Below are 144,179 nucleotides of genomic sequence, written 5' to 3' on the forward strand. Positions count from 1 at the left end.
AACTGAAACATTTTAAAACCATTTGAAAACGTGGTACAACAGAGGACTGATTAAGACTATTCTTATCAAATAGGGACATTGGAGGATACTAACTGTTTATGGCTTTTGACAGAATGCTATAGAGTTCATATTTCTTGACATTTAATGAATATATTTTAAAATTATTTTTACTTCTATTGATAGTTCAGTTACATTTTAATATTTTGTATATTTTTAATGTTACAAGCTTTTCTTCCTGATATCTGATTTAGTCTTTGTGTGTTGCCTTGATGCCTCAGAGGTAATGGAAAAGTAGGATCTGAATAAATGAGGAGAAGGAGAGGAAGGAGAGGAAGAAGCTGGGTCTGTCGAGCCCTCAGGCTCCATTCCTTAATGCCCAATATGAGAGGATTTGAAGAGATTACAAGAGATGCAACAATGAACCAATACATCCATTAGGGAAATGAGAAGGAGAAATGCAGAGGTGTTTCACTGCCCACCGGAAAGAATTACAAAATGCATCACACTTTCATATACGTCTTAGCCCAGGAGAGGTATGGCTGTGGGCTACAGAATAAGCAGCATCAGGAACACAAGGGGAGATTGCTTTTGTTTTGCGTTTGAAGCTTCAGGCTAGAAATCAGGATAGGATTATTATTCTTTTGCTAAGCTTTTTTTTAAAAAGCATAACACCAGTACCTAACAGAGACCAACTGTTGAACAGATAAACCAAGACAGCAAAAGTGGAGCTACATGATCAAAGTAACATTTTGATGTGCTAACACAAAGGATGGGACATCAGCAGGAGTGCTCAAACAAAGCCTGATCCCCCAATAGCCACCTTCTCTGTTGGCCATCTTCTCAGTGACAGTGAGTCCTCACAATGGGGACCCTCCATGTCCACCAAGTTCTGCATGGAGACCACCTCTACCTGAGTGAGAAACCATGTTGGCATGGGATACCACTGTCACCTGGAAGCCAATATGTTTCATACATTTGTCATACCCTGCTTCCAGAACATGGGCATGGTCTCAGGAGACTGAAGCAGTGGACATCCTAGTACCTGCTGCTGAACCAGAGCAGGAGGAGATTCCAGAGCCATACATCTCAGAGACAGACCAACTCTGCCAGAGAGTTCTGCCCATTCAGATATAGAAGACCACTTATCCTTTCCTACCTTTGCCAAGTGGAGACAACAAAGTGAGGGCTTGAGGAGGTCTCAGAGGATTTATAGGAAGCAGCAATTAATTAAGCAGCTGCTATATGGAGATGCTGATCTATAAATTTACAGCCCTTCCCTCCAGGAGTTGTCAGAGATTATCTGAGCTACCTGACTCCTCGTCAAGTTCTTGACCTCTGTTTGTTGACTCTAGGTGCCATTTACCTGACTTGGACATTGCTGAACTATTTTGGGGACCTTAGGCTTGTATTTGTAAAGTGAGGACTGAACTGAGACTTAGCTTGCATATTAACTGCTGGCTATCAGCTGTGTAATGGTCAGCCTTTGGCTGTTTGCCCAGACTGTGTTTGTGACACATTTGTAGATACAATGGATCACTTCTTATACTCACCGAACACACTACCAACAGGGGCTTGCTTTGGTCACCTCATTCCCAATGTGTGAGTGGTGTTTGAAAAAGCTTGGTGTATTGGGGACATGTGTTCATATGTGTGTAAGGAGTCAACCTCAGGCCAGTAGTATGAATTACAAAAACAAGAACTCCTGATGAAAGAAGACTAGAGCAATTCTATAAGAGTGCCATGAATGGCCGCATATGGTGATACCATATATACCGAATATAAACAGTAATGGACCAAGGTAATGGAAGCTATGCATATAATATGCTTTATTTATAGACCGCTATTCCGCGATGATCATAGCGGTGTACAGTAAAATCGTAAAACAATGCAAAATACAGTTAAAGGAGGGAGTAGTCTCATCCTTCAGGCAGTCCAAGATGTTGCTGGTCTGCCTGATGTCTCCCTCTGAGGCCGAGATGACAGTTGAGGAGGGAGGGGCCTCTTCCTTCAGGCAGTCCCTGATGTTGCTGGGTCTGCCTGATGGCTCCCTCTGAGGCCGAGATGACAGTTGAGGAGGGAGGGGCCTCTTCCTTCAGGCAGTCCCTGATGTTGCTGGGTCTGCCTGATGGCTCCCTCTGAGGCCGAGATGACAGTTGAGGAGGGAGGGGCCTCTTCCTTCAGGCAGTCCAAGATGTTGCTGGTCTGCCTGATGGCTCCCTCTGAGGCCGAGATGACAGTTGAGGAGGGAGGGGCCTCTTCCTTCAGGCAGTCCAAGATGTTGCTGGTCTGCCTGATGGCTCCCTCTGAGGCCGAGATGACAGTTGAGGAGGGAGGGGCCTCTTCCTTCAGGCAGTCCCTGATGTTGCTGGGTCTGCCTGATGTCTCCCTCTGAGGCCGAGATGACAGTTGAGGAGGGAGGGGCCTCTTCCTTCAGGCAGTCCAAGATGTTGCTGGTCTGCCTGATGGCTCCCTCTGAGGCCGAGATGACAGTTGAGGAGGGAGGGGCCTCTTCCTTCAGGCAGTCCAAGATGTTGCTGGGTCTGCCTGATGGCTCCCTCTGAGGCCGAGATGACAGTTGAGGAGGGAGGGGCCTCTTCCTTCAGGCAGTCCAAGATGTTGCTGGGTCTGCCTGATGGCTCCCTCTGAGGCCGAGATGACAGTTGAGGAGGGAGGGGCCTCTTCCTTCAGGCAGTCCAAGATGTTGCTGGGTCTGCCTGATGTCTCCCTCTGAGGCCAAGATGACAGTTGAGGAGGGAGGGGCCTCTTCCTTCAGGCAGTCCAAGATGTTGCTGGTCTGCCTGATGGCTCCCTCTCAGGCCGAGATGACAGTTGAGGAGGGAGGGGCCTCTTCCTTCAGGCAGTCCAAGATGTTAATTTACCATTTACCTGACTTGTATTGTATTGTATTGTATTGTATTGTATTGTATTTACCTGACTTGTATTGACTGACTTACACACATATGAACACATGTCCCCAATACACCAAGCTTTTTCAAACACCACTCACACATTGGGAATGAGGTGACCAAAGCAAGCCCCTGTTGGTAGTGTGTTCGGTGAGTATAAGAAGTGATCCATTGTATCTACAAATGTGTCACAGACACAGTCTGGGCAAACAGCCAAAGGCTGACCATTACACAGCTGATAGCCAGCAGTTAATATGCAAGCTAAGTCTCAGTTCAGTCCTCACTTTACAAATACAAGCCTAAGGTCCCCAAAATAGTTCAGCAATGTCCAAGTCAGGTAAATGGTAATAGTTTTGTGTAACGGCAGAAAATGATTCAGTTACTCCTGAGCTGAGTTACAAGCCAATTCTTCAGGCTGCTAGTGATATTATAGACAGTGCAACAGGGTTTGAATCCATCCTTTGCAAACTCTCCTCAATGGCAATATCTCTTTATCTGGCTACTGCATTTACAATTTGCTCCCTCCTGCCTTCCATGGTTCAGGTGGAGGGAAGAAATGAAGGACAGAAGGACTGCCTGCTTCTGTCACAGTCATCGCTGCAGCCGGGAAAGAAGAGGAGGAAAGGGAGGGTCAGTGACTCAGTAGAGATGAGAGATGTATAAGGTGGAAGAAATTATGAGTTCTTCTCCAGCACAGATTTAAAACCACAGAAGAATTATGGGACTGTAACCTTCATCTTGAATTAGAAGTGAGCATCATGAGTTGCCAAGATTCATATTCTAATGGGAGGAATTCTAATTCACAGCACCGTCACTTGAAGCACAGTGGCTTGCTTTGGGAAAATCTCTGGCTGTACAGAAACATTTCTGCCAAGTCTCAAGCTTATCTCCCCACCACCACCACCCTGCACCCCCACTCCTTTTATACAAATGCATTTTCCAAGTCTCCTCTCATTTCTCATTTTTGTTTCCAGGTGGGTATTTCTGCATAAGGCTTTAAAACCACGATTCACTGAAAAAGAAGCAGCTTTGGCAATAGTTTTTTCATGACGACTCCTCTGACCCATAGCTACCCTGTCCCCAATGCTGTTCATTCACGAGAGGTGGGATTAATGGAGAGGGAGGGAGACAGCATGATAGGGACAGCAAATGAGCCAGTCATGCAACTGAGAATAGGTGTGATGCTAGTTGCTGTACAAGCTGTATGTTACTATTTTGTTATCAATTGCATGAGTGCTGCAAGAACAGGGCTTGTGCAGAAGAGTGTCAAGTCTCCTCTCATTTTTAGTTCCAGGTAAACCACACTTTCTATAAACCATGGCTTGTCCAGTTTAAATAGAGCAGCCAACTATGATTTGTGTGAACTGGGAAGAGAAGAAAAAGTGAAGGGCAGAAAGGGACATGGGAGAAGGAGATAACTGTGGGTGTACTTCTGGTTCATGTGCTTTTATCACCGTTGTCAAACCACTGCATTTGCTCTTAATCCTAGCTAGCTCACATGAGCATCGAGGCTAAAATTGGGCCAGTGTCACAATTTCCAGTTTGAGCATTCTCAGTGAAGAATGGAACAAAAATGGTGACCAGAATCCTATTGGGGAGTCAGGAATGCATAAACACTATAGCTACAGTGCTACACAGCGATTCCTGTCGTGATCCCTCCAATCCCTGCTTATTGGGAAGCAGACACTGTGATCGATGGGGCCTGTTCCCATCAACTGGGAAAAGCTGACTGACCTTTCCACCCCTTCCTGTGAGTGATTTCCATTGTAACAGGCAGAAGCTGGGTCTCTATTGCAATTCCCTCTTGCATCAGAGATTGCTTGCACAAGGGGTGGGTGGGACTATCAATCAGCTGCTTCCCAATCAATAGGGGAACAGGTCCACATTGATCACAGCTGCTAATGCTGCTGGTAAATAAAGATTGGGGGAGTTTCACAATCTCTATTTAATCCCAAAACAATGGACTACATAGGGATTGTAAATATTCATAACTGCCTAACAGGATTCCAGACACTAGGCTAAAATATACAGCAGTTGGAAATGCTATCTGAAATGTGTTCCTATTCTTGTGGACCATTGCAACCCACCCTAGACTGTGCAGGCCGATTCAGCAGGCCAGAACATAGCCGAAGACTCTGTTTTTGGATTCAATGGCCTTTTGATCTCTTCTATCTAAAAGAAACTTTGCACAACATCAGCATCCAATGCCCTGACAAATGCAGCAGTCAACAATAGATGAGCTAACATGAAAAGCAGGGCCATAAATTAAAAATCATTCAATGTTTTTCCTCTGAAGAAAATACATATTAAATCAGAAGATCCTCCTCAGCTAGAGGCAGCCAAGAATTTAATTACATATAACAATAGAATGAGTCTAATCAAGCTTTATATCTAGCCCAAGATGCAGAGTTATTAAAACCTGGAGAGAAATTATTTGGAAGCTTCTTTATTTGAAGCAGACAATCTCTCGCACGGAAATTGTACAGAATCTACTTTAGAAGAAAAGGAAGAACAGCAATTTTCAAAGGACAAGCTAGAAGTTAATTCAAGGTAATCAAAAGAGCGGAGGAGTGACTTCCTGGAACAAGAATCTCTTGTTTATTGAGATTTTAGCCTACTTGTATTCTACAGACACAAACTGGATATGTGCATAAATTTCATTGGGTTTTCTTAGGCAAGGACTACTCAAAAGGACCTTGCTTAACTTCCAAGATCAGAGAGGATCGAGTGACCTTGGGGTATTTAGGCCATCTTAACAAACACATCCAGATACAACATTCCACACACAGATACAGACACACAAACACAAAGAACCACCCGAAAGAAAGGTGGGTAGTGTATTGGAATTAATAGCAGAGCAATAGCTGAGACATATTTCACTCTACAGAAGTGTTATTGCAAACACAAATAGACTCTTTCATCACCAATGTATTCCAAATAATACCAGGAAAGAGCAATAAAACCACACTTGAAAACTGTACATAGATGTCTCCATTCATACATGTTCCTAAGTCATTATGGATAATATCTGCAAACAGATGTGAGAGGTAAAAAGGATTAACAGACTTGTGGTAGATTTTTGCAGCATATGCAGAGTCTCCTTTACCTGAATGCTTAGTATCAGAAGTGTTTTGAATTTTGGAGTTTTTCAGATTTTGGAATATTTGCATATACATAATGAGATAACATAATGAGATAACATGGAACTCATGTATGGTTCATATACGCCATATAGATATAGATATAGATATATATAGCCTGAAGGTAATTTTATACACAATATTTTTAATAATGTTTTAAAAATAATTTGTGAATGAAGCAAAGTTTGTGTACACTGAAGCATCAGAAATCAAAGGTGGCACTATCTCAGCCACCCATATGGACAGTTATGAATTTTGGAATATTTTGGATTCCAGAATTCTGGATAAGGGAGACTCAACTTATACATTTATTATTCAAATGTGGAATTGCTGGTTCCATCTTAGGGAGAAAAGGTCTCACACACTTGCTCTTCAAAATGTTCAAATATACAGGTCTCATTATTGCAAATGATGGCACTGACAATCACTCATACACATACACTGAACTTAGGACTGGAGCAATCTTTTTCCTTCAGAGACACAAATCTGCATTCAGTGGCTTGTGTTCAGGGGCATTAAACTTCCTTGTGTGAGAAAAGCAAATGTTCCTTGAATTGTCAACCTTGAACTTTGATGGGGAAAATGTGTAGTATGCTCAAGTACTAAATATTCTCTGTGATGTGACAGAAATTGGACACCAAATTTCCATTACCATTAATGGAAGTTATGAGAGTTCTTTGAATGCCCCAGCAGAGAGCTGGATAACTGCAATTTGCTAATGTATTTATAATTGAGTAACATTGACTCAATGGAAAGCATAAATCTTTGAGAATTCCTTTTTCTCAGCATTGATATAATCTGTAATCCAATGTGATAGATTGGTTAGAGGATTGCTATAGGGTGATAATTGATGCTAAATTCAAAGATATGAGTGACAATTTGAATGAAAGTCCATGCACAACATATACTTGCAGGAAAAGGGATATCAGAAACAAGGATATCATCTCTTCAATGCTGTATGTCTCTAAAATGTCCAAGACGGAGCTTCTTGTCTTTCCTCCTAAGCCCGTCCTTCAACACTCCTTTTCTGTCTCTGTGGACAACATTTCTATTCAACCAGTCCAGCAAGCCCGCAGTCTTGGTTTTATCTTTGACTCTTCTCTCTCGTGTATCCCTCAGATCCAGACCACAGCCAAGGCTTGTAGATTCTTTTTATACAATATTGCCAAAATCCGACCATATCTCTCCGCCTCTACTGCCAAGATCCTGGTCCATGCCCTAGTGGTCTCATGACTTGATTACTGTAATGTCCTCCTGGCTGGGCTTCCTCTTTCTCACCTCCGTCCTTTAATCTCTGTTCAGCATTCAGCTGCACGCATTATCACTTCCACCCACCGCTCTGACCACATCTCTCCTGTGTTGGCATCCCTTCACTGTCTCCCCCTCCCTTTCCGCATTCAGTATAAGCTCCTGCTGTCCACGTTTAAAGCCCTCCACGGACTGGCCCCTCCCTACTTATCAGACCTTCTTTCTCCTCACCTTCCCACTCGGACCCTCCGTTCTAGTAGTCAAGGTCTGCTGTCTCAGCCCAGGATTTCCTCTGCCCCTTCCCGGATTCGCCCCTTTTCACTTGCTGCCCCTCACTCCTGGAACCTTCTTCCCCCACAAGCAAGAGCCATCACTTCTTTAACCAGCTTCAAAACGGAGTTGAAAACCATCCTGTTCAGAGAAGCGTTCCCAGGCATTGCATAACTGTCGCTCACTATTTGATGTTCTTGTGGTGCCTGTTTATTAAACCCTTTCCTGTATTGCTATGTACTGTATATGTATTATCCTACTTGTGAGTATGTATTTTCCCTGGAAAATGATTAACCATCCATTATGAAGCCTCCCCCTCCCTCCAGTCCATCTGCCTTGGTCCAGGCCTTGGAGGTAGAGAGGAACTGCTGGACCTCTTACCCTTTCCCTCCACCACTCCCTCCTCCTTCTGTATCATGTCTTTTTAGATTGTAAGCCCGAGGGCAGGGAATCGTCTAACTAAAAGATTGTATGTACAGCGCTGTGTAAATTTACAGCGCTTCATAAATAAAGGTTAATAATAATAATAATAATAAAATCCACAATACCTATACATAATATTACCAACAATCCTTGCATCACTTACTAGTCCCGCTCTGCACAGCCATTTTCTTCATGCATACTTGCATGGGTTTGTCAGACTGATTGTGATGATCCCTGGTGACTGGAGGACCAGTCATTACACTGATAGACCAAAGGAATCAACTGGAGACAGTACAAACATTAGGAAGTATCATCATCACTCATGAATGTAACATTTGGAGTTCATTAATTAAATTGTTAAATTATTAATTCATTTACTTTTCTAGCTATTTCACCTAATTTTTTGATTCCCCAATTAATGTTGAAGTTTACTGAATTCCATTGGGGCCTCTCCCTATCTCACATTCAGGAAAATAAGGAGGGTTGCTGGCTAAAGAAGAGAAATATTAGAATTTAAAGGAATGCACTGTATGGCTCTCCTATTAGATATGTTAATCTGTGTTATTTCTTTGGGATGACAACAAGGTAGAGAAAGAACATTGTGAATCCCAAGTCCGAGGAGAACGGTTGGATTTGTGGAGCAGAAGAACAACAAAGTTTGGGGAAGGAAAAAAAAAGAATGGAATAAAAGGGGAAAAAGTGAATCTTGTAATGAAATTAGTTGGGGGAAGCAGCCAGGACCCTTAGGGCTGAAAGGATGTTTCCTGCAATATGGGACTCAATAGAAGGAAGGAGTTGGAGACTTTCAGGACAGGGGTGTGCACTGTGACTCTCTTTAGTAATTTCTCATTCTGTAATAATTATATTCTGGATGTGTTTCTATTAAATATTATGTTATATTATACAATTATTGTTTCTGTGTGCCTTCAAGTTGTTTCCAACTTAAGGCAACACTAAGGTGAACCTTTCATGAGGTTTTCTGGGTCTGAGAGTGTGTGATTCACCCCAGGTCACCCAATGAGTTTCCATGGCCAAGCTATGTTTACAATCTCCTTAACTCAGTTTGTTTCTTATTCTCATTTCTCTTTCCTTTCAAGAGCCAACAACATCCACCTCTACTAACTCCTCAAAATCCTTATTTTTTTAAAAAAAGTTTTTAAAAGGTTAATAAGGAGTGGTCTGTTTCAGTTAAAGGGCATTGATCCAATGTTAAGTACATCAATAAACTGAAAACTACAGTGATCAGTTATTGAATCAAGAATGGAAAGTTCTTAAGGTTGATCACCAACAAATGCTAAGTTTATTACTAATAAAATGAGATGCCATTCTAAAGTTCCAAAGTTAGCTTTCAGAGTTAATGTTTCATTGGGCTACACACATTAAAGCCACCAGATCCCACTTGATCTTGGAAACTAAGTAGGGTCAGTCCTGGTTAGTACTTGGCTGGGAGACTGCCAATGAATAATGCATGGTGTGCATGCTATATTTTAGAAAAAGGAACTGACTACTTCTTAGTATTCCTTGCCTATGAAAACCCTAAGAAATTCATGGGGTCACTATAAGTCAACAGGTAACTAGAAGACATATATACACACATATATACAATGTTTCAAGCTCCAGTTAAGACACAACACCAGAAATAACTTCTGCTTAATTTCTTTGGTTGGGTTTATTTTGCATTGCTTCATTCTGACCCTGAGAGACTCTGAGTGGAACTGAAAATGGATAGAGAAAAGGAAGCCTGGGATAAAGACATTTGAAGCCAAGAAAGAAAGTAGTAAAAGGAAGTAGGGCAGCAAAGGGAGGGAGGACTGTTGCGCTTTTAAAGCAAGTTTTTACTTTCTCCAGAGCTGAATCCAATAAGTCAAGAGAAAAGATAGGAGTTTTGTTCCAGTCACTGAAATCTTGTACAAACTTCTATTATTATAGTGGGATTCATAGAACTGTTGTTTTTTTTCTTTAAGATATATCTTATTGGTCAAAGAAATGGCCTCTTGTCTGCTGAAGATAAAGGAAGGGAGCTGGCAAAGTGACTTAGGGGAGGGTCTGATTGATTAAAGTTTGTGAAACTTTTAAGACAGTAGTCTACTGAGCTGTTGCATTGCGTCCTCTCTCTGCCCACCTGAAAATTTGACTGTCAAATGTGGCAGCCAGTATCTGATGGTTTCATTTAAAATTCATTTTGTATTATGTTTCTTAATTGACCAGGACACAGAAGAATACTGGATTGAAACCAGGGACATTGTCAGGAAGTAATGCAAAAAGACACTGTCCGCAGCTATAAAGTAAGAGAAGTCACAGTGGATGACAGAGGAAACTCTTCAACCAGTTAAAGAGAGGCAAGAAGCAAAAGTAAAAGGTGGCAGAAATACAGTTAAAACCTTGAATGCAACTGTTCAGAAAGTTGTGCGCAAAGACAAGGCTAACTATTATAATAACCAATACAGAGAAACAAAGTGACAACAAGTAAAGAACAAGAGACTTCCACAATATCTGAGGAATCAAAGGAAAATTTAAACCAAGAATGGGCATACTCTCAACCAGAAGGAGAACACATTACATGACCAAGCAGCAATAAAAAAAAACAATCAAAATGATACAATGAACAACTAGATAAAAGAGATGAAAGGATGGTGGATTTATTAACCATTTAAAGATGAATCTCCAGTTTTAGAAAGTGAAGTGGAAGCTGAACTCAGAAGACTTTGGAGAAATAAACCACCAGGTATAAATGACATACCAATGAACTGCCTCAAGCTGCACAGACATAAGCTACTCTAGTTCCAATTAACACCAAACTGGGCCAACTAGATCCTGCTGTGTGCCTGACTTTGGATCTATTGAACTGGTTTCCAGTAACATTTTCTTCTCAATTGAAAGTGCAGCCATTCACTCAAAACCACAAGGTTGCGAGTTCAAGACCAGCAAAAGGGCCCAAGCTCGACTCAGGCTTGCATCCTTCCGAGGTCGCTAAAATGAGTACCCAGACTGTTGGGGGCAAATTAGCTTACTTGCTAATTAGCTTACTTGCTGTTCACCGCTATGATCTTTGGAATAGCGGTATATAAATAAAACAAATTATTAATTATTATTATTTACAAACTTTATATCTCCATGGCTCGGGAGTACTGCAGAGACCACATTTTATCCATATAATCCAGCCCAAGCACAAAAATCTATTACAGGGATGCTTTTTGAGTCCCCACCATTAATACCTGTTAGCTTGCATCATCTTAGTGGTGGCACACCAGCACTATTAAACTCCTTGTGGATGTCCATTGAGCCACTTCACACCATCCAACATTTCACAGGTGAAATCCAGGACTTATTAATGAGAAAAATCATACCAACTATGGGGAGCTGCAGCCGTTTGCCTTTGCCTGAGCCTACAGGGCAGGGCAAAGGGCCTACATACTGTAAAGACAACAGATCCTCTCTGATCGTGGGAGCTAAGCAGGGCCAGGCATGGTTAGTATTTTGATGTGGCAGTGCCCAGGATTATCAGGTGCTGTAGGCTATATTTCAGGAGAATACAATGACAAACCATGGCTTAGTACCCCTTGCCTCAGAAAACCATATAAAATTTACAGCACAAGTTCAACGTTGACTTGCACATATGCACACACACATTGGAAAGAGAAAGACTCCATCCCCTGCTCACCCCTCCTTTCCCCCAGCTGAATAAATTGAATGCAAAGTACAGTATTCTTTGAACTTTGATCTCAGTTTGGAGCAACTGAAGTAATCTGAAGACAAAGAGGGAAATGGGAGGAGAAGAGAGAAACTGGGACATTTTAAAAGCATCTGAAAAGTGGGATTATAGAGGATTAATCAGGACTGAGCCCGCCAAACTGGGACAATTGAAGGGTACGTCACTTCTGTTCAGACATTTTGGGAAGGAGTAAAGGCTTTTCTTTTAAAGCTTCCTTTAATTGAATTAACTTCACTGTGATCATACCAGTTTGGCAAAATACTGTTAATGATTGCAACAGTGGCTTTTATACCTTGTATGTGACTGTGCTTTGTATGCTCCGTAATGAAGACATAGCCTTGAAAACTAACTCAAATATACCATAAGAAAACTGGAAAAATATATCAATAAGTGAGTTTAAAGTAGGCACCACTCGAAACATGCTGAAGGCATTTATCAATAAATAGCAGAGAACTGATCCAGGCTTCCGGTAAGGTTAAAAGTCTTTTGGAAATGTTTCAGTGTAGACCTAGTTGCTTCTAGAGGTGCTCATCTTCACTGTGATACTGTGTGCATTGGTAAGAACTGTTGGTGTTTTATGCCAATAAAAAACCTCCTGGATATGTTATCTAAATTCCTAGCATCTGTCAGGCTAGGCATCACAATTCAGTTAGTATTCAGTCAATATAAGGATCCCCTGTATTCCAATAAGTGATGTTGAAAGCAAAGAACAAAGCCTGAAAAATTGAAATACCACCAATTAAATGTTCACTCTTCTTATCTTATGTATATTTGAGCTTCACACAGAAATGTCACATGAAGTATCTTCTGTATTTCATATCTTGTTGGTCCCACTGTTTACTTCCCTTCCATTCTGATGTCTGTGTGTAATATCTTCCTTCTGAGGGTAATACATCATGGGCATCATCTGATGGTGTCTGCTCTGACCCACAAAAAGCATACAACACAAGAAATCATTCTTTTGCTACCGCATTTGCTGATATTTTTGTTGCAACAAATTAACAGAGATAATCCTCTAGAAATGGTCTCCTTCTATATCCCTGATGTGTGCTACTTGGTCACAAAATATTACCCTCATTGGCATACACATAACCTGCATTGTGGTACTGCTTTGTTGCAGTCAGCCAATTAACTAGCTAAAAACAAGACACAATCAAAGTTTTATTTGGCTGACATCTTATAATGAGTAAATACTAGCCCAAGAAACACTGGTATTGTTCTTTGCTGTCTTCTGAACTAAAACTTGTTTAACAAGAACCACTAATTTATTTAAAGAGTTTCCAATGATAGATTCCCTAATGCAAAGTAGCTTATTATGCCAACAGTAAAATCTATAGTTTGGCTACTTCCCTTTACATCTCTCTTCCTCTTTCTCTCTTTCTCACACACACAGAGCATCAAAAATTCTGAGACAACCAAATACCATTAAAATGTATCAGCAATCTGCATCTGATTTAAGTACAAAACTAGCCCATTTAAGAAGAATATTTGGCACAATTAATTATTTTTAAGGCCATTTGAATCTGAAATGAAAGGCAGTGTCATACTAGGAACAACAATGAATTCAGAAGCTGTGGGCCTAGAAGCTTCCTTTTAGCCAAGTCGTTCAAAGGTTGCTGGATTTGCAATCTGCAAATGCATATTCTATTTTGAACATAACAAAAATGTAATTTGAACCTATTCTAACACAGTTCCATTTACACATGTTATAAACCACCACTTTAGATATAAGTGTGGTCTATGAACACAAATGAACAATCACTGACCATGAGAATAAAACAAAATGAAGCAACTCACACAATCGGGGAAACATTCCTCCCTTTTTTGTTTCATTATAATAGATTTGTTATTGTGGGTGCTGAAAACTGAGTTTGCATTACTGAAAGTAGTTGATTTCTAATTGCCACTTCCTGATGACAAGTAATGGGAAATGCCCATACCCTATTACTGAGGGTCCCAGAAGCCTTTTGATTTGGCCAACGCTGAAGACAAAGAATTTTGATATGAATCACCAAGCAAATGTTTATGGTTTTAGGTTCTGCCTCCATCCATTTTGTCAAGATTGTTGATGATCTCACACTGCAGACAAAGCCAAGCCTGCATAAATTCTGCTCCTAGTACTTCTCATCACTCAGGGAACTGGGGAAAACAGAATAGTATATTATTGTGTGTTTCCCACTTCTCTGAGTGCAGAGAAGTTCCAGAGGCAGACCACACAACCCAGTTGGTTTGGTTTTCCACAAACATACTGGAGACCTACGCCATTTTTGTACTATTCCCTTCATTTTCAAAGATACAAGCAAAAGACAGCAATTATTCTTAGTACACAACAACCTGTTAGATCACAATTTCTACAGAATGTGAACATGCACCCTCAAGGTGTTTTCATACTTCAGCTAACTTTCAGCTGCTTTCTCTCTCTTATAAGTAAAAAAACCCTCCCTTTTTCTCTTTCTGCTTCATACAGGCACACACACATTCTTTCCACTCTGCATTAGCTCAAGGATGGAAATCATGTTCTTTTCCATATGTTGTTAAACTGCAAGTCCCAGCATTCTTCATCATTGGCTTTGTTGGCTAGGACATGTAAGACTTTCCGTTTAAAAACATTTAGAGGACTGCATGACTCCTGCTTCACTTTTGCCAGTGGTTTACTTACTATACTTTCCAAACCGCTATGGCCCTTTCTTGTTCAAATACAAAATCAGATTGCTGACTGTACGCCAACCAGTAGTTCCCAGAAAGGAAATATCAACAGATTATTAACAATTAGCCATCAACCTCTCCAACAACAACAACAAAAATGATCACACAGTTGTTGCAAACATTCAGTGAGGATGCTCTGATCTGTGATGTAGCTCTCTTTCACACACACATACAAGTCACATCACCTTTGGCTTGTTGTTTGGTACAACTCTGCAATGTTTATGACTTTTTGACTTAAGATGTTCAACAAAATCTCAGATCCATGAACTCCAATTTTTGAATTCCACACTGTATCCTTTAGACCTTGGGTATAAGGAAAATAATGAGGTGGTGAAAGCTAAAACGGACAAGGGCGGGGGGAGACTCTGACGACTGAGCAGCATAGGAGATTAGCAGACCGTCTTTTATTCCCATGCTAGGCATGGGATATAAACACACAGATGGATTCTATCACACAGCACCATTCCTAGGCAGTACTCATCTTGTACCTGATCCAGGCTTCTCTCGGAACATTTAAAGAACGGGAAAATCTGGGAGAAGCCCAGGTTGGGTACGGGATGAGTATGGCCTGGGGAAAAAAAGCTGTATGATAGAACTCGTCCCTGTAAGTTTACATCCCATGCCTAATGCGGGAATAAAAGTCAATGCGCTAGTTGTAAGGGGGTATTCATTCATTCATTCATTCATTCATTCATTTTTTTTCCATTTTTATGCTGCCTTTCTTCCAGAATGGGACCGAAGACAGCTTACAAGACAAAAACATTTTTAAAACACTACAATAAAATAAAAAAACAATTAAAAACATCTAGTTAAAACAGTATAAAATTAACAGAAAAACATACAAAATTAAAAAAAAATAAAGCACACATATTATATAAAAGTCACCCTGTCATGTTTATATATTAAAAAGCCTGCCTGAATAAAAACAGTTTTGCTTTTGGCAGAAGCAAGCATCAGTGTGGTTAATGAGCATTATTCCAAAAACTGTGTGCATTTCTACATATCTAAGATACAAGACAGTATTTCACTGTCTCTTGGGCATACAAGAAATTATACCAACCTGAATTATACCCAGACGCACCAGTGGTCCATCTAGTTTAGAATGGCTTACACTAAATTGGGATTGGCTCTCCTTTTATTCAGACAGAAGTGTTTCTCTGATCCACCTGAAGATGCCAAGGATTGTAAATGAGACCTTTTTTTTATACAAAGCATGTTCTTCACCACTGAGCTATGCATCTTCCCAGTTTTTCAGTAGAAGCCTGAAAAACAGAATCTGGTTACACCCTTTACTTTCTTTAAGACTGATATCCAGTGTTTACTGATAAGAGAACACCCCAGAAAAGCCAACCAATATTCATCCATCTGGTGAAGATGGATCTGTTGGCTGAAAGACTATTATACTGTGATGAGTTGGCTGGATGGGTGATGACACCTTCATGAAAGATTTTAGGATTTACAAATCCTATAAGCTCAGGAGACATTTATAAAAGATTTTAAAGAGGTATTTGTGATCAGACTATGTATTAACAAAATTCTCTAAGACTTTTCCTTGTACTTGTTTGTTAAAAAAGCAAAACAAAAACCCTGTGAAGCAATAAAAATAGCACCTATAGGAACACGTAGAACATCAATTGAAAATGAACATTAAAACTTGTTTTCCATTTATGCTAATGTAGCATGGCTTTTTCTAGAGTCACTAGAAACACCAAAGTCAATTTATGTTGTATCATGCTCTAAAATTTTATGTAGGTCTTGTAATGTAATTAAGCAATTACCTTTAACATTTTAAAAGGATGAGCATGTTTAGTTCTTGCATACAGATTGAAAAACTTTCGCCTTCCATTAGTAATTTTACTCTATATGGTTCTTTCTTCTTACAGTTCAGGGCAGCAATAAGTTCATATTAGCTCAAGGTTCAAATTCTTGGCCTAATTAGAAACCTTCACATCTCTGTTGTCATTCTTTTTAAATGAGTCAGATCTGTAGAAACGTATTCATAGAAGTTAGCAAAGGAAAACTACAATTACCTCTCATGTAATTATTAAATAAAACTTTAATATTTGTGTTACAGATCTTTCCTTAAACAATATCATTGAGATCAATGAACAGTGTTAAACTATATCATTCAAATCAGGCAGACATACTTAGGGCCAAATTCCATGTAATGCTGAACACATACCTTGCTGCTGTGTATCCCTTGTTGTTTATTCAAGGGTAAGTATGTGCAACCACAATCTGTATTGACAATACATGGACAGATGGGTGGTTAACCTTCCTGACTAGATTTATATATAAAATTGTTCCCATCTGAGTTTCAAAGAGAGAAGTGAAATTAATCTGACACTGATATAGGTTTCCCCTCCTTTAACCACTGTTATTGTGAGTCTTCAAGTCAATTCCAATGTATAGTGGCCCTAAGGCTTTTCTTGGGTTTTCTTGGCAAATTTTGTTCAAGGGATGTCTGTGTTGCTTTTACCTTCACCTGTGGCTGAGAAAGTGTGATTTTCCCAACGTCACCCACTCAATTTCCATGGCTGAACAGGGATTTGAACCTTGATCTCCCAGCATTCTAGTGCAGTCCTCAAACCACTACACTATGCTTGTTGTCCTTAACCACGGAATAGGAGCAATTGTAAAATAAGAAAGAGTGTTCAAACTGCTGTAATTTGCAGAGGTCCTAATCTGGATCAGGGCCATACACATTTACTTTAGAAAAGGAAAAAAGATTGCACATCTTGAACAGCATGTATCTAACATATCATATTGCTTAACATTTTGAGCCAGAGAGAACCTAGAAGCAGATCAGAGAATGAGCCTTAATAGTCAGGAGATGTTGTCAATTTATTTGAAGTTTTCTGGCATTTCCCACATTACATTCTGAGTCTGTTATGTATTTGTCTTATTGATGGTCAGCACATGGTGATAGAGTCTCCTTCCTTGGAGGTCTTTAAACAGAGGCTGGATGGCCATCTGTCAGGGATGCTTTGATTTGGATTTCCTGCATGGCAGGGGGTTGGACTGGATGGCCCTAGTGGTCTCTTCCAACTCTACGATTCTATGATTCTATGATTCTATGATTCTATACCCAGTTCTCTTAAAGTGGCTTGGAATAAGTCAAACTATTCCTCATCTCTTAAAAATAATAAATAACCTGGCTCATTCCAACCCAGTTTAAATTCAATCTGGGTCACAACTTGGGTAAGCATGTGCAACCTCCTATGAGCTTTTATCCACTGCCTCTCCTATATAAGGTTATGTAAGAAGGTGAACGGAACCAGAAGTTGTAGAATTGATTGTACATTGCTTAACTGGTGCATGAATGTGCGTTTCTAATAACTGATGGAATTGATATGCTGGATATGGGGTGTTGCATATATGGTATAGTCAAATGTTTTGAGTCCAGGAGACATTATCAGTACACTGATGACACCCAAATTTACTTCTCTATGTCTCCGACTGCTGCAGTGACCAAGGCTGGCATCTCTCCCCTAAATGCCTGCCTTGAGTCACTAATGGACTGGATGAGGGAAAACAAACTCAAGTTGAATCTAGAGAAAACGTAGGTGCTTGCGATAGGTACCCCTGGTGCAGGGATGGAGAATTGTCAACCAGTCCTGGATGGGGTCACACTTCCCCTAAAGGACAAAGTTCGCAGTTTGGGAGTGCTCCTGGACTTGTCTCTACAGTTGTCATCTCATGTGGAGGTGGTGGCCATGAGTGCTTGGTACCAACTTCAGTTGATACGCCAACTGCGCCCCTACCTGGCCCAGAGGGACCTTGAAGCAGTGGTACATGCGCTGATAACCTCTCGCTTAGACTTCTATAATGCACTCTCTATGGGGCTACCTTTGTACCAAGTTCGGAAGCTTCAATTGATCCAAAATACTGCAGCCAGATTAGTCACGGGAACATCTAGATCAGACCATATCACTCCAATATTAAAATCTTTACATTGGCTTTGTATTTGTAGTTTGTTGTGGCACCAGAGCTCTCTGACAGAGAAGGCTAAATATCTCACAAAACTACAAATCCCAGAATTGTATAGCATTGATCCAATTAAAGTGATGTCAAACTGCATTATTTCTGTAGTGCCGATGCTTCCTTGGTCCATGTTTGACTTATCCAGCACCACACCACAGATCTACAAGTTTCCAGTGAAAGTATATGAGTATAAAGACAGCCCATTACACAACAAGAACCACCACAGTGAAATAACCTATAAGGACAAAATGCAGAAATTGCCATTGTTTATTGCCTAGAACCTCCTTGTTTCTTTCAGTGGTGGTCAAATTATTTAACATAGGGTTGCAAACGGTGCCTAAAATGAAGTAGCTTTATATTCCTGCTTCAGCACAGGACCTTTCTACCCAGAAGGATGCATTTCTATATCTACAGCTATTAAGAGCAATGTTAACAGTTATCATTGCCCAACTTTAAAGTAACTTCTGTTTGGTGCTTGCCTCTTGATGATATATAAAAAAAGGAAAGCTAAAAGGTAACATATTAAAACATCAAAGAGCTCTTATCGCTGCCCTACCTGAGAATAGGAAGCTGAAAAGCAATACAGTTATCTTACCAGGATTTTAATGAGACAGCCTTCTTCAGGGTAACAAGGAATGCTGTTTTATTTTTTATGTGAACTGTAAGGAATGAATTTTTACAACTGCAATTCTGCCATATAGTTGTAGCGAACTACAAAGTTATATGCATGTTATGTGTACATTATCAAGCACCCAGACCTTGAAAACTCCTCTTTGGGGAAAGTAATTAGTTACAGTTATTTCCAGTCCCCCGCCAAAAGAGTGTCATTATTTACCATCATAGCTACTGTTCTTTAAAAGTAATTGTTTACTCACTAGATTTGTTAATTTTTGTTGATTTTAAAAATGCTTTTGAATGTAATATTTAATTTCATTTATTCATTTAAGCCATTTTAACACCTCTCAGCTCATCAGATTCCCTATTACTTTACAGTGAGTAAAACTGAGTAGAAATTACATTGGTTTACAATGAGTAAAAATTAAAATTGAATATATAACTAAAAGTAATTGAAAGCAAATTAAAACTCCTATTTAAAATAGTTCTAAAGTCAAAACAATAAAAATTAAAAACTACTAAAACCAGCAGGAACAGCCATAGCAATACCTGCAAGAGAGTATGAGGAAGCAGTGCAAGCCAGCACTTGAACCATGTGATATTCCTCCTCCACCACTTAGTGAAGCCTCACCTTTAAAACTATAAAAGTAACTAAAAAGTTACAATTTCACTACAAAAAAAAGAAGAATTTATCTAGCATTAAGTTACAATTAGTGGGATGCAGTTCTGATGATTGGAAGATCAGAAGGTTGGCAGTCCATCTTCAGAGACACCAGCCACAGATGCAGGCAAAACATCAGGAATAAACTCTTCTAGAACATGGCCAAATAGCCCAAAATAACTAATTTCTTGTTATTAGCTGCATTCAAGTTCTAACATCCTCTCTTAAACTTCTCCCTCCCATAAAATCTGTGAGTGGAGAATGAACCACATATAAACAGTTTAAAGCTAGAATTATAACTATTACCACATATAGAATTAACACCATCCCATCCTGCAAAAATAACAAACTACACATAGAAGGTGGTTTAGGACAGGCTACAATAGACCCCCCCCCCCCAATAACATCTTGAGTACTAACCTGTTGAAGGACTATGGGAGATGGAGTCCAAAAATAGCTGGAGGGCAAGTTACCATTGGTTTGGGATCCTGGCTTGTTTCACAGTTCACAACAATATGTCCCCAGTTCAGATGAAGCAAACTCAAACGGCAATAACAGCTGGTTAATAGCATCTTTTGCTGGGATTTATCACACGATGTCACCTCCTTTCTGTTGTCATGACTAGAGATCATTTGGCAGCCACCCCCATTAATGCAAAACTTTTGTGAATTACCTCCTTTCCTGCTTCTATGGTGCTAGCATTTGCAGTGCAATGAATCAGTTCTGCTTTAATCCCAATTTTGGGTGGTCTTTGGAAAGGCTTTAGGTTTTGCTTGCCGTTTGCCTTCCAATGATCTGGGGCAAACATGACTTGAGCACATGAAATTAATTGCTGATAGATTAATCACTTTCATCTGCCATCAGTCGGTTTCTCCTGAATCAGGATGTCTCCCCACCTTCACCAGAACAAAGACCTTTTTACAGGTAAGAGTCATTTTAATTTATATTTCTTTGGGGGTATCAATGTGTGTGTATTGAAATAGGCACAAACTGGGCAATACTGGGTGAGCAGTGCCAAATGCTGTGGGTGATAAGGTATTTGTGCAGCTGAAGGTTGTATGTCCAAATCGAAGGTGTGATAAAGAAGAGAGTAGCCCTGACTGAATAGCACTTTTGAAAAAAACACAATTTTAGCAGGTGAACAGCTTGATGTGACAAAGTCTATTGGCTAAGTAGAGGTGCATGCATTACCTCGAAGGTGAATGGGCTGCGTACACAAGCAGAAGTCTCATTGGTGTCTTGGCTTATTATCTTACTTTTAACTTTTCTAAATGTTAACTTTTTCATTAAACTTTCAGGATTTTAGTGAAATTTTAAATTTCAGAAAGGTGAAATTTCAAATAGGTTGGGTTATAAAACCCTGACTCTGTTGTTGTTGTGCTTCTGACTTATGGGGGCCCTAAGGCAAACCTATAATGGGGTTTTCTTTGCAACATTTGTTCAGAGAAGGTTTTCCATTGCCTTCCCCTGAGGCTGAGAGCATGCGACTTGCCCAAGGTCACCCAATGGGTTTCATGGCTGAGCTGGGAATCGAATCCTGGCCTCCAGAGTTGTAGTCCAATACTCAAACCACTAGACCACACTGTCTCTCCACATAAAACCCTGACACTTGGAGTGTAAACACTTGCAGTGTTAAAAAAAACAAACACCAACATTTAAAAAGAAGAGTATAAAAAACCCAAAGCTTCTTCCTAATTTTGGTGTGAAGCTAAAACATGAATTCTTCTGAAAGCCTTTTTTCCCCTAAACTGTATAGATTTAAGTGTTTTAAGGGGGTTCAAATTTTACATGGTTTAATATTTTAGACTGTAGATGATCATTTATGGTTGTATTATTTAAAACGTTTGAACTGATTTTATTGTACGCCACATTGTGATAACGGTAAGACAGAATTTTTTTAAAAAAATAAAATAAAGCTGTTTTGTACACAGAGTGCTCAAGTTGTTATGGCAACTGCATTGTACGATTTGTTTGTCATGGCCTGCCTGTTGTGGTGATCTAAAAGATACTTACCATTGACATCAGCGGTACTTAGGGCTGTATCTCATACAGCTCCAGTCTGTAGCCTGTACAAGTGGCAGGATGAAGAGCAAGCCATCAGTTTTCAAGTACTCCTCTGTCATACACCCAACCATGTATGTGAACTTAGACCTGTAAAGTAAGTCTCGCTCACACAATAGGGTTTTTTTGCAAATTAAAGTGTATATGTGTATTAATTTTATGCATAGGTCACGATCCCCATTCATGATTCTCCGCCCTCATACTATTGCATGTACAAGCTGAACTTGGAATAACAAGTTGAAAGCAGCTTGTTGAACACTGCTATTTTCTGTGTAAAGGAGAGGATAATGACTTTAATAGTACTGTGCCATAACAATAACATGCAGCTATTAAACCTTCATAATGACCCAAATGCTCACTAGCAAAAAAGTTACTAGGAAATGCATATTGGACAATTTTTGTCAATGCTTTCTTCTTTTTTTTTCAAAAATAGCATGCAGTCCCTCAAAAATCCCTTCTACAGCTGCAACAGAATGCATTGCCAAATATTATTTGCCATCTTGTAGAGCATTTACTTTTCCTCTTTTCTTTACAAATATTTTTTCCTTTTCTGTTGTTGTTGGTAGCTGCCCATGAGTTGATTCCGACTGATGGTGACCCTGTGGATGAGACATCTCCAAGTATCCCTATCTTCCACTGCTCTGCTCAGGTACTGCAAGCCAATGCCTGTTACCCCTCTGATTGAGTCCATCTATCTGGTCCTAGGTTTTTCCCTCCTTCTTCTGCACTCTACCTTTCCTAGCATTATTTTTTTTAGTGATCCATGCTTTCTCATTTTGTGGCCAAAGTATGATAGCTTCAACTTGATCATCTTGGCTCCCAAGGAGAGATTTGTTCTGTTCTGTTCTGTTCAAGGATCCATTTGTTTGTCTTCTTGCCTGTTCACGGTATCCAAAATACTCTTCTCCAGCACCACTTCTCGAATGAGTTGGTTTTCTGTCTGTCTGCTTCCTTCACTGTCCAGCTCTCACATTTGTATGTGGTGATGGGGAATACAATGACCTGAATGATTCTCACTTTAGTGTTTAGTTGTATGTCTTTAATCTTCAAGATCGTCTCTAGTTCTTTCATAGCTGCCCTTACCATTCCTAGTCTTCTTATTTCTTGACTGCAGTCACAATGTTTGATCCTAGGTACAGGAATTCTTGAACTATTTCCTTTCCTTAAGGCTGGTCAGTCAATCACCAGCTAGTCCCTATTAGTGCTCTGAGAAGCCTCCAGGAACTACTGTATATACTCATATACATATCTAGAAATTTTAGGCAGAAAAATTAACCCAAATAACGCGAGTTGACTTATCTATGGGCCAATTAATTACTGTACTTTAATTCTTATATTAAAAAAGAAAAGAAAAAAGGAACCATCCCCTGGTGAAAGGCAAGAGTGTAATCTGTCCTGGAAACATTGACCCCATCCCCTCTTACTCTCTTATCCATCCAGGCTTTAGTGTGAGGCTTTGTTTTCTCTTTGCTTCATTCTTTAGATCCTTTGTTACATGCCCCTAAGTTTTACCTTCTATTTTTCTACAAGTCATATAAAAAACCATAATATGGACTCAAAACCTGACCTCAGCTTATAAATGAGGTTGCCCTATAGTCAAATGTATATGATAGAAGTACCAATTCAAGTGTGTAAACAAACCTGATGGATGCCTTGAAATTGCTTCCTTCCACCTGGGAGACTGTATAGTAAGGGTGATGTGACTCCACTTACTCCCTACATGAGGAGCAGTAGAATATAGGCCTCATGGAAGTGTCAAGCCAAAAGATCAAATAAATCAGTTTTGTTGCTTCAGTGCTTAATAATGAACACAAACTCTTCCAGTACTCAGATAGCCCAACAAGCTTTAGGTTGCATGGGGACCCATTGGTGGCTACAGGGCAAGCTGGTTAAGCATCTCTCTTGGGTCTTTTCTACTTCTGCCAGGGCAAGACCTTACCTCCCAGGGGACGGTGGGTTGTTCCTTCTATCTCTGCCTGGGTCTTCTTCCAGGATTGTTATCTTCCCCAAAGATAAGTCCAGCATGCTTTCCATGGGCTAGTAGCCTCTACTTTCTACCATCTCCCTGCCCATGGCATCAGTGCTGCTTTTTATAGCTGGGTTGCCCCACCTTCTTGCTTGTTGGACTTCTTCTGTCTCCCTGCTGCTTGTTATTTGTTCTTCAGAGCAGCCTTCTGCCTTCCCTTCATTAGTTGAGAGTTTCCTCACTTTGGGAAAAAACAGCAAGGGAGGAGTTAGGTAGCATGACTAGCTCCAATACCATGGGCAAAGTGTGGTGGCCACCAAAGCTATTTTGCTAGCCCCCAATCCTTCCAACACACTCTTTTTCTATTGCTGCCAAAAAGTGAATGCAACAGTAACCCACTACTTAAATAGGTTGCAGGATCCTTCAGCTCTGCTGAACATGTTTTTAAAACCAAAAGAAGACTTCTGGCCAATCTCAGAGGACGGTGGATTATCCTTCTCTGCGGATTTTTAATCAGAGGTAAGTGCTTTATTTGTGAATCCCTGCATGGCAGGGGGTTTCACTAGATGACCCTTATGGTCCTTTCCAGGTCTGAGATTCTATGATTCCAAAACCGACCCCAGACCCACTGCATTGACCCATCTCTGCTACAGCTATACCAATGATGATGATGATGATGATGAAGATGAAGATGAAGATGAAGATGAAGATGAAGATGATGAAGATGAAGAAGAAGAAGAACAGCAACATCCTATTATTGGTTGGTTGTATTAGTATGATGATTGTGTTGTCTTATTATCCTGGCTCATGGCAGCTAGCATCAGTTTAAACACAGAAATTTACAGTATACAAAAGTTAAAAAGCAATTGAACTATTCAAAAATTAAAGTGAGTTAAAAATGTAAATAATTTCAAAAACAAAGTACAAAAAAGTACGAAAGTACAAAAAATTAAGTACAAAAGTACAAAAATTCAACGCCTACTAGAATGAAAAGAACTTACCCTGTCTGCAGAAATTCTGTGTGAAAAGGACATTGAGATCATTGCTGATTATAAGTTGAATAGGACACAGCAGTGTGACACTGCAGCAAAGAAGGTAAATACTATTTTAGCCTACATTAGTAGAACCATAGTTTTCAGTTCAAGGAAAATAATAGCCTTGCTACATTCTGCATTAATCAGGCTTCAGTAGGAGTATTGTGTTCTGACTTATTTTAAGACTACTGACAAGTTGGAGAGGGTTCAGGGAATGATTACAACAATCATTCAAAGAATAGAGAACAAAAGATGTGAGGAAAGGTTGAAGGAGCTGGGCATGTTCAGATTGGTGAAAAGAAAACAACAGGATGACAAGACTGAGCTCTTTCAATACCACAAGGCTGTCATAGAAAAAAGCTGGCAGGTCTGTTTTCTGCTGTCCAAGAGGGTCTAGGTCCAGTAGCATCACTGGGGGATGCAGGGTACCCACCACACTGGGTGACACCCAGAAGGGAGTGACACCTGGTCAGCTCCCCCCACACCATCCCCCATGCTCTGTCTGCAGCATGTGCTGCCCCATCCCCTGGGCATGCTTGCCTCGCCCCGCATACAAGTGCATCTCTCTGTACACACGACCACCTTTTTGTCCATGCATGCAAGCACATGCCACTCCATTCCCCCATGCGCTCTGTCTTCCAGAAGTGGCTTGAGGAGAGGGATTACGCACTGTCTCCGGAAGCCATGCCCCCAAAACCCAACTGGAAGTTCTGCCCTGGAAGACCTCCCCCAGTCCCACCCACCCCCAGAAGTCCTGCACCCTGCACTGGATGACACCCTCTGCAGAAACGCCACTATCTAGGTCTAATGGTTTTAAGTTATAGGAGGGAGGGATTTCTGGAAGGTGAGAGTGGTTCAGCAATGAAATCAATTGCCCAAAAAGGTGGTGGGGTCTCTTTCTCTGGACAGATTCAATAAAGGGGCTGAACAGATACCTGCTGGAGTAGTTCAAGCAGGAAATCCTACAGTGAGCAGGACATTGGACTCAATAGCCCATGGGGCACCTTTCAACTTTATGATTCTATAAAAGACATAAGGAAGAGTGCCAGTCTAACCTTTCTAGAAAGAAGTTTCAGTATTTGGAAGCAACCATTGAGAAACCCTCCTGTGTTCCCACCAGATTTTCCTGTGAGGATGATGTGTTAGAGAGAAGGGCCTCCACAGAAGATGTCAAAACATTGGCAGGTTCATATGGGAGAATAGGGTCCTTCCAATACCCTGGGCCTCAGTCATATAGGACTCTATAGGTACTTTGACATGTGTCTAGAAATGTACTGACACTGCTGGAGCTGTTGCAACAATGGAGCCGTTTGCTCCCTGTAGCCAGCCCCAGTTAACAATCTGGCTGCAGCTCTTTGAACCAACAGAAATTTCTGAATAGCTCTTCAAAGGCAGCCACATGTAGAGTATCCTACAGTAATCCAAATGGAATATGCGTAAGGCATGTATCACTGTTGTCAGTTCTGATGTCTCAAGGAACGGGCAGAACTAGTACAAAGCGTTAACTGTGCAAATACACTCCTGGCCACTGAAAAAAACTGAACTTTTAGACTCGGAGTTGAATTCAGGAGCACACCCAAACTGTGTCCATGATCTTCAGTAGAAGTATGACCCTATCCACTGGAAGCTGAATTCTTATTCCACGATCTGCCTTTTTACTAACCAGGAACACCTCTGCCTTCTCTGGATTAAGGTTCAATGTGTTCAGCCTCATCCATTCCATTACTGATGACATTGGTTTAGGACCGAAACAGCTTCTTTGGACTGAGATTGAAGAGTAACGTAGCTCAGTGTTATCTATGTATTGATGACAGCAGACCCCAAAACTCCAGATAACATCTCCCAGCAGTTTCATGAATATATGAAACACTCTATTGATTAATTAATTGTATTTTAATGTTTGATGCTGCTTTTCCAGACCTTAAAAACTACTCAAAGCAGCTGCATGCTATCATAAAAACAATTTAAAGTATAAAATATATACAGATGAATTAATTAAAACTAAAACAGCAACATAAAAATGTCCTGATCCAGACTAGACAGTAGTACACATAAAACACAGGGTAATAAAAGCAAAAGCAGTAATAGTTTAAAACTCCAGACTGGCATCAGCAATCAAAAGCAGATGAGAGCTAAAAGGTTTTTATGGCTAATGTAAAAACTAGTATAGAAAGGGCTTTATTTTTAAACATAGCAGAAACAACTACATACTGTAGCCATGTAGTATGTACTGGTCAAAATCTTGGTGAAATAAAAACTATAAAACTGTTCCTATAGACATCCCTTCTGGTCACCATGGCACATACTGTAGTTTTATCTGTTTGGATTACTATAAGGATCATACAAGGGGGAGAAGTAGGCTGGGTGGGAAATCCAGCTTTTTTCTGGAGAGGAAAAAAATCAGCAAAATGCTGTTCTTTTTTGCACTGGAAAAAGGGTGCCTTTTCTGCTGTGGTGATGCCTTCTTGGTGCTTCTGTGGAATGCAGCATTTAAACACCATACCGCTGGAGCGCCACAACACTGCCTGCCATCTGGTCAGGCAGATCATGATGCCTGCTTGGGAGCAGTATCAGGGCGGCGGCATCTGAAGGACATGCTCCCATGCCACCCCAAAGCTGGCTAAAGCTGCCAGTTTGTCCCCCCCCCCCCCCAGTTTCCAAGTTGAAGGAAGTAATAGTCTTACTGTAGTCCAACACACACTGCAGAAATAATCCAGTTTGAGACCGCTTTAATTGCTAGGGAATTCTGGGAACTGTAGTTTTGTGAGACATTTAACCTTCTCTGTCAGAGAGTTCTGGTGCCACAATAAACTACAAGTCTCAGGATTCCCTATCATTGAGCCAGGCCAGTTAATGCAGCCTCAGACTGGATTATTTCTGCAGTGTGTTTTGGACTTAAATACTGGTCAGGCCTCATCTGGAATTCAGTGTTCAATTCTAGGTGCCTCATTTTATAAAGGATATAGGCAAGTTGAAGCAGGTTCTGAGAAGGGCAACAAGAATGATAAGAGGTATGGAAGACAAAGAAATTGGGCATGCTCAGCTTAGTGAAGACAAGACTTGAGGGGTGAATGATTGCACTGTTTAAATACCCCAATGGCTATCACAGAGAGGAGGGTGCAAATTTGTTTTCTGCTGCCCCTGAGGGTAGGACAAGATCTAACAGGAGGGTAGCTTTCAAATGAACATTATAAAGAACGTCTTGACAGTAAATGTGACCTGGCAATGGAAACAATTGCCTAGAGAGGTGGCATTGTCTCCTCTGAACATTTTCAAAAAGGAGGCTGGACAGCTACCTTCTGGAGATCTTGCAGTGAGCAGATGATTGAACTTAATGGCCCATGAGGTCCCTTCCAACCCTATGAGTTTATGAAAAACTTAGTATTTGTACAGAAACAGTAATATTTATTGCATATAAAGTTCTAATCATAATTACCTATTACTGCTTTTATTTGTCCCTGGGGAAAAAAGAAAACGCCATTAGAAACAAAACATATCAGGGCTGTTATAAATCTGAACAAAATGTTAAACTATAATGAGCAATATGAATGTTTAATAACACTTTTGTATGTAATCTTTTCCTGAGCAATTTTCTACAACCTGTCATTGCCTGTCACTCCCATTTTACAGAAGAAGATAAACAGGAAGTGTTGCCAACCAGCCTCAAAGATATTCCCCAGAATGTTGTAGTAAAATCCAAAATCCCTGGAATTCCCCAATATTTACCAGAATATTCAGTCAAAATCCCCTGAAAGAAATTAATTAAATTCCTCAGATTCTGGGGAATTCCCCAGAAATTGGCAATGCAGTAAACAGGTATAGGTACTCAAGAAGTATGGCAAAGGTCTGGCCTGAACTCAGGCTTTCTAGATCCAAGCTGACTTGTTTGTCCTCTTGACTGCACTGAGTTCAGGAAAAGAAAAAGAAAAAGGATTGGCTATGGGTTAGTCACAAGTTTCCTTGAATACAAGATAAAATCATAGGTTGGAAATTAATAATGCTGGCTTGAAAATGGAAAAACCAATTACTGTTTTTTAATAATTAGTAATGGCCTTGTATGCTTTGAAAAGATTAATTATCCCAAGGCCAAGTGAACATTGCACAATACTGTTCTCTAATGAGCAAATTTACATACAATTTTGTAAAATATGTACAATATCAGCTGCAACATAATTTTATTACCAAAAGGATTCAACAAAACACCATTAATTCTCCATTTGATCAAAGTGAATATTTATTGAGCTTGCTTACTTGGAAAAATAAAAGGGCTTGAAACTACTTTTAAATGGCATAGTTTCAGTGTTTAGTAGGCAACATCCTGAAGATGAAAAGATACAGCTGGTCAGGTATTAGAAAGTTAGGGAAAGTTATGTCTTTGCTTCAGAATGACAATTTTACTGATCAGAAAGAAAACATAGAGAGAGGCATCACTAAATTCCTCAGAGAAGAAACAGATACAGCAGCAGTAACATTTCACTATCACCAGCTCAATACAGTCAGTTGTTCATTTCAAATCAGCAATAGACAGCTCCTTGGAAGAAAAACCATCCTTCACTGCTGTCAGGCAAAAGACTATATTTCTTAGCTTAACAATAGGGTTGTGTGAAAAGAAAATAGTCCCAGATCATTTACTTTTCACATCCAAGTGGTTGTTCCATTCTTAGAAAGTCATTAAATTAATTTGTGGATCTCATATTGGGTATTAAGGGCAACCTAACTGATGCCAAGCATTTGTACTGTTGAATTAATTTTATCTTATTCCTATATGTCAGGATATCTATATTTGTCAAATAGGATATGTATGTATGTATGTCTGAAGGCACACAACAACAAACAAATCTCAGAGACAGTGAAAATTTTCTTGAAGTAAAGGTCATGTAGTGTGTTGAGTGGACATTCAATGGCCCCTTACCTATGCTTGCATTTGCACACCCAAATTTCACAGGCGTACATTTATAAACACAAAAAACAAACCATAGCCCCCTGCCAATATTTAAATAAGAGAGAAGAAGTGTGGAACTCAGCCCCATTCATCATCATTTTCATCACCTACCCATGCATGGAAGGAAACAGGTTTGAAGAGAAGAGCCTCTGCTATCTGTGAAGACTTGCAATGCACAAGGGTTCCACATTGTGTAGAGATCAATGAATAGGGAAGATGATTCTAGGCTGCATCAATAGACATATAGTGTTTACATCAAAAGAATTAATAGTACCACTTTATTCTGCTTTGGTCAGACCTCACCTGGAATATTGTGTCCAAATCTGGTCACCACTATTCAAGAAGGATGTTGACAAGTTGAAGTGTGTTCAGAGGAGGGTAACCAACATGAGGAGTGGCTTAGGGAGCTGGGTGTGTTTAGCTTGGGAAAGAGAAAGTTAACAGATGACATGACAGTCACGTTTAAATATTTGAAGGCATGTAATATTGAAGATGGATCAAGCTTGTTTTCTGCTGCTCCAGAGACTAGGACACAGAACAATGGATTTAAGATATAGGAAAAGAAATTCCACCAAAATATCAGGAAAAATTGTGCTTCTTTGAAAGGATATAACCTATGAACAGTTATCTTCATTGTGAGATTTCATAGGTCTATGGCATCTAGTGGTACAGCCACCAGTTTTGGTTTCCTTTCAAACCATCTGTCTAGAGAAATGCATCACTGCCAAAACACTAAATCACTGCTGTGACCCATTTACAATTTGCAACATGTTCGTCAATAATTCCAGCTGCATCTATCTCAATGTTGATGTTATTAAAAACTGACATAAGTTCTATCTGCCATTTTCCATATACTTTTTTTCTAATGTATCTATATTTTATTTATCTTAATCCTTGTAAATGTTCAGATTTCTAAGGCAACATGCCCTTTGTCTTGCAGCAGGTCTCAAGAGGTACAAATCCGATAGTTTTGTCTAGAATCTTGACACCAAGAAAATTGCTTTCCATTCCTAGTATTTCAGTCAACATATGCAGAATTTGTTATGTATGGGAGAAGTTGTGAGCTTGTTTCAACACATAGCCAAGTGACAACTCAGTCTGTGGACTATATGACACTTGTATGGCACCACAGTCCTGTTAGTCTAACAAATGCAAACATACCAGGTTCGGGACAGTCATTATTGCACCGCTAGGAAGGTGCTGCTTCTGTCCTGGCCTCTGTCTCCATAATCCATTCCCAGCATGCCTTTCAGTCTGTATTTATTTTTATTTTTATTTATTTTTTAGTGCAATTGCACAATCATGGCAATACATTTGGTAAAAGAAGAAGAAGAAGAAGAAGAAGAAAGAATAGAAAAGAAATTGAAAAGAAAAGAAAAGAAAAACAGCCTGCTTGGGAATAGCAAGAGGGAGAGGAACATAATCACACCCACTTGACCATGTGATTGCCTGCATGTTGGGGCTAGTTCGGGAAGAGCGTATCACACTCACTTAGGGTTGCCATAATTCTCTACTATAAACCGGGACAAAATGTAGGACAAAATTTAGCCCAAAATGTAGGACAATTGTAGGATAAAATTTAGCCCAAAATTTAGGACATTTAAGAAAAATGGAGGACCTTAAATGTCCTACATTTTGGGTAATTTTATCCTACAATTGTCCTATATTTTGATCTAAATTTTGTCCTACATTTTGTCCCGGTTTATAATAGTGAATTATGGCAACCCTACACTCACTCAATAGTGCAAAAGCTGTGCAACTCAGAGGTCATTGACATGTTTTGCCCATCAATGAAAAAGAGCACTCTAGCAATGGATGGATCACAGACCAGCTACTGGACAGACACAACACCACATAAGGCACAGCCACAGATGCTGTTATCCTGCTGCTGTGGCATCACTAGGGTTGGTGTCACCTGGTGCAGTAACTCATCATGTCACGCCCTCCCCCATACCACACCACACAGAATCCTTAGTAATGTTTTTCATACCAATGTTACTCATTAATCTTGATTCCCGTATATCACTGAATGTAATGGTAATAGTTGTGACATGTACAACTAGCAGTATTAAAATTATATATTTAAATTGCAATATCATACACATTGCCTAAATGTATTATACAGTATGTATATAGTTTCATGTGGTTAAGGCAAGAATTTAGTGTGCTGTCTTTAAAGAAAATTTTAAAAGAATTTTAAAATTAAAATGTATTTTTTATTGTTTAAAAAACCAGGGGCCTTTCTATTCTCCCACTGAGCCTTACCCAACCCACATTGTCCCTTCACCATTTTAAAGGGATGGAGGTGAATGCTGCTGCCTGTTTCTGGCAAAAGACAGATGTCTGGGGAGCAGTGGAGTCACCTTCCGCAGCCCCATAGCGATGACCATGTCTGCTCTGTCCTTTTCAAGCCTCATGTGATAAAGTCCTATATTAGCTAAGATAATGAAACTACATTTGCAGGTTTTACAATATGCATGGATTGAAGGAAGAACCGAACATAGCTTGAAGCATTCTGCCCTCCCTATCCAGAGATCACTGACTATATCACAGTATTATGATATTAATTTAGTCACTGGGGGTTTCTTTGGCTGTCAGAGGCTTGTTTTAGTTTTGAAAAGTTTGTCTTTAGGGGTTTTTAAAAACATATTTGTATTGTATTCCTGTGTGAAACATTCATAATGCCCTAGTCTAAGAAGGGCATTAATAAACCAAGTTCTGTAAAAGCAGACTTTGCATGCTGCAGGGGTTTTGTTGGCATATGGGTGGGCAAAGGAATAATATTAACTGGAGAATAGCTGAACCTGGGGAAACAACATTAATCTTTAGTCTCTTTCATCAACCGTTTGCTTGGCACTGTGAATTGGGATTTCCGAAATCTAAATGTTCATCTAAAATACATTAGTGCCTCCCAGTTGGGAGGATTTGTTTTTTAGTGCTGAGGGGTTAATACAGGCAAGATGTACTGCATAGCTGGAGTGCATTTGAACACCCTGAGGGTTATTTTGGCAGCCCTAGTGGAAAGCCTCACACTATACCTGCAAGGAGGCTCTCGTGTTGCAAGGAGGATAAAGCAACATGTCAAAACCTGCTCCTAACAATCATGTTTTCAGCCTCACAATTATTTCTAGGATGGCTGTGCGACAGAGAGAGTAGTTGTAGAGTGACAGGACAGCCAACGGCTATTCATATACACTACAGTGGAAGAACTGTATAGGGAATATCAGAATTTTTGTAGATTACCAGATTACAAATGTTAGCACGTTATCTGTTATAGGTTCTGACTGCTTGAGACAAACAGTCCTTTAGCAACTGAATTTGAGACGTCTCCCCCAACACACATTTACAGAAGTAAGGACTGACTCCCAGAACATATAAGTTATAAGAGAAGCTACACAAAAGTAACTGCAGACTATATGAACTGTCAAACTGCATACCATGACAGAATGATTTCTCTCCAGGACAGTGACAAGTCAACTGATAAGGAAAAATGCAGAAAGCCTTGCACAACAAGGTGGGTGACACAGAAGCTTCAAGCAGCATGCCTGCTTTTGCAGGTCTCATTGCCCTCCCCTAATGAATCTGCCACCATGTAAGATTAGCAATGAGGCCAACCCTAAATAACATATCCCACCAGTGTTAAAACAAGATGTGTGAACCAATCACAAAGAGCCACACTGGAATCTGCTTTGGTGGATGGGCAAGCAGACCAATATAGGGTCTGGCGGAGGGATCCAAAAGTCACAGGAGGATAGTGTTATTTATTTCTATGCCATCTTTTTACTGGAGTGGGACCCATAGGGGCTAACAAAAAGAATAAACTAAAACCTAATGATAACATTTTTTTTTAAAAAAAAAATTAAAATCATCACACCACAACTATGCAAAATCATTTAAAAAGGCATGCAAAAGTTAAAAATAAACTACATGATCTCATAAGAAGCCTCCTTGTGAGCAATTACAAATTAAAAGCTTGCTTTAATAAAAAGGTCTTTAACTGTTGGTGAAAGGAGAGTAGGGAGGGCGCAGCCTTGCCTCCCATTCTTGCACAAGGGAGTTCCATAGCCTGGGAGCAGCCACCAAGAAAGATCACTCCCATATCTTCAGTAAATGAGCCTGTGATGGTGGTGGGAACGAGAGAAAGCACCTCACTCCCAGATCTTAATATTCTGACAGGTTTGTATAGGAAAGTGCGATCTTTCAGATCTGAACTATATTGGTTTTTTTGTGTGCTTTCAAAGTCATTTCCAACCTATGGCAACCTGCTCCTGAGGCTGAGAACATGTGACTTGACCAAGGTCACCTAGTGGGTTTTATGACTGAGCAGGGCATCGAATCCTGGTCTCCAAAGTCATAATCCAGCATTCAAACTACTACGCCATGCTGGCTCTCACAGGACTTTATGAGTCATGACCCAGAAACAAACTAGTAAGCAGTGGAGCTATTTTAACAAAGGAGCTATTTGTTCCCTGTAACTGGCCCAGTTCTTATACTGGCTGCAGCATTATGGACCTCCAGAAGTTTCCAAACCATTTCCCAGGTCAATCTCACAAAGAGTGTATCACAGTAGTACAAACATGTAATCAAGGCATGTGTTACCATAGCCAGAACAAGATTCTCAAGAAACACGCACAGCATTTGTTAGCCTATGTTATGGCTTTGTTGGATTAACTACCATTCCATATTATGCAAGTTTCAGAGTTCTCTGGAATTCTTCATGAATCTGACTGGTTTTTTAAAAGGGAGTGGATTAATAGTATTCAGTTCCAAAATTTTGCCAGGACATTTTAGTGATGAGGTCTCCAGTTAAATTCAATCCCACACTGGAGACAGAAGGCTTAGGGAGTAGGGTTGCCATAATTCTCTACTGTCTTGGGCTAAATTTTATCCTACAATTGTCCTATATTTTGGTCTAAATGTTGTCCTACATTTTGTCTCGGTTTTTAGTAGAGAATTATGACAACCCTATTAGGGAGACAAGTCTCACACAAAACTAAGTAATGTTTGCTGGGTGGGAGACAAAATGGTGGGGGCTCATTTTTGAAAACACAAGACTTCTTGTTGTAGATCTGATCTCTGCCTTTTCGCTAAAGCTTTTCAGATGTACTTTGTTTTAAATGGTTGTAAGCTGCCTTGAATCCTGTGCTGGAAAAAAGGCAGGATTAAAATAAAATAAGTGAAACACACAGGGGGCTCCGGAGGTACTGCATAGCAAAAATACAAAGAAAATATAGTCCTTATATAAACGTTAAATTTTAAGCGATTCAGTAAAGAGCCAGTGAAGCCTATTAGCATGGTGTAGTGGTTTGAGTGTTGGACTAGGACACTGGGAGACCAGGGTTCAAACCCCTGATCAGCCATGGAAACCCACTGGGTGACCTTGGCCCAGTCACACTCTCTCAGCCTCAGAGGAAGGCAAAGGCAAATCCCCTCCGAACAAATCTTGCCAAGAAAACCCTGTGATAGGTTCACAGGGTTAGGGCTAGGGTTGCCATAATGTGGAAATGACTTAAAGGTGAACAACATTAACAACAACAACAACCACAGAATATTACCTAGAGACTAGTGCAATTCTCTTTTAGGTGGTAAAAATCTACTTTCTCTGATGGTAGATTCTGTCCCAGTTGGCTAAATGGGATATTTTCCAAAGCAACTACAAAAATGATAGCAGCTGTGTTGTCACAAGAACAAAGTGAAATCTAATAGCCACAGATGCTCAATACTTTTATTATTATCAACTACATTTCCACAACAGTGGACAAGAGTAACTAAGAACTTGATTTCAGGATAAAGATTTTAAGATATGACTGGACTTTAATTGATTTTAGGAAAGGATTGTTTAGGAATAACAAAATAAACTTATTTAGGAATGGATAATAGAGGTACTAGTGAGAATAACAAGTGGGAAGAAAAACCCTTCAGGTTTTTAAAGGTTTTGACTCCATTGGCCATACACTTTCTTGGATTGGGATGGGCATGGCCATTTTTAGCCCCACCAAGACCTCAGCAGTTATGACCATTTCAGAAAACTCTGGAGAGGGAGCATTAGGGAACTTCTTGCTGTTTTGAGGACTTTTGAAACAGTGTTATAACTTGGAATCTGCTCCCAAGGAGTGTCTTTTCTATTTAACTGGGAAAAGTGCTGCCAAAAAATGTCTTCATGCAACAGAGAAAATCAACCACACCCTCCAAGAGAGGCTGCTCTAGTGATGAATTGCCCTTACTTTTGCCATCTAATTGTGTTTGGTTGTTTACTGCAAACTTCATCTCCCCAAGATTACTTTGCGTCTGCAGTGAGATTATTTTTCCCCTATCCAGTTTCTGCCACAATCTCATTGTAAAAAAAGTTATGAAACCCTGGAGCTCTAATAGGCCTCAATCACTATACTATACAATTACAAGATGTATGACCTCACATCTTCTTATTGAACTGTGCAATTCCTAAAAGTCAAGAAAATTGACTTTGATGCAACAAGAACTCTATGTATGTAAGGGTTTCTTTTTCTGTTGTTGCTCTCTTTTTTTTGACCCACCTGCCTCCTAGCTCTTAGACATTAAAACCAATAATTAACAGAGCCACCTTGCTTAAAGATGAAGCTTCAAAACACTCTTATTGCCCTCAAAGCACTCCGAAAATATATTTGCATGCTAAAGGGTGAAAAATCTGCTAAGCAACAGCTCTGCATAGGTCTTCTCACTCTTAGCTATTTCAGTCTGCTTTCTAACATCTAAAAATAGAAAGACATTGTCAAAAAACTTGTTCTTTAAATAGATGCCATGAGTTTTCCAGAAAACCCGGTGTAAATGGATAGATGGAAAGATAGGTAGACACATAGAGATACATCTGCCTACTGTACCTCTAGGAAAATTTTGAAAGCCTCATGTGTTTTAATGATTCATATACTTATAGAATCATACAGTGGAAAAGAGCACAAGGGCCATCCAGTCCAACTACCTGACATGCAGGAACTCACAATTAAAGCATTCCTGATTAATGGCCATCCAGCCTCTGTTTAAAGACTTCCAAAGAGGGAGACGCCATCACACTCCAAGGGAATGTGTTCCACTGTTGAAAAGCTTTTATTGTCAGGAAGTTCCTCCAAATGTTGAAAAGCTTTTACTGTCAGGAAGTTCCTCCAAATGTTTAGGTGGGATCTCTTTTCCTGGAGCTTGCACCTATTGTTCTGGGTCCTGCTTTCTGGAGCAGGAGAAAACAAGCTTGCTCCATCCTCAGTATGACATCCCATTAAATATTTAAACAGGGCTATATATCACCTCTTAACCGAATTTTCTCCAGGCTAAACATCCCCAGCTCACTAAGTTGTTCCTCACAGGGCATGGTTTCCAGACCCTTCACCATTTAATCACCTTCTTTTGGACACACTCCAGCTTGTCAACCTCCTTTTTGAACTGTGGTGCCAAGAATTGGACACAGTATTCCAGGTGAGGTCTGACCAAGGCAGAATAGAGTGGCACTATTAATTCTCTTGATCTTGATACTGTACCTCTATTGATGAAGCTTAAAATTGCATTTGCCTTTTTTAGGTGCTGCATCACACGGTTGACTCATGTTCAGCTTGTGGTCTGCTAGGACTCCTAGATCCCTTTCACATGTAGTCTCATTCAGCCAGGTGTCCTCCATCCTATATCTATGCATTTCATTTTTTTTTCTTCCCTAGTGCAGTACCTTACATTCTCCGTGTTGAAATTCATTTTGTTAGCTTTCTAATCTATTAAGGTCATTTTGAATTTTCTGGGGTATTAGCTACCCTTCCTAATTTGGTGTCATTTAATAAGCATGCTCCCTATTCTTTCATGCAAGTTGTTGATAAAGATGTTGAATAGCACTGGGCCCAGGACAGAACCCTATGGTCATTACTTTCCAGGATGAAGAGGAGCCATTGCCTTGCACCCTTTGGGTTCAGCCGGTCAACAAATCCATTTAACAGTTGCATTGTCTAGCCCACATTTTACAAGCTTGTTTGCATGAATGTCATGGGGAACCTTGTTAAAGGCCTTACTGAATCAAGATATACTATATCCACAGCATTCCCTTCATCTACCAAGCTGGTAATTTTATCAAAAGAGAGAGAGAGAGAGAGAGAGAGATCAGTTTAGTCTGGCATGCACGCACACACATTAAATTAATTGAAGGCGGACAAGATTGACTAGGGAATTCTGAGCCTTCCCCTTCCTTTTTCCTTTCTCCAAAGCCAATGGTCAAGGCATTAGTATCTCTGGGTACTTTTTCTTCCCTTGTAGCTGGAGGTGTCCATTCAGCCCAAGATGCACACATTGTCTTCTGTTTTCTTTCACCATTTTTCTCTCAGTATTTTTAAATAAATAAAAGGTATGACTTAAGTGACTTGGAAACTGGTATTATTATACATTTCTCCCACACTTTCATACCTACAGATATGAAGTATTATTACAGGCCACAGAAACTAAATGTACAGATGGGGGGATACTTGGCTTAGTACAAGTGAAAAGGATCTTAGGATTGTTGTTAATCGTAAGTTGAATGTGAGCCAGCAGTGTGATGCTGCAGCAAAAGAGGCAAATAATATTTTAGTATGCATTAACAGAATGGTAGTTTCCAAGGGGAGCAATAGTTTCACAATATTCTATTCTAGTCAGGCATCATCTGGAATAGTGCATTAAGTTCTAGGCAATTCATTTTAAGAAGGAAATGGATAAACTGGAGCAGGTTCATCTTGTGATCTGCCTTGGGTCCCTTTTTGGGAGAAATGTGGCATAGAAGTTAAAATAAATAAATAAAACATATGAGAAAAAAGTTGAGGAAGTTGGGCACATTCAACCTGGTGAAGAAAAGAGTGAAGGGTGACATGGTTTCTCCCTTTATATATCTAAAGGGCTGTCACTGAGAAGATGGTGCTGGTTTGTTCTCTGCTGTCCCACAGGGTAGGACCAAGTCTAATGGTATAAAGTTACAGGAGGGTAGATTTCAATTGAACATTATAAGGAACTTCTTGGTGGTAATCGCTGTTCAGCAATGGAACTAATTACCTAAAGAGATGGTGGGGCCTCTTTCTCCAGATGCCTTCAAAAAGAGACTGGACAAAGTGGGGATGCTCTACCTGGAATTCCTACACTGAACAAAGGGTTGGACTCTGTGGTCTAAGAGGCCCCTTGAAATGCTATGATTCTTGAGCCAGAATCCTATTGGTTCATTCCATCTAAATTAGATCCACTGAATCAACTGTTGAGTGATGAGTTAGTACGCCAGTAAATTATTTTGATTAAATGGGTCTACTCTATTTAAGACAACCAATAGGATTCAGGTCTTGAAGCTGTAGTCCAGGAAAGGTAAAATTTCCAAGCTTTGAATTTATAATTTAAAAAGGCACTCTGTTTCCTACCTCATACATAAGAGTTTATTAGGTGCTTCTTAAGTTGTCTCAATCACAGCTACAATACTCTTGGAAAATAGCAGGTTGTGTCACAGTCCTGCGCTTTACACACTGGTGCTGCATCACTGTTAATGACCAATCAGGAAAGTCAGGGCAAATGGATTTTATTATTGTTTTAGCATGCTAACTTCAAGCCCTGAAGCATCATTTTATTTAACTGGTAAAAAGGGGGAGAAAAGATCCGTTTTCAGATCAGGCATATTGGCATTAAAGAGTCAAGTGACACTAATTAGGAAAATGAGTGATGAATCATAATCCCAGTATCACTCATTAAACAAAATTGCATTTATCTTGCATTTACCAGACTCAGTTTTAATAGTAAAGAATATGAATTAATTCCATTGCAAAAAAGGTCCCACAGTCTTCTGACACTAAAAAAAATACCAATGCTTTGCCATATATAATATAGTTCATCCATGAGTCCACCAGCATTTTTTGTTATTAGTCCCACCCTGCAAATGGACGAACTATCACAAAGTGAAGTTGATGCTACTAATTCAAAACCATATAATAAATCCAAGTCAAACAGTCCAGTATTCCTGGCATCCAAACCAGTGTTCTGATTCCATGAAGAAGTTCTTGTTTCCAAACACAAGATAACAAGGAAGGTATAGGTGAGGGCCCTGGACACCAAACTAAAGCAGACCTCAGTTAGTGTATTGTCTTTCATTCTTGCCCTAATTTGTTACCCAAAATCCTTCAAAGTAACAAAGTAGCAGCAATAAGAATAGCAAACCAAACCAAAAAAAAATGTTGAAAGCACTTTGAAACATTGGTTTAAGGCAGGTTTCTTCTTCCTAACTAATAACACCCAGTCTCCAGAGCTTGGAAAATTTACTTTTTGGACTAACAACCTCCAAGGCAGCATGTGGTATTTGGTATGTGGTCGTTGCATACATGTGGTATGTAACTGTTATTTGAGATCAAATGTACTTCCAGCTGATTTTTTTTCTTTTTTTTTACTAATAATTCCTTTTTTGTTGCTTGTTGCTAACTGCTCTCAAGTTGATTTCAACCCATGGCAACCCTGTTGATGAGACATCTCAAGGACCCCTTGTCCTCCACTGCTCTGTTTAACTGCTGCAAACTCATACTCGTGATCTCTTTAATAGAGTCCACTCATCTCGCATGTGGCCTTCCTCTCTTTCTATTTCCCTCCACTTTTCCTAGCATTATTATTTTTTTCAATAGTTTTTCAATGTCATCTTGGCTTCCAGGGAGATTTCTGATTTGATCTGCTCCAGGATCCATTTGTTTGTCTTTTCAGCTGTCTATGGAATCCTTAGCACTCTTCTTCAGCACCACATCTCAAATGAGTTGATTTTCCTCCTTCTTAACTGTCTAGCTCTCACATCCATACATGGTAATAGGGAATATAATGCCTTGTGCGATTCTAACTTTTGTGCTTAGTTATATATCCTTGCATTTTAGGATCTTCTCTAGTTCTTTAACAGCTGCCCTTCACAGTCTTAATCTTTTTTTGATTTCCTGGCTGCAGTCTCCATTTCTATCAATGTTTGATCCCAGGTACAAGAATTCTTTTACTATTTCTATTTCTTCATTGTCTAATTCAAATTTGTATAGGCTCTGTGTTCACTATTTTTTGTTTAAAATAAGCCTGCCTTTGCACTTTCTTCCTTCATCTTTCTTAGTAGTTGTTCCAGGTTTTTGAGGTTTTCTGCTAATATTATGGTGTCATTGATATTCCTTCCTCCTCTTTTAACTCCTCCTTATTCTAGGATTTTTGTAAGGGGATAGGAGCCCAGGGGACCTCATCTTCTGCAACTCTCCCATACTTTCCCCCTGGTTCTTCCATTTCTTTTCTTACCACACAAACTTTTTTAATGTAGAATAGCTGCATAATATCTTTGGACTGATGGTTCTAAAAGTTCTCCAGCTGGACTCTCTAACTCACAAGATGGAGTCAGGATTGTTCTGGATGCAGTCTTGAATCCCCTGGCTCTAAGGAATTTGCATTATGTACCACAGACAACAGTGTCTCATGTCACCCATTCTCAAGTCTGCAGCATAGCTGTTACACTTAAAGCTATGATGCCTGGTCTGCATTTCTGCACTTAGGTGATTAAAATGGATGCCACTGACTACATGTAAGAATGTCATCCTTGTTTTCTGTATCTAGTTTTGTCACAGCCTTCCTATGGGACCTTGGAAAGACAATTAACCCAGATGTACACTGCAAAAACAGGGGTAATGGCACTTTCATAACAAAGTTTAATTCATTCATATCTGTGAAGTGCATTGAGACCTTCAAATGCAACAGAGGAACCTGGATGTTTTTACCATGTTAAATACTGTGAATGTTATTCTGAAGAACACATTTTATTTTTGGTAAACATAATATTTTCCTAAGCTTTATTGAGTGCATATTAAAATGGGATGATAGGCGGAAAGCCCCATTATGAAGCTGCAAGGCAGCAACTCAACCTCCAACAGCTTTCTCTTTTCTCACTCCCACTTTGCAACACCTGGACTTTCCATGCTTTCAAGTGCTCCTAAGGAGCACCAGCAACCCTCATAATCACCTACATAATGGAGCAACAACATTTTGCATGAAGGAAGATAAAGAAAACAAAGGAAAACAGAAAAATTTCAGTAATGATGGGAAGACTTCAGTAGTTAGGAAGGGCATTGGAAATAACAACTTGCACTGGTGAACAAGAATCGTCTTTGTGAAATATACAAAGGATACGGAAAGGCTATCAGTACAGATGCATGGATAATGCAATAGGAAAGATGGGGAATAATGGCAAACATGTGGAAACAGAAAAAAATGGTGTATTGTATTTGATATGCTGGTATCCAGGGGTCTTAGAAGCATACCAATTAGAACAGTGGCAAAAAGAGCGAGGTAACTACATATGGCAAACTAGTGAAATACCCAACTATCAAAAGTGCAAAAGCTCTGTCTTTTTTCTTTTTTCTCTCTTTATTTGCATCTGGCCCCTATAATAACTGCTGAGTAATCTCAATCCTCATTCAGGCAGAACCTGGGAGTGTGTGTGTGTGTGTGGGGGGGGGGCTTCTAAATATTTTATTGCTGGAAACCATGGAGTTCATCCACACCTACAGGGGAAGCATTTAAAAAAAAGGAAAGTAAGAGATTACTTTAGTTACCTTCTGTCCTTTTGGTGTGAAAGGATGTCATACTGAGACATCCTGAAGGTCAGGTGGAGAGCATAAGGATAACAATTAAAGGAGGGGGGGACAATAGATATGTTATTGTGGGAGTCTACTACAGACCCCCAAGTCAGACTAAGGAATTGGATGATGCCTTTGTAGAACAGATGACCACATACTCAGAAAGGAGAGATGTAGTAGTAACGGGTGACTTCAACTATCCTGATATTTGCTGGAAGTCAAATGTAGCCAAAATTTTAAGGTCTAGCAAATTCCTCACTTGCTTCAAAGAAAATTTCATTGTCCAAAAGGTGGAAGAGGTAACAAGAGGATCAGCTATATTAGGTCTGATTCTAACCAACAAGGACGACTTGGTTAATGGGGTGCAAGTGGTGGGATCCTTAGGTGGAAGTTACCATGTTCTCCTGGAGTTTGTTATACAATGGAAAGGAGAAGCCAGGAATAGTCAGACACACATTCTAGACTTTAGGAGAGTAGATTTCAGTAAATTTAGAGAAGTATTGAGGGTGATCTCATGGTCAGGAATACTAAAAGAGAAGGGAATTCAGGATGGATGAGAGTTTCTCAAAAGGGAGATACTGAAGGCACAGTTTCAAAGAGTTCCAACAAGGAGGGAAAATGGGAGGTGTCTCAAGAAACCAGGATGGATGACTAAGGAACTTTCAACTGAGCTAAGTTTTAAACAGAACATGTATAAGAAATGGAAAAAGGGGGTAATCACCAAGGAGGAATTCAAACAAATAGCAAGCACATGTAGAGGTAAAGTCAGAAAAGCTAAAGCGCAGAATGAACTCAGGCTTGCTAGAGAGGTTAAGAACAATAAAAAGGGCTTTGGGGGATATGTCTGTAGCAAAACAAAGAAGCAGGAAATGGTAGGGCCCCTTTTCAAAGAAGATGACAAAAAGCTAACAGGGGAAAGAGAAAATGCAGCATTACTCAGTGTCTTCTTTGCCTCAGTCTTCTCACAAAAGGAAAAGGGTGCTCAAACTGAGGAAAATGAGGCAGAGGCCACAATACAGGAAATGGAGCACAGAATAAGCAATGAGGTAGTACAGGAATACCTGGTTAATCTAAATGAATATAAGTTTCCAGGACCAGATGAATTACATCTAAGGATATTAAAAGAACTGGCAAATGTAATATTGGAGCCATTGGAAATAATCTTTGAAAACTCCTGGAGAACAGGAGAAGTCCCAGCAGACTGAAGGAGGGCAAACATTGTCCCTATCTTCAAAAAGGGAAAAAAAGAGGATCCAAACAATTATCGTCCAATTAGTCTGACATCAATACCAGGAAAGATTCTAGAGCAGATCATTAAACAGAGAGTCTGTGAACATCTAGAAGGCAATTCCATAATCACAAAAAGTCAACATGGGTTTCAGAGAAACAAGTCATGCCAGACTAATCTGATCTCATATATATATAATTACCAGTTTGGTAGTTGAAGACAATGCTGTGGATATCACAATCTTGATTTCAGTAAGGCCTTTGACAAGATCTCCCATGACATTCTTGCAAACAAGCTAGTAAAATGTGGGCTAGACAACATAACTGTTAAATGGATTTGTAACTGGTTGACAGCTGAACCCAAAGAGTGCACAGCAATGGCACCTTTTCATCCTGGAGAGAAGTGACCAGTGGGGTCCCACAGGGTTCTGTCCTGGGGCCAGTGCTATTCAACATCTTTATCAATGACTTGGATGACAGAATTGGGGGCATACTTATCAAATTTGCAGATGACACTAAATTAGGAGGAGTAGCTAATACCCCAGAGGACAGGATCAAGATTCAAAATGATCTTATAGATTAGAAAGCTGGGCCAAAGCTAACAAAATGAATTTCAACACGGAGAAATAGAAGGTAATGTACTTATGTCAGGAAACTGAAATGCATAGATGTAGGATGGGGGACACCTGGCTTAATGACAGTGTACGTGTGAAAGGGATCTAGGAATCCTAGTAGACCACAAGTTGAACATGAGTCAACAGTGTGATGCAGCTGCTTAAAAGGCCAATGTGATTTTAGGCTGCATCAGTAGAGGCGCAGTGTCTAGATTTTCAAAATTCAATATTTTCAGAATTACAATATTTACTATTAATATTAATAATATTTTTTAAAAAAGAAACTAAATTTTTAAGATGTTGCCTTTGATACTGACCTTCCCATTTCATTTCACTCCTTTTCCCATTAGCTGCAATATTTTTGTCAGTTTCCTGCCAGCTTTTGGAAGCAAACTGTGATGTTATTTTAAAATAAAAAGCAGTCGCCCCACTGCAGGGGCAGACTGCTTTGCCGCTGTGGAGCGGCAAAACTACAAGCCCCAGAGTTCCCTGGAGCTTGTCCAGCTCCTGATTGGCTGCGGGGGCCGGAAGGGGCGGTACTTCCGGCCCGGGACGCTCTAGGAGCCGGACTCGCTGGTGCGGGGCTTCCGGTCCTCCAAGGCTGCCCATTGGTGGGCTCGGCCTTGGGGGTGGGGCCCCGCAATCTGACGCAGAGGGGAGGGGCCGAGCAGTATATATTGCTGCTCGGAGGCCTCTCCCCTCAGTCGGCGCTTCGCTCCGAACAGGCACGGAGCGAAGCTTGGAAGGGAGGTAGCCCCTATGTCCTGCTTCCATGTGGGAGGTTGGCTGTCAGAAATAATGGAAGGGATTCTCAATTCCATTGCTCCTTCCACTCTTAAAACTTACAAAAATGCCATAAGAAAGCTTGCAGATTATTTTCAAGACTCTGGAACTCAACATGTGTGGCCTTTGACTACCGAGGTGGTTTTGCGTTTCCTAGTCTGGCTGCGCCATAAGAATGTAGAACCTAAGACCATGTCCATCCATTTGGCTGGCATTTCATTCTTTTCTAAGGCGGGAGGATTTGCTGATCCATGTGCCTCTTTTTTGGTTAAAAGGGCTGTCGAAGGTTGGAAACGTGCTTGTTCCTGTTTAAAGGATACTAGACGCCCTATATGTTTACAACTGCTTTGTAATATTTGTGCCACCCTCCTTGTTGTTTGTTCATCAAAATATGAAGTTCAGATGTTCAGTGCTGCGTTTTCAGTAGCATTTTTTGGCGCCTTTCACTTAGGCGAGATAGTTGCAGGGTCCAAGAGCGATTTATCCGGCAGGGCACTGTGTGCTTCTGATCTAACATTTTTAAAGCATGCTGTATCTATAACTTTGCATCGCTCCAAGTGCGACCAGCTTGGGGTTGGCCAGAATGTAGTGCTACATCGTTTCCGTGGCTCCCCGGTTTGTCCGGTTAAAGCTCTCCGACTCTTTTGGGATGTTAGGCCTTCAGTGGCCAATTTTTTGTTTATACATGTTAATGGTTCTCCTCTCACTAGATATCAATTTGTTTCTGTGCTGAGAATGACTATTACACGTCTGGGTCTCCCTGCCAGGGAGTTTGGTGGCCATTCGTTTCGTATTGGTGCTGCCACTGCTGCGTCTAGGGCTGGCTTGCCTTCAGTTGACGTCAAACGTGTGGGTCGCTGGAGATCAAAGGCCTTTGCTGGTTACGTTCGCCCACATTTGGATCAATGTGGCGGCCATTAAATCGCTCTTGGCAGGGTTGGCGGCAGGCCTTCTGAGTAGGCCTTTGTGGCGGCAGCATAGGCCAGGATCTGAATGTTGGTGGTACCAGGGCTATGGAGTTCTGGTTTGGGAGTCACAAGGTACCCGGGGGCGATGAGCGAGGGCGTTTGGCCATTGCGGGGGCCAGAACGCAGGTGCGCCTCCCGGTGACTAGGGGCTTTGTGAATGGGGGAACGCAAGGCATGGTTTGCGCTCAAGCGGTGTTCCTTAGCCCCTAGGTCATCCCAAGCACCGGGTAGGGACCCGGCTTTGGATAATCAAACAACGGCGGGTTGTTTGATTGCACAGATCCTGACCTTATGCTTTGTGCCAACCCTACCAATGGTTTAATAAAGTTGTGGCCTTTCTCCCATTTTGGTGTTCTGTGGTTATTTTGACAGCACATACAAGGCAATAATGATAAAAAGTGGTGAAAAAACTAAGGGCCAAGGACTGAATTTTGTCCGCCCAAACACACACATTTAATCATCATTATTTAATCTATAACTCATCCCCGCCCCTTCACAAACACACATAGAAATACATACAAATACCAGCCATTGAGGGGAAACTTATCCTGGGATCATGCCAGGCAGAGGCCAAAATAATAATATTAAAAACCTACCCCAACCTTTCAGGTGTACTTTTTATTGTGTGGTTTCTTTATGGCATTTTTCAAAGCTTTCATGATAGTAAATCCTGTCTTAATGAAGAAAGCTGGATTAGATACTCCCCAGTGATCTTCTGAGCCCATCAATTCTGCAACAATCTCAGTCCTCACTGCCTAAAATCAGAAGCAATCCGCTTTCTTTTATAGTTCACATAATCCGGCCTTGCTTTCATATCCCATGAAACTAATTTAATAATGCAGTTATGGACTTGGAGTGATTCAGCTGGAAAGAAAAGGGTGAGCTCATCTGTGGAAGGTTGTGAGGTTCATGGAAAGCAGAGAAGCAAAATCAAAGGGTGTCCAAAGGATTCCCAGGTTAACCTATAAGAACAATCAAATAAAATTTGGAAGAAGACATCTTCATATTTCCAGTTTAAGAAGTGGCAGTACTGTATCTCTGAAGACAACAAACTGAATGCTTTCAGGTTCTTTTTCAAAAACGTTTTGTACATACACACCAGAGAAAATAATTTTAACCTAATCTTTTGCCAAGAGTCAGCATGATACAGTGGTTTGACTCCCAGGGTTTGGGATACCAAAGTTTAAATTTCCACTCAGCCCTGAAGCCCCACTTTGGGCAAGTCACACTCTCTCAGCATTACAGGGAGGCAATGACAAACCTCCCTGGAATAAATCTTGCCAAGAAAACATATAATAGGATTAATATATGTTGAAGTTGATTTGAAGGCACATAATAAAAAGAATCTGGTGCCCAAACAGCATAGTTCTGTATGTTTAAAAATGATTTATATTGTTGTTATATTTGCATTGGAAACCATTAACACCACAATATGCTCCCTGCTGTATGAAGTGATAACGATCCACACTCTACTCCTTCATCCACTTTTTAACTATATTACTGTTCTTTTCATTCAAATGCATTCTAAAACATTCCATAAAATCTGGTCAGGTGTTTTTAAAGGATTGGCTATTATATATCAGAAATGAAATGAAGATTACACAAAATACACACAGAGAGAGCAGGGCAAGTATGTAATTATTTGGCAACATTTCTATATGTGAACACTTTTCAGTTTGTATACTAAAACTGGCTTTCCTGCAACCACTTTCAAACAGCAAAATACTTAAAGAACAACCATTGTATTATTACAAGCAAGATTCCTATGCCTGAACACTCAGAGATGTCAAGGGAGTGGGAGGTAGTAATTTGTTTTCGGGGTGATGGGGAGGTATTTTGCTCCAAACAAATGTGCAGTTTTATATCGACAGATACAAATAATCAACTCAAGACACATATTTCCTTTTGCTTCCCAATAAACAGGAGACTTTGGCAAGGTTTATTCTGGTCTGATTACATGAGCTCACAGATTATTTGTTTGTGAAAGCACCCTTCATCTTAATGGAATCGATGTTTTAAAACTGCAGTGGCTAACAAAAATTGCGTAACCTTAATAAAAGAGGCCAGTTGAGATGCTATGGTATTGTACCAAATCTGTCATTATAAATTTCACTAATCTATGGTTCCTTCCAAACATCACGTCCATTCATGCCTTTGAATAAACAATACCCTTGATGTCTCAAAGGCCAGAGTATATTTAGATAATAGTATTGATCTAAAAAAGAAGAGTGAAAATACACACCCCTTTATGCTTTAATTTCTGGGAAGCCGTGGGCATGGACCTTCACTGTATGGTCATGCAAGCAATGAAAATTAGGTTTCAATGCTAACACGCACTAATGCCTCCATTATGGAATTAGCTGTTTGGCTTTATGGTACACTTCTCAGGATATTTTTCCCCACTTAATGCAGTTTGGAAGCTGGTAACTGATGAACTGTGAAGCTCATGCTTAGCAATCTGATCATCAAAGTGTTAAAAGGATTAAGAAAGGACATGATCTGATCCAAAGACACCCAGCAAAAAATCCTAGAACAGACCAAAGGTACCTTTATACCTCAAAGTTTGACAGTGTCTTGAAACTAGATCAAATGGTACACATTGTCATCATTATTTTAAACACCACCAACCGGTGGGGTTGCTGTCAATCTCATCATTTGTAAATCATGTTTTAAAAATCCAACTTGAACCACTTCATAACAGCATGTTCTTCTCAAGTGTTATGGGATCAGCAACCTGAGGAGTTGCATCCATACATATGTAGAAACACAACAAGAGGCCACTGGACAGATTTGTCACAACTCTGCTCCAGTTTGGCTTTATGTTGATACAGGAGTAAACCCTTATTACTGAAAAGCTCAGCTACAACAGACAGTGTGCATTCATGTGCTATAAATACTAGAACTTTGGGTAAAGTATTTATTTTGTCTAGAAAATCCTGAAAGAGAAGGAAGGTTGAAGTCTGCCGAGAATGAGAATTTTAGATGGTAGCAAGGAAACTATGGAACCAGTGTGGTATAGTGATTTAACTGCTGGGCTGGAACTCTAAGAGACCAGACTCATTCAGCCACTGAAACCCACTGGGTAACCTTGGGCAAGTCACACTTTCTCAGACTCAAAGTAACCCCCCTCTGAACAAATCTTGCCAAGAAAATGCTGAGATGTTTCAACCTTAGGCCACAAACTGGAAATGACCTGAAGGCACATAATAACACAAACGACAAGAGAACTATCACCAACTAGATTTATCTGTGTTCTCTATGTGAACCTTGGGGGTCTCTAAATAAATGAAAATGCTTTCCAAATTATAAAATCATCACCACAGTCAACAACCCACGAGGTACTTGTGTTTAAAATGGTGGTGATGACTGTGGTTTTGGTGGTAGTAGGGAGGAGGAGGAGGTTGTCAGAAATTTGTTTTACACATCGGTAGTTTTAGCAATTGCAGTAAAATGTAGTGCAGAGAATTTAGAGGGAAAAGAGAATCCCCCAAAATTAAGTGGAGTCACTCAGAATCAAGCACCTTACATAATCTGTTTGAAATGTTCATTTGATCTGATACTGTTTTGATTCTGATTTTTCCTCAGCCCATCACTGCCACCACCTCCACCCATATGGGAGGATTTCCTGATCTTACATAGAATGAGAACTGGGAAATAAGATGTTAGAACTACCTTGCAACTTTTCTCTCTCTTTGAGGTCCAGCATCATTACTTTTCAGTGGATTAACAAAACCTTATTTTTTGTAGAATAATAAATAATGTTTACTTGTTGTTGCAGAAATGTTAATTTGGGGCAAAAGTCAACAGCAATGTGTTACTAAATATGGCCCACTATACATCACTCATAACAAGGTCTTCAGGAAAAGTAGTGTCTAGCAAGTATTTTGTGGTTTTACTCTACCTTCAAGTAACTCCAGCTTATGGCGACCCTATCATAGGTATTTCTTTGCAAGATTCATTGAAAGGGAGTTTGCTATTGTCTTCCTCTTAGGCTGATAGAGTGAATTTCCAAGGTCACCCAGTGGGTTTCCATGGCTAAACTCTGGTCCAACATCCAAACTACTACATTGCTTTTAAAAAATAGCTATTCCATTTTCAGGTATCTGGAGACTTCCAAAAGAAGGAAGGGGTGGAGAAACTGGGGGCTGTACACACAGCCCCTAAGGGCCGGCATTATGGATTGGGCAGCAGCCGAACATCACGGCCCCAATCCAACCTTTCCAGGGCACAAAAAGGAACCATAAAAATGACCCCTTTTTGTGCCCTGGAAAGGGTGTGATAGCTGCAGCACTATAGCAATACGATGCTCCTTCGGTGCTGCATTGTGTAGGTGCAGCACCAGAGGAGTGCTGTGATGCCGCATGCCATGTGGAGTGGCATGCAGCATCATGGCACCTGAGGGATCGGAGTCGGGACGTGCATCATGTGGACCAGTCTGGAGAGCCCCTTTGTTTCCTGAAATCCTCTTGTGCCAATATGACACTGGATGTCACCCTTTATACACATGTCCCAAATTCTGTGTTCATATGGGAAATCAGGGCACATCTACACTGTAGAAATAATGGTTTGACATCACTTTAAGTGCTATAGCTTCATCCTATGCATTCCTGGGATTTGTAGTTTTACAAGGTCATTAGCCATCTCTGCCAAAGGGTGCTCGTGCATCACCAAACTACAAATCCCAGGATTCTATAGGATAGAACCATGGCGGTTAAAGTGGGGTCATCCTGCATTATTTCTACAGTAAAGATGCACCCTCAGCCAACAAATTTACAGAAGCATGCTTGCAATCGAAAATCAGAACCTGCTGAGAGCTAACAACTTTACAAGACAATATGCTACCCCTATTTTTAGATAACAGTTCTAAAAACAACACATGATTCTGATTATTTGTGCTTGTGGGACTGAGGTTTTCATTTGCTGTGTTTTTGACATGCTTTCAGCATCCTTTTATGGGGAAACTATCTATAAATAATGCCTAAAACCCAAAAACTGGCTTGACAAGCCTCATGTTTCCAGTGTCTACAGATAAGGGGCTTTCTGATATTAAATTAATTCAAATAAGGAAATTAACTATGAGTGAAAAAAACATTAACGGAACATCTGGAAACTGGAAGACTCCTTTGTAAACTGTCCTAGAATACATACAAACCTGAAAATTACTCAGTAATGCTTTAAGGCTGCATGGTGAAAGAAGACAAGAAGTCGTACTGATCTCAGTTCAGGCATAGGAAAAAAAATCATGGAGCAATGAAAGAGTTTTCCATTTCTGCTAACCAACAAGACTCACAATAAATTGTTGGTCAAACCTTATACCATAAGGACTGAATCCATTCAGATGTAAGTTGATTTGCAACAGCCAGGTTTACTACCACCAAGGCCTTTATTCTAACCTGTTAAATATTATTCAGTGGGTATCTACATTTCAAAGATTTAACAGTGTGACTTAATTATCTGGTGAAAGCTATTTTATTTTATTTTATTTTATTTTATTTTATTTTATTTTATATTATATATATTGGGTCTTTCTCATGATATAGGAACCAAGGCAACTTGCAACAAAGCTAGAATGAGTGAATGTTAAAAATGTATGGATGAAAATGTTCTAACACAATTAAATAAGCTACCACATTAAAATGTCATGGATTTTAAAAGGTGTAAAGTCATCTTAAAAATTAAAATCCTTTAAAACTGTAAGCGACTGGAATGCCAGCATGGTGTAATTGTTTGAGTGTGATGTAGTGGTTTGTGACTCTGGAGAGCAGGGTTCAAATCCCAGCTTAGCCATGTAAATCCACTAGGTAACCTTGGACAAGTCACACACTCTCAGCCTCAGAGAATGACAAAGGAGAAACACCTCTGAAGAAAAGTGTCAAGAAAATCCCATGATGGGGTCACTTTAGGGGTGCGAGAAGTCAGAAATGAATTGGAGGCACAGAACAACAACAACAAGAGCAAAAACAACAAGGGGAGTCACATTTAGTTGGTGTCAGTTCACCAACCAAAGGATTTTTGATCCAATAGTGGTTTTCCTCAACAGACCAGGGAAGAAGATGATCAGAATGAATCTGCTCTCTCCCTGCAAACCAGCAACAATCACCTTCCCATCTCACTTCTCATGCTGTTCCCCAAAAAAGTTTTCTCACTTCCTTAGAGCAAATTGGGAAGCATAAAGGACACGGCAGGACTGGAGATGGCGAAAGTCTCTCCCTCATTCTTCTGCTAATAGTTTCCGTTGAGTCAAGAGTATATAAAAATATATAACATTATATAAAATATATTGTTATATATGTGTTTCGTTATATTCAGCTTCTACAGTGTGCCCATGCCATATGAGGGCAAACTATGCGCGGATTCAAGCTTACGCTGAGGCCATGCATCAAAACGTATGGTGTGCATGGTGGAGCACAGCAAGCACAAGCCCCATTGTTTTTCAATGATGCGCACGAATTCCCCTTATGCAGGGGGATCTGGAATGGGTCTCCCACATTAGGGAAGAGCCCACTGTATTAATAAACTATTGTTTTTGTGTGAAGTCAAAGGCTTTCATGGCCAGCATCCATAGTTTTTTGTGGGTTCTTCAAGCTATGTGGCCATGTTCTAGAAGAGTTTCTTCCTGACATTTCGCCAGCATCTCTGGCTGGCATTCAGGTCACACAAAATATATATACATACATATATATATATACACACACACACACACACACCCAAGTCCTTTCCAGGCAAGCATTCTCTGAAGATGCCAGCCACAGATGCTGGCGAAACGTCAGGAAGAAGCTCTTCTAGAACATCGCCACATAGCTCGAAAACCCCACAAAAAACTATTGTTTTTGTATTTACAAGCCCCACTTATATGTCAGGAGGCAAGGCTGATTGAAAAGTAGAACCTGTGGGGTTTTGTTTTTTTTTTAGCTTGCAAATGTATTTGGGTCACTAATAAACAGCACACTCAATATCATATTTGAATGCATGCAAAATCTAAATCAACACATCACTCACACACACACACACACTGCACATACATACACAGAGATACAAAACTGTGTGCAAATGGTCCCAAGTGAGTCTTGTAGGCAAGACCCCTGTCAAATGAATGAAACTTGTCCATAATTTGCAAGTGTCAAAAGAGCAAAGCATTGGAAAGTGAGGCATCAAAAGGCAAAAGAAACCTGTATCCTTTTTTGGCCTCCTGGGATGCTATAATAATATTAGATAAGGTGTTTATGGAAGCAGCAGTGAATAAAGAAGTGTGGTGTCATAGTTTGGGACAAGGAAAAGCTTTCACTCTTGGGAGTTGTGGAAGTTTTCACACTTAGTGGCAACACAGTGTCACACTTGGCAGAAAAGCAGTGGGGTAAGTGTTAAACCCCACATTTGGCATTCCCCCCCCCTTTTTTTTTTTTTTTAATGAAGGACAAACCTGAGAGAAGTGTTGCTGGTTTGCTTTTATAGATGAATAACATATATCTATAAAACATAAAAACATACATAACATATGGAAAAATAAATGTAAAACACATTAAATAACATAAACATAGTGATATATATTAAACAAAATTGCTTTTCCTTTTGATTTTTTTTTCAAATGTCTCCAAGGTGTGTTTGTTTTCCATCCAAAGGTGGAAATCTGTAGTTGTTCCAAAATGTGACAGAAACTGCTTAACAATACTGTCATAAAATACAGATTTCCAAAATGAAATACACAAAAACACTATGAAAAAAAATCTCACAGTTATGTTTATGAGGCATGACTCATAATCCTATGCATATTTACTGAAGAGGAAGCACCATTGATTTTCACTTCAGTTCACTTCTGATGGCACAGCTTCAGCTTGAAAAGTACACTAACCAAAGTTCTTGAATCAGCTAGAATGCAACCTTTAGCTTATAATTAGAATAGTAAATGATCTTGCAAAGAGAAGTGGTATCACTTAAATGGCTACCATCATGAAGTAGAAAACGCATCAAAGAAAATAAATTATTATATAGCCTTTGCCTGATTATTTTCTGCATTCCCTGACATACAGTAGGCTAATCAGTCACAAAAGAACAGGGAGATATAAAAACCTTGTTATCGCTTAATTCATTTGCCAGAGTGAGGAGGATCCATCAATTACACTGATATTACTGCAGATATCATTATTATTCTTTCTCTGGAAAAAGTCTTGGCCTCCCCGGAGTTTTCCTTCCATTACACCACTGGATTTAACACTATCTCCCTGAAACTTCATTAATACTAACATGCTATTATTACAAGGCCATATTTCATCCACAAAATGCCAACCTAGTCATGACAGAGAGAGAACACAGGTAACAAGAGAAAGACTTTAAAACTGTTATTAAAACAGAGAGAGAGAGAGAGAGAGAGAGAGAGAGAAGAAAGCCAGTTCAGAAACGAGAAGACACACTGCTTTAGTTCATTAAAATAAAAATAAACCAGGTAGTCTTTCATTAAAACCCCAGGGAAGAATTTTACTTTGAAATGTCACTTTTGCTTGTAATTAGTACACTCTAATGATAAGTGTGTGTCATTCTTGCCTAATGAAAGTCAGGAGCGCATATGGAATCTGGGTCACATTTCACAACTGGGAGTCATGTAGGTAAACACAGAATAAATTACGTTGGCCATCAAAGGAGGGAACAATTAAAACGACACCTTGGTGGCCAGTATGTTTGGATGGTTGGCAAAACAATTCCCACCTTCCCTTTCAGTTCTTCAAGCAATCTTTGAATCTAGAAAAGTACTGAAGTGGTCAAAACCACACAATTACTGCTGTTTTCTGCCATGCAAGAATGACTTCTAAGGCCTAGCTAGTATGTTTCTACATGAACACAAAGTCTAAAAAAAAAATTATTTTCCCGCCCAGCCACATCTCAGTGTTTGGAGTTTGAATAGGTCACATGTTCAGAGGCATAGATTTCATAACAGTAGAGCCAACATCACATAGTGTTTTGCATGTTGAGCTATGGAGACCAAGGTACAATTCCCCGCTCAGCCATGAAACCCTCTGGGTCATCTTGGATGAGTCACACACTCTCAGCCTCAAGAGAAGGCAATGGCAAATCTTGCCAAGAAAACCACATGATAGGTTTGCTATAGGGTCATCATAAATCCCAAACAACTTAAAGGCAAGCAACTAGAAGAAGACAGCCACCTGCACACAAGGGAGGAGCCTTATAAAACTACAAATCCCAGGAAGAAGTTACAGCACTTGAGATGATGTCAAACTGCATTATTTCTACAGTGTAGAGGCACCCATCAGGATAGTGCCAACAGATGTGTTGTTTCCTAACGTGTAAAAGGTTTTAATATGTTTTTAACTTTTCTAAACTAATGTTTTCACTGGATTTCATTGTTGGGTGCATTTTAATTTTTATATTGGAGACTGTTTTAGCTATTGTGTAAGTGTATATTGTTTTATTGTGTATTGTTTTAATGTTTTAACATGTAAACCATTTTGAGTCCTATATGGGAGAAAAGTAGAATATTAAATACATACATACATTGCCATGGTAGCAATCTGAGAAAGTAAGTGTTTGCCCTTTCAAAATAAATCAAACTTTTAAACATGGATGGATTTTTTTTAATTTAAAAGATGAATTGTCATACTTTCTATTTAAAAGTCATAAATAAATTGTTCTTTTTGTTTGAAACATGGCGATGCTGCTGACAGGAGAAGGGCAAAATGAGCACACAAGATTTAAAAGCTACTTGTAGCAGTGGAAAAGGGGAGACAGAAATCCCAATGTCAAATGGGATGTTCTGGGATGATTACTTGAATGTCAGTACCCAAGATGCTTGCAATAACATTTCATTGCAACTCTGGCACTGAGGCTTTAAAAAGCAAAAATAGAAATGGGAAAATAGGAGGGGGGATTTAGAGTGAGCTTTTAATGTACAACCCATTCTTTTATGAGCACTTTGCATGAAGGATTTCTGGAAGCCTCTCTCAGCATTTAGCCTCCTCACCTTTTGAGAATGGGGATTACTTATAGATTTCCACATGTGGACGTTACCCCCTCCCCCCCACAGACACACACATTTCTATTATCACTTATGAACGATACTTGTATAGGATTAAACTGATTGAGAGCAAGGGTTTTAGCAGAAGAAAAAAGGGGGAAGAGTAGTTGCGGACTGAGAGAGAAAGAGAGAGAGAGAGAGAGAATTACAAAAGAATCAAAATAACTAAAAGAGCTATCATACTGCTTTTAAAAAGGTTATGGTTGTTAGGGCCACAGCTCCAAAGTCCAGTGAAGCCTTTTCTGTGCACAGATTCCTATCAAAATGTCACTAATTATAGTGCTGGTTATAACTTACAAAGTCCTTAGGTCCAGGCTATCTGGAGTGCTGCTCAAATCCATGGGAAGCCTCCTGCAAGGTTTCATTTTTTAATGTCTTTTCATATTTTAACCTCATTGTTTCTTCCTCTTAACTTCACACCTCTCTACAAGTCAAACCACTTGTCTCATCTTGTAAGCAGAGTATGAGATGTTATTTCTTAAAGGGAGCTAGTTGCTTTACTCATTACCCAGCAGGCCATTCCTTGTTACGGTTATAGCAGTCCAAAAAGGTATGCCATTTTTTTTTTTGTTACTAACCAGCTGCCATAACTTTTACTACAATGTACTACTTTTACCTTGTACGTATTGAAAAAGACAAGAAAATGCTCCCTGATTTCCCCAAGTGGCCAATTCAGATATTGCAACTTAGAAATTTTAGGAAAGCTGTAAAATACATAAGGCACAGTCCAGGAGTCCTCCAAGACCAGAAACTGACCATTCAGGGTCACTCCCCCTCCAATTGAGGAGAACATTTTCCACAGGAATTTGGAGGTTTGTGAAGATCAGTGGGGAACTGGCAGCTGTATGAAAATCAGTGGAGAACTGCCAATCATCTAATTTGGAAACTTTAGTTTTAAGCAAGAGGTTATAGTTTGAGCTACACCACATAAAGCAAGGAAATTTAGATAATAGATTGACATACAACTGGATACTAACTCAGATTATGGGCACATAGATAGACCACCATGGCTAGAAAAGTGCAATGCACAGGTCAGTAGTGGACATTATTTTATAGAATAGAAATGAGCTTCAAAATCCAAATCTTTAAGAACCAGAGCCGGCTCATCCATATAGGCGAACTAGGCAGCTGCCTAGGGCAGAAAAAATTAGGGGTGGCGCAGCGGCATTTTTTGTACAATTTTTTTGCTTAATTAAACAATATTAAAGTGAAAACTCATTACAGCAAGTGATATAAAAGAAACCTACCGTATGACAATTTCTTTGTACAATGGCCAAAACAAATGTGCGCCCCCTGTATCTATGGCACAGTCACATGGTACATCATCCGCCTTCCACATGCGCCTTGAATGTAACCTCAAGGTCAACAACCCCGTTCCTCTCGCCACCCACCCGCCACAACATGGAACGCTAGTCGCCAGTCGTCTTGAGTTTACTGTTTACAACAAACAAACTAGTCTGTTTTTGTGTTTTGTATTTTTGGTAGTGATCATGCAATAGGGTTTCAATGTTTGTATTTGATTTTTAATGTTTGCCTAATACATTTAAAACTGTGCTGCATTCTTATGACAAGTTTTAAACTAAGTAAAGAGGAAGTATTAGTTGTTTAGGTGAGTACTCTATTTATTATTACATTATCTCAGGGGATAGGGGGGCACACAGCTGCCCTGTATCCTATGTCTTTTATCATTATTTAATCAAAAACCTAACTGGCTTTTTGACTACTTCTCAATACTATGATGACAGATTAGAACCTAAGTTTTATGTCAAGTGTTGCTTTAACAAATGAAATAGCGGAAATCAAGGGGTGAAAATAATTATGAGGGGCAACAGGGGATGCCAAAATATTTCTCGCCTAGGATGACCAAATAACTAGAGCCAGCCCAGTTAAGAACCAAAGTAATGCCATAACCTCCCACTTGCAAAAGCCATCCCTCTCCTTCCAAGGCCGTGTCCTGCATGGGCAAACAAACCAGCCTCCCCCTGTCCTCTTGTTTGGGAGTCCAGGCAAGTCACAAACCAAACCCAAGTTGGGAGCAAACAGATTGAATGATGTCCAGCCAATTTAGTGCTAAACCTTGGGTATAACCCTCTTGACACACATTTCAAAAATTTTGTTTTCTCCACATCTTCTTGGAGATCTGGAGCCTTCCGTACTGATGCCAGGGGATTGTTTGAAATGCGTCTTTCTGTGCCATCTGGCAGAGCAGCAGCAAGTCACTTGCTCTGAGGTCAGAATTAAAAGCCCAGCCATGTGACTGATGGTGGGCACCTCAGTAGCGCTAGGTGGCACAGCTGGGTTCACATGCAAACAGCTGCCCATGTTGGAAGGAAAGCCTGAAGTTGGGGAAGCTCCGAGGCCAGGATACTCAGCCTGTCCTTGGAAGGTCTGGTCAGACCCAAGACACCAGAGTGGCTAAACCAGGGGCAGACAAAAGAGCATCAACTCCCTGCCATACAAGCCCACTATCATACCCTAAGAAGATCACAAGGCTTAGAACTGCAGGGAAGTAGAATGAACAGAAAACAAACATGAGATGAGAGTTGGAGTTAACATGCATGTTTCCTTTTAACAACTTGGCACAGTAGTCATCCTAATGATACCTCATAATCTTTTCCTCCTCTTGAAACCTATTTCATTTTTTCCTTTAGGTAATATAAATAATATTATTATAACACATCTCAGGTGCCACATTAATAAAGATAGGTTGCATCACTTTATAGCTACTGTTTGCTTCTTGTCTATTTGATCAAGATAAACAAAAGATCATTACTTGGTGATAATATACCATTCTTCCTCCTTCCCGTCATTTCTCTCCCATTTTTTACAGCGTCTGATAGTTTAAAGAACAACAAGAAAATCGCTCTTGCAGTATGAAGCATATGCTTAGCAATGAAGACACTATTCTTCTACAATTACGTTTCTAAAATAAGCCAAGCAAAAATATTGCACAGGGGTGTGTGCGTGTGTGAATTCTGACATTTCATATTTCGTTGAATGTTATTGCTGCACTAGCAATCACTGTCTCTTACATAGAAATTAACAGCCTGCCATCTGTCAAGTGTTTAGATAATCACAGGCTGTAATGCACAATATGGTTATTAGAATGTGACCTGAGAAGAAGGGGGAAAGAACACAACCTAATTTGGAGTACAAATTCTGTGATCTCACTTGCAGATTACACTTTGACAAGCCATTATTCTATATTCTGGCTTCCATAGGAATCCAGAATATATAGGAGAAAGGATTTTATGTCTCTTGTTGTGTGCCTTCAAGGAACTTCCAATTTATGCCAATCCTTAAGGTGGTTTTCTGCAGCTGAGAGTGTGTGACTTGCCCAAGGCCACTCAGTGGGTTTCTACAGCTGAGCAGGGAATTGGACCCTGATCTCCAGAGTCACAGTCCAACGCTCACAGTCCAATGCTGGCTCTTGATTTTATGCCTACCTAATGCTATTAGTCTTCCAGTCAACCGATTATAAAGATTATGTTAAACTGCAACATTTCCCTGGACATACAGACCCTTGTACAAACATTTATGCCTTGCCTGAGAAATGTAATGATCCTGTGCTCACAAGACTGGGAAATAGAACATAAATAATTAAACCAAATATTTTTTTAAAAAAACAACGAAAAGGCTTATTTTGCCACTTCATATGCTACTCTGCCAATACACTATCTAGCATGGATTTTAAGGATATTTATTTATCCTTATTTATTTAATTAAATTCATGCTGTAAAAGCCAAAATAAAAAGAAAATAGGCTTTCTAAAAAGTTAATGCATGTTAATCATTACCCTGTGAGATCTAGTCCATGTCTAACTGCAGCATTTAGTAATGAACATTAAACTATTGACGATTTTAAATATATTACAATTACACTTGTGGACCTGTCTTTGATACACATCCCAATGATGTGCTCTTTGTTTTTACCATGTTGGGCAGAAGGAGGAAGAGAGGGTAAATAACAATCATCTTTAATGAAGTCAATTAAACACACACATATAGAGATCTTGAGTAATAAGACTCTAATTATCTACCAAGTTGTGCTCCTCTTTAAAGCGCTACTTTTTACACTTGTCCAAAATGCCATGCATTTCCAACATACAGTATAATACCAAGAGGGTTACAGATACAGCTAAAGTGTAAAATAACCACTTCTAATGGTAGAAGTTAATTAATTAAACTGCAGGGAGAAATGTTATCTTGCGGTGAGAAAATTCAGGGCCCTGAGAATTTCAGGTCAAAACCTGAGACCTAGGTCATCCCCTAATGATATCATTAAGTACGGTCCATTGCTCAAAGCACATCATTCAAATAATAAAAACCAAATCTAATATAAAGGAGAAAATATTTCTCTGGTTGGAAATTGAGTTTTCTAAGTTCTGCCTTCAACAAAAGCACAAACACATTTCCCCCAGCAATGTGCAAAAACTGCTTTTGAGAATACATAGAAGTTGTAGACCAACCAAAGAAAGTCTTGCAAAATTTGCTTTCAACAGAAAGTGTAGAGAGTAGTTGCAGGGTGGCAAATACCGACTTTCATGGCAATGCTTTTGCCCTGGCAATCTTTCCCCCCACCCTGAGGACTGAAGAAAAAGGGCCAGTATGATTTGACTTTAAATACTTAAAAAAACACCATAGAATTAAATAAAAGAAAAAATACAGAGGAAATTGACAAGCAAGAATCAGATCTACAGAATAACCCCTCAGACAAAGGAATTTTAAAAGAAATAAAAATACTACAAAAACAAATGTCACTTGAAATTTCACAAGAAACAGAAAGAAAAATTAAGTTTCTAAGACAATATGGAAACAAACCAGGGAAATGGTTAGCTCACAATTAAAGGAAAGAAACAGTGAAGAGAATGATAACAAAAATTAACAAATGGAAAATAACATACTTAGAACAAGGCAAAATTAAGAAAATCTTTCAAATTATCCCTTTCAAGATGAAACAAATAATAATAAGGACATTACATTATATCTGGAAAAGACAGAACTTTCACAAGTAACAGAGAAGCAAAGAGTACAGCTAAACTAATGAATTGCAACAACAAAGATTATACTATAAAACACTTCAAGATGAGCTAATGGAGCCACTCAAAGCAATGATAAACCAGGTGAGAGAAGGAAAAAATCCTACAACATGGGAAGAGGCAAATATAATCTTAATTCTGAAGGAAAACCATTATTAACAAAAAAATTATAGACCAGTCCCTCTTTTTTGAATTCTGATTATAAATTATTATAAACTGATTATAAACTATTTGCATCTATACTAGCAGAAAGATTTTAAAATGTCTTATCAATTATTATCAATGAAAATCAATGCAGATTTTTACCAAACCGCTCCCTAAAAGATAACATTTGACACATTCTCAATACAATGAAACACATAACAAAAAGAAGCTGGCACTGATTTTCAGCAATATTGGGAAAGCATTTGACAATGTAAAATGATCATTGATGTTGAAGACAATTGAAAAAATGATAATGGGGAAAAATTTAATTGGATAAAAAGAAATATATTAGAATCAAAATGCCTGAATTATAGTAAACGGTGATAGAACAAACCCAATTAATATTCAAAGAGGGATGTGCCAGGGATGTCTGCTATCCCATCTTTTATTTCTAATAACTTTAGAAATTCTTTTGGAAAATATAATAATAATCAAAAGATAAAAGGGGTTAACATAAAAGGATCTGAATATAAAACACAGGCTTTCGCAGATGACCTGGTTATCTTGCTAGGTGACCCAGTTAACAATATCTCCAGTTTAGTAACCACCTTGAACAAATTCAAAAAGATTTTGAGCTTGAAAATTAATAAAGAAAAAAACATCAATCATAATGAAAAATCTAGATAGGAAAGAAAAACAAACATTGGAAAAACAATCTGGTTTTGTAACAGTATCAAAAGTTAAAAGTTGAAGTAGATCACTAGTCCAGAGCACCACAGCCTGGAGGACAGCAGCCCAATGCTGGTACTAGGTTGTTGTCTAGTGCCTCTAGGTCAATATGGGCCTAGACAATACGGCCTAGAAGCCCTCTGATGAGAGAAGTCGTGGGGGCATGAATTGAATCTCTGCTCCTCACTGTGCCCAACTTATTCATGCCCCCACGACTTCTCTCATCAGAGGGCTTCTAGGCCCATATTGACTTAGAGGCACTTTGAGGGGAGGAAGAGGCCAAGCACCATTGCAACTTCACTTTGCAGCATGCCCAACCTTTTCTGTAAATCCAAATAATGAAAAAGGAAAAGGAAAAGAAAGACACTGAAGCTCATTTTCCCCAATTATAATAAGAAAATGGAACCCTGCAGAAAATATCAATGCTGATTACCATAAGACTGTTGGGAGAACTTGAAAATACCCTTATTTTGTACTATTTAAAAACCATACAATAATTAATAACAGAGTTTTTTTGTTGTTGATGCTGTTATAAATCAATTTGTAACAGCTTGGCTGCTTTCCCCATTCCCTTCAAGGTATTTTAACTCAAAAGGTAAAAACTGCCTTTAAAGCTTTATCGAGCTTCTCCATAAAAGCAGAGGATAAAGGGTTATTTAACATCTTATGGGGGGGGGGGGGGGTTAGGTGGCAGGAAAAGAAGCCAAACAAACTTTTTAAAAAATTACCAGAGAAACCTGTGTTATATTTAAGATGGGAGGAAGGTGGAGCCCATTTATATCAAGCAGAGAATGACACACAAAGACAATGTTCACAATGAAAAAAAATATGTGGATGAGAGAGAAGATTGCAGCCTGCCTACATTATTCCAATATTAGTGCCGCCAGTACATTTGCTCCTCTGTGATATTCTCATCCTTAACAAGATCAGAGATGATGATTTATTCCACCCACAGCCTCCCTACGTTTGAACACCATCCTATGGGACTCTAGCATTCTGAATTGCTTTCGGCCATCTGATATTACATTACTGCTACAGCCTTCTTAGAATGAACTGAAGCACTTGGGTGGGGGGGTGAAGGGGGGAATCCAAAATAATTACATTCATGCTGAGAATCAAAGTTTATTGACTTTCCCTTGAGCAGTGATACCAAAAAGCTGGTTATAAAAGTTGCCAACTTATTTAATGTTACAGCCACCTCCTCCTGTAGTTGTCAAAATATCTTTTGAAAACATTCTCAAAAAATTGGCGTTTTTGTGCCAAGCAATATCATATCAGTTCACATTTAAAAGCAGCAAGTTTTCATCATAATCTCTGCCACCTCCCCCCCTCCTTCTCTCTCTCTCTCGCTCTTTTAACATTCCAGTACATCTGAATATTGTGCTCTGTTAGAAAAAAAAATCGCCTTTCTCCTGTTCCCAGTTGTCAGAATCTAAAGAAGCAGATTCTGGTCCCAGAAGATACTGTCATCATTTCGAAATGCTCTTTTTAAAGCTCTGGGCTGGCATACACTGTGCCATGCAAGCTGATATACTACTTTAGTGGTTGTTATTAGTAATACTAGTATTACTACTACTAGCAACACCTACACAATGGCTTTACAAGCTTTAAAAGTACCTACAACAGATTGAAATACCTGTCTCTCCTAAAACCAAGGACCAGTTATGTGGTGTTGTATTACTTTGTTTTCCCATGCATGGTTTTTGGTTTGTTTGTTTTGAGGCCCTGGGGAAGAGAAATGTCACAAAACTTCTTTAAATTGAAACCTGCCTTTCTGCATCACAAGAAAACAGAAGTAAAATGTTTCACCTGGTGTCCCAAATGTCTTCTGGAACATCAAAAAGAAGACCAAGGGAGGGGAGAGAAATGTAGCAGCACTGTTAAGTCTGACTTTTATTTAAGCATGAGCTTTCATGGATATAAACTCACTTTCTTCTGATGCAGTACCAAGTGGTATTAAGGCCTCAGGCATAACTCATTTATACAGTTGTGGGAGTGGGATAGAATGTAATAGGATCCAGAAAGAGGCAAATATGTCCCTTGCCTTAATTTTTTGTAAAGTGATACCAGTCTTTCAGATTTTTACACTGGCCGGTTAGTGTTGATGTCTGAAAACAATAAATCTGCTTACCAAAATTCAGGTGATTATCACTCAGCCTAAATATCTTGGCTAACTATATCTGAATTCAAGCATAAATTGGGATGCAGCTGGGTCATACCACAAGAAGTCTGCCAGCAAAGCAGCTAGGCAAGTGACTACAGCCCAGCTGCAGCCTGGATCCCAGGTGAGCTCAGCAGCCATTTCAAAGCCAGAAGCTTTCTGACTCGGAAAAATGGCCACCGGAGCCTGCCTGGAACTGAGGCTGCAGCTGGGCTGTAGTCACCTGGCTGCTTCGGCGACAAAATCCTTACTGTACAACCCAGCTGCCTCCCGATTTAGCCTTGATTTTGGATTAGGTAAGCAGGGTTATTTAAGCGGAGTGATAAAGCTCCTCAGTTTCCCACAGTTCAAAACTCTCTCTGGGAAGATTCCTTTTGTTATTCATGTAGTAGCAAAGATATGGTGCCCCATGAAGCCATTGTCTTTGTTCACACCTCTGTTAATGGTTTGGGATTTGTGGATATAATTCAATTCAGCAGTTTCTTTTTCTCATCTTCGTTTGTAATTTCCTTGTTCAAGGACTGTAAAAGAAGAAAGTGCAAAGGCAGGCTTAATGCTGAGCATAAAGAAAACAAAAATGACCACGGAGGAATTACATAAATTCAACCTGGACCATGAGGAAATTGAAATAGAGTTCCTGTACCTTGGATCAAACACTGATCAGAATGAAGCCTGCAGCCAGGTAATCAGAAGAAAATTGGAAATGGGGAGGTCAGCTATGAAGGAACTAGACAAAACCATAAAGCGCCAAGAAGTAAAACTAAACACTAAACTTTGAATACTCTAAGCACGTATTTTATATCTGGAGAGGTGATAATGAAGACCTAAAACAGTTCCATACAACAATTAATGACATTAACAGACATATTAAATTTGATTTTAATTACAGTAAGACAGAGATCCACTTTTTGGATCCTAGGTTAAAAGAAAGGAAGATCTTCTCACTATCTCATTATATAAGAAACCAACAGACACTAACACATATCTTACTTTTGATAGTAACCATCCAACTACCATGAGGAACAATTTCCTGTATGATCATTTCCTATGACTGAAATGCAATTGTTCTCAAGAAGAGGACTTTAAGGTGCAATCTGATCTATTATCCATAAAACTAACAGGCAGGGTTTATCCACAACATGTTATATCCAAAGGGTTAGCAAAAATAGCTAACAAATCAAGACTGGAACTGTTAAAAAAAAAGACCACAAACTATTTGCCTACACTGCAGTCTTACATTTAATCATATCACCAAGGATATACAGAAGGATATACATAAACACTGGCACCTGTTAGAAAACATTCCAGGATGTGAACAAAAAACAATGATTTCATTCAAAAGAACCCAAAACATCAGGGATGTAGTTATGCATGCTGACATCCAAGTGGTCATTGCACATATTGTGCCCACACAACTAAAATGACAGAGATTTGTAAATTGCAATGACGAACAATGATAAATTATCTCACTTTAGCGCATAGAATACTAGCTTTGTGCTCTATGCTATTCAGTGTACATGCAAGAAACTTTATGTGCGGAGGACCACAAGACAAATAAAATATAGAATAGGGGAACACCTCTATAATCTAAAAAATAGAAGAGTGGGGGTTCCCTTAGTTGGCCGTTTTGTAGAAATGCAACATTCTACAGCTGATTTCTGGTTTTTGGGTAACAGAAATAATTTAATAATAAAGAATATATTTTAAAGAAAAAAGAGACAGAATGGATTCTGTGATTGAAATCCTTTGTGCCTGCTGGTTTAAATGAAGATTTGGATCTGCAACCTTTAATTTGAATTATATATTAAAACATATATATGGATATGATTATAATATGATGACATGAATAGAATGAGCAACCGGCTGGAGAGACTGCATCATATGTCCCTATGTCCCATCCCAAGACATATTGGTTATGCCTTCTCAAGGTCATCTGGAATATGTATATATACAGAAATGTGACAGTGTCTGTTCGCTTTATCTCTATGGTCTTGTATTTTGCAGAGTGTTTACAACTCCTATGATTTCTTTTGAAGGGTATGTATAACTTTGTTTAGACCTATATGGATATTTTTGTATCACAGTTTGATTAATGTTGTCCTATCTTTTTTAATATTATATCTGAAGTGCATTTATATTTGTTTTTAGCCCCGAGGGAGACCTAGCGTGGCCAAAAAGTGTTGGGTTTTTTAAACACTGAATAAACAATTGGCCATCCTAGAGCACATGGAGAATGAATCTACAAGACTTAAGCAGAGCAGTGGAGGACAGGTTTGTATTGGAGATACCTCGTCCACAGGGTCACCACAAGTCAGGGATGACTTGAGGGCAGTTAACAAAACAATGACAAATTTGCTCACTGGTTCTTTTAGTTGCTTTCATCTCAGTTACATATCAGGACTGTACATAGCAGAGGAAGGAACTGGCAGAAGCCCCACTGAGTATTTTTTGAGTAAGAAAACCGTATGAAATTTGCGGGGTCACCATAAATCAACAGGTGACTTGAATGCACACATAGCAGAGAAGCTTCCAGTCATGTACCAATTGAATGAGAAAATGGACACTCAATACCAATTTCTTTTGAAATTCCTTGCCTCCAGATGTTGTTGAACTGAAACCCCAACATAATATACTCTTACTATGCAGGCTAGGGCTCCTGGGAGTTGCATCCCAAGAACACCTGGAGGGATGCACAATTCCTGCCCCCAACCTAAATCTTAGATGTTCCTCTCACCAGCCTCCCTGGTGAGAGTTTAATCTAGTACAAAGTGTTTGATTCACAGGACCTCCTGAACTACGATCTTCCTAACAGAAAACATTGGGACAAACACAAAGCAAGGGGTGTGATTATGTTTACTATTCTCCCCAGGCTATCTAACAGCCAGAAACTGTTTTTAAAACATCAAATACTCTGTTAAGAATCAGACTTCATATTCCACTGCCCCTTATTCATACAAGGTTCTTTTTGATACTGCTCTTCTACTGTTGCAATAACAACAAAAAATCACATAAGTTCATACTGGGGTAAATATCATTCTGAATTTAATTTCAAGTTCATTTAATAGCATTTGAAATAGGCTGGAATCTTGAGCAGACTATTCAGGTAAAGTGCACACCATTGCCTTCGGTTAATGCTGTAGGTATTGATTTGCAGCTTAAATTTGAAGGGTATGAACTAATCCAAAATTACAAAATGGGCATAAACATAAGCAAAGGTAGATACACACAACACTGGAGAATACTGGAGTCTATAAAACACACCAGTTCTATATATGAAAATTTAAAAATACTGAAATTCCATGGTATTTTCTAACTGGTTCATCATTAATACTGGAAAACAAAATTAAATTCTTACTTGAACAGCAGAAACAGTGTACAGATTGCCAAAGAGAGAGAGAGAGAAAGGATGGTGATTTTGCCATAGCTGCAGTCACACAAAGTGTTTTGAAAATCTAATTAAACAATTGACCCCCAAACACTGGCACATATTCAGCAAAATACAGAATCTACTGCAACCAATGGCAAAATTCCCAGGGACAATTTGGTCACATTTTCAGGTTTTTCTGCAATTCTGTGCAACCTGTTCCAACAAAACCTCCAATGAGATGAAAGGAGATATGAAAACATAACAATATATATTTTACACACTACAAGACTGATTGAGCAGAGAACTCTTATTAACAGCAGCATTTGACCAGATGCCCCAGCAAAGATCAATGGGGGCATAAAGATGATGATGACTGATTCATGATCATGATGATGATCATGACAGCCATCTACTATTTGTTATGACAGTAACTGGCAGTCTATCCCTAAATTATTTTATTCCATTTTAAATGCCATCTGTAGTGGTGGGCAATCATATCTTATTGTGGCAATGAATACCAGATTCATTATAGGTTTTTTGTGGAGGGGGATCCTTTGCTTTGTTGTTAATCAATTCTGTTTGATGTTCCCAAGTTGAAGAAGTAATGTTGAACTATAGAAGAGTGGTGTGGCTCAGAACCCTATTACCTGTTAGAAACACATGTGATGCACATTCACAAGGGCTACTGCATAGATAAATCTCTCACGGTGTGAAGAAAAAGAGGAAAGACATGATATAGTGGTTTCAGTGTTGGACTGTGGGTGCATCTGCACTGTAGAAATAATACAGTTTAACACCATTTTAACCGTCATGACTCCATCCTACACAATCATGGGATTTGTAGTTTTATGAGGCACCAGAACAGCTTGGTAGTGAAGGCTAAAGGCCTTGCAAAACTACAAATCCCAAGATCCCATGGGATGAAGTTACAACACTTAAAGCACCCCAGGATCAGCCTAAGATCAGGGTTCAAATCTCCACTCGGCCATAGAAACCAACATGGTGACCTTGGGCAAGTTACACTCTCTCAGACTCAGAGGAAAGTAATGAACAAATCTTGCCAAGAAAACCTTGTTATATATCACCATAAGTTGAAAATAATATGAAAGCTCACAACAATAATATCAACATATAAAACAAATTCCTAATTCATTAAAATATCAGTATAAAGAGTGATAGAAGGCAATCCTGAAAGGCAGCAATAACTCCTAAACACCAAAACCAAGGGAAGAAGAAGAAACATATTTCAAACAAAAACAAACACACACTGAAATTATAAATACAAGAAGTGTGCAATACTATCAATTACAAAATATGTATAAAGCATAAAAAGGAAAGATGACAACACCCATATAATACAATATATAACAATTTATAGAGACATTTTAGAGCACAGGACTGCTCTATGAAAAACAATGCCGTGAGTGAAGCTAGAAATTATAGAAAATAATCTTATCCATTCAGAGAACTGCACAATGGGTTTAAATCAATAAAGATCTCAACATTCATATCATGCTAAAGGTAGGCTGGATCTATAGAGAAGTTACAAAAGCTGCAGGTAAACTGAATATATAGACAAAGTTACAAAATGGATACTCCCATGACTGTGAGGTCATTTCAAGAATTCTTCATCAGTTATATGTTTCTTTAACTTCCAAATGACATTCCAGTCATCAACAGAGGAATCATACCGGTCTGAATTGATTCAGCTAGAGAGCATAACTTCAAGAAAACCATTCTCCATCATTCTTTTGATCACACCAAGTAGGATGTCTTTAAGGTATATTTTCCCCCTCCCTTCAGAAAACCAACCTTACTTGGTTGACCGGCCGAAGTCAAAGGGTGCTCAACAATGGCTCCTTTTCATCCTGGAGAGAAGTGACCAGTGGGGTCCCACAGGGCTCTGTCCTGGGGCCAGTACTGTTCAACATCTTTATCAATGACTTAGATGACAGAATTGGGGACATATTTATCAAATCTGCAGATGACACCAAATTAGGAGGAATAGCTAATACTCCAGAGGACAGGATCAAAATTCAAAATGAACTGAATAGACTAGAAAGCTGGGCCAAAGCTAACAAAATGAATTTCAACATAGAGAAATGTAAGGTATTGCACTTAGGGCGGAAAAATAAAATGCACAGTTATAGGATGGGGGACACCTGGCTGAATGAGACTACGTGTGAAAGGGATCTAGGAGTCCAAGTAGACCACAAGTTGAACATGAGTCAACAGTGCAATGCATCAGCTAACAAGGCCAATGCGATTTTAGGCTGCATCAATAGAAGTATAGTGTCTAGACCAAGAGAAGTAATAAAGTCACTCTATTTTGCTCTGGTCAGGCCCCACCTGGAATATTGTGTCCAGTTCTGGGCACCACAATTCAAAAAGGATGTTGAGAAACTGGAGCGTATCCAAAAGAGGGTGACTAAAATGGTGAAGGGTCTGGAAACCATATCCTATGAGGAACGACTCAGGGAGCTGGGGATGTTTAGCTGGGGATGTTTCCACTTTCATAAGGGTCCTGTGTCCCTAGCCCCAGTGGATGTGGAAGGCCCCATGTATAACTTACATACCCAGCATAGGTGAGGCTTCCCATTACTATGCTTTAACCATCCTGATTTATTTCTGCTAATTGATTTGACTTAGTTTTACTAAAACAGTGGCGAGGTACCTCCAGGTATTGTTGGACTACGGAGTTTATCAGATAAGGGAAACTGGAAGTATAATCTAATGGAAATCTGAACGCAATCATGGGGTTTAACGTTATTGCATGATAACCCACTATACGCAAATTTGGGCAATGGGAAGCCAGTTCGAACGCAATGCGCATTCATGTAATTGTGCTAAACTAGCGACTTCAAGTGAATGCATTCTGGCCCCACTTTCTTTTTCATTTGGATTTAAGAGAAATTCCTCCTACAACTCTCATAATCTCTGATTTTTAGCCTTAATTATAGTTTATTTAGTAAAAAATAAAAAATCCCTGATTATTGGCCACTCTAGTTTAGTGATTAAACTGTAACTTTTAAATATTTTAACATGTAATTTTAAAATCTGTTTTTAATTTACTATGGTTGTTTGATGTTTAATCTGTTTTTAGGTTGTTTAATTATTTTTGAATAGTTTAACTTGTTTTAAGGCTATCTGTAAGCCACTCTGAATTCTTTGATACAGGGAAGAATATCAGCATTGTCGTCGTTGTCGTTGTCATCATCACCATCATCTAAGTCAAAATTTTACTGCTTGCTAACAATCCAGATTCTTGGCCATTATTGCAAGATGAACATAGCTGCTGAATTAATGAAGTGTCTGCTATTGCATTTTAATCAATGTGATACTGGGCATGAAACCAAATGCATGTCCCTTTTGGCTACTATTTAATATTAAAAGAATGACTAAGCAAGGGTAGAATATGTAGAGCAGCTGGTGCTGGTCATGACTTATAAAACCTTATACGGCTTAGGTCCAGTGTATCTGGAACATCATATCTTCCTATATGAACTTGCCAGAACCCTAGGATCTTCATGGGAAGGCTTATTCTTGGTCCCATCACCATCACATACTCGCATAGTGAGGACACAAGAGAGAGTCTTCTCAGTGGCAGCTCCAACCCTCTCAAAGTTCTTTCCATGGAAAGCTAGGCTGGCCTCCTCCCTGCTTTCCTTTCTCAAGCAGACAAAATACCTTTTTGCTTAAGCAGGCTTTTAGTGTGTAAACAGGAGACTGTCTTGTTGGGATGTTATATTTATCTTTTAAAACTTCTGTATGTCTTTTAAATGGTTTTATGTGGTGGTTTTAATTTACAGTATTTATTTTTCTCAGTTTCATTGTGAAGGTTTTTAATTTACTCTCTTTGTCTTTATTCCCACTCTGGGGGGCAAGGGGGCATACTAAATAAATAAATAAATAATAATAATAATAATAAATTTTATTTGTATACCACTTTTCCGTCTGATCAAAGCAGTTCACAGTAGCATACAATATAATACAAAACAGTACAATATTCAAGCAAGACAATAAAATATCCATTACATCAGCAATATTACATAGTACAGTAAAAATCTCCTAACAAATACAAGTCCATTTAAAAACGATCGGTTGTGGTTGGGTATCTGGATCTTAATTAGGGTATTCTATCTCTAAAGAGAATCAGGGGGATATGCTATTTGAAAAAGATGTGTTTTCAAAGCCTTCTTGAAGGCTTCCAGCGTGGAACATAGCCGGATCTTTTCAGGGAGAGCATTCCAGTGAGCAGGAGCTGATGCCCTGTAGGCTCTCTGATAAGTTTTTACTAATTTTACCCTGGGGGTATTCAAGTACATATGTCCCAGATGTTCTGAGGGTGCGGGGGGGGGGTTATGTAGGGAGAGGCGCTCCCTCAAGTAACTCGGGCCCGAGCCATGTAGGGCTTTAAAGGTAACGACCAACACTTCGTATTGCACCCAGAAGCTAATAGGCAGCCAGTGGAGAGATTTTAATATAGGTGTTATATGATCCGATCTACAGGTACCTGTGACCAATCTGGCTGCGGCGTTCTGAACTAACTGAAGCTTCCGAACCTGGTACAAAGGTAGCCCCTTGTAGAGCGCATTACAGAAATCCAAATGAGAGGTTACCAGTGCGTGTACTACAGTTTCAAGGTCCTTTCGATCCAGACAGGGGTGCAGTTGGCGTATCAGCCGAAGCTGGTACCAAGCACTCCTGGCCATCGCATCTACTTGAGATGATAATTGTAGAGATGAGTCCAGGAGTACTCCCAAACTGCGAACTTTATCCTTTAGGGGGAGCTTAACCCTGTCAAGGATAGGGTGACAAATTTCCCTATCTGGATCTACAAATTGAAACAGAGGCATAACTATTAAGCAAAGGGGGGTGGGGGTGGAGAAAGCCATACATCTTTTCACAAACAGTTCACCAATGGCAAAGTTTTGCCGCTCTAAAATTTATGAACCCAAAGACTAAATATTCCATTTCCAAGGAACCCTTTCTTGCAATTCTGGCACTTATGCACACATTTAATCCATGAAATACATCCCAGCGTCTACTGAAAAAGTCCCAGAAACGGGACAGGAGATGTTTCAAAATAAATTGCTAAGCGAAATCCCAAAGTACCTTTGGGAGCTTTCTTTCAAATATAGGGCTATATAAGTTGCATTACACTGTAGCTTTTTGTACTGATAGCTCTCTTATGTCAACAGCATAATATATGAAGAGAACAGACATGGAAATGATATTTTTATAGCATCTGAAGAGAACTGCAATTTTGGAAAAGTTTATTTTCTTTCTTCTTTTTTTTTTTTAAAAAAAACTTGATTAGCATTATTAGTGGGTTGCAGGGGAAAAATGCCACCTGAATACATTTTAAAGTGTCTGGTCTCAGAAGCAATGGAAAACCATTCCTGGCCCAGCTACTGTTAGTCCCTTGACAAAAGATGATGCATGCCCATGGTTATCGCTCCTGCAAAACAAATGCTGTAAGAGGTGTAAGATTAAGCAGGATAAATTGGGGATATTAAATTAACAATTAAAATCTTTTCAAACACACGCATAAGAAGAAATCTACAATCAATAAACAAAGGTGATTTTAAAAGCTGGAAGTTAATTACATATTTTAGAAGCATAAGATCTTGAAAGTGTTGTGGAACAGGCTCCTTTTGTGCCCCCCCCCCCAAAAAAAAGAGGCTATCCTTCAGTAAAGGAACATAGAGCATAGAGTTTGGATAAAGACAATTCGAGGTCTCCCAGCTATTTAGCATTGCAAACAGCCTCCTCCAGCTTGCCTCCCTCCGGATGTTCCAAACTAGAACCATGGGTGCAGCTACAGTGCGGGAAAATGAGGGACTGCTCCCCCAGATAAATATTCTGCCCTCAAAAATGAAATTTCTAGCATTGTAGTAACTGAAAAACTCAGTACAACATATACAAATACAGTTTAGGCATCCAAAGAAAATGGATGGGCAAAGTTACCATGGGCATGAGAACACAGCAAATATGAGTTCTAAGTTTGAATGGTTTTCAGTGTCTCACTCTCTGCAATGCTAGAAATGTGAGAACTGAGGGGAAATTTCACTTGGTGATATAAAATTCGTGCTGGAAAACTTCATTCTCTCCCCATCCCCACTCCCCATTCCCACACACATATTTACACCCCTGACTGCAACTTGTAGTAGCCTCATATTTTTATGGACAATAGTTAGGGTGATAAGAGCTGTAGTCCAAAGACATATGTTGTGGAAGTCTGTATTAGACTGACTATTTTCTAGTTATTCCTAATCTTTGTAGGAGTTCACCATTCAGAACATCAACAACAGCAAAATTATTTCTCCAAAGGACAGTTTGCTCACAGCTGCACTGGAGTGTGCCAGATTTTCTTGAATGCACTCTGAAATTACACAGAGCAATTGTGCAAGGTTGAAAATGCTTGTCTGCCTAAAATGAGCATGTGCCCTAGAGGATGTCTCAAAATCCTCTGCAACATACTGGAAGGCATACAAGGAGTTTCTTGGCAGGCAAATCAATGTGTTAAATCAAACCATTTGAAAAAATCACTGTGCTGGATGACTTGATACTTGGAACAAGTATCTACAACTATTGACTCTGTAAATTTGAACACTAGGTTATACTTACAAATCATTGGTCAAGAACACCACCTGTGCCACCTCTCCTTGTCATACAGTACAAGTCTCCCATTAAACATGTAAACAGAGGGCTAGGTCCTTGCCACCTTCGAATAGTTGATGAATAGTTGAAAAAAGAGATGTTTCTTTGAAACAATGACTGAAATCCAAACAGGGACACATTAATGTTCCATATGTACATTCAACTATTTCACACATACAAAGTGGTGCCATTTTCAAACAGTAAAACAAAACGTTCTTATATGGAAAGCAGTCACAAGTATCAAATCTGCTTTTTGAAATAAAGCATTCACTGCAAATGGCCCAAAAGACTTAAAGAGCAATTTGACATTTGATAGATGGTGGAATTCTGGAAGAAGGATTATTGGGCGTGATAGAGAATTATATGCATCTGTATGATAAAGTAGTATGGATGCTGTTTTTTAGACACTGAAGCTGTTATTTTCAAACCACTTATCTGAGAAGTGCAATGTCATCAAAAATCCACAAAACAGTGATACCTTTATTGGGCCAAAATGCACAATATGCATGCTGCAATCGTTCAAAACTCCACTGGCTTCTTCATCAGGCAAAGGTGTTAAAATTATACAGGTGAAAGGGGGGGAGGTGATGATGTTAGTCATAGGCCTGATGCAATTTCGTGTTAAGACCTCATCAATGAGGCTACAGAAAATCACAAAGGGACAACATAGCAATAGCACTAACAAGTACATGTCAATACCACTTATCAGTGTACTTAAGCACTCCCTAAGTGGCTCACAATGTGTAAGCTAAATGCCCCAACAAGCTGGGTACTCATTTTAGCGACCTCCTAACCACTGCACCATCAGGGCTTAATAATAATAATAATAATAATAATAATAATAATAATAATAAGTTTTATTTATAGACTGCTATTCCGCAATGATCATAGCGGTGTACAGTAAAAATGGCAATACAATACAAAAAATTGCAAGGCCTCTCTCCCCCTCAAGATGGTGGCCGGGAGGAGGGCTCTTAGTCTTTCCAGGCCAGGCCTCGTCTCTCCCCCTCAAGATGGTGGTCGGGGGGAAGGCTCTTAGTCTTTTCAGGCCAGGCCTCGTCTCTCCCCCTCAAGATGGTGGTCGGGGGGAAGGCTCTTAGTCTTTCCAGGCCAGGCCTCTTCTCTCCCCCTCAAGATGGTGGTCGGGGGGGAAGGCTCTTAGTCTTTTCAGGCCAGGCCTCGTCTCTCCCCCTCAAGATGGTGGTCGGGGGAGGGCCCTCGTCTCTCCCCCTCAAGATGGTGGTCGGGGGGAGGGCTCTTAGTCTTTCCAGGCCAGGCCTCGTCTCTCCCCCTCAAGATGGTGGTCGGGGGGAGGGCTCTTAGTCTTTTCAGGCCAGGCCTCGTCTCTCCCCCTCAAGATGGTGGTCGGGGGAGGGCCCTCGTCTCTCCCCCTCAAGATGGTGGTCGGGGGGAGGGCTCTTAGTCTTTCCAGGCCAGGCCTCGTCTCTCCCCCTCAAGATGGTGGTCAGGGGGAGGGCTCTTAGTCTTTCCAGGCCAGGCCTCGTCTCTCCCCCTCAAGATGGTGGTCGGGGGGAAGGCTCTTAGTCTTTCCAGGCCAGGCCTCGTCTCTCCCCCTCAAGATGGTGGTCGGGGGGAAGGCTCTTAGTCTTTCCAGGCCAGGCCTCGTCTCTCCCCCTCAAGATGGTGGTCGGGGGGAGGGCTCTTAGTTTTCCAGGCCAGGCCTCGTCTCTCCCCCTCAAGATGGTGGTTGGGGGGAGGGCTCTTAGTCTTTCCAGGCCAGGCCTCGTCTCTCCCCCTCAAGATGGTGGTTGGGGGAGGGCTCTTAGTCTTTCCAGGCCAGGCCTCGTCTCTCCCCCTTTATTAGCATGATACAACGGTCTCAAGAAAGGTGTAAGCTTTTAACATTTCCAGAACTCTGACTGTCTCTTGCTGGGTACCCATGATAACTGGAAGCCAGAGGTTCATTCTGCATGCCTCCTGCTCCTGCTGCTCCTGAGTCCGCTTCCGGCTCCGTCCGCAGCCGCTTGCTCTGGCCGCTCTCGGCTCCCTCAGCGGGCATGGGCTGCTCCAGCTCGGGCTCCCGCTTCAGCCCTCGAGGGGCTGACGACGAGGAGGAGGAAGAGGGCAGGAGCTGCTGCTGCTGGTGCCATCCGAGCCGCCGCACCGCTTCCCTCAGGCCGCCCCGAGGCCCACAAGAAGCGGACGGAAAGACCGCTCTCTTTCTCTTTCTCTCAGGCAGCCAAGGATAGCAAGAAAGGAAGGAAGGAGGTCCAAAATGTAAATGTATAATCGGCAGCATCCTCTTAGAGACATCTGAATGCATAAATTTCCCTTAAGTGTGCATGGATGTACTTTCTGCGGTGTTGCAGGGCTTGGTCTTCCCTTCCTCTCTCAGCATCGTTGAGGCGAAGGCTTTCATGGCTGGCAACCATAGTTTTTTGTGGGGTTTTCAGGCTATGTGGCCATGTTCTAGAAGAGTTTCTTCCTGACATTTTGCTAGCATCTGTGGCTGGCATCTTCACCACATAGCCACATAGCCCGCAAACCCCACAAAAAAATATCTCTCAGCATCACTCAAAGCCTCCCCACTCTGTGAAAGGGCCCTAAAGCTGTGTGCACAGCCATGCCATGTTTTATTGGGGGAAAGGGCAGGATTGCAGATGTGTCTGACTACTTCCCCACAGTCAGACTTGAAATAATAAAATCAGTGGCAAGATCTGCCATGGACCTCTAGGGTTCCCTTCTGTCCTGCCTGCTCCTGATAGAGCAGGGAAAGGGTCATGCAGGTATGTTTTAGGGGCTGTTCGATAAGTTGGGAGGAGGGTATATGGCTCAGCCCAGTCTAGGTCCACATGTGGATCTTTATGCTATTTAGGTGAGATGTTGGATTTCAGCCAATATCATATTTTATAAAATTATCATTATATTACCTCTGGCATCTTTGTCTTGTTTACATATATAAATAAATAATAAAACATTTATATTATATTATATTATATTATATTATATTATATTATATTATATTTATTATTATTACATCATATAATGATGTATATAAAATCAACACTATATACTGCCTCTGACCTCTTTGTCCATATTTAGAATTAATCTTCACAAATTTTAGAACTAGGAACTCTCACATCATTTGCTGTAAGCAAAAACATGTGAGCCACAGGACATAAAAACAATAAAAACCATGAGGCTACAGCCTCAGTGAAAGTCACTCAGGGATTCTGCAAGATTCAGGACACCTGATGAACAGTGTCCGGAATGTATAAGTACCTGTGCAATACTCGCCTAGTTGCTCCTTCTCTTAGATATGTGAGTGCCCAGGCTTTGAGAATGTCCTGTGGTATATTATGCTTTCATCAAGATCACAAGCCCCTTAAGAGAATAGGTGAAGCTTATTATTTCTGGAAATGACTGATATGTTTGTGCCCTTAAAACAAAAACATCCTAGTCCAGAAATTATTAGAAAAGTATCAGCATCCCCAATGGGCTTCGGCACAATCTAATTAGGCACCCCAACACTCAATTTTGTCAAAAAAGACTTTGACAACCTAATAACCAGATTGTCATTGTATGACATTGAGAAATGATACTGTGTTTTCTAGCAATGGAAAAAAGAAAGATCGTTCTCTGTTCGCTGCTCATAAATCCCATTGGTCTGCAGCAGTATTTAAACCTCTCTTTTTGAGCTAACAATGTTGGCATAGCACTATTCCGGTTTAGTTTCCTTTATCATACCAGTAAGATCTTGGAAACACCACACATCTAATTTCAAGCATAAACTCTTAAAACAGTACAGTGAGCTATGAAGGTAAATGTGCACTTTGCTTTAAAGAAATGTAGAATTAGGATTTTCTAATCCTCACTGAAAAAGGATGTCTCAGTACACTAACACATCTTGTCAAGTCTAAGTTCTTCAACTTTTCCCTAGAAAACATATCCAGGGATAGTCATGTTGGCCATACAGCAAAGTACAATAACATCCAAAATACACAAAACAGTGATAACTTTATTCAACCCACCAAAATGCACAATATCATGTTGCAAGCTTTCAAAACTCCAGTGGCTTCTTCTTCAGGCAAAGGTGTTAATAATCATACAGGAGAAAGAAAAAAAATGTGACAGTGTTAGTCATAGACCTGCATTTTGTCAAGATGTTATGGTGGTTGTCCTCAGTTCAGATGGTATGGAAGAGTATTCATGTATTCTCAGGTCAGATGGTATGGAAGAGTATTCATGGCAGGTCCTTCTTCCTCCTGGCTATGAGAGTCCTGGAAGAGTTTTAAAGATTCTGAAAGTAAATCTTATTGAATGAGTTGGCATTTTCTTCTAAGTAGGAATGAACTGGATTGCACTGTAATTAATGAAAACAAAAGCAGAGAGCATCCAATGGAATGAACAGAAGAAAGAAGACACACATCTAAAGATACTCAAAAGATGGTGGTTTTAAAAGGTGTTAAAAATCATACGGGGGGGAGGGGGGAGGGTTAAGACGATGTTAGTCCCAAGCCTACATTTTGTCAAAATGTTGTTGTTCCCAGTTCAGGTGGTGGAGGGACATTCATACAGGCAGGCCCATTCTCCTTCCAGCCATGTGGATACTCCAAGATATAAAAATTTTAGTTTCATTAACAAGAGAAAAAGAAATGCTTCTCTTGAGATCCATGTCACCTCTGTCCTTTTGAAGCTATACACTCCTTTGTTAGGCAGAGAGCACTGGATTTCTAAGGTAGCCCTCCATATCTTTGCATTAGGAAACATTTTTAGGTACTGTTTTGGTAAAACGTTTTACCTTTGTTGGAGGTAGAAACTGAAATGGTCAAATCCCAGTCCATTGGTGCTCTAGGTTCCCGCTTATGGAACTAAAATATAATATCTGACAATATCTGATACCAGAGAAAACCTAAAGAGAGGCTGGACCTAAACTTCAACCTCAGGAGGGGAGCAGTGGATAGTCCTAGCTTAGACAGATAAGGGGAGGGCAAGATCCTAATAATAATAAATAATAAAAATTTTATTTGTATACCTCCCTTCCTATGATCAGGGCGGTGAACAACACATTACAATTACATACAACCATATACAATAAAAACAAACTATTAAAAAAGCTAAAACCCCATCAACCAGCTACCATTGCTGTCGGCAAATATTGGGTTTATCTACAAGGTAAACAAAAAGCTGTAGATTCTCTCATCACTCTATTTCCTGTTTGACTCTCATGGCTTCCCCAAAAAATCCTTAGATGCACATAGCTCTCTAGGTCAAATCCCAAGACACATCCCCACACAGAGATCTACACTTCCCAGTGTGACATACAATGTGAAACCTGTACATTCACAAAATGTGAAACCAGAAAAGTTAACATGATACCACTGACCATGCTGGGGGATTCTGTGAGTTAAAGTCTGTAAAGCTACTCTTACAAACGCCACCTAAAAATGGGGGTCCTCCTGCCCTCATGTTTCTTTCATGAGGCTTTGCAGAGAAAAAATGGGAATGGTCACATTTGAAGTCTGATGATATGATAAATTCATGAAGTTTAAACCTTTTTTTAAAAAAGTCACAGCAGTTTACTAGAGAAAAGTTGGATAAGTCAGAATTTTCAGATCTTAGAGAACAATAGACTATTTTGCTCACTATTTTGATATGTTGGAAATCAAAATATTGCCAAGTGGCTTGCTATGCCTTCTCTTCCATTGTCATGATTCCACAAAGCCTAGCACTATTCTAATAGCTACAGCAAATGGGAGCTAGAAATCAATATGGAATAGGACCTGAAAACCCATAATCTTTACCTTCAAGTAGCATAAAGCATTAATCCCTAACCCTACCAATATGTGATTTTGGGAGGGGGGGGGGGACTGGATTCAAAAAGTGATTTAAAAAAAAACACTCCTGGTTTCTAATCACTGAGTTTGTAGCAATGTCAAAAGACTAGAGAAGGTCTGATTTTCCTACATGGTATGGATATATGTTCTGAATGTACCTGGTGATGTGGTGGTGGTGTACTTTCAAGTCATTTCTGATTTATGGCAACCTTAAAGTGAAGCAATCTGGGGTAGCGAGCTTTTGTAGCACTTCTTCAGAGGCCCTTGCTTTCCAATGAGCCTGAGAGAGTGTGATTTGCTCAAGGTCGCCCAATGGGTTCTCATGGTGAAACAGAGATTCAAACCCTGGTCTCCAGGGGGCTCAAACCACTACACCATGCTGCCTCTGGTGATTTATTCCTCTTATTCTACATCAGGCAACGCCACTTGAAAAGAAATGTTAGCATCCAGTTATTTTCAACTTGATATATTTGTGCATAATTTCCTTCAAAATAAATATACTTAACCTCAATAATCCTAACTACCATTATAATATTTTAAATGTTCCCATACTAAAGAATTTAAGAATTGAAAATACAGTATCTCAATATGAAAACAAAACCCAGTTTGCAAATACAGTTGGCCCTGTGTACCCTTGGATTATTTATTCACAGATTCAACCATACAAAACATAAATTTCAAAAAGCAAACCTTGTTTATGCTATTTTATATAAATAAAATAAAATAAAATTTTTATTTTTATACCGCTCCTTCCCAAGATCAGGGCGGTTCACAATAAAATAACAACAATACAAATGAACAACATACACTAGCATAAAAATACATACAATAAAAATAAAAATAGCTAAAAGCCCCGTTAGCCAATCCTCTTGCCCTTAAAGAGGAATGGAGGTCTGGTTGGACTTCACTCGGAGAATGCAGACTGAAAAAGAAAGGTTTTCAAATCATTTCTAAATTGGGCCAGGGAGGTGGCCGAGCGGAGCTCTGTGGGCAGCGTGTTCCAAAGGGCCGGGGCGGCGATGGAAAAAGTCCTCCTCATAGTGGAGGTGAGCCTAGCCCCCGGTACCCTAAGTAATTGCTGCCCAGATGTTCTGAGGGTGCGGGATGGAATATACGGGGAGAGGCGGTCCTTCAGGTATCCCGGGCCCAAGCCATTTAGGGCTTTATAGGTAATCACCAACGCCTTATATTGTGCCCGGAAGCGAATATAAAAGACACCATTTTACTATGCAATTGTATTTCATGAGCATCTATGGTTTTGGTATCCATGGGGGTCCTGGAACCAAAACCCAGAGGATACCAAGGGCCCACAGTGGAACCTGGATTCAGGAGAAATTCCATGAAGCCTACTCAATAGTCTGCTTCCCAGCAGCCTAAAGCCAGATCCCCCCAAACCCTAACCCTCTTGTCCTGACCCCAACCAATGATTCAACACATTATTATCACCTGTCTATTAAGATAGTGAATGCATCTCAAGTGCATTCAGTATCCTAATAGACAGTTGATTATAGTGTACTGATTCATTGGTTGCGGCCAGGACAGAGTGTGTACCAAAGCACGACCCAGCAATTTTGTGAGCTGCTTCTATTGATTAAAAAGCCCCCAAACTGCATCATATACATACATTTATGTCATTTGCATAATACTTGCAATGAATATTTATGCCAGGGCAGTTTACTATAGAGTTTAAAATTTAGCACAATAATGTGGATAAACAACAAAACCTTAAACATCCATAAAACAATACAAGAATGAGACAACACAGCGGAATGAAGACAATGATAGGAGAAAACTAGCACTGCAGCAGAACTGTCATAATGGGGGTAAAGAAAGTAGGTCAGCTGGTTTATTTCAGAGAGCCACATCTACCCATACTGATCCCAGAAAACAGTTGTGAGGCTTCCCTATGGAACTGTTTTTCCTAGAGGATAATGTTTGAATGGCTACTAGTGTCAATGACTCTGTATTACCTACACCACCAGAGACAATATGCCTCTGAATATCAGGTGTGTAACAACATGAGTAGGAGGTTTTTTGCTCTCATGTTATGTTTGTGTGCTTCTCAAGACCACCTAGCTGCCCATGCTGGACTATATAGGCTTTTGGCCTGATCCATTACAACTCCTCCTTGGCTCTTGTTGCGACTAGCAATGACAACAAATTGCCTTACTTTCTGAACACCTGAAATACCTAAGCACAACTATAAATGAGAAATAAGAGAAAACTATTCTATTCCTAGGAGAATCCAGGACTTTAATCACAGGTTACAAGCCAGCCCACACAAAGAATATAAAACAATCCACACAGTCTTCCCAGTGCTATGCCATGCAGGAAAATGAGGCAGTGCTTTATAAATTAAATGAAAAAGTATTAGACATCTGTGCCACATTCCTGATATAGCTAGACAAGAAGATTCCTGGAACAAAAAGACAGGCGGGCATTTTTCTTCTGTTTCTAGTACTGAAAATGTTGTTCATTATAAAGTACAAGAAATACTCATTAAGAAAAAAATTATCAACCATAGATGTTTCCTCTCCTTCCATTTCTAATGTATATGGCTTGTTCCCTTGGGTTTCGGTTTACTGTGGAGTAAGTTCCCATTAGCAGGTATGCTCTCAGAGCATCTCTGCCTACAAGCATGTAAGGCATCTTTAAACCTCGGCAGTAGTGCATATTAGGCTGATTGGAGGCAATAACCCACACCCACCCAGAGCTATCTCAGAAGAAATTTACTGAGCACACAAACATGCAAATATACTCAAAGAGTGCATTGGGAAACATTAAATACTATAGCAGAACTTCATACCTAACAAACAATAAACGGATAATATAGGGACTAGCTAATGTATCACAGTTTTAAGAATGTAGAAGAAAGAAAAATATCCCCCATGTCCAGGCATGTTGTACAGTAATGCTACTCAGGCTATCTGATGTTTCAGGTACCAACAACATATTTGTACCCTTTTACTGTAACTAGTTTTTCCTCCCCCCCCCTTCCCCCCCTCTGGAAACTTACTACAGACTAGCATCCAATGGCTGCTGGACCTGCAGATGTCCACAGAGCACCCGTCTTCTCCCAAAAGATGAGGGGAAGGGGCACAAAAAGGTGGGAGGGAGGTTTCATTTTTTCCCTAAGCCAGCACATACATCCCTGAAACAGAGGGGGCATGTGGAGGGAACTGGAAGGTGAAGAAAACTGGCAAAAAGAAAATCAACTAATCTGAAATGTGATGCTGGAGCAGAGTTCTGCAGATACCGTGGACTTTTGACATATCCTGAGACAACATAACTCATAAGAAAAGCTAATAATGCTGAGTAAAGTAGAAGGTAACCATTACTGCATTACTGGTGAATAGACTGAACCAAGGAGGCTATGACCCTGAGTTTGATGGCAGTGGTTTGGAAGTATGTCATTGATAGGTTCACCATAAGTATAAGCCAACTTGACTGCAATTAACAGCAGCAGCAGCAGCAACATCAATAACATATTTTTGTAATTTTCCCTAGAAATTAACTTAAGGATCGCGGGAAATCATCTTTTGGAAAGTTTAACCCTTCCTTGTCCAGGACCAGAGAAAATTCCAGTTCAACCTGTAGTTTCTGCAGAACACACGCACGCACCCTCAATCAAGGAGGCCTTGGCAGGAATGTTGTAAAAATAACTTGGCAACAGTCCATTGAATCCATCTGTGTAGAAAAGGTAGGAGTGCACTGCACAGGTGATGTAATGTCTAAAAGGCAACTTATCAAAGAGTCCAGCCAAGGCAACCATTTCTAATAGTAGTTAATTTATTTTCTTCATCCCAATCCAATGTGCAATGAGGGAAAGCTCTGGGCCTCAAGGGAAAGCATAAAAAATGCTTTCATGATTCATAAAATAATGTTGATAGCAAGTGTCCTTCCAATTTTATATTTTCACAATTTCAAATCCCACATACAATACATGCAAGATTGCTGTATATACTGCACTTCCTTGCACAATGTAGGCAAGATTCTATTGTGAAGTCTTGGTAACTATAGTGAAGAAAAATTGCATGTCTTGGACGGGTTACAAACCACTGGGTTGCGGCGGTCTCCCGCTGCCGCCGCTTGCAGCATCCGGGAGCTGCAGCTGCCACACCGTGGGGCTCCTGGACACTCCGAGGAAGGAGTGCGGAAATCGCGCTCCTTCCTGGGCCCCGGAAGTGGCGCCACAAAGTGCAAGGTGCGCTTTTGCGGCGTCACTTCCGCTGCGACACGTCTGGACGCTATGTGTCCAAGACGTCAAAATGGCGGCAGCCGTGTGGAATGGCCGCCACCATTTTGTGCGCGTGGAGCGCGTACTAGGGTTAGGGGTGTGTGGAAGCACCGCCCCTTCCTAACCCTAGTACGCGCTCTGCGCGTACTTTCTGGCGGTTTGTAACCCGCCTTGGACAACATTTAACATCCAGTGGTGTAACAGTGTTAACAGATATAATCATATACCTCTGTTTTTCTCATGTAAACTACATTTTGAAACATAACTTATTTACAGATACAAATGGCCTGTCCCCTATTGAATATCAGTGCATACACACTGCTCCTCCAAGAAGAGCTGGGTCTACTCCAGAAAATCAGAGACTGCTATTGAAGCACACATAATGGCAAGAGCAGAAAATAACCTGAGTGAAACTTTATATCTGTGTACTCCCCTCTCCTCCTCTGGCATGACTGAGAGAAAAACCAATGAATAAACAAATACTATAAAACGTGAAATATTCCTGTCAAAATTGGCCTTTAAATGCTTTTGAAAATAGCAAGAAATCACTACAGTATTTGTTACTCCAGGGAGGTACTTTCTGTTACTCATTACTTTTGAATAATCATGACTATGACTTCTTACTGTTAAATAGTTATTAAAATAATTTACATTATACCTTAATTTATACTATATCCTGCCCTGTATCATAAGATGTCTAGATAGTGTACAATAAAATGAGGTTAAACAATTTAAAATTTAAAGCAATAAAAATAAACATTCTAAAAATCATATTAAATGACTGAGCTATTTAATATATTAAAACAATTTAAATAATCAAAGACTTTCTATACCTTGGCTCAGTCCTAAATAAAAACGGAGATTGAAATCAAGAAATTAGGAGAAGACTAAAACTTGGAAAGGCAGCTATGAAGGAACTAGACTGAATCATCAAATATAAAGATAAATCATTGAATACAAAAGTCAGGATCATCTATGCCATAGTAAACGGTGATTTACTATTATGCATGAACATAATCAATATAGGCGAAGGAGCAAAGAGGAGAGGTTGGCAGCACTGTGGCAATTTGTACCAAAAGAAAAAAGATATCTTGGTCAAAATGTAATCTTTGTATGGGTTTGCTTCTCCAGTGTAAAGCTAGTGTTTAGGCACTCTTTGTGAAATCTACCAGTAGAAAGTACAATAATTATAGAGTTAATACATGTCCTCCTTTTCCCAGACATGTTTTCTCTCTGCCTGGGCAGATTTAAAATAGAAGACCGAATCCAAATAATAATTAAAATTGATACAAAAGCAAAACCAGGGTGGGGGGAACAGTGTAAAGATTCAGCAGATAATATAAACCTATTCAAATATGACAATTTGCCTTCAGTACTAAAGGGTCTGGACAAATAAATTTACCTTTGTCTGGCAGCAAAAAGACAATACAGAGTGTACCAGACAAGCAAACATCTCTCAGGTTGATTTACACTCCCACGCCACCCCAGTATATATATCTCTGTACTAATATATTTCCTTGCTTTAGCTTGGCTCCCTGTTTAAACTAAACTTTATTATGAATTTGTATTTTATGGACTGGTATTTTTTGAATTAACAAACATAAATAAAATGTGTAAACATCAATATAAGGTATATTTCATTCCTCCAATAATAATAATCTTATATACAGAAATCTGCCTCAAAGCACATAGGTTTCAAACTAGGAACACTTCCATCCAATTCCAAAGGCCTTACTATCTGGTCCACTTGCTTACTTCCTGTTGCATACTAAAGCAAATGTTTGAAAAGTGGTATTGCTTGCTAACTCTGTGATTGTCATGTGTCCTCAAGGGCCACTTCAGAAACAAATCTAGTCATAGTGCTTCATGTCTCAGCCATGTCTTATTTGGATTTCCATGGTACCCTTTATATGAGGCTGTGTCATTTTAAGGCACATGAGGAAGCAAGGCAGACAAATGGGAGAGCTCCATCAGAACAACTTGCTTCAACAAGATCTAAAGTTCAGGTGAAGCCTTTTGTTCCTCTTTTGACAGCTTCTACATGTGGAAAAAGCTCTCCTCCAAAGAGGAGAGACCTACAAAAGACAGGTCTTTGGCCTCAGAGCTTACTGCTCCCCTGTTTCCTCAGTAGATTTTGCCAGATGTACAGCTGGTTTTGCTCTCGTAGAAGGGTATGCTTTTCCAGCATTGGAACTAGGTTTTGGGCCAGATTCATGGGTGTTAGGCTTGAAGATGTCCAAAATCTTGAGCACCAGGGTTTCGGTAGCTCATGTGGGGCTCATGCCTGATGCCTCCTTTGCTGGCACCACTAGATTCTGAGTTCATGCTCAAGTTATTGCTGGCTTTCTGTGTCATAGCAGAGTGTGTAGGAAGTAGCCTAGAATATAGAGACCAAGCCATGGACAAGGGTTGACTATCAAGAACATACAACTACCTTGTTCAAACTGCATCACTGGCTACAGACTTTTTTCGGGCATCAATTCAAACTGGTGGTATTCCATTTCCAGCAGTCTACAATTACAGAGCAAAACTCTTCCAATTGAGACAGGGGGTGAGAATCCTGCAGCCCCCTGTATGTTGTTGAAATTCAAGTCTCAGCTGCCCCAGACAGAGTAGCCAATGGTGAGGAGCCCTGGGGGTTGTAGTCTAAGAGCATCTGGAGGACCACACAATTCTCACCTTTGGTTTAAACATATGATCTAAACTAGCCTGCCCAAGCCATGCATCTTTCAAATGTTTTCACACGAGCACTAGCTAATAGACAGAAAGAATAAGAACACCAAGCTGAGGAAAACTAGATTTGAAAAAATATGGCGGGTTGCAGGATTTGAAAAATTTGTTTATAGGAAGCAATCTAAATCTATTTTCCCTATGCTTTGGTTGACCTTCTGGATATTTGGGAAGAATTTTTTATATTTGTTTTTCCTTTACTTGACATTTGACTTTAACCTGCTGCTCATTTTTACAGCTTTATTGTTTTTACATCTTCAATGAATATTTAATATTGTTAGCTACTTTGACCATTATTCGGGAAAGGCCAAGTATAAATATTTTAAATAAATACATACCTATATACATACACTCTAGCTTTGTCTGATCTGGTTGCTTTATTGTGGGAGTGAGTGAAGGCCATGTTGCCATCAGGCCAAACTGATGTGGTGCACTTAGTGTCCATCAATGCAGCCATTTATCTATCAAGCATCTGCCATGTTTCCCTTCTCACAAATTCCCAGTGCCTACCTAGTGGCAACAAGCCTTCTGACTATCCAGTTCAAGAATAAGCAGTGTGTACATTCTCTTTCACAGGTTGATGCATTTAGGTGATAACTACACACAGCTTTTAAATCACAATTATAGTTGGGCGGGGGGGGGGGGGGACATGTTGGCAATACTAATCATACAAAGTCACAATGCCCTAGTTGCTGTGTCTCTGAAGCCTGGCTAAGCTGTCCCTTTTCACTGATGAGAGAAACCCATCAATGCACTCACAATTGCACTAGTTCTCAAGTGCAAAACAGCACTGCCTGGACAGTTACAATATTGCCAGTCACATAGTGTCCCCTTATTGCACTCTGCCCCCTCCCCTTTCCAAGCTGGCTGATTTTATTTATTTATGTTTTATATTTCTTTCTTCTTTTTTAAAACTTAAATTGCATTAGCAGAACTCCAGAATTGCATGAAAAAGTGAAAATAAAAATGACTGTCAGGATTGCAATGAGAAAGGGGCTTGTGGGGTAATGTTCTTAGACACCCTTCTCCTCCAAAAGGAAATCTGATTATAGTAGTACAGTGCACCCTTGATATCTGTAGGGGGATATGTTCTGGACCAGCACCACCTCTGTGGATAGCAAAAAATGCAGGACCTTAAGTCCCATTCTTTTCAATGGGTGCACTCTCCCACCTGTGCCACTGCAAGCACATGTACCCATTCAAAAAGCTGGGTTTTGCCATCCATGGAAGCTCAAACCGCAGATGGCAAGCCCGCATTTGGCACAGACACACTATACCACTATACCAATTTACCATTCCTACAGGCATAGCATATTAGCAAGAAAAACAGTTTTTATAAGCCATATAAGTACTTTTGGAAGAGTATTCTAGGTCAACTACAATGTCCTGGATTAAAAATAAATACAACTGGTATATACACTAGGAAAATAAATACTGTTTCTTTAAATAGGTGTCTGATACACATGTATTTTATTCCTCAAGTCTCTAAAGTCAGTAAACTGGTTATTATATAGTTTGATTTCTGAATACAAATAAAAGATTAGGTATGGTTTTTGCCTCCCATTTGTGCGCATGGATGTGTTCATAAGCTTTCCTTTCGTAGCATTTTAACAGATTCTTAGAGCGAGGGTTAAGCTGGGGCAAAGCAATTTGGCACGCCTGCCTTGGATTTTAACAGGGAAAATAGGAATAGGCCTGAGCTGACCTTAACAAAACTAAGGCAGAAATAAAACTTCAGTCTTGCTGGGGAGAAAAGCAACCAAAATACATTCAACATACGGTTATTGTATGTGAAATCATTTGATCCTATGACTATTGCATTTATATGTTGCCAATTACATGCTTTTAGGGAATCTACAGGATTGAGTTATGGCCTAAATACCCTAAGGCACCAGATCCTGTCTGATCCTGGAAGCTAAGCAAGATTAGCTCTGGTTAGTACCTGGATGGGAGACCTCCAGTGAATTGTGTTGCAGGCTCTATTTCTGAAAAAGGAGCTGGAAAAATAAGTATTCCTTGCCTAAGAAAACCCTATGAAATTTATAGGGTAACCAAAAGTTATAGGGTAACCAAAAGTTGAACAGGCAGCTTGAAAGCATGCATACACGGGCACGCACACACACATGCGCGCACACACACACACGATCAAGAATTAAGGGAAGAAAATCATCCAAAGAAGAATTTGGGGAAAGTCTTCTCAAAATTGGGAAAGTCTGCTATGTACGAAAACATAGATAGGGTTTTTGTTTTGTTTTATAACAATAACATTTTATAGTATTGTTTTAACCTTGTTATGGTAATATTTTATTAGTTTTATAATCTTGTTTGTGGTTTTAGATTGTGCGCCGTAGGCAGGCTTCGTTTTTATTTTCGGATTGTTGTTTTCTTCCTTTGTAAAACGCTATGTAAAGCCTATGGCACTATATAAATAATTGTAATAATAATAATAATAATAATAATAATAATAATAATAATTTATATGAAAATAATGCTGTTTCATGCAAAGAAAATACTTTTCATTCAAAAATCCCATTGTTTCCAGATCCCCACTATTTGTGCAAAATTGGTGGGTTTTTTTTTTTTTTTTTGGGGGGGGGGGGGACAAACCAAGAAGGGATCCTAGAAATAATGTTTTGGTATCTATGAAAATTGTGGGATTTGTACATAAATCACATTTTTGAGCAAAAAGTACTATTTATAGAAACCTACATGTTTTTTGCATAAAATTGCTGGAGTTCTTTGCAATTTGTGTAAACTTGCTGGAGTTTTATGCAATCCTCCCCCCACCACTTTTTCAGAGGGAAAATGGGGGGAAAGCATGGTTTGTGCGAGGTCAGGGGAATCTACTAATTTGGTAGGGTTTTTGCACATATCCCACAATTTTCATGGAAAGTCCCACTGTTTCTGGAAATTCACATTGTGTGTGTGTAAGATTGCTGTGGTGTGTACAAAAAAGCCACCAATTTTGCATACTAAAATGTATGTGATGACAAGTTCCTGCATTATTAGATGTTGCTACAACAATAGAGCCCCATCATCCTACCTACTTCTGCTGATACAACCCTCCCAACCCCGAAAAAACTAATTCTCAAGAGAGGAAGCTCCCCAACCAAAGGATTTCTGGGGTGTTGCAGACCGGAGCCCTAAAAAATGATGAGTATAACATTCTTGCAGTCATGGAGCACACTGAGATGGGCAACTGGAGAAACCTCTCAAGGTCCTGCCACAACTGCTTGTTCAAACATGCCCTACAATAGGGAGAGCACTGTAGTCTTCACTTCCCAGTGCCTCAATCTGCAGCACTTTGGAAACAGTTTGGTTGGGGTACTGCTTGGCTCAAGAGGTAGATTGTTGTGATCATGTTCAGTCATAAACAACAAAAAACATGAATCCCACAGGTTATGAGACTATACGTTCGACTTATGATCTCATAAATATTGAACAGCCTTGGGTACTTGGGGGCAGTGTTTTAACACCAAAACCTCCATGATTTTCACTTCTATTTCTGCCAGCAATAATTACCTAAAGCACTTTGGTATGTGTGAATCGTTGCTATGAGCTGTCAAGTCAACTTCAACCTATGGCAACCCTATGAACAAAAGTTCTCCATAAGCCCTAGTCATCAGTAATCCTACTCAGGCCTTGTAAGGTCTGGATCAGTCCAGCTGTAAGATGGTCTTCCTCCTTTCCTACTGCCTTCTGTTACCCAATAAGGTGGGTTAAAGACTGGAGGGGGGTGTCCCCCCCATCAACTATCAGCATCTTTGAAGTTTTGGAAATTGTTCAACACAAAAGATACTTGTGAGAGTATGGGTAACCTCTGGATCATTTCCCCCATGTATATCAGTACTAACTGATATACAACTCTGATAAATAAAGGAGGTTTTTTTTTATTTAGAAATATGAACGAGTGCATCCAAATACATAGTAGTAATTCAGACAGAGAAAATTTCCATACCTGGCTCAAAAGTGGTTCCAACATCCCTGAAAAGCCCTTAAAAGGTGGAGGAAGTGCACTTGTCTGAAAGCCAGGCACAGTTACTCAATCGTCAGGAAAACATCGCTCCCTCCTTAGCATCCCTGAATTGTCCCAGGGGAGTGGATTTCCTATGAACACAAAGTTTCTGTTCATAGGAAATCCACTCCTCTTTGAAATGATTCAGGGATGCTAGAGGAAGCGGCGTTTCCCTGACGACTGAGGGAGTGCACCTGGCTTCCAGAAACATGTGCTTCCTCCACCTTCCTCCACCTTTTAAACATGTTTCAGGGATGTTTGATCCATGTTTGAGCCAGCTATGGGAATCTTCAGACACACCATTCAGGGATAACCAAAACAGAAGTATGGAAAATGGATAGCAGAGATTTAGGGGTGTAGAGTGGGGTGATATTTACCTGTCTTGCAGAGGAGACCATGGAAGCAGAATGTGGATCACATGATGTCTGAGGATGACATAGTGAAGGGAAGAATATTGCTGTATACATGAGGGGGCTTGATTTGGGGCTAGTATTTATACCTGAAATCCTAATCTCAAGGGGTACTAGGTGCTATTTTGCAATGCAACAAAGATTAGATTGCCTTTTCACAGAACCAACAATGGGATTCCAGAATGTCTGATGGTTTTAATTTTGGAATTACAAAAACAGTGGTTGTATTTAGGACAACTCAGGGATAGAGTTGCATCCATTGTTCCCTGTCCTATTCTCTGGAGCAGCAGAAAACAACCTTGCTCCCTCCTCAATATGGCATCCCTTCAAGTATTTAAACAGGGTATCATATCACCTCTTAACCTTCTCTTCTCCAGGCTAAACATCCCCAGCTCCCTAAGTCATTCCTCATAGGACATGGTTTCCAGACCCGTCACCATTTTAGTTGCCCTCCTTTGGACACGCTCCAGTTTCTCAATGTCCTTTTTGAATCGTGGTGCCCAGAACTGGACACAGTATTCCAGGTGGGGCCTGACCAAGGTAGAATAGAGTGGCACTATTACTTCCCTTGATCTAGACACTGTACTTCTATTGATGCAGCCTAAAATTGCATTGGCCTTTTAGTTGCCACATCATACTGTTGACTCATGTTCAACTTGTGGTCTACTTGGACTCCCAGATTCCTTTCAGCCAGGTGTCACCCTTCCTATATGTGTACATTTCATTTTTCCACCCTACATATAGTACCTTACATTTTTCCGTGTTGAAATTCATTTTGTTAGCTTTGGCCCAGCTTTCTAGTCTATTCAGGGCATTTTGAATTTTGATCCTGTCCTCTGGAGTATTAGCTACTCCTCCTAATTTGGTGTCATCTGCAAATTTGATAAGTATACCCCCAGTTCTGTCATCCAAGTCATTGATAAAGATGTTGAATAATACTGGCCCCAGGACAGAGCCCTTTGGGACCCCACTGGTCACTTCTCTCCAGGATGAAAAGGTGCCATTGTTGAGCACCCTTTGGCTTCAGCCAGTCAACCAGTTACAAATCCATGTAACAGTTACCTTGTCTAGCCTACATTCTACAAGCTTGTTTGCAAGAATATCATGGGGAACCCTGCCAAAAGCCTTACTGAAATCAAGATATATTATATATCCACAGCATTCCCTTCATCTACCAAGCTGGTAATTTATCAAAAAAAAAAAGAGAGAGAGATTAGATTTATTTAGCATGACTTGTTTCTCTGAAACCCATGTTGACTTTTTGTGATTATAGCATTGCTTTCTAGATGTTCACAGACTCTCTGTTTAATGCTCTGCCCTAGAATCTTTCCTGGTATAGAAGTCTGGTATTGATGTTGCTCTAGGAGCCATGTACAGTCTACAAATACTGGGTGAAAAGTGTGCAAAATGCTCACATCTGTGTTATCCTTACACACTGCATTTCTCAAGTTTCAAGAAATCCAATTTCGGACAGAAAAAAATGAATAATGGCTAATATTTTCCCCATCTCTACCCCCTTTTCATTGTCTTCTTAACATATGTTTAAACATATAGTCTTGTATCTTGGCACCTGAATGGCAAAAAAATGTGAGATATAAATTAAATAAACATTTACTTACTACCATTCCTCTGTATCATGTTTTAAACTACCTGGCAACACAGAGTAATGCTCATGTTGTGTATTCTGCTATCCATTGTATGGATGCAGTGAATATCAAACATGAATTGTACAACTGGCAAGCATTCCCATTTAATCAAAGTTTAACTACTAAATGTACAGTAGCTGCATTTATCAGCAGTTTGCAAAATGATATTCTTCTTTAAAAACAGACTGCCCTGGTTAGGGTAGCCTATTTTTGTTTTTAAACTGCTTCAAGTTAATAACATAAAGATTTTGCCTGACTGAGTTGACTGTAAATAAAATTGCCAGTGCTATTTTATAATGCTTGCTTTGAGCATAGAAGAAGGAGTGTTATCACTACAGGTAGTGAGTTACTTCATTTGCTTTTCAACACACATACATTTTCAGCAGAGACTCCACTGTGCTCAAATGACTTCAGAAAAATTAGCTTAGCTTAGGTAATAGTGGTAAAGACTGTGAATGAAAGCTGACAGCTGGGAAGTGGGGTACACTAGAAATATTAGCAGTAGTAGTAGTATTAACCTGCCTTTTCCCAAAACTGGAGATTGAGGCAGATTACAGTTGAGAAGTCCAGAATGATACAGCTAAAAACATAAATGTACACTTGAAAAGATGAAAGCAAAAGGGTAAAAGCACTTATAAAACAGATTAATTTAAAACAATATAGAACCCTCTTAAACGTCCGTTCTTTAAAATCCTTCTGTTTTCAAAGTATGTTGGATTAAAAAAGCCTTTGCCTGCCAAGAGGAGGACAGCAAGAATGTGACCATTCTGACCACCCTGGAAAGGGAGTTCCAGAGTCTAGGGGCGGCTACTGAGAAGTCCCTGACTTGCATCCCCTTCAGTTGTGCCTGTGAAGCTGGTGGAACACTGACCAGATGATGCATGGGGCCAAGGGTGAAACATGGCTCCAACCTGCACTCCAGAGTAATGCTCAAGAGTAAAAAGAGTCCCCGTTGGCTCCAAATCAGGCTGGAAACTCTGGAGAATCCTCTGAGTGTATGGACTGCATGCCTATGCAGGGACAGCATGAGGAGAGTCGACGGATGAGCAGAAGAGGTCAGAAGGCATCCTGAGCTGGGCAAGCCACTGATGTCTTTCCGCCCAGACATTCCAACTCCTGCCACAGCACAGTCACTTTCACATTTGCACAGTTCCTCTTTGAGAAAGGTGGGATAGATGATGATGATTATGATGAGATAAACTTTGTTCTTATACCCCGCCTTTCTGCTGCAGCAATCTAGGCGACTTTACATGATGATGACGATGACCAGGGCCAGAACGGGAGGGCAGACTCTGTGGACTGTGCTACCTGTATCAATCAGTTGTGCGTGTCAGTTGTGCAGACAGCTCATCCTCCTAGCGGATCCAGAAACCCTGATTATAAGTCAGGATTTCCTGTCAATGTGGACATGGTCATGATCTGCCAGATAATCTAAACCTAAGTCCTATATGTCTTTAACCAGCACGTTGAATTGTGCCAAGAAACAGAATGGTAGCAAGTGGAGCTGTTGTAACAGGGAAGTTGTGTGAACTCTGTAATATAGGAAATATATTTTAGGGAAAGTGCTCTCTACCTCCTTTGTACCTCTTAGCAATATCCATGTTCCTCGTGTCCCTCCCAGGCTATAAACAAGGAAAAATGGAAGACAATTGTGGATCAAGAGCAGGGCTAAGTGCCTCTTAATAGAAGTTGCTTTCTGGCTAAAATGAAAGACAGAAGGTAGGGTAAAAATACTGAGGTAGGAATGGCAAAGGAAATCAGGAAACATTTTTAAATCTAATTCAGATATAATGAATAGCTATGTATCTATTCATGTAGGGTACAAGCCTAACATGAGTGACAAACCCTTATTTGTCTAAAAGTAATTTTGGCACAAAATACTCCTCTGCTCCTCAGGGCACAAAGCTTTCTGATCAATAATACATCAGTGACAGTTCACTCAGATATTGGAAGTAACTTGTTACAAATAATGTTTCTTATAATCCTTATTTTCAGTAACAAAAACAACTAAGTGTAATTACAGTTTTAAATTAACAAGGAAAACAGTAATAGCTTTCTTTACTTTTTTACATATGTGGTATGGCCTCCTTAGTTAGGTGTGTTTTGTATCACATGTAAAATTCTGATTTTTGAAAATGAACTAAAATGAACTATAGTACTTTTTGAAATATTTATTTTATTAGTTTGTTTCTAATACCAAACAAAATGATAAGCATAAATACACCACCATATCACAAAAAAAAGAGTACAGAGTAAACCCATCAAAGACAGAATGTTTTCTCAAACAGTATAATATTTTGTTATATATTAATGATCTTGAATCTTCATTTTTTAAAAAATGTAAAATATCAAGGATCTTATAACAAGGCTTTCCAATATTTATGCTGAACTTGTGTGGTCTTGGGATATCAAAGGCAAAGCATCAAAGTATACTGTTTACAAAGGTAAAGAAAGGCTGCCACATCTCAAAAAGCATGTCTGCCCTAGCTTCCAACTTAAGAACTTTACACTTAGATGTTAATTTTTCATCTTAATGTCAGATTCCATGGCCTTCTTCACTATGCAAGAAGAGCCATTTCTTAGGATATTATTTAATAACAACAAAGAAATAATAATGTTTAAATGTTGTAACTGAATGGCAACTAACCACATTTGGGAGGTGTAAATGTACTTTACTTACTTAAAAAAATAATAATTTGGGGAGCTTTAAATTTACTGTCAAAGCATCCTGAAGCTATAGCATACTGCATACTGCATATAGCATACTGCAAGAACAAGTCAGCAGAAAAATGCTTTTAATCATTAAAGGAATTTTTTATTCAGGATCAAATCCAGTTGTAGAACTGGACCATTTCCCATCTTCTTTTCACAAACAGTGGAAAATTCAGAGTACTATTTAGTAAATTTAGTTTGGAAGAGTAATCACAGAAATGCAATACGTTTGAAATAAATGCAGGTTAATCAGGCTCCCTTGTCACGAGGCTGCTAAATCTAGCTCATACAGGACATAGCAGATTTACAGCCATATCAGTCCAGAAGCTCATTTTATTTTTGTACCTTCCATTATCTTGGTTTATTTTGAGCTGCACCAAGTGCCTCATGTTGAGATGAAAAGGAGAAATAAGCAGATTTTAATAAGGAAACACACCAAAATCCTGCCCACAAGCTGCAGAGATCTCTTGCGCTCCCTCCTCACTGATCCCCACATCATTCGTTCACTCACTTCTGGGGAATCTGCAGTGTATGGGTAGGGGGCAAGCAAATGATCGGCAGGGGAGAAGAATGCACACACTCCATTTGCTAAAGTGAAAACAAAGATTGATCAAGTGGTGGGAGGATTGGAGGGGAGAAAAGAAATAATAGTAAAAACAACCACGATACTCAGGTGGCGAGAGGGAAGAAAAGGGAGGGGATAGCCTGATCTAACCCCTCTCTGCTCATATAATGGATTCTGTTAATAAAAAATAAATAAAATGCAGTCCCCCCCCCTTTTTTTTTTTTTTTCATTGTTCATACACATGAACTTTTAAAATTCACTCACTTACTTACTGGGGAAGGCATAGGGTGAATGAGGATTGGATGGGGAAGCACACAATCAGAGTGCAAGGTGGTCTAGAATGAGACCCAAACAATAGCAGCTATTGGTTGATAGGTTGTTGTACGCTGGGAAGGCAAAAAACTGCAAAGCAAATTAAGTTCGCCAGGGGAAATGTGTGGCCAGTTAGGCCTCATGTCACCTCGCTGGTCACTGCAGGGTGGTTATGGACCAGGAAAATGCGAGGTGAGGCTAATTTTTGGTCAGTGTGGACAATTTGTCACCCACCATCTCTCAGCCTAAATTATAAGTGCACTCAAAGGGAATGAGGAAGATAAAAACAAAGTGTTTCAAAGGTTGGAAAATCTACTTTATGAACCAAAGCTCCCAGAATTGTGGCCATTTTGGCTGGTAGTTTCTGGGAACAGTTGTCCAAAAAGTAACTTTTTGAAGCTTTGCGATATCCTTTATGCATTGTGAGGTCATTTCCCAGTGAATAACAGACAGCCAGGCACCCAAACTGAATGCCTTTTTTTTTTTAATTTCAGGAAAGTTGTAAAACAGATTGCCATGTGGCTAGGAAAGCTGTTGTTTAAATAAAGGAGGATGGCTAACCCGAGCTGGTTACACAGTTTTGTAGACTGGATCCTAAGGTTGTGAATTGCAGCTGCTTTTCAGAAGTGTGTATTTCTTCTTCCAAAGTCTTCCCTTCTAGAAACACTTATTTTCTGCATACTAACACCTGTTCCTTTTACTTCCTTGGTTTATTCTACCTATAGAGAAGCCTAACTATACATATAAACTGTTAAAAAATTCAATTTAGTGCGCTATAAAATGCAAATACGCTCAGGGAAAAAATTAAATTCCACTCACAGACCGAACCATAGCATGAATTTCCTTCCAAACTATTACATAAATCTGTTGTTTAACCAATGTTTTTAGCCATTGATCACAGCGGTTTACAATTGATGACATTCCAAGACTAATAACTCACATGTCACTGCATAATGTAGCAATCTTCTGTTTCTAAATCTGCCATAAGGCTGCTTTAATTATCACATTCCCCAATTCCAACATTTACCTCTTTGGAGAGTGATAAAGAATAAGCTTAGCATGGAAGGAAAGATTGTTCTAAAATGCTGCTGGACTTCACTATCAAAACACAGGCCACACAAGACTTTGTGTGTGAAAGATACTGGAGTGATGAATGATACCAAACATGGGCTTGTCTCTGACAGAAGGCAGATAGGGGAAAGATGGCACAGGGATAGGGAAAGGCTTTACTGGAGACAGGAGAGTCAGCCAGGGTGATGAACTAAATAGAGAGTTCTGAATGAAGAACCTTGAATGGTGAAATATTTCAGGGGTTAATGCGTGATCTAAATGTGTTTTAATAAACTTCTACTTGTTTATTCTCCCCCTCCCCTCCTTTTTTTTTTTTTTTTACAACTATGGAGTTTATCACACTAGCAAGATCCTGTGAGAAAATGGAATTTAAAGGAGAGTTAAATTGCAGAAAACCCAGAAATGCCTGAAGTTTATCACATGACGTAGCTGTTAACGTGAAATAACGCAAAGTTAAACCAAAGTTAAACCGGAGAAAAATGGCAGCTTTTTACTTTCAGGAAATTCCAAAAGTAAAAAGGTGGTGTTTGTTAAGGAAAATGCAACATGGGACATACAGTAATAAGAAATAAAACATGTATGTGAAAGTCACAATGACTAAGCAAGAGCAATTAAGAAGCCACACAGGTGAAAAAGCTAATGTAATTTAGAAGTCTTGAATGTCAAGGACAGAATTATAGAATGTACAATTGGAAACACCTGAGATTCATTAAGTGTACAAGGTGAAATGATGAAACTCTTAAGTATGGGTTGAACTATGTGAACCAATCAAAATGAATGTACACGCCCACTGGGTGGAAACTGACTAGTGGGTGGTGATTAACAATGGCTATAATAATTGCAATGTTTGCCAATGTATTTTGTTGGGTAGTTGAGTAGTTGGAGTATTTTGGAGATTGTAGAGATTGTGATTTGTAGGGCATATAGTATTTGTATATAGTAGAATAAAGTAGATATTTTATATAAGACTACTGAGTTGTCTGGTGTCTTGAGTGAAGATACAAGAGCCAGCAGAATCCTGGAGAAGTTTGGAGACATCTGAGGAAGAAGAGTGAGAAGGCTTGGAGAGTTTGTCAGGGTCTTCAGCCTATTCTCTGAAACTCTGCTGCTTTGAAGAAAAGCATTAACCACTGACCAAAGCTGGTCAGCTCCGCTGCATAACAAGGTGGTGAGTTAGAGCCAGAGGTGAAGAGCTACAACTCCCATCATCCCTGACAGTGTTTTTCTCTGGTTTAACTTTGGTTTAACTTCACGTTATTTCACTTTAGCAGCAATTTGGTGTGATAAACTTCCTGAATTTGTGGGTTCTGTTTACATTCAAATTTAACTTAACTCTCATTTAAATCCCATTTTTCCACAGGATCTCGCTAGCGAGATAAAGCTCTATGTTTGGCCTGTTATCATGTTTTGATAGTCTGGGTGACGCTTAACACAGTGAACCCACAGAACTACACATCCACTGGGGATCCCGCATAGGGATCACCTTGCGGCCCAAGTATTCAATCCAGGGAAGGATCTTGAGGGGGAAAGAGGATACGGCGAGTGACAGGAGCCCAAGGTTTGGAATTGCCAGCCTGGAGAGAGGATCTATCACAAGTTTAATTCTTCATCCAATGAAACTTTTTATTGCTTTTTTGGCTACGGACAGTATTTTTGTACATTCTTTTCTGACTGTGAGCGTAAAGGGAGAGGGATTTCTGCAATGTGTGTGTAATGTTTGGGGGTTTTTTTTGCCGGAAAACTTCTCGAAGTACACTTGCAGCAAGTACAAATGGAAGATGTTAGAACACTTTAACAACATATTGATGCTCTTCAGTGTATCAGAAAACATGAGCACTTGCTGGACACCAAAGAGGAAAAATTAATTTTACAGGATCAACTTGAGAAAACTGTCAAGAAAATGAAGAGGACAGTATTGTATTGTATTGTTTTAATTTATTTCATTTGTATGCCACCTTTCTCCCAGAGTAGGACCCAAGGTGACTCCCAGACAGCATCAATTAAAAAAAACCTTAAGAATATATATATATATATATATATATATATATATATATATATAAAAAAAACTATTAAAATCACTACATAAAACAGTATAAAATCATTCAACAGAATACAAAATTAAAAAAATATATAAATAAAATACCCCAGTGAGAAGCTCCGCTGTGTGCATATTAAAAGCCTAATGAAACAAAAAGCTCTTTCCCTGCTGGAGAAAGGAAAGCAGGGAAGTGGCTAGCCTAGCTTCCCACAGAAAAGAGGGTGGAAGCAGCCACTGAGAAGGCTCTGTCTCATGTCTTCACCAAACAAGTCTATGATGGTGACAGGAAACAGAGAAAGCACTTGCGAGGACAGTCACTGTTGGGAGCAGACCATACACGAGGGATTCAGAAATGACTCCAACTAAGCAATTGCTCCCTATATCTTCCTGGAGAGAATGGTGGTGAAGACATCCAGTCAGGAAACCAGCAACAAGGGACATTATAAGCAGCTTAACTACTAATATGAGTAAGAAGAAAGGAAAGGTGCTGGTCGTAGAGGACTCATTACTTGGAGATACAGAGGGACCTATGTGCCATTCTGACAAGATGAATTAGGAAATGTGCTGTCTCCCTGATGCTTGTATTCAAGATGTCCCTGACAACTTGTCAAAGCTAATCAAGGACACATATTAGTACCCCTTTCTTTTTATCAATTTGGTAAAATGACACTGTATTGAACACCTCTGACCAGATCACTGATCTGGTGCACAGTGGTTGAATGCCAGTACTGCAGCCACTCACAGCCACAGAATTGAGAGTTCAATCCTGTAGGGCTGCCAGGATCCACTCAGCCATCCTTCCATAGGTCAGTAAAATGAGTACCCAGTTTGTTGGGGGCAGTTTGTTTACACATTGTAAAACTGCTTAGGGAATGCTAGTTCACTGACAAGTGGTATAGAACGGTACTTGCCATTGCTATGAAGTCCTAGGAAGGAAGGTGAACAGTTTACTCGCACAAATGGTATTCTCACCAGTATTGTCAATGAAAGATAGAGGATCACAGATAAGGACAAGAAAATACTGCAACTGAATAATAATAATAATAATAATAGTAATAGTAATAGTAATAATATAGATTTATTTGTATCCCGCCCAATCATGGGGAATCCAGGCAGCTAACAGCAGTAAGAAAATCCAATACATAAAATACAATAAGATACAAATAATTCCTTCCCAATCCCCTGACCAATATTTTAACAAAACAAAATCAATAAACAATATAAATACAATAGCAATCAAATGAAAATATAAAAGCATTACAAATCAATGAAGTTAATAAATAATGCCTTTCATGGTCTCTCAACACAGGTTCAAATCAACATAATATTAACAAATTAAATATTAACATAACATAGTACCCGGAAGAAGAAAAAGATAGAAGAAAAAAATATACCAAATACAATATATCAAAGAACCATAATCCAAATAACTTATCAGACATAATAAAACACAATTTATCATAATTACAATAAAAAGGGGACAGTTATAGCAGTTCAAAGTTCATAGAAGGCCAAACACACTTTCCATGACTGGCTATGCAGATGGTATTGAGGGCAGAGGAGCAGAGGATTAGCTTCTGGGACTATAGTCTTCACTTTTCTAGATAAATTACTGCTGGCTACAAATGGGCTGCACTTCATAAAAACCAGGAAAAATGTTATTGGCAAAAACATGGTGAATATGCTCAAGATGGCCTTAAACTAAATCACAGGGCGGGGCTGGGCGGGGCTGGAGATGGTAGTTCAAACATTTGTCCACAAACAAACTGTTAACACAAGGATTTGAATTCCATAGGAGAAGCTGTGGGAGATAATGTAAAATTTGCAGTAAAATAAAAAATGTGACCAAAGAAGGCTCTAGATGTCTATACATCAATGCATAGAGTTTGGGAAACAAACAAGATGAGATTGATGTCCTATTGCAGGAAGGGATATACTGTATGACTTTACAGGTATAACAGAGAGTTGGTTGGATGACTCCCATGATCAGAATATAGCAATTGAAGGATATAATTTGTTCAAAAATAATAGACAGGGAAGAAAAGGTATTTGGGTAAATGTAAATGGAAAAATAAATAAAAACAACATTGTGGTAGGAGTTTACTACAGGCCACCAAAACAAGACAAAGTTGAACAATATACTCCTGTCTCCAAGGTGCAACAACTGGTAGTTATAAGGAACTTCAATTATCCTGATATTTGCTAGGAGACTAGCTTTGCAAAGCACAGGCTCGCCAACAAATTCCTGATGTGTCTTGCAGATAATTTCCTCTTTCAGAAAAAGTGGAGGAGCAAGGGGATTAGCAATACTGTTCTAACCAACCGAGGAGTTGGTTAATGGAATAAAAGCAGTTGGTACTTCAGGGGGAACTGACCATACAATGCTAGAATTTGTGACTATGGAACAGGTTAAAGAAGAATATAGGCAAACATGAGCCTTAGATTTCAGGAAAGCTGATTTTATCAAGCTCAGGAAAATACTGGGTAGAATACCATGCTAAAGGAAAAAGACACCCAGCAGGGGTGTGATTTCATGAAGAGGGACCTGTTAAAAGGCCATTTGTTATTTATGTATTAATTGTTTGTTTTGTATTGTTGTTATAAACCAATACAAAACACTTAATTATATATTTTAAAAATGCAATCACAAACAATTCCACAGAAGAAGAAAAAATGGGAAACATAAAAAAGCCATTATGGCTGCACAATAGATTGGAGGAAGAAATGAAAAGAAAAAAAGAGCCTGCATAAAGAATGGAAGAATGTATTCACCAACGAAGAATATAGATGCATAGCCTCAAACTTACAGCAATAGTGTAAGGACAACTGAAGCTCAGAAGGTGCTGAGACTGGCTTGGGAAGCAAGGAGCAACAAGAAGGGATTTTCCAAATATGTTTGAAGCAAGAGAATGACAAAGGAAATGGCAGGACCACTGCTCAGCAAGGATTGTAAAATTCTAACAGATCACAATGAAAATGCAGAACTGTTCAATACCTATTTTGCCTCAACCCCCCCCCCCAAAAAAAAGGGGGACTGTGTGCTTGCAGGCATCAGCAGAGACCTTGCCAAGGAATCCAGACTGCAAATCAAGACTGGTAAGAGTTAGTCAGGAATCATCTACTTAACCTAAATTAGTTCAAATCTACAGGACCAGATGTACTTCATCCCAGATTTATTGAAGGCTGATGTACTCATGGAACCACTTCTCATCATTTTTGAGAAATCTTGGGAAATAGGTGAGGTGCAAGAGGACTGGAAAAGAGAAAATACTGCCCCCCCCTTTTTCTAAAAAGGAAAAAAAAATCCAGGAAACTTGAAACTATTAAACCTGGCCTAACCCTCCGGGGCAGCAGAGAACAAATCTGCCCTCTGCTCTCTGTCATAGCCTTGGAGGTAGAAGCATAGAATCATAGAACTGGAAGAGACTACAAGGGCCATCCAGTCCATCCCCTTGCCATGTAGGAATGCCAAATCAAAGCACAATTAAGAATTATTTCAAGAGTGCAATAATGTCACCTTTCGGTCTTCTCTTCTGAATGTATTTTACTTGTAACTGGACAGAAACCCTGTACAAAGAGAAAAGTGGGTTACAGTCATCCCTCCATATTTGCAGATTTGATATTTGCGGATTTGATTATTCACGGATTTCATTAATACGTTCTCTTTAGGACTGTCTAGGTCCTCCAGTGCAACTCTGTGGTCAACTTTAACTAAAAGTTGCACTGAAAGACCATTTGTAGCTACTCCAGTGCCATTCTATGGTCAGTGTATGTTGGACATTGACCACAGAGTTGCACTGGAGGACCTAGAGATTGGGGCTCTGATTGTGGTAGGTCCATTTCTGACACAATTGCTGTGAGAATTGCTCATGAGGTAAAGCCCTAAATCTCTATCTAGCAGTAGAATGGATTAATGTTAATGCATTAGCAAAACATCAACATTTCCAGGATTTACAGCTTTCAGAGATCCTTAGCTTAAGAAGTATCACTGTTTTATTCTGCAATACAATTGTGAAAAATAAACATACAAAGCACTGGAATACAAGATGGACAGTGTCATACATAGCAGAAATCCAGTTCTTGTATTTTATAGAAGGCTGTCCAAAGCAAATTGTGTGTTCTGGAATGCAGGGGTGAGAAAATGGACTTCTGTGATAGGGATGAGAAAATTTCTTCAAGGGTGTGGAATGAGAGAATACCTTTCATTCACTGTTAAGAGTGCTATGTACTTAATGACCAACCACAGAGCTAGGAGGGGGTTGCAAGCAATAATTTCCCCCCTGCTTTCTGCAGAGCTGTTAGCTATCCAATATTGCCTATCACAATAAATTAAGCACAATCAGATTTAAATGCCACTCAGCAGTCCACTTTAAATGCATTATTTTGCCAGCTAGCTTTATTCAGCTATTGACCAAAAGCAATACCATTTCATGCAAGGTCCTTTGTTCTTTATTCTGTAACATTAATCTTAGCACACACAGCTACACTGTAATATCTCAGCTGCTGAGAACAAAGCGCATGTCAGCAACCACACTGCTATTTGCCCATCCTCAGCACATCATTGCCTTTCCTTCTGCTTTCTCCTCTAACTAGGGTTCAGCCTTTCGTGCAAATAGGGATGGCCATGTGGTTAAAGAAGTTGCCCTGTCAGCTCTATCATTAATCCAAGTACTTAAATCCCTGAATAAAAGCAAATCAATGCTCTATAGCAATGTTTGTCAATGCAATACACTTACTTTCCCTGAGTATTCTCAGTGGGTTTCATTTCAGTGGTAGGCTTCAAGGATGCGGAGGATTGAAGGGGTGGGGAAGGGAAACACTGACCTGCTTGCCAGTGGAAAGAGAATGCTTAGTCACTGTGTTTCCATGGATGTATTTCAAAGCTACAGAAACTAAAAGAAGTCTGGGGAACCAGAGTTCTTTTTAGTGGCCTTTTAAAAACAACAATGCCATGGCCGACAAAGTGATCTCAATCACTGCCACTTTTTACATCTTTTACTCCATCATCGGAGGCAGTTGATATTGATGATGGTTTATTGACAGAGAGAAGTTGGAAACACAGAATAGCCATCTTCTCACTTAAAATCTGTCACCATCCAAATACATGTATTGATTTGTGTAAATACCTGTGAAATAACAGGGCTGGCCAGAAATCAGTGGAGGTATTCTAAGAAAGCAGTCGCATGTTCTCATTATCCACCCATGTCAGTAGTCTGCTCACAGTGTTTGGAACCAGCTGAAGGTTTCAAACATGTTTCAAAGGTAACCCCCCCACCACCACCCCAGATAAATCACATGGTGGTAGTGGTGGTGTTATGTGGCTTCAAGTCATTTCTGACTTATGGCGACCCTAAGGTGACCCTGTCATGGAGTTTTATTGGCAAGATTTGTTCAGAGGTAGTTTGCCATTGCCTTCCCCTGAGGCTGAGAGTGAATTACTTGCCCAAGGTCACCCAGTAAGTTTCATGTCTGAACTGGGAATCAATCCCTATGAACTGGGTTTGCCCCAACAACCAGTTTGCCCCTGTGAATTTGGTTCCATAGGGAAATCTCAAAAAGAATATGTCCTTGCATTTAGGGTGTGTGTATGTGTGTGTTACATTGTTACATTGTTGCTGTTTAATTTAAATTTTTATTTATATTTGCAATTTTTTAAACCCTTGTGATTATGTTTGTTGTGTTCATTTGTCATTAACAACACCACCACCACCCAGTTGAATCCAAGGAACTGGTACATATATTTATAATATCCAAGATTATTATGGACCTGTGCCAGTACAATTATGACTGCAACTGAAAGTTATGCACAAATAATATTTAAACCTTGGACAACCTGTAGGAAATTACCATCTGACACCATCACATTTACATGGTGAGAGTGTATTTTAAAGGCACTCTCTATCTGCTTAGATAAAAATTTGAATGGCTTCTACTGATGTGCTGGCTCAGCTTCAAATCATGATTTCTATGGATTTTTACCCGCATTCCATACAGTGCTCTCTTCTCCACCTAAACTTATTGTTCTATTTGATTATGGAAGCATGCATAAAATCCTTAAGATTGTAAATTGAATGCAGTTTGATAACACAGATTTATTCTGAATAGTAAGCACCCTAAGATTTTCAACCACCTCTCAGCTCAAGTAATTTAACTTCATTTTCAAAGTGGACAAATCATGTTTTGATTTGATTTTAATTTAGGCTGGAGCTATACGAAAACCCACTGTGTGACCTTGGTAAGTCCTTGGTAAGAGGATAGCAATGGAAACCCTCTCTGAAGAACCTTGCCAAGAAAACCTTATGATAGGGTCGCTTTAGGGTTTTCATAAATACAAAATGACTTGGAACCACACAACATCAACAACAAAACATCCCATTCAAACCACACAAACACATATCACGTTTGCTTCTTTACAACAAAACATAATTCTCTGTTCATTTATTCTCTTTCTATTCCACCTGGTATCTTATGAGACCACAAGATTCATTCCATCAATTCACCTGACACTGGCAACAATTAATTTCCACCCCTCCCAAAGCCATTTCCCTCAGTAACTATTTTACTTGCCCATTATAAGAAATACATAAGAAATGATACGTTAAGAATTTATAAGAACTGAAAGTTCACTTCCTTTTTTCTTTGCACACCAGCCCATTTTTCCTTTTGTATCTTGCATCTCTTAAACTGTGTGTCATTCTTTTCAACCATAAATCACCATGCGTACATTGTCAAAAAGATGGGATATAAATGTAGTAAAGTGGTACAATTATACTGCAGGTTATGATGCTATTGGAAAGCGTATTCCCTGATGCCACTGACACGGTATCAATTGCTCAAAATGAGGACCAAATTACATTTTGCCAGAACTGCATAGTTCTGTCCAGGGTGGAGGAGGTCCATATCCACCAGTATCAGGGTGGGTAATAGTGAGGATTTAACTCTATGTTTCCCTTTATATTTCTGATTCAGACTGGGGAGCAGGGCTTGAAATTTGCAAAACAGTGCTGTTTATTTCAGTTTACTGTAGTGCAGATTTTAGATGCAGAGGCCTCAGTCTGGATTAAGATTGCAGCAAGGGCAAAAGATGAATCCTTCCACCACCACCCCATAAACAATGGAATTCCAACCCAGATTCCAACCCACTAACAATTTGGTGGGAGGAAGCTGGACTCCGGGGCAGACCTATGAGGGTTGCCATATTTCCCTTCCTCGAATCTGGGCATCCAATCTTCATATTATGTGAATTATTGCAATTATGCAGATTACTCTCATTTGTCTTCTAATTATACAATCTTAGCACATTAACTGCTGCATTTTTGATTCCACTATGTTTCAAACTTCATACAATTGTTTGTTTGTTTTAGTTACTCATCTGAGAGACCAATTAATGCAATGTTTAAAGTGCCAGGCTTAGAGCTGGGAGACCCAAGTCAAACTCTCCACTTGGTAATGGAAAGATTCCTGTGACCATGTGCCACCAGAACCTCTCAGCAAAACTGAGTTTAGACCTCTTTTCTTCCCGCACTCTGTCTGCTGTCACCACTCATTCTCCCTTCCCTTCCCTTGCCCACTCACAATGCACACCTCCCTTATTTCTTTCACTCTGCCTCTCCAAATGCTCATTCTCCTTTCTTTTCTGTCCCCTCCTTTCCCACACCTTGTGTCCTTGCAATGCACCCCAATCTTGCTTCTTGCTTGCCACTGGCCATTGGTCTGTGGGGTTCCTCGAGGTTGTGTTCTGCCCCACATGTTATTTAACACCTATATGAAACCGCTGGAACAGGTCACCCAAAGTTTTGGAGTGCCATGTCACCAGTATGCAGATTACACCCAACTCTATCTTTCTTTTCCATCTGATTCCAAGGAAGCTGTCCCTATGCTGAACTAGTGGCTGATGTCAGTAATGAACTGGATGAGGGCAAAGAAACTGAAACGTAATCCAGACAAGACAAAGGTGCTGCTAGTCAGTTGTAAGGCAGATCAGGCTATGAAGTCAGATTTGGCTATGGTGACACATGCTTTGGCTACATCTGGTTTGGCTATTGTAACGCACTCTGTGTGGGGCTGTCCTTGGAAACTGTTTGGAAACTGCAGCAGGTGCAAAATACTGTGGCCAGGCTGTTGACCACAGGGTCAACAGGGGTCATGTCACTCCTCTGTTGAAACAGCTACGTTGGCTACCGGTCTGTTGCCAGGCAGAATTCAAGGTTTTGACATTTAAAGCCCTAAACAGCTTGGGTCCAGACTATCTTAAAGATTGTATCTCCCTATACAAGCTAGCCTGAGCACTAAGATCGGCAGGAGAGGGCTTTCTCTCAGTCCCACCACCTCTGCAGGTGCAGTTGGTGAGGACTCAGGAGAGAGCTTTCTCCATGGCTGCTCCCAGACTATGGAACTCCCTTATAGAGGAGGTCAGGTTGGCCCCCTCCCTGCTCTCTTTCCACCGGCAGCTGAAGACATTTTTATTTTGGGCAGATGTTTGGTGGCTGAATTTTACTTTTGCTGGTTTTAATGTTTTTTTAACTTATGTTTTAATATTAATAATGTTTAATAATTTTTAACCTTCCTAAATTGGTATCTTCCAACTCTATGATTCTATGTTTCTATGAAATGTTCCTTGTACTGTGTCATTCACACCATTTGATCTCCCTTTCCTTGCACCTAAAATTCATGGGCAGACTTCTTTCTCATAGAACCATTTCCCAGAAGAAAGTGTATACGCTTTGCCCCATATGTTAATGCCATCAAGGACTGGAAACTTCTTTAAAAAAAGAAAAGAAAGAGAGCTTGGCATATGTACCTGATGATAGAGATTATTGCACACGTCTTATCCCATCTTTTCCCTGATGGGATATACACGCATTTAACTGTCAATAACAGATCTTACCACATTCTCCCATGGCCTAGCATATGCAGCCCATATGCAGCTTGTATGCAACCCAGGCTTATCCTGTGGCTTTTCAAAGATGGGAGTTTAAAATATATTTTTAAGTTATATTAGAGAAAGGAGTACCATGCTGTTGTTTTTAATAATCCTGAAAAACCAAGGCAAATATTTTTACATGTAAGTAGCCTGCTTAGTGGTTCATGGCAGTAAAGAACATGGTCATAAATCTCTGCAGAATCAGACCTTCTAATTGAACTGATTGCACAAAATTAAAAACCAATGAGGTAGGCAAATATTGATGCTGCCATATTTAATTTAGGGGGAAAATAAGAGTTAACCAGTTTATTGTTGTAAACAAAGGCATTTGGTTAAATGAAAGTTCCATCAAAGCTTAATAGCCAAATTCAAGTGAACATAAAGTAAAGGCTTATGTACTTTCTGTGGTTTCTATAATGGCTAATCTAATAACTCTAAATGGAGTGTTATTGTTTATTCCTTAGCTTCCATTCCATAAATTAGATAAAGCAATCTGACAGTTACTGTACTTGGGAATTTTATTCTACTAAGTGATTTTAAAGGCTTCTCAAACTCTAACAAAGTCATGAATTGAATGACTACCCCAGAGTCCCTTTTAAAAATTTAAAAACAAAGAGCAGCTTTAAAAAAAATTATGTGCACTGTACAAAGAATTTTGAAAGGAAAATAGGCAGTTAAAGCAGGCATTAAGGTGATATCTTACCTCCTTTTAGTTCTTTCAAAGTGATTTTAATTAGTGACTGATAGATTGATTCAATCTGCTGCCTTTCTCCTAGTTTTGTGATCCAAGGCAGCTCACAAAAATGCTTTAAAAACAGTACAATTTTAAAAAGACAATAAAAAACATCACATTAATCTAACAACCTAAAAATACAAAATCATCAAAAACATACTAAATTAAAAATATAAAACCATTTAAAACATACAAAAGCAAGTATCCCAGTAAGAAGCCTCCTGGGTGCAGGTACATATTAAAAGCCTACTTGAAGAGAAAGGTTTTCACCTGCCAGTGAAAGGAGAACAGGGAGGGGGCCAGCCTAAGTGATGATTTATTAAAATTTAAATAAACATAAATGTGCTATTCCTATACATTTTTCTTCATCTTTGCTAGAAGTTCTTGGCAGCTGCTTCCAAACTATAGAACTCCCTGCCAAGGAAGACCAAGTCAGCGCTTCTCAAACTCATCTGGTGTGGGGGTAGTTGTTGTTGTTGTTGTGCGCCTTCAAGTTGACTCCAACTTCCGGCATCTCTAACCTAGGGTGTTCTTTGCAAAATTTCTTCAGAGGAGGTTTACCATAGATTTTCTCTGAGTAGGAGAGAGTGTGACTTGCCCAAGATCACACAGTGGGTTTCCATAGATGAACAGGGATTCAAGTCCTAAGTCCCATGTGCACTGGCCAGGGGCAGCCTGGAGTACCCTGGGTCCCTGGCCCCAGAGTTGCCCTGACCTTCCCCCATTACAAAGGCCCTCCATTCCTACACTGAGCAGCTGGGTGCATTTGCATCCTGCTGAGTTACCCAGCATGTCCTCCACCACCAATTTTGATCAAGAATATGACTGCCAAGTTAATTGGGGTTACCTATTGGGCATAAACATCCTCCTGCTATAACACTGGGCTTTATCACATGAGAATGCCAAAGTGAAATTGCAGCAGGATAGTAGCACTGATGGTCGTATCTTAACACATGATACTATGTATTTCCTGTAGCTGCTTCATCCTCTGTCTGTTCCTGGAGTGCTCATTTTCACCTGTCAGTGCCTCCCAATCATGATGCCTTTTTAAAAATGTAGCATACTAGGAAGGGCACAGTGCAGGATTATGAAGGCCAGTGTGCAGAAGCCAGTGCCTGGGACTATACCAGTACCCTGGCACTTTTTAAGAGCTGTGTGAAAACTGTTCCCAAACTGCTATGTTTGTGTTTCTTGCTCTGACATGATTGTGGCATCTTAGCAGCCTGGTGTGATAAAGTCCTCTGTTTCTGGGTCATATTCAAAATACTGGTGATAATGAGTTTTAAAACCTTTATGGTGTGACACCAGCATGTTAGAAGGACTGCCTTTTCCCATAGATGCCTGCCGGCATATTAAGATCATTTAAAGAAGTCTTTGTATCCTATCACTCTGTTAAAAATATATGTAGGGAACCAGTTCCTACACCTAAAATTTGGAACACCCCTCCCCCCTGAAGGAAGCCCACTTTAACACATTTTAATGCCATGTTACAATATTATGAAGGAGTGCAGAGATTAATTTTATTTTATTGATGTCTTTTGTCTGTTTGATGTTTGACTATTTGTACAACTCTTTTTTTCCAAATTTAATTTTGTACTACAGGTTTTGCTGTTCTAATTGAATCGTTATTCCTATTTTAATATCTTAATATTTTGTTGCTCATGACCTTGATTTTTTTACGTAAAGGCAAGGATGTTTGTTTGTTTTTAAAAAATTAATAAATGAATGGGAAATTCTTTATCATCATGGGTGTGACACATTTTTTCAACCTTGATTTAGTTGTCTTTTTAGCGAAGCAAGCATGTGCCCAGATCTGGATAAGAGGCTGGACAGAAGTCCCTGGAGAAAGGCTGGCTACATAACCTCTATTTCACCTTATAAAATGGGTATAATCAATTTATTCATAGGGTCACTGTGTGAAGAGCACTTAAAGATTGAAAATGATGTACAAATCACTAGTACTAATAACATCTAGCATATTTCTATTCTTAGAGATTGAGGTAATATTGAGCAATCCATGGCAAAGCTGCTTCAAACTTCCTCAGCTAATATCCATGTATTTCCTCCCTACTATATGAACACCTTTTATTGACCCCAGTGCTTCCTTGTTCTTAGTTCAACCCATACTGGCTGAATATTATGCTCACTAGGTAGGAAGACAGAAATCACTCTCAGTATCCAGAATACAATATAGCTGTGACAAATTGGGGGGGGGGGGGGAGGATTCTTTTAGAACAATTCTCCCTTCTTTAATGATCACAAAATGGAATTACTGATAGTTGCTATAGTAGTTTCATCTTACTTGCCCACTCTATGTTGTCCAGCTATTACAATGGACCCGCTCCTTTAACTCAGCTGTTGCTTTTTTTTAAAGTGGAAACTATTTTGGATTTACTTTCTCAAAATGCAGAAAATACAAAGTTCTTTTTGCAGACAGTGCAATGAAGTATCAGGATATACAAAAAGAAATCTGTGTATTTGAGCGGAAAGAGCTGGGAACATGGAAGGCAAATTACATAGAGAATTGCAAATAAAAATCAATAAGGTCTGCTCAGTTGGAAGGGCATGTCAGAATCTGGCAGAGTTTTCCATGTGTTTTGTTGTTGTATTAATTTGGTTGATGTAGTGCATAAAAGTTTATATGTTTTAAAAGGTATATTAGAGAGTAAAGTGTATAATTGGGAGTGATGGGAGTTACAGTGTTTTACTGTCAGTTCAAAGAAAAGATAATTGTTTGACAGGAAAATGCAGCGATGGGAGGATTTTCCCAGGGAAGCCTCCTGGGGTGAAGAAACGAGATACAAAAGTGAAGCGGTGTGAAGGGGAGCAGAAAATTAAGACTGAGTATAGAGATGTTTTAATTTGTTAACAATGCAATGAAGTTTCAAGTATCAAGGTAAAGCATGGGTGGGACATTGCTTATTCTGTGCTTGAGTTTGGCTGTTGTGTCTGCAGACATCTTACTGTTAACTTTTCCAGTTGCTGAAATTAAGTTTGATTTCAGGTAACTGGTTCACTGAACTGAGGGGAGTGGGAAGTTCTGACATTCTCTAAAGATGGCAACCACAGATGCTGGTGAAATGTCAGGAATAAACTCTACTAGAACATGGGCACATAACCCAAAAAACCCCACACAAAACTATAGTTCCAACAGAATTGCATCTCTAATCTAATTAGCCAATTTGAAAATTAAAGGTTTCCTCCACATTAATAACTTTTGAATTGTATGACAGAGTGGTAGACTGGTTTCAAGTTGCTGAGTTGTTCTGTTTTTAAGGATTAACTTCAGAATATATATTGGGTAACAAAAGACAGGGTATCTCCCTGACATCCAGATGATGGTATCTTTCCCAGATGCTGAAAGTACTATTGCTGTGCCTGGAATATAGCACTAGCAGGACCTAGTCCATGAAAAGGGATTAAGAATTGTAAACATGAATTAAGATTGCGAACATCAGTTTCTGTCTCAGTGATCACCAAAATATGGTCAACAGTCTTAACTGATGCTACCGTTTAGTTATGGACTCCTTCAAGGACTTGTTACAGTCTCAAGAATATCAGGTTTCACTGTTGTAGATGTTTGTGGTTCTAGAAAAATATTTTTAAAACATTTAATTTAATAATAATAATTTGTTTTATTTATATGCTGCTATTCCAAAGATCATAGCAGTAAACAGGAAGTAAGCTAATTAGCAAGTAAGCTAATTTGCCCCCAACAGTCTGGGTACTCATTTTAGCGACTTCGGAAGGATGCAAGCCTGAGTCGAGCTTGGGCTCTTTTGCTGGTCTTGAACTCGCAACCTTGTGGTTTTGAGTGAATGGCTGCAGTACAGGCATTTAACCACTGCGCCACTAGGGCTTTGTAGACTATGTTCCTGTTTATAGTGTTTGCATCCCTTCTGTTATTTCTTCCACCCTTTCCTTGGCTGGTTAAATGCTTGTAAACTGAACTCTGTATAGTACACTTGCCAAAGCAGAGTCTCTAGCCGATAACCACCAAAGGGAGAGAAAAAAGTCCTGAACAATGTCTCTAATACTTCTGAACAGCAGTCACCATTTCACATTTCAGTTTTAACTCCCCTGAGATGTTTTTTAGGATTAAAATAAATTAATTCATTTAAATAAATTAGTAAAGCTGTCTCAGAATGTATCTTGATAGAATTCAAATTCAGTGTATCTTGATTGAATTCAAATTGTGAAACATCAGGCCTAATCCTACCGAGTTTGTTTTCATAATTGGCAACTAAGGTCATTTCTGTTTTAAAATATTACTTACCCAATCACTTGCTTGAACATTTATGAAGTAGTGTTGCTGGTTTGGGGATCTCTTGTGTCCTTGTTTCAAGTGTGTGGCCATCATTCAATAAATATGAGAAGTCAGCATCCTTGGCCTCTGTTCAACTGTGTGAGACACTAACAAGAGGAAGACAAAAGGTGACAGCATCTCATCTCTCTGCTCAGACAGTGTAAAAGTAATCAAGGCCCTTCTCCACAAACATGTTTCATGGATAGCTCTGAACTTGCTTTAAAACCTTGCAGATCTTTGAACTTACCAGATGAGACAAGTACTTACATTTCTGACACAAAACAAACAAGAGCTTTGTTCCATGTATTTTTTAAATTATTTTTCCTTATCTCTTTTTTCCTCCCATGCAAACACAATTTTGTTGGTAGCCTAGAAAGCAGGCATCAGGGAGGGGAAAGCGGTGTGGAAAGGAGGGGGGAAATAAGAGAGAGAAAGGAACTCCCTGCACATTTCATTCATGGAAGAATCTGCAAGCTGTTCTGTATGACAGCTGAGCACTGCGAGCTAAAGCAACTTGTTCCGCCTGTCAGCATCCGAGAACCCACAGCAATGAGATACAATTGTGATGACACCACTGTAGTAGAACTGGGTCAGGCTTACGGTCACTTTAAAGCAGAATGTCAACCATTCCTTTCTACTCCAGTAATTTGATTCAGTGGCACTTGAAAAACCGTTAGAAACTATTAGCTTCATATCTAGGTTCAGAATCAAACTGTGACAAGTATTAGAAGAATCCTCCCGTGAGCCCCAAGCCTTGCAGGAATCGAATGCCAACATAACTGGCATATTCCATAAGTTTTCTCCGGCGTTATCAAGTAGTTTTCACTCCAAACATTTCCCCAGTGGCTCATGATGTTGGGCATCTTTTTTGCTTCTGCCTCTTTCCCCTATTTGCACAGAACATTTAAGCCTCCACAAATTTTATCAGCTACCAAACATTCTCAAGATAACAAAAAAGTTCAAAACTTATTCTTCAAATTAGAAACTGGTGTGTGTGTATTTTATCCTGCAACAATAGGAAAGATTTCTAAGCACCGTTATTTCATACAGACAAATCTTCCCTCTCCTATATTATTTTGTCTAATATATAAATGTAATATAAGGGTAGCTGGACATATTTTGTAAAATAAACAGGCAACTAACCACTGATAAGATTTACTTGGGGAAGAAAAAACACATTTGCTCTAACTGTGCCAGTTAATCTCACAGGTTTTGTTTCCATTATGTTTTCTTAGGAGCAAACTCTTGTACCAAATACAGCATTCGCACTGTGCATCTGTTTACAGCATGAGTAATTTGATGTAAAAAGCTGATCAGTACAACTTTTTAAATACAACACCATAGCTCTGCATTATAGCCTTCAGCAGTGAGCATTTAAAATGATAATACTTTCCTCCCATCCTTATCCAGGCATAACATTGTTTTGGCTTCACCAATAATTTTTGTTACTGAGTATTTTCAAGTCATTTCAAACTTATGGTGACCCTAAGGCACACCTATCATGGGGTTTTCTTGGCAATATTTGTTCAGAGGGTGGTTGCCTTTGCCTTCCTTTGAGGCTGAGAGAGAGTGACGTGCCCAAGGTCCCCATCCAGAAATGCCCAGTGAAATTTTCACAGAGACTGGCAGATTCTTTTATTTATTAAAACATCTTAAAAGTGTTACATTTTCCTTCCCTTGCTCAGCATACATATTCAAAGGCACTAGACATTTACGGCATGGCTGTGAGCAAACACACCCCACAAGTGAGTCACAGAATCCTGACAACCCATGGCGTCCCAAAACAAGCTTGCTTCCTTTGACCTCTTTCTCTGTAAGCCTAAAAGCATATTTTCGCATCTATATGTACATAAATCTGCATGTCTTTGTGTTGGACACTGTCAGTGTTTCAAAATACAATATCCAGAACTTTAAAAGTTAAATATGAAGTATCCAGTTCTTACATACAATAGTCTAGAAAAAATGCAGACTGTCAGGCTAAAAATATATTTCTATCCCACAGAATCTATTTAATTATATTTTACATTTATATCCCACCTTTCTGCCAAAATGGGATTGAAGGCAGCTTAGAATAATTGAAAAAGATAGGACTAATGGATTAATTACAAAATTGTTATAGCAACCCTAAGGCAGGACCCTAAGGCAAGGCAACCCAGCCCAAAATTTTCAATAATACTAATATTAAAAGAGAGCCAGCATGGTGTAGTAGTTTTAACTTTGGACTATGACCCTAGAGGCCAGGGCTTGAATCCCAGCTCAGCTATGAAAACCCATTGGGCAAATCACACTCTCTCAGTCTCAGAAGGTGGCAATGGCAAACACCCTCTGAAAAAAAATTGCCAAGAAAACCCTGGGATTGGGTTGCCTTGCCTTAGGGTCCTGCCTTATGGTCGCTGTAACAAGCTTATCACACTAGCGAGACCCCAGGGGAAAATGGGAGTTAAACGTGATTTAACACGAAGAAAACCTGGAAATGCCCGAAGTTTATCACACAACATTGCAGTTAACGTGAAATAACGCGAAGTTAAACCACAGTTAAAGTTGAGAAAACTGACAGCTGTTTACTTTTGGAACATCCCGAAAGTAAAAAGCTGCCGGATTTCTCCACTTTAACTGCATTTTAACTTCATGTTATTTCATTTTGGAAGCAATTTGGTTTGATAAACTCCCCAAATTTGCAAGTTTTGGTTAAATTTGAATTTAACTTAAATCGCATTTAACTCCCATTTTCCCATGGGATCTCACTAGTGTGATAAAGCTCTAAGTCAGAAATGACTTGAATGCACACAACAACAAAAACATAGCAGTTAAAAACATGGCATAGTTAAAACCACTTTTTAAAAAGATGAAAAATATTACAGCACTAAAAGCAGTGCACCAATTATGTACACATACTACCTAAGTAAAATTCATAAACCAAAAGCCTGCCTAAATAAAAATGTCTTCAGCTACCAGTGAAAAGACAGCAGGGAAGGGGCCGGCCTGACCTCCCATGGAAGAGAGTTACATAGGAGCGTTACAGACCGCCTGTTTCGGGCAGCCTGTACCCGGCCCTTTGCCCGCCGGATCGGGACCTCAGCTGCCACAACGGCAGCCTCTGAGGCCCCGATCCGCCGCTTTCCAGGCTGCGGGGAAGCGGCAAAAGGCCGCTTCCCCATGGCCTGGAAAGGGGTGTCCTTGGGGCTTCAAGCCCCAAGGACACCTGGTGGCGGCGGGGAGGAGGAGTTTCTGCTCTGCGTCACTGGCGCAGCCATGTAAAGGCTGCACCCAGCGACGCAAAGGTGGAAGGAGCTCCAAAACCCTCGTGTGGCCCCACTACGTCACTTCCACGCTGCCCCATTTGGAGGCAGCACGGTCATGACGTAGCCATGGCGGCCCCCGTGTGGAACGGGCGCTGCCATTTTGTACGGACCCAGTCCGTACTAGAGTTAGGGGTGTCCGGAAGGGACGCCCCTTCTCAAACCTAATATGCCCCTTCCTAACCCTAGCACGACCCTTCGGCATGTCTGTAACGCACCATAGTCTGGGACCAGCCATGAAGGCTCTTTCCTGAGTCCTCATCAATGACACCTGTTAAAGTGATGGGACTGAGAACATCTCAACACTTGAACTGGCTTGTATAGGGAGATAACAGTCCTTCAGAGAGTCTGGACCCAAGTCATTTAGGGCTTTAAAGGTCATAACCAACATCATGGATTATGCCCAGAAACTGACTGCTAGCCAATGCAGCTGTTTCAACAAGGGAGTGACATGTTCACTGTAGCCAGCTCCAATCAACAATGTGGCTACAGCATTTTGGGACCCACTGAAGTTTCTAAACAGTTTCCAAAGGCAGCCCCTAGTAGAGCGCATTGCAGTAGTCCAAATGGGATGTAATCAAGGCTTGTGTAACCATAGCCATATCCAACTTCTCAAGGAATAAGTGCAGCTTATTTATTTATTGTATTTATACCTCACTCTTCAGAAATGCTCTCAGAGTGGCTTACAAAACTGATAATTAGACAGTTCCCTGCCTTCAGTTCTCTGCCCTAATTCTGACAGCACTAGGTTTGACTGTGGAAATGTGCTCCTGATCACAACTGAAACCTGGGTTCAGATCCAAATCCACATAACACCCAAGACGTAAACCTGAGATTTCAGGGGGAATGTAACCCCATTCAGCACAGACTGAATCCCTATTCCCTGGTCTGACTTCTGACTGATCAGGATCACCTCTGTCTTGTCAGGATTAAATTTCAATTTGTGCATCCTTATCCAGTCCATTACTGACATCAGAGACTGGTTTAGTATGGAAACAGTTTCCTTGGAGTCAGATAGAAAGGAAAGAGTTGGGTGTTCCCAGCATACTGATGACACTGAACCCACATACTCCAGATGATTTCTCCTGGCGATTTCATGTAGATATTAAACAGCCTGGAGGACCTCTAAGAAAGACAGGAGCCACTGTTAAACAGTGTCCCATCCCAGACTCAGGAGACTCAGAAGGATAATAATAATAATAATAATAATAATAATAATAATAATAATAATAATAATAGAAGAGACTAGCTGATAGTTCTCTAATCTGGGGAAGATGTTTTCAGTAGTGGCCTCACCACAGCTTCTTTACAGAAACTGGAAACCTAACTTATTGTAGTGAGACATTCACTACTCCCCTTATCAAATTGACAAGTCCCCCTCAGCCTGCCTTCAGCAGCCAAGATGGCCATGGGTCCAGTATGCACATGGTGGCTCTCACCTCTCTAAGGATCCTGTCCACATCCTCAGGTTGCACAAACTGAAACTTATCCACCACTTGTCTCCAATCCATGGAAAGGGATGTCTATGAACAATGATGTCCATGGTCTGGGCCATTTCCCTGTTCCAGAGATCAACCAAGGCTTTGACAGGATTACCCGCCAAGGCAACAGAAAACTCTCCAAGAGCCATCAGGAATTCATCTGGATCCATAAGTCTCCTGGGGTGGGACATTTTAATCAGCTGGCCACCCCTGCAGAGGCTCTGAATTCCGGTGAGTCTGAACCTCACTAGGTAATAATCTGTCCATGACAACAGAACTACTGAAAGCTCTCCAGGGTATCTATAGTGGCTTAGGGACAAAATACCCCTCATATTAAATTAGAGAGTGTGCATCATGTGCACATTATATGTTTTTTAATCCAGATCCGGACCCTGTCATGTGCAGAGTTAGTCCTTCCCCTCCAAACCAAAATACTAACACAGATCACCACCTCACAATCACCACAACTCAAACTTATAGAATCATAGAATCATAGAGTTGGAAGAGACCACAGGGGCCATCCAGTCCAGCCCCTGCCATGCAGGAAATCACAATCAAAGCATCCCCGACAGATGGCCATCCAGCCTCTGCTTGAAGACCTCCAAGGAAGGAGACTCCACTACACTCCGGGGGAGTTTGTTCCACTGTCGAGCAGCCCTTACTATCAGGAAGTTCCTCCTAATGTTGAGGTGGAATCTCTTTTCCTGCAGTTTGCATCCATTGCTTCGGGTCCTAGCCTTGGAGCAGCAGAAAACAAGCGTGCTCCCTCCTCAATATGACATTCCTTCAAATATTTGAACAGGGCTATCATATCACCTCTTAATCTTCTCTTCTCCAGGCTAAACATCCCCAGCTCCCTAAGTCGTTCCTTGTAGGGCATGGTTTCCAGACCTTTCACCATTTTAGTTGCCCTCCTTTGGACACGCTCCAATTTCTCAATGTTCTTTTTGAATTGTGGTGCCCAGAACTGGACACAATATTCCAGGTGGGGCCTGACCAGAGCAGAATATAGTGGCACTATGACTTCCCTTGATCTAGACACTATACTTCTATTGATGCAGCCTAAAATCGCATTGGCCTTGTTAGCTGCCGCATTGCACTGTTGACTCATGTTCAACTTGTGGTCTACTTGGACTCCTAGATCCCTTTCACACATAGTTTCAACTTAGTAACTTTTAAAGAATAATCTGTTCCTGTTACTGCATACAATATTTGCAAAGTAATTGATTGCCATGACTTCTTACAATACTTTGAAGAAGTATTTTGTTTTGTTCCTTTTTGTTGCTTAAAAAAAGAAGCCTCTTAGAATTGATTAGAATGACATAGAACTTGAAAAATTCCTGCCCCTTCCTTTGGCAGATAATATTGAATTTTTCAAGAAGTCTCTGTGTTGCTACATCTGAAAAAAAAAACCCTTTAAATGCTGCTGAAAACACATCAAATGCAGTCCTATTTAAAAAACAAAAACAAATGTTTGACTTTTGTTGGAGATAAAGACCTCAAAAAGTTAAGTCTCAGCCCTTTGTTCCCTCTTGTTTAGGATTCTCCTCTTGTGTCTAAAATGCAGTATCCTGAAATCTAAAAAGCATATCCAGGAGTAGCTGTGTTGGCCATGCTGCAAACAATAACATCCAAAATCCACAAAACAGTGATACCTTTTTTCTGTTTGATTTTTAACACCTTTGCCCAATGAAGAAGACAATTGACCTTCAAAAGCTTGTTTCATCTATTTTGTGCATTTTGGTTGGCCAATAAAGGTATCACTGTTTTCTGGATTTTGGATGTTATTGTGGTTTGCTGTATGAACCTGGAGGCTACCCCTGGATATGATTCCTACAATAGGAGTCCCTCTTTGTCTTATAGCTGTTTGGGAGGTTTTAATAATAATAATAATAATAAGTTTTATTTATAAATCAAAGCAGTGTACAGATAGAAATTGCAATAGCAAAATACAGACTAAAAATTGCAATACATAAATAAAACTGCAATAAAAACATTAAAATTATACAAATTAAAACCATTACATCAAATCCAAGCTAGCTGAGTGCAGTCAATAGTACAGTACATATAGGGGGGAGTCACATGATATCAAAGAGCATCTGGGAAGGCTTGCCGAAACAAGAAGGTTTTGAGTCTCTTTTTAAAGAGATCCAGGGAGGTGGTGGAGCAGAGCTCATCGGGAAGGGTGTTCCAGATCCTAGGGGCCGAGATGGAAAAGGCCCTTTGCAATGTTGACACATATCTCGCCATCGGGATCCTCAACAAATTCTTCCTGGCTGACCTAAGTGTGCGGGGCGGATTATATGGGGAGATCACTCCCTCACTCCCTTTCTTTCTCTCTGCCCCCATAGAAGTGGAGAGAAAACCCACCTTTGCCAAGTTCTCTTCCAAGTGGCTAGAATTCAGAGACATAGCTTTGATTTGCATTACAAAAATAATGCAGTTCAACACTGCTTTAACTGCCATGGCTCAGTTCTATGGAAATCTGGCATTTGTAGTTTTGTGAGCTATGTAGCCTCACTCAGGGGGCTCTGGTGTGACAACAAACTACACACCCAGAATTCCATAGCACTGAGCCATGGCAGTTAAAGTGGTGTCAAACTTCATTAATTCTGCAGTGCAGATTCAACCATAAATCATGTTTGTCTGGAATATCAGTATAGTAAAGAATCTTGTAGCACCTTTGAGACTAACTGCATGAAAAAAGTTGTAACATAAGCTTTTGTAGCATCTGAGGTTTTGTGGAAGAGAATTATAACAACCCTAGTTGCAAGAAACTTCTTTTGTACACCATTCTGGGACAGGACAGAGGGAGGCCAAATGGAGAGCTGCAGGAAACAAGCCGTGTCTATCCAAGATGAGAGGCGGGAGACCTAGCATGGCTCCTCCAGCTTTGCCTCACCTTGGAACAGAGCAAATGTTCCCTTGCTTCCCTTCCCTCTTTGGAAACGAAAATACTTGTCATGCCCACTTTTTCCCTTGCTCGGCATCCCCTGCAAGATGTCCAAGGAGGAAAGCTTCTTTAGGTAAGAAAGACACCAGCTGGTGGCAAGGGAAAAGGGAAGGGAGGAGAGCAGGCAGTGCTCTTCTTTTCCTTTTACCTTGGCTAGCTATCTCAAGCCAGCTAGCCAGGGCAGAAAGAAAGGGGCAGGCTCTTCCTCTGTTCCCCATTGCATTAGATACTGTCAATGCTCTGGTGATTCCCGTGGTTTCCTCTTCCTTTCCCCTCCCCTTTTTATTCCCCTCTCCCTCCCTTTGCCAGGAGAAGCCTGGAGAAGGTGGAAGAGAAGGACAGCTGCAGGGACATTTCTTGGCATGGGCTACCCAAGCAGCCATGCAGCCCTCCCTTTCTCAAGTGGAAATGCTGCTGAGCTTGCCTGCCTGCCCACCCTGTTGGCCGGGCACCCCATTCAGACAATGTTGTTCCTTCCATAGAGGGGCCTCCCTCTTTCACTTTCCCAAGCCACTCCCCAGCCTCGCTTTCCTTCCCCCAAATACAAACTTATGGGGCTCCAGGTTCCCTTTGGAACTTGGTCTCGCTAGCAGCAATTGTTCTTGTGTACCTTCAAGATGTTTTGACTCATTGTGACCCTAAGGAGAACCTATCATGGGGTTTTCTTGAAAAGTTTTCTTCAGAGGGGATTTACTATTGCCTTCCCCTGTGGCTGGGAGAGTGTGACTTGCCAGGGTCACCCAATGGGGTTGGATGGCAAGTATTTACTTTATTTGAAAAATTACCCAAAAGCAGCCACTTCCCTTGCTTAGGATACTTTCTCCCCCCCCCCCCCGCCCCCAGTAGAACAGTGGACCTAATACCAAGAAATAGGCATGGGGGGTGCTAGGGTTGTCACTCAAGAGGAAAGGGGTGGTGTCTTGAAAAGGTTTGGAGACCACTGCACTAGAACATCCATTGCAGCCGCAGGTTGGTCACTTCTGAGGTCAGAACAAGGCACTAACCAACTGTCACATGTCTGGGTGCCCCGTTTTGATCTTAGAACAAGTAACTCATGGTGATGGCAGATGTGCCAGGTGGCCCAGCCAGATGTCCATGAAGACAGCTGCCATGACATGGGAATGGAAGGCTCCAGATCTTCCTAGAAGATCCAGAGCAATAGGTATGTTTTTAAACTTGTTTTGACCCTGTTATTCCCTGGTTCTAGTGTGGAACATGTGGGATGTTGTCCAGACTGTCTAGATCCAGAACTGATGTTTGAGGTGTGTGTCATCTGAATAGGATGATACCAGAATGGGGGGGGGGGGGGGGGTTGTCCCATACAGACAAGACCTAAGTTACAATACTACCTATAATTCATTACTTAAAAGCTCTGCACACACACAGTAGGGTTTAATATGGTGGGATTTCAGCAGGTGTTGATTGTCACACAAGCTTCATCTGGTGAAATTTCCTTTTCCACATAATCATTCAAGGTATCAGAGCCCTCACCCTTATTTCACTTGACAACGCTAGTATGCACATGCACACACTCATACATACACATACAGAGAGAACAAAAGTTCCACCACTTCTTCAAGACTGTCGAGCCCCAGAGAGATGTTATTTGCTCCTTGAGGAATGCTTCCTTTGATAGCTATTTTCTTCAAAGAACAAATAATGTGGCTGAGCTCTTTGTCTTGTGAATGATATTTCTACCACTGGCTTTTTTCAAATTTTGTTTTAGTGTTAAAAACAAATTTATGGGGATATAAAAGCTGTCTTGAGTCTTATTTTTTCATAATAAGGTGGGATATAAATGTCTAAATAAATAAAATAAATACAGTGAGAGAAGAAAAAGAAAAGAGGTATCCATTGAGGAAAGGCAAGATTAACAAATGTATCTTTAAGATGTATTTGAATGAAGAAAAACAAGAATGGAGTAAGAACATTCCGATCCAGGGATATAAGACTACAAGTGGAAAAGAGCATGTAATCTTCAATCTAACTCAATTATTGCTGTATGTAGTGTAAAAGGGGGGGGGGAGTATACAGGAATTATTATTGTTGTTGTTGTTATTTGCAAAAGACAAAAATAAATGAGACAGACAGGAAAAGGATAGGTTACTTTGATAAGACAGGATTTTACTTCCAGCACTTGCACCAGGACAGAAATGGGCAAAAATAGCAATACAATAAAATAAAAATAAAAATTGAAAGCAAAATCGAAAGTGCTGAGCTGTCCACTTCAGGCTTAGATATGGGGGAGTGTATGTGCTGATGGAAATTAGGTGGAGTGTTTCATACACACCCCTGCAAAAGCCACAAAATTGGGAAACAGCATATATAAAAAATTAAAAACTGGTTAGGGAGGCTCCACAGAAGTCTGGCAACTTGAGAGCCTATGGGCTCATCTATAACATGAAAGGAATTGTTGTTGTTGTTTTAAAAAAAAAACACTTTAAAAGTGGTAAGAGAGTGAGCTGGGAAGCTTAGCACCAAGTCCTGTGTGTCAAGAGAGAGGCCAGAATTGTGGACTTTTCAAGATGAGAGCACAACCTCACTAATGGTTGGTATTTGTCAGCTGGGAGTGGCGATAGCCGAGAGAGAACACAGAAGATTTGACCTAAATAGTCCAGGTGTGGTCATATCATAAATTTATATAGGATGATATGGATTTATATGCTGCTGTTGTTGTTGCTGTGTGCCTTCAAGTTGTTTCAGACTTATGGTGACCCTAAGGCGAGCTTGTCATGGGGATTTCTTGACAAGATTTGTTCAGAGGAGGTTTTCCATTGCCTTCCTCTGAGGCTGACAGCATGTGACTTGCCCAGGGTCACCCAGAAGAATTCATGGCTGAGCTGGGTACTGAACCTTGGTCCCCAGAGTTGTAGTCCAGTATTCAAACTACTATGTCATGCTTGCTCACATGGTTTTAAATATCTTTAATGAATTTGTATTGTATATGTCTGCAGCTAAAGGAAGAAGAAGGAAACGGTAGGGCCACTGCGTGCAGAAGATGGCAAAATGCTAACAGGGGATAGTGAAAAGGCAGAATTACTCAACACCTTATTTGCTTCAGTCTTCTCAGAAAAGGGAAAGGGTGCTCAACCTGAGGATAATGGAGCAGAGGACAGAAAAGGGGAATTTCAGCACAGAGTAAGTAAAGAGATAGTACAGGAATACCTGTTTAACCTAAACGAATATATGTCTTCAGGACCAGATGAACTACATCCAAGGGTATTAAAAGAACTGGCAAATGTAATATTGGAACCATTCGCAATAATCTTTGAGAACTCCTGGAGAACAGGAGAAGTCCCAGCAAACTGGAGGAGGGCAAACATTGTCCCCATCTTCAAAAAGGGAAAAAAAGAGGATCCCAACAATTATCGTCCAGTTAGTCTGACATCTATACCAGGAAAGATTCTAGAGCAGATCATTAAACAGAGAGTCTGTGAACATCTAGAAAGCAATGCCATAATCACAAAAAGTCAACATGGGCTTCAGAGAAAGAAGTCATGCCAGACAAATCTAATCTCTTTTTTTTATATATAAAATTACCAGCTTGGTAGATGAAGGGAATGCTGTGGATATAGTATATATTGATTTCAGTAAGGCCTTTGACAAGGTTTCCCATGACATTCTTGCAAACAAGCTTGTAAAATGTAGGCTAGACAAGGCAACTGTTACATGGATTTGTAATTGGTTGGCTGGCCGAACCCAAACAGTGTTCAACAATGGCTCGTTTTCATCCTGGAGAGAAGTGACCAGTGGGGTCCACAGGGCTCTGTCCTGGGCCCAGTGCTATTCAACATCTTTATCAATGACATGGGGTTCAAAATTGGGGGCATACTTATCAAATTTGCAGATGACACCAAATTAGGATGAGTAGCTAATACCCCAGAGGACAGGACTAGAAAACTGGGCCAGAGCTAACAAAATGAAATTCAACACGGAGAAATGTAAGGTACTGTACTTAGGGCAGAAAAATAAAATGAACAGATATAGGATGGGGGACACCTGGCTGAACGAGGCAACATGTGAAAGGGATCTAGGAGTCCAAGTAGACCATAAGATGAACATGAGTCAATAATGTGATGCGGCAGCTAAAAGGCCAATGCAATTTTAGGCTGCATCAACAGAAGTATAGTGTCTAGATCAAGAGAAGTAATAGTGCCACTGTATTCTGCTTTGGTCAGGCCCCACGTGGAATACTGTGTCCAGTTCTGGGCACCACAATTAAAAAAGGACATTGAGAAACTAGAGCGTGTCCAAAGGAGGGTGACTAAAATGGTGAAGGATCTGGAAACCATGCCCTATGAGGAATGACTTAGGGAGCTGGGGATGTTTAGCCTGGAGAAGAGAAGGTTAAGAGATGATATGATAGCCCTGTTCAAATATTTGAAGGGATGTCATATTGAGGAGGGAGCAAGGTTGTTTTCTGCTGCTCCAGAGACTAGAACGTGGAACAATGGATGCAAACTACAGGAAAAGAGATTCCACCTCAACATTAGGAGGAACCTCCTGACAGTAAGGGCTGTTCGACAGTGGAACAAACTCCCTCGGAGTGTAGTGGAGTCTCCTTCCTTGGAGGTCTTCAAGCAGAGGCTGGATGGCCATCTGTCGGGGATGCTTTGATTGTGATTTCCTGCATGGCAGGGGGTTGGACTGGATGGCCCTTGTGGTCTCTTCCACCTCTAGAATTCTATGATTCTATGATTCTACGTAATTAATCTCTGCGTGTATGTATACACAGACACACATATCTGTAATTAATCTTTAATCTGTATTTCTTTAAATATGTTGTTAACTGCTTTAAGTCCCATTGCTGGGAGGAAGACTGGGTGTAAATGACAATAATAATAATAATAATAATAATAATAATAATAATAATAATATATGGCATATTTTTACCAGCAGTTTCAGTTTCTGTTCCTTTCCTAATATGTTGTGGTATTTTTTTCACAGCAACTTCACACTGAATCAATATCTTCATTGAGCGATGACCCCAAGATACTTTTCCTGACTTATTATATAGTGGTTTACATTGAACACATTGGGTCAATGCATGGAGAAAAACCACAAATAGTAACAAGTAACAATTAATCAAGAAACAGAAAAGATGATGCTGGAAAGGGCTAAGAAGCAGAAGGAAGATCCAGCAGCTTAGTTTTTGACTGAGTTCCCCATGATTCGAGAATTAGAGAGAAAATAAACTTTCTGTAGGTGTCCAACCAAAGGATCTATGCAGTACAGTACTCTGCTCTTGTTCTACCAGGTTAGGGTTGCCATAATTCTCTACTATAAAGCAGGACAAAATGTAGGACAAAATTTAGACCAAAATATAGGACAATTGTAGGATAAAATTTAGCCCAAAATATAGGACATTACGGTCCTCCATTTTTCTTAAATGTCCTACATTTTGGGCTAAGTTTTATCCTACAATTGTCCTATATTTCAGTCTCAATTTTGTCCCCCTTTATGGTAGAGAATTATGGCAATCCTATGCCAGGTGTAAGTACTGATTAAGCCCTCCTGAAGCTTATAGAACAAAGACTGCTAATTACTTTGAAATGTATGTGGCATCTACAGTGGATGAGTTATTTCAAGACATAGTCCCCCATAAATAATATTGTCACTGGTGTGAGAAAGTAGAATGTGTTCCTGCATTAGAAACATCTATGCTGAAAATGAGCATAGATCCCTAACAGCTGTTTATGTCTGAGAAAATAACTATTCAATTCCTAGTAGTGTCATTTCACGAAAAATAAAAAATATTGAAAATGATAATGTATGCATCCTGTATTTTTCTGGGACAATATAGGTTGACAGCCACTACTTTATAAAACTGATGCTGTAAAGGAGGCTTAAAAACTTTCCAAACATCATCTCATATTATGTGGCCTCACATTCAAAAGTAACAACCCAGAGGTTAAATGTGTATAAGGGCACACAAGGTCAGGGTGTGTTCTTGAGTAAAATGAGTAAACATCTTTAAAAATATCATTATGGGTCCCTTAAAAAAAAAATCCCATCCCGCCCACACATGGCAAAACACAGCTATGGAGAGGGGAATTTTCTTACTGCTGAGAATGAGACCAAGTGGGGCATAAAGTGTCTGACATCTTTGGGCATGGCATAAAAAAACACAGAGAAGCTGAAAAAGAATCTATAGGCTTTATAAGCCTTTTCCATCCAGCAATTCCTCTTCATCATTTGCTCACCACTAGCACCACCACACAGCCTTCAGGGCAAGCAGAAAGTTGATGACACCTTTAGGGGTCAAGTAGGGGTTTTCTCCTTGCTTTCCAGATATTTTTTGCCTGCACTGTTTTCAGTGGATTCCTGGGAGAGTTGCACAGTGTGTAGCCATTTAAATAGGTAGGCTGGGAGGTGGAAAATTAAAGGCCAGTGATGGTGAACACCCCTCTTTGGTGAAGGAGACATCTCCACATTTGCGCCTTTGGGTTGTATAGGCTAGGTGAAGAGAAAGAGACTACCCTTGCAGACAGTCTGGGGGAGTCATAGGTACCCTTGGGGTGGCTGGTGCTCAGAGGTTGGGTGATCAACCAATAATGGGTGATGAACAGGCCAAGTTAGGGCTCCCTGCCTCATTAGGTAATCACTTTAGGCTCCTTCCCCCATTGAAATTAAATAGTTAAATGGTGAGTAAAGTGATCTGTAATATACCCAGGTTCATTGTCTGGTCTCTTTATTTCTTAGGGGCTACACAAAGTATTTTGATAATCCAAGGGAAAAAATTTCCACCAGTTTATTAGGATATAGGCAGCTGGAGAAGTCCAGTGTCAGAGAGGAGGTGGTCTTACCAGTTGCCAGCCAGTTGCTTTTTGGGTAGTTGTGCCCAGGTGCTGCCCAGCAGCACTTATGCTGTTAAGCAAACCTACTGCATAAGAATTATTGCATACTCCTTCATGTAGTATCATAAAAAGTAAACCTGTTAGTATAACTCACATGTATACTAAGCCACAGTAGTATTCTGACCATTGTTTTTAAGTTAAACCTAATCCATCTATTCTAGCAGCATTTCAAATGTGTGCTACATTTCAGAAAGTATTCTCATTAAAAAAAATCTTTTATTGACATGATTGATTTGTCAAGAGGCCTTTCAGTTATATGGAAGTATTTCCCTTAAATATACTACATTGCCGACAGATTTGAAAATTTAGTATTGAACAGAAGCAGTATGTCACATCCAGATCATCGCTAAAATGTAAGGAAAGGTACCTGTTCAATTACAGGGCTCACACATATGAAGTTATATAATATTAAGCATAGGGGTAGAAAGCACAAGGTCTGCTAGCCAAGATTTTTCAGGGTTTTTTAATCTGTTGAAACAAATTAAAAAATAAATGGTGGGAAATACCAGATTATGAAATCCCAGAACCTTGTCAACATTTTATATTCACTAGAGGGCTCACTGCTGCTTCTGTAAATATAAAATAATCATATAGCAAAGATTTATAAAAATAGCAGTGATAACTGCTGTAAATGTCCTTAAACATACTTGTTGTGTACACTTGATGGACTGACAATGGAGAAAAATGTGAAATTGCAAAATTCATTTCATGCATAATCAATATTTTGCACATGCTAAAATCTTAATGGATGTCCTAAGAGACCAGTAACGGCCTGGAAACAAACACAGAGACTAAGCAGTGGGCAGGGTAGATAGTGGACCTGGGTGCCCCTGGTTTGCTGATCAAACCAGACAAGCACAACCCTTTTGATATGCCTAGATGCAGCACCACTTCTCCACAAAGGCCTCCATGCTTGTGACAACCTTGAATCCTTTTGAGCATGGTTTCTGAGCCTGGACATGGTGAAAAGGAGTCGTGCCTGGAAATACTAATCCTAGACCATCATAGCCTTCAGTTTACTTCCAACCCTCACTAGAGCAAGTTACTTACTGGGAATTATTTCTGGTGCTGCATTTTTATACAGTTCTTCTTTCTGTCCTGACAAGATTAAAGATGATAGTAGCTACAAAATAGCCAGAAAATAGCCACCAACACCACATACAAGTTGTGAATGGCTTCAAAATACATGACATTAATTTGCAATGGCTAAATATGCTCAGTTTGTCCATTTGTGATGTGGAAAACAACTTCATAAATCATTTGAATTATGTATATCAGCAAGCATTATAAAACATATTTTTTGCTGTTGTTAGGGTGTATGTATATGCATGTACACTGGTGCCTCGGGTTACAAAATTAATTCGTTCCGCCATTCCTTTCGTAACCCGAAAATTTCGTAACCCGAAAAATAATCCGTTAGCACTGGAAAGCCTATAGCTGCACTTTGCAGCATTTGAATTTCGCGCCGAAATGAATTTCGTAACCCGAAAAATATTTCGTAACCCGAAACAGTTTTTGCCAATCCAACTTTTTCGTATCCCGGAAATTTCGTAACCCGATCATTTCGTATTCCGAGGCACCAGTGTATATGTGTGTGTATGAGTCTGTCTTTTTTGTAACACATTCAGACCTTTGTAAAAGAAATCAATAGAAGTTAAGAAGGTGCTAATATTCATTCAATTATTTTCCATGGGATTCATAGTTTGTTATTGTTGTGTGCCTTCAAGTCATTTCCAACTTATGGTAACCCTAAGGTGAACCTATCATAGGGTTTTCTTGGCAAGTTTCTTCAGAGGGGATTTGCCATTGCCATCCTCTGCGGCTGAGAGAGTGTGACTTACCCACTCAGTAAACTCATGTAAACCCTTACATGGCTGAGCTGGGATTTGAACCCTGAACTTCAGAGTTATAGTCCAATGCTCAAACCAGTCCACTACGCTGGCTGTCTGATTCATAACTAACATTGCATAAATAGATAGTCATCCTGCTCTGGCATATAGCAAACACCACTTCCTTGTGCACAGCTGTGCTCCAATCTCATTTCATCTTCTCCCAGGGAATCCTGGGAACTTTGACTATATTCAGAATTCTTAAAATTCTGTGACCACCACTTACCATCAGCAGCAATCTGAGAATGACAGTCTTGGGAGCACTTTGGGAAGAGGGAATAAAGTACCCATTTGGTAGTACTAAAGAAATGATATATATGTATTGGTTAAAGGTAGGGTTGCCATAACCCACCTGCAGGTGGCACTGTCCCGGTTTTGGGGGAACCGGCCAATTCACGGCTTGGGGCCCGGATTTGTCTTTGCTGCGGTCCGGGCAGCGCTCCTCCGCCTCTGCCTCCGTGCGCTCCCGCAGCGGCCACCCACCTCCTCCTCCCCCACTTCCTTGTGTTTTGTGTGGCTGCACGGCCTGCCCTCTTCCTCCTCCTTTTTTCTTTGCGCGCGCACGGCATGCAACCCACCTACCTCCTCCTCCTTCTTCTTCACACGGCCGCGCCACCTGCAGCCCTTCCCCGGGGCTGTGGCCAGCACCAACTCACGCTTGCGCGCACACACGCAAGGCCATATAGAGAGCGCCTGTCTCCTTCTGGCTGGCTGGCCAATGGCAGAAGGGCGGGGCAGAGCTGTTTCCAACCCCAGCCTGCCATTGGCCAGCCTCAGAGCCTCGGAGGAGGAGGAGGGAGCCTCTGGGCCAGCCAGGGGGAGGGGAAAGCACCCTTTCTTGGCGCATGGCGCCAAGGAGGCGGAGAAAGAGACGGAAGAGGAGGAGGTAAGAGGAAGAAGAGGAGGGGGAGAGAAGGAGGAGGAAGAAGAGGAAGAAGAGGAGGGGGAGAGAAGGAGGAGGAGGATAAGGAAGAGGAGGAGGAGGAGGAAGTAAGAGGAAGAGGAGGAGGAGGTGGGTGCCTAAGAAACATGCATTTATATTAACATTTTTAAAAAATCATCAAATTATTTTGCGTGTCCTCCATTTAAAAAATGTGTCCTACATTTTAAAATGTCCTACATTTGTCCTGGTTTGGAGGTCCTGACTTATGGCAACCCTAGTTAAAGTTGCATTCCCAGCAACTGCCTGAACATCAAGCATGAAACAGATTCCTGTAGTTCCTTCCCTGTATACATGGCTTCCTTGATCAACCCAAGTGGTTGGGCTCAGTCTTTTGCAGGAGTTCAGCAAGGACATTTCAGTGCTCATCTAGTGATGCCTCAGCTGAAAGTCATGTGCATTCAGGTTCATTTCTTGCCACCGTGAGCTTGGAATGAATTGCTTGAATAATGTGCTAGCAAAATTCTTGTCATAGTGGTAATAACTAGTTAATGCATCTAGCTTGATGGAAGGGGAGTGCAGGAGTTGACACAATTAGGCCATATGTGAGAAATCATAAATGGATAGTAACTCTCCAAGGAAACAAACATCCTGATCATAATTACATTTTTTTAAAAAAAGTTGGAAGTGAATCCTACTACTTTCTGCCAAAGTGTGCTTTGGGACTGGAGCCTAAGGATTCACTGGCTTGCCAAATGTTAATGATTTTGGTGAATGGATGCTTTTGACTTTGCTCTCTTGGTACCAGCATGTGTAATGCTAAGTTATCCTTGGCCTTCTCATCTTTGTTTCTCCTCTTTTTCAGTGTTTAGCCACCAGTATCAATTTTGTACATTCCCCCCCCCCACACACACACACACATACATACACAGTTCAAACTAAAGAAGGGGCAAAAGAACACATCTAATGCAAAACCAAATTGAAACAAATGCCTCCGAATAATCCTCATGTAAAATATGAATAGAATACTGTATGGAAAAAATTCTTCACTGTACAAATGACAAAAGAGAAAAGAAAAAGAAAGAAAGGCATTGTGCTATGGTCTTTGTTTATTTGTTACATTTATATCTCAGCTTTCATCCATTGAACTCATGCCCATATTTATCATCACAACACCCCTGTAAGGAAAGTCACTGAAAGAATAAGACTGGCTCCAAGTTATCTAGTGAGTTTCATGAGTCAGAACTACAACTTGTAATTCCCAAATCTCACCCCAACCTCAGCCCACACCATATTGGTGGATTTCTTTTTTCAGGCTTCCAAATGGTGATATTATATTTTTAATACCAGTTCCATTTCCAACTAGAGATGCTTGCTTGTCCCTTCCTGTTACAAGTATTTCAGTTAATTATCTCAAAAATATAACTTCATGAATGTCTAGGTGAGTGGATGGCTCCATTACCACTTCTTTGTCCACACTATTTGCTGTGTTCTCTACTTAACAAGCAAATTAGCGTTCACAGCTTCATAATTCCATAGAAGAGTGGATCAACCAAACTTCATGATTCGTTCATGTTCCTCTGGTTTCTCTAAATTAGTAGCGATCATTCTGGATGTAAAGCTCCCAACAAAAGGAAGAAACACAGAAACACTGAGATCCTGATTTTTATAAGGCCAAATTTATTAATTTTTTGCAAGAGTCTAATTCCCTCAGAGGCAGAAAGGCCTTACATTCTATCTGCTGGGGGACATGTATGGAAGAATGTAGTTGTTCTCAAGTTGCACTGCTTGTGGGTTTCTTATAAACATATGGTTGGCCACAGTCAGAACAGAACAGAAGACGATTAGATATATCTTTGGTTTGATGCAGTATAACTTTTCAAGAACAACAACTATGGGAAGGAAAAATATGTATAATACATGGATAGCAGCTGATAATAAAAGTACTTCCTATGATAAATTTATTTTTCCAGGGATTATGAATCCCAATACTGGGAAATCACCAGCACCAGATGGGTTGCCTATTGAATGATACAAAGCATTTGCAAGGCTTTTTAACTGCAAAATTGCATCACTTGTCTAATGAGATTTTTGAGTCTGGTTCTTGCCATTTTCATTATCCAATGCTTATATCACCATGATTCCCAAAGCTGGCAAAGACCATAATGCACAACATGAAATGTTTAGACATATTTCTTTAATATTCTTTAATTAAGATACTAACTTGCTTATAGGCTTCACAAAATTAATACAATCCTGATCCATGTGGATCTGGCAGGATTTATTCAGCAAGTCCAAAATACTACAGCCAGAATGTTGACAGGGGCTGGTTATAGGGATCATGTTACTCCCCTGTTGAAACATCTCCATTGGCTACTAGTCTGTTTCAAGGCAGAATTCAAAGTGCTGGCTTTGAACTTTAAAGGCCTATATGGTTTGGGTTCAGACTATCTGAAAGACCATCGTTCCTTATACAAGCCAGTGCAAGCTTTAAAATCTGCAGGGTAGGGCTTGCTATCAGGTCCATCACCTTCACAGCTGCATTTGGCAAGGACCTGTGTGAAAGACCCTTCTCTGTGGCTGCTTCTAGACTGTGGAACTCACTTCCATAAGAAGTCCAGGTGACCCTCACCCTGCACATGTTCCATCAGCAAGTGAAGATGTTTGTCTTCAGGCAGGCCTTTGAATTTTAATTATGGAGAACTAGTGTGTATGACAAAATTGAGCCTGTCATACTTAGGACACATCGTGAGAAGGCATGACTTATTGGAATAAACAATAATGCTAGGAAAGGTGTAGGGAAGCAGAGAGGAAGGTCGCATGCCAGATGGATGGACTCTGTTAAGGAGGTCATAGGTATGCGTTTGCAGGAACTGAGCAGTGGAGGACAGAGGTTCTTGGAGATGTCTCATCCACAGAATTGCCAGTCCATGAGACCCTCAGACAGTTGTGGGGTAGAAAACCTGATCATCTCTGATATTATGTATTTCTTTCCCTGGTGGAACAGAGGAGTGACTCCATCACAGATCTCGATGTTCAGGCAGGTATATGCCAGGAAAGGCACTGTGGTCCAAAACCATTTAGTGCTTCCAAAATCATTAGCAGCACCTTGAACTGGAAGGCAAGAGACATGAATACACCTTGGCAAGGTGGGAATACTGAGTGTGGGTGATAGATATACATATTACCACCCAGCTAGGAAGATACTTCAGGCCATGGGGATCAAAACTTCTGAAGGATTCTCAGCAGCCATTTGGAAGAGGCAGATAGAGGGAAAGAGACTCAAAATGCCAGCCACAAGATATATTTCTTTATGTCACCTACCTGATGCTATTCATTCTAATGAAAAAGTGTCATTTCTGGCCAGCTTCTCTTAGCAACATTCTGTTGAAATCTCTGTTCAATAAGAAAAGTATCTTTTCACCAGCAGCCACAGAACAACCAATTCTGTTCATGATGCTCACAAGAATGACAGCTCCTGATGAGGAACACCAACCAGCCCTGAAGCTTCACCACACAAGTACAGTCATAAAAAACAAACGAAGAGTTCCACAGGGCACAGAATTATTTTTAAATAACAAAAATGCATTACATATTGGAAGGTCTGATTCTGCTGTTCATTCTAGGGTTGTTGTTGCTGTTAAGTTACAGTCCAAGTTCTGAAGAAATATGTGTACACTGGGAACTTTCAGCTCCCATCTTCCAGGGGTAGCAGACCCCTGAAAAGCAAACATTGAATGCAGAAGCAGACTCTAGTGCAGCACTGCATGCATGAAAAGCTGTTGCCACAAAGGCAACATGTCTCTCCTGTGTGTGTGCCAACACACTGTGCCTGTGTGCATGTCTCTTTGCATGACAGTCATTTTATAGATACGTTTTAATAACAGACAGTTCCCACAAATTAAACACAGATTACTGTGATTTAACAGTTTTTCTATGTAAGCATTTATAAAACTGATCATACAAAGAAATGTAGAGCCCCACCTAAAGGTTCACTAAGAGCAGGTACATCTGCTTCTGAGGCTGCATTAATATAATTCAGATAAGTATCTGCATGATAATTTATCACAGAGAATCATATACAAATGCCATTTTTAGCTGTTGACTGAGGGATTATTAAGTGTTTAACATACTTAATACCTTGAGGTCAATAAAAGAAATATGGATTTGCAAGTCAAATTCTGTATTTATGTATAATAAATTGTTGTGTATATTTATATTTTGCCTGTGCAATGTATGTTTCTTCTCTCTCTTCCTTTGTCTTGGCTTTTGAGTTGTTACTTTATGGGTTTTGAGACACAAAAAGCTTTATCACCCTTATCAGATTAAAGATACCAGCCCAGTCACAGTCTGGTTCCTTTTATTTGGGAACGTTATATAATTAGTGTTTACTTGTTTTGATTTTTCAATATTGTCTTTGATGTGATGTATTAATATTCATTCGCCATCTAATGTAAGGCTAATGAGAACCTTAAGTGTTTGTAAGAACTTCTTTAAATGTTAGGCAGGAATACTACTTTTTAATGTGTTTTGATCTGATCATTGGAGCTGATACACTAGCAAATAAATATTTCTGTAGCATGTACAGTATGTTTACCACAGTAAGGGAGCATCTGCACCTGTGGAATTGCTAACCAAGCCAGGGCATTATACTAATATAGCTGCATAGCCATTACAGAGCCAACTTTGAAGTTTCAGTATTCACTTCTAGGGTTGATTTGATTAAAATCATGATTTAAATTGCTTCTGTGAAGGACTCAATTGTAATGATTTAAATCACCAGTTAGGAAGATTCTATTTGATCATCATTCTTTAGTAGAAATACATTATTGTTTAATATGCCCTTAATACGTATTCAGAGATGTAGATTTCATTAGAAGGTACATAAAGACTAAGCTATTATTCTGAATAGTTTTCAGCTTAATGGTCAATTAATAAAAAATGGGATCCCTTGTACGTATATGAAGAATTCTCTTCTTTCTTCAGATCTACTTCAGCTCTCCAAATGCTCTGAAATCATTGCTGTTGTGTATCTTTGCACTTAGAGAGAATCAAGGCTGAGGGGTTTGGGGTGGGGAGTGGGAGAGAAAACATAGTCCATGTCTACCACCTACAGAACCGAAGTGATCTCCCATCTCTGTTAACTATTATTAATATAAGAATATGCTTAAAAGTTATACAGCTAAGATTTATGACAATATCTTTTACTGGGGCTTTTATTTTTTTAACCAGGTGCTTTAATAAGAATATTTGAAAAGCTGGTTTAAATTTTTAAAAATCCATTTTTTTAAAAAAGTCAAATGATTTTTGTTCACTCATCACACAGCTAAAAATTGAGGAAGCAAGGAAGCATGCTCCACTTGCATCACTGGTATAGAAAACCACTGTTACTAGATGTATGCACATTCTGTGGATCATCAGAGCATATTTTAGTACCAGTGGGAGTAGTCTCTCATTCTTTAATAAAATGCTATGTTTTGGCTTGGCATCAGAAAAAAACTCAATGTTCCTGCTGGTCAGACCACCAAAGGGAGGACATTTCACAGATGGGACACCACCAGCAAGAAGGCTTTCTCCTATGTCCTCCTACTAGTGGGACACACAGAAGGATCCTCCTTGCACCTCCCATTTTCAAGGCTCCAAGTTATTTAGGGCTTTCCGTGTCATCACTAGCAGTTTCAATTCAGACTGCTTAGCAGATTTTTAATTTTAAAAACTGATTTTTTGATTTATGGTCATATTCTCATATTCTGTCTCTGGGAGCTCAGGACAGCCCATGTCATCTGCAAACCCAAACATGGGGTAGGATAGGATCTGAGCAATTATGAATGGATCAAAATCATCCAGCTACAAGGCAGAGCAGGAATTTGAACCTCAGTCTGCCTAGCCCTCTTAGCCCCAAACAATCCTCTGTAGTACACTGTCTGTCATTTCTAACAGAAAGGAACCCATACAGAGCAGAGCAAAATACTTTGGCAACCAAGCACACTACCAAGAAGCTGTACAGTACTACTTTGCTTGTCTCACTGTCTAGTTTCTTTCCAAACACTGTCAGCTTCAGAACACTTAGCTGCTAAGAGACATTTCACAAGAGGCAGATTAAGATTTATTATGAAATGTATAAAATCATGTTTCGTTCAATGACAACGTGAGCTCATAGAATAAAAAAAAGACAAAAGTAAAAAACTGAGGGGAACAGCATACGAGTAGAATGCATGGATTCATACAAAGATTTTACCATTATTAACATTTTGGTCTCCACTTTAATAATGGTTTAATCACCATATTGTAGTGTCACTCATTTCTTAGAATTATAGGATCATAGCATTGGAAAGGCCATTGTGGGCCATCAGGTTTCCAGATCATCCCAAGCAAATAGCTGTCCAGATGACAGACATCTCAAGCTGTATCACTTTAGACTACAGGTGAAGGATTATCATTCCATATATAAAGACCTCTGTTTATGTAGAAAATACTTGGGAGAAGACCTACATCTGCAGAAATGGAAACAAATCTTAGGGAAAGGAGGAAAAAGGCAAACCGATGAAGACTGAGTATACTCAATAAGCACAGAATGCTGAGTTTCCATTGACAGAATTCTCAGGAAGAACAAAATGGAGTACCTTGGAAAGCATGGCTGGGACCCTGAAGAACTGCAGATCCTCAGCATAATGTGTATAATGACTTTAGGACTGGAAGAAATTTGTGAATTCTTTTATTTCAAGTTTGCCCTACATTAAAGAAAAACCCTTTGCAAAAGGAGATAAAATAAATCATCTCAAAACTCTATTCCCCATCCATAAAAAAGCCCCTAGAGAAGAAACAGACAATTATTTCCTGTAAATATGTGGTGCACCTAATCTCATATTTGTTAACAAGATCACAAATCAGGAAGGACGCACACTGCAAGCTCAGTGACAGAAGGAGCTCTTAGCCATTGCAGCACCTCCTTGCTTATAAACCAAGGAATTATGCAACCTCCCAGATGTTGTTCAGCTCTACCCTTCTAAATGATATAGACAATGGTGGACAATGTTGGGAGGAGAAGTTCAATAACTTCTAGAGAATCATACAGTACCCACCCCTGCTAGAAACACTTTCTCTTGGATTGCTTGTCAACCAATGCAACACACTCTTATTTCAGAGCTAAGAGTGGGCAGCTGAAACAAGTAGAATCTTCTGGCTATTGGGAAGGATTGTGCAGGAGGGGGTTGTGTCTCCCCAGCCCTCCCCAGCTCACATTAACACTACAAAACACAATAGACAACTCCAGTTGTCATATAATGTGAATTCCACTCTGAATCATTAGTATGTTAGATAAGACTGACCCTTTTCTATTATAAAAACAGAAGGAAATGGAAGCATCCAATGAATCAGATGTAAAAGAGAGACAGTGTCTCAATATGTATTTTTTAAAAATGTTTATATTATTGTTCCTTTTCTTTGAACAGGTCCTGAAGAACGCCATATAGATATTTTTTGTACAAAATGTTTTGGGCCAATGCGAGAAATAAATTATTTTTTCTACATCCCAAGATTCAGTGTTTCTTTTACATCTGTGCCCTTTTTTAGTAGAAACCTAACATAGTTTTTTATGGGTTTCCAGGCTACATGGCCACATTCTGGAAGAGTTTATTCTTGATGTTTGCCTGCGTCTGTGGCTGGCATTTTCAGAGGGCGGTGGCATGGAAGTGGATAGCATTCATATAAAACTATGGACATGGGCCATGAAAGCCTTTGACTCCACAGAAGCCTAACAATTGTGAATAATGAACATTCATTGTGCAGGCTCAGTGCTCCACACTTAAATGAGCATCAGCATTTAAATAAATTCTGAAATTTTATGCAGATTCAGCTGTGGGACAAAGTCCAGCAGAACTCAGTGAGGTTTACTCTGGAGTAGATCTGCCTAGGCTTGTGCTGCAATTATATAAAATTGTTCCTGAACATTTCTTTTTGAAAGATAATGAAAACCTCAGTGGGAGTGGGAAGTTCTGCCAAACTGGGTTTGATCTGGGAGAGAGAAAATGTAATCCACTCACGAGGTTCAGCAAAAGATTATCTTTTTTTCTTTCTTTCTGAGACCTAGAAAGGAATGATGCGAAATGTATTAACATTAATCTGAAGAGTCATGATGCTCTTGATCTCTTTGCTTCCATGTCCTGTCCTGTCTTTTACTGTGTAAAGCCAAAATCAATGCAAACAACATCACAGAGCAAAGAAATAACTAAATGCCAATGAACCTAAAATGTTTATCTATCAAGACTCATAGGTCTTCTGAGAAAATAATAATAATAATAATAATAATAATAATAATAATAATAATGCAATCTCGTGCATGTCTACTCGGAGGTAAGTCCATTATATCCAACAGTGCTTACTTTCAGGTATTTACCTGAAAGGTACTTACCTAAAAGAACTAGGGACACAGTTCTCAGAAAGACACTCAGGCTGCAGTATAGGACTGCAGCTTGAGTGTTTTCCTGAGCATTGCATCCCCCTCCACACAAAATACCATCCCAAGAACTGAATAGCAGCCTACTTTCTTGCCAATTGTTGGTTGCGTGCTTGAAAACTGCTGTAATTAGCCACGCTTCATTGACTCATACTTGCATCCTTTTGCAGCTTTATTATTAGCCCTCCTGAATTTTAATGAACGTAGGTATTAGAAAATTCTGAGAGCTTCTCTCTATATATTTTATATTTTTTAAAAAAGCTAAAAAGCAACAGATGTTAATGCCAGCACCTTCAACACAAAATTTTAACTCACTTGTATTTTATAGACAGTGCATTGCCACAGCTAAATAAATAACTATTGCAAATCATTTAAAATGACCCCCTAAATCTAATTAAGAAGAAAGTGGCAAAGTCCATCTGTTTCCATCTGATTCCAGACATGGAATACCCTCACTAAACCTGAATGATGATAAAAAGAAGAAAAAAAGCAACTATGCAGAACTATACTGAATGGAACTATCAGGTATCTCTTTCAAGTGATGTCCTTTCTTTGAAAATTGGAAAACATATATAGGGCTGGCAAGTATCACTTAGTTTTAAGGATGTCTTGGGTGACCACCAATGAATATCAGATGCTTTAGGCTATATTTCAGAGGAAGGAACTGACAAAACTATCTTGAATATTCCTTTCCTAAGAAAACTCTTAGCAGCTGAAAAAGTGGGATGATAGAGGATTAATCAGGACTATCTTTGCCAAATCAGGATAGGTGGGAGGTATGGTCTATGGCCTGTTACAGACTGCCAAAATAAAGCTGCTACGGGTCTCTTTGGAGATATGCTGTTTAGATGATGCATGCACCCTAAGAATCCGGAAGCTGCACCAAAGCTGCACTCCAGTGCTTAGGAATGGAGTGTGGCTTTGGCATGACCTCCGGCCTCTTAGGACCCATGCATCATTTAAATAGCATACCTCCAAAGAGACCGGAAGCAGCTTTATTTTGGCAGTCTGTAACAGGCCTATATGACTTCTTGAGTTGTTCTGTTTGGCCACCTTTGACTTGGAAAGAAGCTTTTGATCTCTCACAGACAGATACAGTCACTGTTTATATTCTATTGTGAATTTCATTCTTATATATGGGAATTCTGTCTCTCATTTGGGCTGTCCATCCCAAAGCTTGGTTCCCATCTCATTGTACCATGCTTCTCTGTACATAGTTCAAGGCCAATACAAGTGTTGGCCAATACGAGAGTGGTCATTCCATTATTACATAATATCCAGAGGACTTTCCACAAGTCTGCATCTTCCTAGGTATCCGTAATTGGAGATTGTGCTGGATCTTCCTTCAGAATGAATTCTGTTAAACAATCAAGGCTCCAATCCTGTAGACAATTAGTTGCAAGTAAGTGCTTTTGGATTTAGTGACACTCTGCGTATGAGTAGCTATGTAAAGGATTTAATTGCTTATCAGTCCTTGCTCGTATCTTCTCCAAATTCAGCTCCGTATAATAATTGGCCCACGATGTTGTTTTGAGGCCATAACAGAGATTAAGACTTACAGAATGAGCATATGTCCTCTGGGACAGAAATTTTAAAATATGTATGAGACTCTGATGAATAATGTAAAACAGACTCTGTAAGCTGTATACAGTTCATGTTTCTGTTTTTACATCATTGTTATTTTGTGCATCTAAAATAAAATACTTGAGCTAAGGAAAAAAATGGAACTATTGTCTGCCCCATTTTACATTTTTCTAAAAAAAACTTTCTAAGAAGACTAGAACGATATCTGATTATTTGATAAAAGATAAATGAAATTTCCTTGGCACTTGTCTGTCTGGCATTAATGGATACTTTTCAACTTGTCTAGCCTGATGATGTGGACAGGATTCTTGGACAGGTGAAAGCCACCAGATGTTTATTAGATCCTTGCCCTTCCTGGCTGACTAAACAGGTCAGAGCGGGACTGGCTAAGTGACTGAAGGAGGTAGTCAATGCCTCCCTTCAACAAGGCAAAGTCCCAACGTGCCTAAAAGAGGTAGTTGTGAGACCTTTGTTAAAAAAGCCATCTCTGAATCCCACTGTAATGGATAATTATAGACCAGTGTGCAACTTACATTTTGGGGCAAGGTACTGGAATGTGTGGTGGCTTCCCAACTCCAGGGGTTTCTGGATGAAATGGATTATCTAGATGCATTTCAATCTGGTTTCAAATCTGGATATGGAACAGAGACATCCTTGGTCACCTTGGTGGATGACCTATGCAGGGAACTGGACAGGGGAAGTGTGTCCCTGTTGGTTCTCCTGGATCTCTCAGCAACTTTTGATACCATTAACCATGGTATCCCTCTGGGCTGCCTCTCTGGGATGGGACTGGGAGGCACTGTTTTACAGTGGCTCCATTCCTTCCTGGAGCGGTGAACTCAGAAGGTGGGGGGGGGGGACTTCTGCTCAATCCTCTGGCCATTGGCCTGTGGAGATCCTCAGGGTTCTGTGCTGTCCCCTATGCTATTTAACAAAATCATGAAAGCTTTGGGAGAGGTTGTCCGAAGGTTCGGGGTGCGGTGTCATCAATATGCAGATGACACTCAACTCTATTACTCCTTCCCACCTCATTCCAAGGAGGCTATCCTTTTCCTAAACCAGTGTCTGTCCTCAGCAATAGACTGAATGAGAGCAAACAAGTTGAAACTTAATCCAGACAAGACAGAGGTGAAGGGAGATCAGGGAATAGTGATTCAACCTGTATTAGACTCCACCTGAAAACACAGGTTCGCTATTTGGGGGTACTCTTGGACTCAGCTTTGAACCTGGAGGCCCAGGTCTCTGCTACAACCAGCAGTGCTTTTGCCCATTTAGAATTTGTGCACCAGCTGCACCCATTCCTTGAGACACAGGATCTGGCCATGGTGGTACATGCCTTGGTTGCATCCCATTTGGACTACTGTAACAGGCTCTACATGGGCTGCCTTTGAAGAGGGTTCAGAAAATTCAAATTGTTTAAAGAGCTGCTGCCAGGCTGCTAACAGGGGCAGATTACAGAGACCACACAACACTCCTGCTGAAACAGTTTCATTGGCTGCCAGTTTGTTTCTGGGCACAATTCAAGGTGCTTTTTATTACCTATAAAGCCCTATATGGCTCAGGTCCACACTATTTGGCACACTATCTCCTTGAATGAGCCCACTAGGGTGTTGAGATTATCTGGAAAGGCCCTTCTCTCTGTCTCACCACCCTCTCAGGCTCCTTTGGTGGGAACAAGAGAGAGGGCCTTCTCAGTGGCTGCTCCCAAGCTTTGGATCTCCCTCCCTAGAGAGGCCAGGATGGCCCATCCCTGCTATCCTTTCGGCAGCAGGTAAAGACATTCTTATGCTGTCAGGCCTTTCCAACCTGCTAAGGGTTGGGATATAAATGTGCATTTTAAATTTTAAGTTTTGTATTTTAACATGTTACATTTTAATTAATAACTGTTTTAACTTTTAACATTGTTTAATTGTTTTTTTAATTTTAAATTTATACTTTTTAATTTTGTATTGTTTCTAAATTTTCTGTTAGCTGCTTTGAGTCCCTATGTTGAGAGAAAATTGGGATATAAGAAAATAATAATAATAATAATAATAATAATCAATGCAAAAATCTTGAAACCATTTTTTAAAAATAAAATAGACTGAAATCACATTAAATAATTTCCATTAAATAGTAATAATAATAATAATAATAATAAGTTTTATTTATAGACCGCTATTCCGCAATGATCATAGCGGTGTACAGTAAAAATTGCAATACAATACAAAAAATTGCAAGGCCTCTCTCCCCCTCAAGATGGTGGTTGGGAGGAGGGCTCTTAGTCTTTCCAGGCCAGGCCTCGTCTCTCCCCCTCAAGATGGTGGTCGGGGGGAGGGCTCTTAGTCTTTCCAGGCCAGGCCTCGTCTCTCCCCCTCAAGATGGTGTAAGTTTTTAGTAAGTTAAAACAAGTTTAAATGATGGCTTAAAACAGGTTAAAGGGAAGCAAGTTGAAATAGTCTTAAAAGGTTTAATGCAGGGGTCGCCAACCTACGGCCTGCAGGCTGCATGCAGCCCGCCGGGGCCTTGGATCCAGCCCCAGCCTGGCCCTGCCAGAGATTGCCGCCAGGCCCTTTGGCTTCCCACGCAAGCGCACGGGGGCCTCTGGCTGCCAGCGCAGGCGCATGGGGGCCTTTGGAGTGAAATGCTGGGCATAATATTCCAACAACAGCTCCTGTAATACACCCATATTAAAATAAATGTAATAACATGCAATTACACAATTAAAATATAGCAAAAACCCAATTTAAAAGGCTATTTCCCTATTTACTGGCTTACAGTTCACAAAGAAGCAGTATAAATTTTTCATTCCTGCTTACTAGTATAATATGGGGGCTGTACATTAAGCAACATTTTACACGCATACACAAACCAGAGAAAATCAGCTCAGTTTAAGCTTTCCGCCATTACAGTTCCACCTTAAATCAGATTGCTGGTTTTGACTATTGTTTCAGCTCAATAAAGGTTCTTAAGGTATTAAATTTCCTTTCATATAATTCTACAAATCAGCTCTCCTCATGACCTTTGCAGAGTTTTGAGATGTACACATATGCAGAATAAACAAAATAATCTCTAAGAAAATTCACAGAGTGCACCTGACCTTTGAAAATAGCACAGCTAATTTTAATCAGATTTGTATGTTAACCTCTGTGTTGGCCTTTGTCTACTGTTGTATACATTCATAAACACAGGGAAAAGCAGGATGGGGGGGGGGGGAAGAAACAGATCCATAATCTTTAAACAGAGAAAAATAAACAGATTACCCATGCTGTAGAGTGGGGTGTGCATTCCCCCTTATTGTTTTAGCTCACGTGGCAAGGTTTGTAGGAG

Source organism: Sceloporus occidentalis, unplaced genomic scaffold (genome assembly GCF_023333645.1).
Source record: "Sceloporus occidentalis isolate IW3139 unplaced genomic scaffold, rSceOcc1.0.p SCAF_1, whole genome shotgun sequence".
Taxonomy (NCBI): domain Eukaryota; kingdom Metazoa; phylum Chordata; class Lepidosauria; order Squamata; family Phrynosomatidae; genus Sceloporus; species Sceloporus occidentalis.